Below are 138,281 nucleotides of genomic sequence, written 5' to 3'. Positions count from 1 at the left end.
ATTACGGTGTCAGAATATTTGAGCCCAAGATGTCTTGGAAAATCTGGGATATAGGTTAATCCTTGTGCTAAGACTTCTGAAAGATCCTGGAAATGATTTCTGCCATTACCAAGTCTACCACACTCTTTGTGAAATTGGAATTCTTTTTATTTTTTGAATGGATAAAGAGCACAGAGTGGCAATGATCAAGGAATTTGGAGCCAGAATCCCAGCTCCTCCACTAACTAGCTGTACAATTATCTGTAAATTACTTAGCTTCTCTGTTCCTCAATGTCCTCATGTGTGTGTGGAAAACGGTGCTTACCTATTGTTTCACAGGTTGTTGTAAGGATTAAAGAGGCCACACATGCCTGGCATACAATAAAGACTCAATAAACAATAGCTACTTGTAGTGTATGATGGGAGAAAGATACAAATAAAGGTCACATGCGAGGGGAGAAGCACTATTGGTGATTAGCCCACCAAAGAGAGGCTAACTTTGTACTGTGGTAGTATCTGGCAACAGTACAGGAGGTGGCTGGATTTTCTGAGGCCATGTGGCTCCTGAGGAAGGAAAAGGGGATTTTTGAAAAGCAACAAATTTTTATTATGGAAAATTCCAGGCATATATTAAAGTAGAGAGATCAGATAAAGAACTTCCATATACCCATCAGCCAGCTTCAAAAATTATCAACATTTTACTAATCCTGTTTCGTATATCTCCTCCCCTACTTACCTCTTACCATGAAGTATTTTAAAACAAATCCCAGATATTATATTATTTCACCTGTATATCATAAAAATTTCTAACAGATGACATTTAAAAATATTATCAGCTGGGTGCGGTGGCTAACACCTGTAATCCCAGCACTTTGAGAGGCGGAGGCAAGAGGATTACTTGAGGCCAGGAGTTCAAGACCAGCCTGGCCAACATAGTGAATCCCCATCTCTACTAAAAATATAAAAAATTAGCCAGGCTTGGTGGTGCACGTCTGTAATCCAGCTACTCAGGAGACTGAGTCATGATAATCACTTGAAGCCAGGAGGCAGAGGTTGTAGTGAGCCAAGATTGTGCCACTGCACTCCAGCGTGGCTGACAGAGTGAGACTCTCCCTAAAAAAAAAAGAAAGAAAGAAAAAAAAAAAAACCCTAAAAAATTAACAATTATTCCTTAAAATCGTTGAGTACTAGGGTGACCATGTGTCATGGTTTGAGACAGACTGAATTTATACTTTGTGGCAAGCATCATTCATCATAATGCCCTAGAAGGGGGATTTGAAAGATCCTGATGATGCATGTGTCTCCCAGGCATTCTCTCCTGCTCGCCCTGCCTGTATCCCTCTCTCATGCACACTCATGCATCCTTCTTCCTTTTCTCATCCTCCATCCAGTGTTTTTTCTCTAAATATGTCCACGGGGCATCTGGGTGGATTCCACTGGCTGGACATACTATAGGTATCTACTTGATTTGTTCTGAATTTTTACAGATTTTTTTCCCAAAGACTTGTGGCTTTCTCCTGAGATTGCAGCAAAATATCTAGCAGTTTTCTGGTTTGCATCTTAGAACCTGAAGGAAATGGTGAGAATCTATTCCAAAGTGGGATGGATGATTCGATGATAACAATGAACACAATTTCAAGGACATTCAAAGCATTATATTTTATTTCCATTTTTTTCTCATCTAACATCTTATATAAATGAAATAGAATAAGAAATAAACTGGGAACCAGGGTTCTGCCTCTAATTAGCGATGTGACCTTGGATGCATCTGTTACCCACTTTAAGCCTTCCCTAAACACATCCCTCCCACTTTTCCCAGCTCCCATTCCCATTTATCTGCATGTCACTTGGCAACTATGACTACACTGTAATTAGATTTTCCTAAGAGTTCCTTGAAAAACCCAAAGACAAGGAATTTCTCTTAGTTCTGTTTTCATCTCCAGTGCAGAGCACAGGGTCAGGCACGTAAATAGCTATTTAATGGATAAGTTTGTTGTGTGGATAATTGAAAAACAAATGAGCCCTACTTTTCACTTCTGTCCAAATGAGACTAGGTTCTCCTTACGGTTTCTCAGGTTTCGCGGTTTCCTGAGGCTCTCAGCTAACTTACAATGGAGCGGGACATACTGAGCTGAGGAAGGCAGGGAGGGGCCCTGGGGATCAGTAACCGATTCTCTTCCCCAGCCCTGTTTTGTCTGTCTTTTGGTCCCCTCCCGTTCTTTCCCCACAGAACTCTTCCTCACACGCTTATTTATCTTTTCCTCTTTCTGCATGCTGGTTCTTAGGGCTCCCCGGAATAATCCAGAAGTCGATTCCATCATGGCAGAACTCAAGGTGGATGCGCGGGCCAGCGTAGACTGGCAGAAACGCTGCCTGACTCTGGAAACCCAGCTTTTCCGGTTCCGCCTACAGGCCAGCAAGATAAGGGAGCTGCTGGCTGACAAGGTGAGTCCCTCAGAGCGGGGAGCTGCCTCTCTGCATGCAGAGGTTTATGGCAGGGAGGGCCTTGTGAGAGAGGGAGAGTTGGGGAAAGTCAACTTTCAGTAAGATGCTTTTCCCCACATGCAAAATGAAACCCAAGGCAGTTTAAGACCAAACTCTGAGCAGTTTACTAAGCTGTTATCTTGCTTGCGTCTTTGCTTGCTCATAAGGCACACCAAAGACTTGCTGCCGATCTTCTTGGTCCCCCATCACTTCCGGAGTCACCTGTGGCTGCAAAGGAGAGGTTCTATTATTCCCTTAACATTTATTTCTCAGTGTGGGGAAGGACGGTGTTTCAGGAGAAAACAGAAATCTCTATCCTTCCTCTCACCCTTTGTTAAATAAATGAGCTACAGGAGGTGGTCTGCTTTCCTGGTAACAAGGACACAGGCTTTGGAGCCAGACCTAGCTTGGCTGTGCCACTTACTGGCTATATGACCCTGGGGAAGACAGGGTCTTCCCTTCACCTCTAAGACAGAAACACAAATGTCTACTTCTAAGAGTTATTTTGAGAATTAGATCAGATCACATATGTAAAGGTCCTGACATAGAATAGGTCTTAAATGAGAATAATTATTTTATTTACAGGTTTGGGTAGGCTGGTCTGGGAAACTGACCACCTTTCCTAATGTTTCTGTGGGAAGACAACATTCTATTCTATTTTATTTTATTTTATTTATTTATTTATTTATTGAGATGGAGTTTCGCTCTTGTTGCCCAGGCTAGAGTGCAATGGCGCCATCTCAGCTCACCGCAGCAGCTTCCGCCTCCTGTTCAAGCTATTCTCCCGCCTCAGCCTCCCAAGTAGCTGGGACTACAGGCATGCGCCACCATGCCTGGCTAATTTTGTGTTATTAGTAGAGATGTGGTTTCTCCATGTTGGTCAGGCTGGTCTCGAACTCCCAACCTCAGGTGATCCTCGCCTCGGGTGATCACCTCGGCCTCTCAAAGTGCTGGGATTACAGACATGAGCCACTGCACTCGGCTGGAAGATACATTCTAAACTGCTAACTTTTAGAGGCATTCTGGAGCATGACCTGAATGGATGACCTGTTTTATTGATAGCTGGAGTCCAGCAGGACAAATCAGTGGCATCATCATGGCTAAGGGGAGTGGTCCTGGACTAGTCTGGACTAGAACTCTTGAACCTTGGGTCTGTTGGCATTCTTGTCTCCTAACTCAGACTTTGCAAAACAGAGATGTGCAGGGCTCCTGCCAGGTACTGCCAATAGAGGGGGATGGATATACATCAGGAAAGCGCAGCAGACCTTAGACAGTGATTCTCAAAGTGTGGTCAGAACCGTTTGGCCAGAACCACCTAGAGTGCTTGTTAAGCATGCATATTCCTGGGTCCCACCCCAGTCCTCTCAACTGAAGTCTCCTGGGGGGTTGCTAATAATCTGCATGTTTAACAATCTCTCAGAAAATGATTCTGTACATTAAGAAGTTTGAGAACCCTGTCTTAGGCTATGGTATTGGGGGAGGGACGTGAGGGAAGGAAAGGATAAGTAGGGATTGACTCAGCCAGGCAGTCTGAGATATACCTCAGAGGGAAGAGACTTCTGTTTCTAGTAATATGGACAGCAAAATAACAAACAAACAAAAAAACCCCGCTATGAATCACCTGGAAATACTGGGTTAAATATTTAAAATATTCATGTAAATGAAGAACTGAGCACTGAAAAAAGTAAGAAACATCCTCAGGTAACAAAATGAAGAGGGGAAAGCCACAGTGGTACTCGACTCTGACAGCTGATTGAGGGGCAGGTGGCGTGTGACTGGCCTCCCTAGAGTAATGTAAGGTTTGAAGTTAAGAGTTTTAACATCTGTAGGGATAGAAACGAGGACTAGCCAGCTGGAGGCTGGAGCTGAAACAGACTTCTGCATAAAGTCAGGACTATTATTTCTTTTGATTAGTGTCGGTATGAACAAAATTTAAAAATAAAAAATGGCCAGGAATATTAAAGAACTTACCCTAAATAACAGGGTAGACAAGAAAAGGAAAATCGTTCACTGGCACAGGAGATGACAACAGCTTCTCCGACTTAGTTAAGGTTCTGGGTAGGAAAACAAGAGTAGAGTCTCTCCTGAGAACCTGACGATAATACTGGTTTAATGTTAGGATTTACACTACCTGTGTGGTTTAGGAAACTCAAGCTCTGGGCCAGTGATACCTCTGGGGAGCCTGGTAGGGACAGAAACAAAACCTCTCTGGAGACACACGACCTTAATTCAGATCACACAGGATCCACACAGAACAACAACAAAAAAAGCCTTAATGAAGAGGAATATATAATCAAAAATGACTAAATACTTGAGGAAATAATCTACAGTGAATGAGTATCCACATACACAAAAAACAATTGGACTAGATCCCCAACAACTTCTAATAGTGGAACTGTTGCCAAGAGACTATAAAATAAATGAGTTCAAAAGTTTTGAAGACATAACAAAGAAATTGAAAGCATAAGACAAGAACAAGACACTACCTAAAAAGATCAGGTAGACTTGAAAACTAAATAGAACTTTTAGAAGCGAAAATGTTTTCATTGAAATTAAAGTGTATTAATGGATAGATTAAACATCAGATTAGGCACCACGGAAGACAGACTTAATGGACAGGAAGACAGACCTAAGAAAATCTGAAAAGTTTCCAGCATGCTGCCTATAGAAATAAAGATACAGCGGCTGAGACCTGGATGTTAGAATGACAAGGTCCTATGTCTATCAAATAAGATTCCAAAAGTGGAGAAGAGAATGAAGGAAAGGTATTACTTGTGAAGAGATAGTGGCTGAAAAGTTTCCAAACTTGATGAAAGATGTGAAGCCTCAGATTCAGGAAACAGTAAGTCTAACCAGGTTAAGTTTTTAAAAATCATAGTTTGGTTAGATAATTGTTTGGCTGCTGTAAGAAACAACCTCAAATAACAATGGTGTAAACCAGGCTGATGTTTCTTTCTTTCTCATGTAACCTTCCAGACACAAGCAGTCCAGCTCTAGGGTGATATCCTCTGGATATGTGAAGATGGGTCACCTGATAGTCACATTTCAACCCCTTCCCTTTAAGTTAGTGACTCAGAGGTTTCATACTTTCCTTCTACTGATATCCCACTGGCCAGATCTTATTCACATGGTTATACCCAGCTACAAAGAAGGTTTGTACATTTCTACAAATAGAAATGTAGTCTTTATTCTAAATAACCATGCGCTCAGCTAAAAGTTGGGGGTTCTATTCATATGAGAAAGAGAGGATAGATAATAGGGAAAAACCAGCAATCTTTAAGTCTAGACTAATGGGAGGGATAACAAATAGAAACAGAGTATACATACCTCAAACCAGTAGAGTGAGGAAATGAAAAAAGGAAAGTCTATTAAATCCAGATAGGGACAAGAAAATAATATATCAAAAAAAGGAGTAAACAGAAGGGACAAATGAAGTGGCAGAAATAAATCCAAATATATTGGTCACAAGGTGACATATATATTACAGCATTGATGTATGAAAAATTGGAAACATACTAAATATCCATCAACAGAGAGATGGATAAACATATTCAGTGTATTTGTACAGTGGAATACAACATTGCAATTAAAAATGAATCAAGTAGAACTACATTTGTAAGATCAATAAATCTCAAAAATCAGCATTGAACAAAAAACATCTGAAGGATATATACAGCATCATACAGTTTATGTACTTCTGAAAACCAAAGACAGTACTGTTTATTGTTTCTCATCCCAGATCCATGCTCATGGATTTTATATATTTGGGAATAAGCATATGATTTCAACAGAACAAAAGCTCTGCTGCTAAAAAAAAAAAAAAAAAAAAAAAAGTTGAAAACACTGTCTTAGATTACAACAGTTAGAACCATTTAGTGGCTAACCTGGGGGTTGCAAAGTCAAATGTTTACAGGTAAGCTAGATAAGTGAAGAGAGCCAGGTGGGTCCTGGGAGAACATGAGGGTACATGCTGAAGCCACTTATTGCCATAAGAAAATGTAACCCCAGGTTTTTTTTACCATATACAAATGAGGTAAAAATATAAAAACAGCCAAGTGTAGGATCAATGCCAGGGGGAAGGGGTAAAATTGGAGAGAAGTACGCAGGGCTTCAACTGTGTCTGTCATGGTCCATTTCTTAAAGACAAACATCAGAAGCAGATGTGACAAAAATTAAGGGTTGACAAAGCTGAATGGTGGATATATGATTTTTTGGGATGTTTTTAGACAAAGTGACAAGTGACAGGTAGATACATGTTTTTTGTTTGTTTGTTTGTTTGTTTTGAGACAGAGTTTCTCTCTTGTTGCCCAGGCTGGAGTGCAATGGCATGATCTTGGTTCACTGCAACCTCTCCATCCCAGGTTCAAGTGATTCTCCTGCCTCAGCCTCCTGAGTAGCTGGGATTATAGGCATACACCACCACGCCCGGCTAATTTTGTATTTTTAGTAGAGACGGGGTTTCTCCATTTTGGTCAGGCTGGTCTTGAACTCCCAACCTCAGGTAATCTGCCCGCCTCGGCCTCCCAAAGTGCTGGGATTACAGGTGTGAGCCACCACGCCCAGCCGGCAGATACTTGTTTTAAAAAATTATTCTCCTCAGGCATGGTGGTGCGTGCCTGTAGTCCCAGTGACTCAGAGGCCAAGGTGTGAGGATCGCTTGAGCCAAGGACATTGATGCTGTAGTGAGCCATGACCACACTACACTCCAGCCTGGGTGACACAGCAAAATCCTGTCTCAAAGGATATATATATATATACACACTCTACATATTTCTGTTTGCCTAAAATATTTCATAATAAATGTTTTAGAGTGCCTCTCTACCCTATTCCTCAGGGGCCAACAGAGTGACTGGAAAGCCTTAGCCACATTATAAACACCATACCTTCTTTCTCTAAAGCCCCTGGAGTCTGGGTAAACTGAACTTTCATAATATCAACACCTTCTTGTCTTCAAGTCTGTCTCTGATCCTCATGTAACCAGAATGCCCTCGCATGGAAATGTTAGGGGTGAATAGTGTGATGAGTCAAGATAGGGGAAAGGCATAGACACGGCAGGAACAACTGGGCATGTGGGAAGGAAGAGGGGAGAGACACAGATCTGGACTAGGGACCATGGGGTGGGAGACTTAAGTAAAGAAAAGGACTGGGACCTTAGCCCGACACTGGACCCCTTGGCAGGAAATCTTAAGGCCACAAACACCATGTTGGTCAATGTCAGGATTGTGTCTGTCCTCTGCAATCATCCCTAAACCAGTAAGACAGGTCCAGCAATTCATGAGATGCTTTCCCTAGCAGAGCCAAGACAAGTTATAGATCCCAGAAAGAGATGCCTTGGGTTTCTTAGGAGAGCTCCTACTGGGGCCAAGAATCATGCCAGTTCCCACCCGCACTGCGAGAAGCCATGTCAGTTGAGTCTCTGGCCAGCCCTCTCACCTACCTGCTCCCCTACCTCTCTACACAGCTGGCCCTGGGACATTGCATGGGCAGATAACTGCAGGCTGCTCACTGCTGGCTATCCTGCAGGGTGAGCAAAGCCTGGGTGCTTCTCCGGGGGGCCGTCTCTGCTTAGGATCAGACCCGCCTGTGGGCTGCGGAAGCTTGGAAGAATGCCCTTTTTCCTACCTTGACACAGCCTACTTGCACCTGACTCCTTCATACAAAATTGTCATTGTAGTCAGGGAATAATCTGTGCTAGAAAGAATTTTTTTAAAAAAGCAGAAACACCAAGGCTCTTAGATAATCCCTCACCTAAAGGAGAGAGAGCCGGATGAAGGGAGAGGAGAGTCGAGACTGTGCCTTTGCTGTTACACCTCTGACTCTGGTGTGCTATTGCCATGGTTACCCAGCCTGCTGGAGCCACCCCATTCTGGAGCCAGGTTAGCCGTGGGTTCCCTTTCCTTCCAGTAGAGGAGGCCGAGGGAGTGGTTAATGACTTGAGATTCACATCTTGCCCTGCTCTGCTCATCATTTTCCCTTGCTGTCTTTCTTGGCCTGCTGGAGAAGCCACAAAGGCGATTCAGATCAATTTAAAAATTGATACTGTTCTGAGAGGCCACATAAATGGATATGAAAATGTGATTCTTCCTTGGACTTTTTCATTCTTGCTAAACCTGTTTCTCAGTTATCCTATCAGAAAAGTGGGAGTATCTATCCACAAAAGAGCATTGTAGGAATTATCATTATGAATTCATGGCATCAATATTAGAATACAAGGTTTTTCTTTACTCCCTATCTGCTTCTTTATGCCAGAAGGGCTTTGAGTGTATTAATACAAGAAGAAATAGGCCAGGAGTGTTGGCTCATGCCTGTAATCCCAGCACTTTGGGAGGCTGAGGCAGGCAGATCACCTGAGGTCGGGAGTTTGAGACCAGCCTGACCAACATGGAGAAACCTCGTCTCTACTAAAAATACAAAATTAGTCAGGCGTGGTGGCGCACGCCTGTAATCCCAGCTACTCGGGAGGCTGAGGCAGGAGAATCGCTTGAAACCGGGAGGCAGAGGTTGTGGTGAGCAGAGATTGTACCATTGCACTCCAACTTGGGCGACAAGAGCAAAACTGCATCTCAAAAAAAAAAAAAGAGAGAAGAAATAATGTGACAAAACATTATTCTGTTTGTAGCTTAAAAATTTCTAAATGAAGCAGTGTTTACCAAGTCCAGTTCCAGTGCAACCATGTGTACTTTCGCTGTATCCCAATTGCTCGCCAGTTTTACCAACCAAGGTTTTGGAGTATAACTCAGTTTTTGATCTACCTACCAAAAATTTGTAGTTCAGAAATTTTTCTGAGTGGATAAATGGTTCCATTTACTCCTCTTAAGCAAGAGAACAATGGATGTTGCTCCTCCCACCTCAGATGGATTATACAGAGGCAGCAGTTCAGCTTAAGTACCAGTTTCACAACATATGGGTAGCCCAGAAAAACATATCCTAAAATATCTCATACTTTGTGACAAGGCCAGGTACCATAAAAGGAGAATACAAGGATGAGTTGGAAGTGTGTTGAAGTTTGCATAAAATCATCATGGAATGGGTCTTAGCAGGTCTCTGTGCTCACAAATCTGATTTGTTTTGGGAGAAGATGCCTTCTAGGGCTTTTATTCTGTGGGGTGTGTGTGTGTATGTGTGTGTGTGTGTGTAAAAGAGAGATTTTTAATTTTTTTTTTTTTTTTTTTTTTTTTTGAGACGGAGTCTGACTTTGTCACCCAGGCTGGAGTACAATGGTGTGATCTCAGCTCACTGCAACCTCCACCTCCCAGGTCCAGGAGACTCTCCTGCCTCAGCCTCCCGAGTAGCTGGGATTACAGGCACGCGCCACCACACCCCGCTAATGTTTGTATTTTTAGTAGAGACGGGGTTTCACCATGTTGGCCAGGCTGGTCTTGAACTCCTGACCTCAAGTGGTTCACCTGCCTCAGCCTCCCAAAGTGCTGGGATTACAGGTGTGAGCCACTGTGCCCGACCTTAAATTATTTTTCTAACCCCCTATTTTTTATATAAGGCTGCCCTCCTGCTCGTCATAGTATTTCTCAGGAACCATGGTATGGATGAGTTCTGTAGTGCTGGTGAACCATTTGCGAGGAGGTGCTGATGGGGTTATGGCTCCAGGCTACATCCCTAAAGGAGTCAGCTTTGTTTTGCATTCTGTGGCCAGGCTACTGTTTCTTACAATGTGGTCTGTGGACCACCTCCTTCATCCACAAGCACTTTCTTTACAAGCACTTTCTAGAGCTATGTCTCTGACTTGCTAAAGAAAAGCTCTGTGAGCAGAGCCCAGGAATCTGCATGGTGATAAAGCCCACGTGTAATTCTTATGCCCTTGAAAGTCTCTCCTGCAACTAACCTCTGCCATGGCCTTACCTCGGACCCCATTCAGCTGTCTTTCCAGTGGATCCCTGGAGCCCCATGTGGCCCAGAGAGGTTCTGGGGTTGTGGGGTATAGTGGAGCCCACAGACAAGACTTGGAGCCCTTTCTCTTCCCAGCCCCACATTCATGTATTTTATGTATTTGGGAATAAGCATATGATTTTAATTGATCTGTTGCTAAAAAAAAAAAAAAAAACCCTTGTCTTTATATTTTTTATTTTTTGACACAAAGTCTCACTCTGTTGTCCAGGCTGGAGTGCAGTGGCACCATCTCGGCTCACTGCTACCTCTGCCCCTGAGGCTCAAGCAATCCTCCCACCTTAGCCTCCCGAGTAGGTGGGACCACAGGTGAACACCACCATGCCTGGCCGATTTTTGTGTTTTTAGTAGAGACAGGGTTTCAACACGTTGTCCAGGCTGGTCTCGAAGTCCTGAGCTCAAGTGATCCACCCTCCTCGGCCTCCTAAAGTACTTGGATTACAGACGTGCGTCACCGCACCCAGCCAAAACAATTGTCTTTGATAACAACAGAGTTAGAACAATTTAATGGCTAAACGGGGGGTTGCAAATTCAAATGTTTGCAGTTAATTTAGATAGATGAGACAATGAAGAGAGCGAGAGGTTCTGGGAAAACGTGAGGGGAAGGGCTGAAGCCACTTACTGCTATAGAAAATAGAAAATATAATGCTAGTGTGGCCAGATCTTTTGATTTTTTAAGAGAAGGTGGAAATCAAGATGTATATGGAATCTGGATTTTTATGTGACATGTGAGATTTGGATGTGAGAGGCAGTGTAGTATAGTGGCTGACAGCACAGACTCTGGAGCCAGTCTGCTTGCGTTTGAATTCTGGCTTTGAATCTTAGTAGCTGTGTGACCTTAGGCAAGTTACCTTACCTCTCTGTTTTAGCTTCCTGATCCACACAATAGGGATACTAATAGTACCCGCCTTCTGGGGTTGTTATGAAATATAAATGAGTTAATGCATGTACAGTGCTTATGACAGTGGCCCTGTTTAGCTACATAAGTGTAGCCTAAATGTCCTACATGTATATACACACAGCCCTACACAGACCAGGTGGCCCTGTTTAGCTATATACATATATGCCCACAGCACAGTATAGGTCTTATAGGACACTCTTTAAATTAATAGTGGGCAACCTCTGGCTTAAACCCATTCTTTCTGTAGGTGAACCGTAAGTAGTCCGATCATATAATCTATTACCTAAATCTATCACTCTGGAGAGAAAGTGAAAGGGGGCTCTATTACTAGTCATGCTGAGACAACAGGCGAGCATCACACTGTCCTGGCCAAACTGGTCTCCCTGCTCCTAAGTGCCATCTTTGTACAGGCAAAAACCAACAAGTAGCTTTTACCAATAAACTTCCGAATGCCAGGCCATGTACATGTGCTTTACGTGGGGCGCTGTGTGGAATCTTCACAGCGATCCTAGGAGGTGTCATTATTCATATTATTATTATTTTTTTTACTGATGAGGAAACTGAGGCACAGAGAGGTTAAGGAATTTTCTAAAGCCACACTGTGGGGGAGTCAGTCAAGTTCCAGAGCCTTACCTCTTAGGTGTGCTGTTCTCTCCCATGGGTGCAAAGCAGCGGTAATAATGTTGAACCTCTCATGCCTGTAATCCCAGCACTTGGGGAGGCTGAGGCAGGCGAATCACATGAGGCCAGGAGTTCGAGACCAGCCTGACCAGCATGGAGAAACCCCATCTCTACTAAAAATACAAAAATTAACCAAGCATGGTAGTGCACGTCTGTAATCCCAGCTACTTGGGAGGCTGAGGCACGAGAATCGCTTGAACCTGGGAAGTAGAGATTACAGTGAGCTGAGATCGGCCACTCCAGCCTGGGCTACACAACGAGATTATGTCTAAAAAAAAGGAATGTTGAACCCTTTTCTCAAAGGGATCATTGAGACCCAGGATGGTGTGGCTCTTGGCTCAGGCCACTGCTTGGCACGGCAGGACTGTGCTGGGAGTGCAGGAGAGTCCCAGGTGCTCCTGCCACAGTGGGCTGATATTTCACAGCACCTCACAGCGTGTGACAAGGAACTGCACACTTGGGGGTTAAATGCCAGATTGGTGCCAAGTGCACTTCATCAGGTTGCTGCAGCCAGTTCTAGGGCAGCTTATGAGTCTTATGTGCAGCTGGTGAAAGTAGATCCCTGTCAGCCACCTAAACCTGACACCTCCTTGGCTGGTGCGTTACCCCAGACCCACACACTGAAAGGACAGCTGAGGACATGGTCCTAGAGAACCCTGGAACAGCCAAATAAGGGTGCCCACCTATAGCACCAGCTTGGCAGAGCTCCAGGTGTGGCCCTTTAAGCAAGGGTGAAGAAGAAAGATCTGCCCTCGTGAAAAGTGTTGATGCTGGAGCTAAAGTGTTCAGACAATAGTTTCAGAGAAAAAAGAATACTCCAACATAAAAGTGAATATGAAATGCTTTGACTGTCAAGTGTCCTTGCCAGGACACAAGGACTGGGAGGGTCGGTAGTAATGAGGACCACCTGGCAGTGACAGAGGGTGACCCAGGGCTGGGGGGATACCCCAAGGGAGACCCCAGGCTCTGAAAGGTACCTTGCCATTCCATCTACTTCAGTAATAGCATGCGCATGGGATAGATAATAAAATCTGGAGGGGAAAAATGCTCGCTGTGTTGTCAATAACAGAGCGATTTCTGGTTCTGACCAATGTCATTGACTTATCACTCTTGACCCAAATGGAAATGCCTCCATGGGAGGTAAGACCCAAGTTTATCCTTTACTCCACCTTGGTCTCCATTTGCAAAAGAGCAAGACAAATTTTTCCATCAGATAAAGTTAGAAAATATCAGCCAATCGTTGCAGAATGTCACAAATATGAATTATCATTTTCAATGGAAAGCCTATGCCTTCTTCTAAGCTACAGAGCAGACTAGTTAGGTCTTAATAGTCCTGCTGAAGTTCAACCTAGGAAACTTATTGAGGGTCCAGGGCCTTCCCATTCAGTATTTCATTTTATTCTTGAAAAAGAAAATGCTCCTAATCACTGCATTCACTAGATTATTTCTGGTAAAAAAAAACAAAAAAACAAAAAAAAACAAAACACCCAAAAACTCAACTCTGGCTAGCTTAAGCAAATGGGATTTATTAGAAGGATCCTGGGGCAGCTCACAAAACCAAAGGAACTATCCAGCAACCATGACTTGGTGAGGTTTGTGCCCCTTCTCCAGGGCAGCTCCCTGGTTCCAGCCTCTGATCTCTTGATTCCAGATTCCTGGAGAGAGAGAACCTGGCTGGCCCAGTTAGGTCTGGTGTCGAAGAGGGAAGGGTTATGCAGTACCAACACTGGGGGCCACCACTATGTATCAACCAACCCCCCACCACCAAGTAGAATTCCTTTTGCACTGGACAACCACCGCTATAACCATAATATTGATTTATGCTGTGCTGTTATCTGCCCCGTGGCTGCATGGCAACTGTGTGAAGGTCAAGGAACTCCTCTGGGACAAGCCTGAGGACTGTTTGACTTAGGACAGCCCATCTGGCTCACATCGATGCCCGAAACTGACCAGAACCAACCCACTCACTCAGCTTCCATCGAGAGGTTTGAGTAGTGTTACCCCAAGAGAGGAAGGAAAGAAGGGGTGTGGGCATCCTTGGCTTGAATACGTGAATGCCTGTCAGAGCGGGCCCTATCCATGGGAGCACTGGGGCATTTTTGTCCCATGGGTTTAAGTCTTGAGTTTTACTTGGGATCTTCAGATGAGCATAACTCTAACTCTCTGGTGTCCAAGGGAATGTGCCCTGAAAGCATCAGTGTCTCCCCAGTCCCAGGAAGGAGGAAACAATGGATGAGGGAAGGCCACCCTGAGCAAAGAGGTCCCCCTGGTTCCCAAACATGAACTCCTGTTCCCATGTGACTTTTCTCTCACTGTCTAGCAGCAGGCTGAGGGATCCCGCTCATCCACCTTTTAATTAAGGAAAGCAGAATTTCAGCTGAGAGACTGGAAAAGAGAGAAGGATTGATCAGTTCACTGGTAAATATCAGCTAGGGTCCAGGCTGAGGGGAGAAGGTTGAATAGCCAGAGAAGAGGCCAAATCCTTAGAGAGGAGGTTGGGCTGGAGCTTGGGAAGTGAGGGGCACTGGGCCTGTCCAGCCTCGTGGAAGGCGCAGCTGGGATGCAACGCCTCTGGGACATGTATGAAGCATATGTGTTACTCTGGGGCAAGGCAGGCTGGGGAAGGAAGTAGCGGTCCCAGCTAGGCTGTGGCACATGGTGTTAGACATGAGAGCGGGATGCATGAATTTGCTCTGCTTTTGTGGGTCCTCCATGTGATGGTGTACAGTTGGGCAACAGACAGTGGTGCCCTGGCAGGGGGAGAATGGGAGCTGACATCCAACGCACACTTCACTTACCAAGCCATGAGCTTGAGAAGCTGCAAAGAGATGCCGTGTAGGCTGTGGGCTCGTGCGCGGCTCTTTAGTCTTTAGCTTAGATCTGGTACCTGAAGAGCCTCCACGTACAAGAACTTCGGTCCCTTTGCTTGGCCCACTTGGTGTAATTTCCAGAATTTCCATGCTCCTCAGGCCTGAGTGACACACCTCTACTGGCAGCAAGACAGAATTTTTATGTTTTTAAATTTTTTTTTTTTTTTTTTTTTTTTGAGACAGGACCTTACTCTGTCGCCCAGGCTGGAGTGCAATGGTGCCATGTCAGCTCACTACAGCCTCAACCTCCCGGGCTCAAGTGATCTGCCTGCCTCAGCCTCCTGAGTAGCTGGGACTACAGGTGCATGCCACCACGCCCAGCTAATTAGAGAAGAAAAATTTTAGTAGAGACGAGGTCTTGCTATGTTGCCTAGGCTGGTCTCAAACTCCGGGGCTCAAGTGATCTTCCCGCCTTAGGCCCCCAAATTGCTGGGATTACAGGCGTGAGCCACTGTGCCCAGCTCACAAGATAGAATTTTGAAAAATGTATCTTGAGCCTCTCTTTCTCTTTCTAGTTCTTTAAGATTAAAGAAATCAAATAAGGTGATAGTCCTGAAGCCCTTACAGGCAGAGGTGTCCTCAGCTGTGGGTGAGGAGGTACTCGTCCCCAGCCAGAGATATTCTGAGTGGGGAGAAACGTTCTCTATTGATGACACAGGGTGGGCCCTATGGGAGCAGCAGCATGGCCCTGCCTTCGACCCAATGCTGAGAGGAAAGGGGCCTCGGGAAGGGGAGACTGAAGCCAGGACAGGGCGGGATGCTCAGAAAGAATGACAGTGGAGCTGCTGCCCTCCTCGGACACCCTCCATCAGGACAAAAGAGCTGGGCCTCCACTCCCTCAGCAGAGGGGACAGCAGCCACGGGCTCTTCACCTGCCCCATGAACTCAGGATTAGGGAACTGAGAGTTGCCTTGAAAATCTTTACCCTGACACTCTTGAGCCACTTGAGATGGGCACTTGAAACCTGACCTGTGTGCAGTGTGTGCACAATTCTCTAAAGTGGCCTTGATGCCATGTTCATAGTAGGGACATGGCACCTACATCTCCCCTTTCTCTCTGGCCAAGCAGATGCAGGAGCTGGAGCAGAGGCTGCTGGAGGCAGAGCAGAGAGCAGAGAATGCCGAGACCCAGGTAACCAGGGGAGGGGATTGGCGGCATCAGTATGCAGGGGATTGACTGTCAGCCCTTCCAGGCCCTTCCCATGGACACAGGTGGACACACACATCACCAGCAGTGCTGTGTTATACCTGAACAAATGAGTGTGCATGGAGCTTTCTGTGGGAATAGAGTCTTTGGGTAAAGATCCATATAGCAACTGGGTATAGTATTGCAAATAGGCTGGACTATGCTATGGTAACAAATTAAGTCTGAAGTCTCAGTGTTTTATCACATTTAGTTCTCACTCATGGAACTTGTCCATTGAGGGTTAGCCAGTGATTCCGCTTCCACAGTCACTCAGGAATCCAGGTTAAAGGAAGCTTGCCTATCTTACAGCTGGACCATTTGGAATACACAGCCTTCTTGGTTGCCATGGCAAAGAAAGAAAGTTGGATGTCTGTGCACTAGCTTTTACTTATTTTTAAAATTTATGTATTTTTATTTTTTATTAGAGATGGGATCTTGCTGTGTTGCCCAGGCTGGTCTCAAACTGCTGGGCTCAAGCTATCCACCCACCTCAGCCTCCCAAAGTGCTGGGATTACAGGCATGAGCCATGCACCTGACCTTATTTATTTATTTATTTATTTATTTATTTATTTATTTATTTATAGAGACAGGGTCTCACTAGTTGCCCAGGCTGGTCTGAACTCCTGGGTTCAAGCAATCCTCCTGCATCAACCTCCCAAAGTGCTGGGATTACAGGTGTGAGCCACCACACTCACCCTGCACCAGCTTTTAAATACTTCAGCCCAGCCAGGTGCGGCAGTATGCACCTATGGTCCCAGCTACTTGGGAGGCTGAGGCTAGAGGATCCCTTGAGCTCAGGAGTTTGAATCTAGCCTGGGCAATATAGCAAGATCCTGTCTGTTTTTAAAATTTTTTTAAATAAATAAATAAATATATACATACATACATACTTGAGTCCAGAAATGATGCACCATTTCCACTTGGACCCCATTGGTTGGATCAATGACATGGCTCCATCTAGCTGCAGGTGGGTTGAGAAATATGAGGCAGCACATGGCTGTCCAGTGAACAGTAAATATCTCTACCATGGTGGGGTTGGGACAGTTGCTCTCCTAGGCTGTTTGTCCTGCTCGATACATTTCTACTGGGATCCACAGAGGTCAATGGCACAAGACCAGCTGCTTTTTCCACTTACCGTCTCCTCTGCCCTCCTCGTACCCATCTCTCCATTACTATGACCTAGAGTAGCCAAAATTAGTTTCTTCTTTGTTAGTCCTTCTTTTGCTCAGATTGGAGCTTTATAAACGATAATTGGATTAATTGGCTCAGACTGCCGTGGGTAAGGGCTGTGCCTGGGAGTCACAGCCTGGGGCATCAGAGGGTGTCCCATCCCACGTTACTGGCCACTGCACACCCCGTGTGAATGATGGGAGATACTATGAGATCATTGTACTTTTCAGGTGGGTGTCATGGAAGAGAAAGTAAAACTGTCCAATCTGAAGAATGTGGACTCTGCGGGGAGCCTGCACCGGAAATACCAAGAATTGCTGAAAGCCATAAAGGGCAAAGATGAGCTCATCAGCCAGCTGGAGGCTCAGCTGGAGAAGCAGGTAAGGGCTCATGCGCAAGGGAGCACCATGCCTTCTTCGACATCTGTCCCGCTGGCCCCCAGCTTCCTGAGCTGGTCTGCTCAAGCCCTCGAGTGCTGGGGAACTCGCTTCCTCCTAAGCCTGTTCTTTTATGTGGAAATTTCATTATAGGAAGGGCTGTTCCTCCCACATCTGCTCATTAGAAGCCAAGCAGGGGATAGAGTAGAACAAGGAGCTTGGAGGCAGACTGACCTGGGTGTGAAGCCCACCTGTAGCACCTGCTGCTTCTGACAGTGGGCAAAGCTTTTAAGCCACTGATTCTTATTTTACACATTTATAAAAGAAGGTGGAAACACCTCATAGGGCTGTTGGGAGAAGCATCCTGTGTGACCTGTGCCTAGCGTCAGGCACGTGGTCAGTACTTGGTAAGGAGAGCTTTTCTTTCTCCATTCTGGCCTTGTCGTGTCCTGCCAAGATGAGACACTTGATACTTGGCTGTAGTATGATCAGAGCTGCGCAGAACTGGATGGTCAGTCATGGCCAGCTGGTTGCCCAAAGTTTCTCAATGAAGCTGAAGAGGCAGAGACCAAAGTTGCTGCCTCCTCAGAAAACCAGGGTCTTCCCTCCTGAGCACATGGGAGCCCAGGAGAGGCCACGGCCCAGCATTTCAGCTCCACTCGGCACCTTTGCTCCTGAGAGGACTTTTGGAACATCCTCCTGCCAGTTCCTGTGTCCTGCCTTCTCCCCTTCACAATCTCACCAACTCCATCCCAGTTCTGTCCCTTTCCTCTGCCACTGACCTCACCTACCCAGCTTTCCCCTTGTGCCAGAGTGCCATCATTTCCAACTAAACACCCCACAGTCTGGACAGATGACTTTTAATTTCCTACACATGCCTTCTCCATGTGGGATCCTGATGGTGCCTTCCAACCATCACGGGCAGATTCATGTTTACCCATCAGCATTCATCGAATAGGCCCTTAATGGAAGTGACTTTGTATGCTGTGGGGTACCATGTGTTCCTGAAAAATGATGGAAAAATAGAATTTTGACACATGGAATCTCTGACCAATTCTTCTGTTGATTTTAGACATACCTTCTCTTCTGAGTAGCTCATAGTTAGAAGCGGCAGCATCCTGGGGGTTAGTGGACAAAATGACTCTTGCTAAAGCTCCTTAGGTCAGAAAAAATGTCATTTTACAATCGGAATCAGTAGGTCAAGATCATAAAAGAAAGGGCACTGTTTTGTGAGTCAAGAGACCTGGTTTTAGTCCCAGCTGTGCCATGAATGGACAGAGGCAAATCATTTGTTGCCATAGCCTTAGTTGCCACAGAACTACAAAGACAGTATCAAACCAGGTCAGGGTCGGCCAACTTTTTCTGTAAAGGTCCAGGTAGTAACTATTTTAGGCTTTGTGGGCCACAGGTCTCTGTTGCAACTGGTCAAAGCTGCTGTTGTAACATGGAAGCAGCCACAGATAATACATAAATGAATGAGCATAGCTGTATTACAGTGCAACTTTACTGACAAAAACAGGTCTGGTTGGGGGCAAGCAGATGGAGGACTGGATTTGGCCTGAAAGCCATTGTTTGCCACACCTTAAACTAGATGACCTTTAAGGTCCTTCCAGCTCTGAAATACTGAGAGTCTGACGTCTGACGCTGGGATTACAGGCGTGAGCCACCGTGCCCGGCCAGGCTGCTCCTCTTTAGATACAAACCTTTTCAATCATCTCCTCTTTTGACTATTTTGATGGAAATACCTCAGCGATCTGCAATTTCGCCTTATTTTTAAACTATAAACGTAATACATACATGCTTATAGTAAAAAATACAAAAGTGGCCAGAGGACTATAAAACAACAAGTCACCTCTCTCTCCCTCCCCAATCCTTGATTTCCACTCCTCACTGTTAATGTTGCTTGCATATGGAAGCACAGCGTTCTCCTTCCATGGCAGGGATGTGCCGTGTTTATTCAGCCAACCCCTTAGTGGTGAACACTTCGACTATTTCCAGTTTCGAGTTTTTAAATTTTGTGTTACCTTATCAAATAATATTGCAACAAACGATTTCTGCTCACTGGCTTTGCAAGGTCAGTGGCACGCACACTTGACGTTTCTTGGAGTCTCCCACCTCCAGTCAGTCAGTCTCCTGGTGACTGTTGGGATTAACAGAAGGCCCTCTCTTTCTTGCAGAAGCAGATGAGAGCAGAGGAAGCAAAAACTGTTCAAGAAAAAGCTGCAAAGATCAAGGAATGGGTGACACTCAAGTTGGCAGAGGTGGGTTGGAAACTCATCTTGGCGGCCTTCCCTGACCCCCGGAGTTTCCTGCCCCCTTCTGTCTGGGGTGCCTCGGCTGACCTTTGTTCTGTCCAGCACTTGTTCTGCATTCAGCCTCCATGCTGAGACACCGTGGTTCACTTCCCCTTTCCTTTTGTCTTGGTTGGGTCTCCCTGGAGCTCCTGACTAGCTTGGTGCTGGATTTAAGTTTGGGAGAAGGAATGTGTCTCACTTCTAAAAAGCCCCCTCAGTTTCTTTCTAGGAAGCCCACACAGGCCATCATCCACTCGCTTCACTGTCTCTTTTATTATTTATTATTATTACTTATTTATTTATGAGACAGAGTCTCGCTGTCTCGCCCAGGCTGGAGTGTAGTGGTGCAATCTCGGCTCACCGCAACCTCCGCCTCCTGGGTTCAAGGGACTCTTGTGCCTCCCTCAGCCTCCCTGAGTATCTGGGGTTACAGGCACGCGCTACCACGCCCAGCTAATTTTTGTATTTTTAGTAGAGACAACTTTCACCGTGTTGGCCAGGCTGGTCCTGAACTCCTGACATCAGGTGATTCGCCCATCTCGGCCTCCCAAAATGCTGGGGTTACAGGCGTGAACCATCGCACTGTACTACTTTCTCTTTCATCCTCTTAGTTCTTTTTAACTATTTGTATGTGTGTGGTAAAATATACATAAAATGTACCATTTAAGTGTACAATTCAGTGACATTAAGCACATTCACAGTGTTGTGCAGCCATCACTGCTATCTATGTCTAAAACTTTTCATCACCCCAAACAGAAACTCTGTACCTGCTAAACACTAACTTCCCATTCTCTCTTCCCCCAGCCCCTGGTAACCTCTATTCCACCTTCCTTTTCTATCTTCCATTTTTGTAGTTTATCACATGCTGTACCTTTGTTTAGGAAACTCAGGACTTGAAGCTACAGTGCTATAGCAAACAAACAGAAAACAACCTCCTTCTAAATAAAAGGAGTGGGAATTGCAGTTTGGAAAAGGTCGAACATACTTTTTTTTTATTTTTTGAGACGGAGTCTCGCTCTTGTTGCCCAGGCTGGAGTGCAATGGCGCAATATCGGCTCACTGCAACCTCTGCCTCCTAGGTTCAAGCAATTCTCCTGCCTCAGCCTCCTGAGTAGCTGGGATTACAGCTGGGATTACTAGCCACCATGCCTGGCTAATTTTTGTACTTTTAGTTGAGACGGGTTTCATTATGTTGGCCAGGCTGGTCTTGAACTCCTGACCTCAGGTGATCCACCCACCTCAGCCTCCCAAAGTGCTGGGATTACAGGCGTGAGCCATCATGCCTGGCTGACGAACATACATCTTTTCCTCTGTGCTCCCCACACAAGTAGTTCACACCTGCAGGAGGGTATCGGCTCATTTTGCCTTCTATCCCCTTCTTTGGATGCATATCTCAGGTCACCTGCTAGGCTGCAAGTTCTTGGGGACAGAACTGATGCCTGGCTTACCTGCATATTCTCACAGTCCCAACCCTTGCTAAAAGATACTCAATAGAAGTGTGTTGGACTTAATTTAAAAGAAAATGCAGGCTGGGGGCGGTGACCCATACCTATAGTCCCAGCAGCACTGTGGGAGGCCTAGGCAGGTGCATTGCTTTATGCTAGGAGTTTGAGACCAGCCTGGCCAACATGGCAAAACCCTGTCTCTACAAAAAATACAAAAATTAGCTGGGCATAGTGGCATGCACCTGTAGTCTCAGCTACTCGGGAGGCTGAGGTGGGAGGCTAAGGTAGGAGGATGGCTTGAGCCCTGGAAGCAGAGGTTGCAGTGAGCCAAGATTGCACCACTGCACTCCAGCCTAGGTGATAGAGCCAGATCTTGTCTCAAAAAAGAAAAGAAAAGAGTACTTTGGGAGGCTGAGGTGGGCAGATCATTTGAGTCCAGGAGTTTGAGACCAGCCTGGGCAACATAGCGAGAGCTTGTCTGTACAAAAAATAAACGAAATTGGCTGGGCCTGGTGGTGTGCGTCTATGGTTCCAGCTACTCAGGAGGCTGAGGTGAGAGGATCACTTGGGCCTGGGAGGTCAAGGCTGCAGTGAGCCAAGACTGCTCCACTGCACTTCAGTCCGGCCAACAGAACGAGACCCTTTACAAAAAAAAAAAAAAAGAATTGAAAAAGTACATCTAAACCTGTAGGCTGGGTGTCCTAAATCTTCATTTTTCTTTTTGCTCAGCTTGAGATGGAGAATCAGCATCTGAAAAGCCATAATCAGCACCTGGTGGAGCAGGTGGGAGCCCTTCAAGATGCACTAGAAGGTAGGCAGGCCAGGGTGTGCAGGTGTGCGGTAGGTGTGTGTGGTGGATGTGGGGCTGAACTACGGGAGCTCTCAATGTGACTGTTTTTACCCCAACCACAGCTATTCAGATAGCTCCTTCGCGGAAGCTGCTGGTGCCCCCCCACGGAGCTGCAGAGCAGGATTCGGTCCCTTCAGAGCCGGGAATCCAGCCCACGGGCCAGAACAGTGGCTCCCAGGCCGAGGGTCTGAAGGCAGCTGTGCTTGCACCTTCCCCAGGTGCCCTGCAGAGCAAGGACTCTGTTTCTGAAGCAGCAAGTCCCTCGGAGGATTCTAGTTCCAGCACGGTCCATTCTGGGGAAATGGTAGAGGCCAAGCCCCTTCAACCTCATCTGGGAAGAGAGGGCCCTCCCCACCAGCCATGCATGAAGCTTCGTACCTTCAGATGTGGTTCAGCTTCCTGGGGTGAGGGTCTGGTTACTGCCCAGAGAGGGATGCTCCCTGGGACAAAGACCTCTGCCAGGGAAGGTGGCCCTGGCAGCAGTCTGACCCTACCAAAGGTGCGGGCTCCTGGCACCCCACGGGACAGCATCCAGTTGACCAAAAGGCACCACAGCCAGCCCCAGGTGGGCCATGGGCACTTTGACCGTGTGGTGAGCATTGAGATTGGGGCCTTCTCAGCCCTCCACCCCTCTGGCCTTCCTGAGCTGGAGTCCCGAGCTAGGTACCGGGAGGAACCAGAGAAGATGGAGATGGAGGAGCCACCCCCAGCAGGGAAGAATGAGGAAAGAGAGAGCCCGCAGGCCCTTGGAGCTGAGCTGGAGGAAGTGGAGCTGGGTAACAAGCCACCTACACCCCCGCTGCACCAGTTTTCATCCTGGGTAAGAGGCAAGCTCCGGGCTGGGCAGAAGAGCAGAGCTAATGACAAGAACACTGCTGGCTGAGCACAGCCATGCACTGAGCAGGAAAGGAGGCTGCTGGCATCCTCATGGTGGCCGTGGCAGGCAGGTACCATGGAGCCTGTGCAGACCACCCAACCAGTGAGGGTCAGAGCTAGAATTCAGAATGATGTGAATGGCAGTTGACTGTCATTTCCTGAGTGCTCACCGTGCACCATACATCAAGCTGGGTGCCTTGCATACCTTTCCTCATTGAATCTTTGTGAGTCTTTCAGATGGTCTGGTATAATGGTCAAGAGCATAGGCCCCAGAAGCAGACCACTAGGGTTGAACTGTTAACTATGTGACCTTGGGCATGTTACTGAACCTCTGTGCCTCAGCTTCCCTATCTATAAAATGGGGATAATAGTACCTACTTTATAAGGTTGTTATGAAAGTACTTACAGTAGTGGTTCACAGTAGGTGGTAGGTAAATGTTGGCTCCCTTCTCCTTCTCCTTCCCCTTCTCCTTCCCCTTCCCCTTTCCCTTTCCCTTTCCCTTCCCTTCCCTTCCCTTCTTGCCCAGGCTGGAGTGCAATGGCACGATCTTGGCTCACTGCAACCTCTGCCTCCTGGGTTCAGGCAATTCTCCTGCCTCAGCCTCCCAAGTAGCTGGAATTACAGGTGTGTGCCACCATGCCCAGCTAATTTTTTTTCTTTTTTTTTCTTTTTGAGACGGAGTCTTGCTCTGTTGCCCAGGCTGGAGTGCAGTGGCACGATCTTGGCTCACTGCAAGCTCTGCCTCCCGGGTTCTCCTGCCTCAGCCTCCCGAGCAGCTGGGACCACAGGTGCCTGCCACCATGCCCAGCCAATTTTTTGTATTTTTAGTAGAGATAGGGTTTCACCATGTTAGCCAGGATGGTCGTGATCTCCTGACCTCGTGATCTGTCCGCCTCAGCCTCCCAAAGTGTACTTTTTATAATTTTAGTAGAGACAGGGTTTCACCATGTTGGCCAGGCTAGTCTCAAACTTCTGACCTCAAGTGATTCACCTGCCTAGGCCTCCCAAAGTGCTGAGATTACAGGCAACTGCACCAGGCCAGCTTCCTTACTTGTAACATTGGATAAAATGTCTTGACATCTGTCTGGTAGAAATATTTCAGAAGCAATGATCTGGTTGGTGGCCAGGGGTGGGGACACAGATGAAGCATAACTGACCACACCTCATTAATCTTTGCGGAGCTGGGTGATGGGCACATGAGATCATTCTTTTTTTAATTGAGACAGGGTCTTACTCTGTCGCCCAGGCTGGAATGCAGTGGTGGAGTCTTGGCTCACTGCGACCTCTGCCTCCTGGGCTCAAGCAATCCTCCTACTTCAGCCTCCTAAGTAGCTGGGACTACAGGCATGCGGCACCATGTCTGGCTAATTTTTGTATTTTTAGTAGAGACAGGGTTTCACCATGTTGCCCAGGCTGACATTTTTTTTTCTTTTCCTTATTTTTTTTTGAGACAGGGTCTTGCTCTCTTGCCCAGGCTGCAGTGCAATGGTGCAATCACAGCTCACTGCAGCCTCAACTTCCCGGGCTCAAGCAATTCCCCCACCTCAGCCTCCCCAGTAGCTGGGACTACAGGCATGTACCACCATGCCCAGCTATTTTTTAATTTTTTGTGGAGATGGGCTCTCACTGTGTTGCTCTGGCTAGTCTCGAACTCCTAGGCTCAAGTGGTCCTCCCACCTTGACCTCCAAAGTGCTGGGATTACGGGTGTGAGCCACTGGTGTCTGGCTCTGTGTCTGACATTTTCCATGATAAAAAGTTAACATAAAAATGAGACAGGCTATAAAAATGACATTTCACAGGTCACCAGTGAAAATGGCCTGCGGGTATTAAGGGCTTCACACAGAGCCTGTGGGAAGGCTCCTTTCCTTGCAAGGAGTAAGGTGTGGTTTCTCCCTTTTACAGGTCAGGAAACCACTGTTCCCCACAGACTTAGGTACTTGCCCAAGGTCATGTGATAGTTAGTGAGGGAGCCAGGCTTTATTTATTTATTTATTTGAGAGACAGTGTCTTGCTCTGTCACTCAGGCTGGAGTGCAGTGGCACAATCACAGCCCGCTGCAGCCTTGTACTCCTGGACTCAAGGGATCTTTCCACCCCAGCCTCCTGAGTAACCGGGACTACAGATGCACGCCACCACACCTGGCTAATTTTTTAAATTTTTCGTAGGGATGGAGTATCCCTATGTTGCCCAGCCTGGTCTCAAACTCCTGGCCTCAAGTGATCCTCCTTCGTCAGCTACGAGAGCCACCTCACCTGGTCTGAGAGCCAGGCTTTAAATGTAGTTCCAGCTGCTCTGAAGCCCAGCTCTCACACTCCAGCTATACTTCCTCTTAAGGGACATTGCCAGAGCAAATGTCAGTCTTATTCATGGGCAGACATCCCCTCCACATATGCTGCTGGGGTGTGCAGCAATACCATGGGGGACATCTGAGCGTTGGCTCCTGGCAGCAGGAGGAATGAGGTCACTTGGGAGAGGGGGTAGAATCAGGGTGGACTCACCCCACACCACTGCTCGGGAGACCTGTATTTTCAGCAGTACCTCCCAGGGCCTCCTTTTGAAATGCTGGTTCTAAGCCAGGCACGGTGGCTTATGCCTGTAATCCCAGCACTTTGGGAGGCTGAGGCAGCCAGATCACTTGAGGTTAGGAGTTCGAGACCAGCCTGGCCAACATGGCGAAACCCCATCTCTACTAAAAATACAAAAATTATTTGGGCACGGTGGTGGGCACCTATAGTCCCGGCTACTTGGGAGCCTGAGGCAGGAGAATCGCTTGAACCCGAGAGGCAGAGGTTGCAGTAAGCTGAGATTGCACCACTGCACTCCAGCCTGGGCGATAGAGGAGATTGTCTCAAAAACAAAACAAAACAAAACAAAGAAATGCTGGTTCGGGAGGCGCACAGCCCTAGACTTTTGGGCTATATCCTTGTCAGTGACTGTTGACCAGCTTCTAGTTGTTACAAGGACACCTGGAAGACTGGAGACCCAGTTGAGCCAAGAGTGGGGCACATCAGGAAGACTAGGAGATGGAAGAGCACTGGTCCCCTGGGCTGCTGGCCCTCTTCTTGCTCTGGCGTCCAAACGCAGAGGTTGGGAACGGGGAGCAGTCAGGCAAGGAATGTGCAGCTGCTACCAGAAAGAAGCGTTGCTCCCTTTGCCATTTTGCCAAAATACAGCCATTCACTGTGATAGCTTAAGAGTGGGTCTTGGGCCGGGTGCAGTGCCTCACACCTATAATCCCAGCACTTTGGGAGACAGAAGCAGGTAGATTGCTTGAGCCCAGAAGTTCAAGACAACCTGGGCAACACGGCAAAACTCCATCTCTACCAAAAAAGATATAAAAATTAACTGAGCATGGTGGCACATGCTGATAGTCCCAGCTACTCAGGAGGCTTAAGTGGAAGTTAGGTTTGAGCCCAGGGAGGTGAAGGTTGCCATGAGTCAAGATCTTGCCACTGTGCTACAGCCTGGGCGACAGAGCCAGACCCTGTCTTAAAAAGAAAAAAAAAAAAAAAAGAGTGGGTCTTCTCTATCTGAACAGGTTAAGAGTGTGTGTGTGAGAGAGAGGGTGGAGGAGGAGAGGAGGAATGGGAAGACGAGGAGTTATTCTCTCCTCTTGTTCTGTATAGAAAGCATATCAGATGACATTCTCCCCAGGAACCTCAGCTGAACTCTGGGATGAAGCATTAAGGGGCAGGGGCAGGTCTTCCCATAGATCCTCCCTGCCCCCAGCTAGGCCCCGAGGACCCAAGAATCAGCCAAAAGAATGTAAGGAGATCTCATCCTGTTTGCTATCCCCTTTGTAACTTGCTCCTGGGGAAAACAAGACACAATGCTAGCTCCTTCCCAGGCCTCTGAGGCGTGATCACTCCTGTTCCAGGGAGGGCTTAAGAAATCACAGTGGCCAAACAGCCCAGCCTCTCTTTCTCCCAGGCAGTAACCATGGGGGGGGGGGGGGGGGCCGGGAAATGGGGCAGTAACCATCTGGAGGGGGAAAAAAAAAGAAATGTCAGAGGACATTTCTCAATCTGAGGGTGTGAGAAATACTTATGTACCTTAGAGTTTGGAAAGCCCTTTTTTCAGTTAATCCTTAAAACAACCTTGTGAGTTGGGCATTAGATAACCTTTTGTCAAACAGTTCTAGGTTTTGTTTCACCTAAATCCTTCAAACTTCAGTTTCATTTCCTCTGCAAAGTTAGAGGCCTGTCCTTGGTTAAATTCCACCACCGCTGTGGGCAGAAATAATCCTTTTTATGCCTAATTTTACTTGGGCCTAGTGTATCTGCCCTGCATGAGCACAAAAACTCCCTGCCCTGCTGCAGGGCCCTCCTTGGCCTCCTTCCTCACTGCCTCTCTGTCTCCTGCCTTGCTGCCCCTCCAGTGATCTCAGCGTCTCATGGCAGCACTCATCAGCTCTGCCCTCTCTCCTCCCAGGTGCCCCAGGGCTGCTGCTCTCCTCTGGGATACACCCCAATAGGCACCCACCTCCCTTCCAACACCATCTCCTAGCCCATCTGACCCTACCAGGTGACAGCACATCTAGCTGCCTCCCTGAGCCAGCAGGGCATTCCTCCAAAGGCTGACCAAAGGCTCAGTGGAGCAAACAGATATAGAAGGTGCAGGGAGCCATGTGGGTTGTTTATGAGCAATCGGGGCCATTAGGAAAAGCTCCTTTGGCCTTTGGCCTGTGGCCTACTTCAGACCCAGGATAGGCATTCTCCCAGTGTCTTCTGCATGGGGATGCTGGAGAACTGTTGGGCAAAATAGGCTTTGTAGATTGGCCCTGAAGCCTAGCCATAATACGACATTATTCCTGTAGGGGAAAAATGTGCCCTAAGTTCCCACATACGTTCATCACTGCACTGTTCACAATAGCAAAGACATGGAATCAACCCAAATGCCCATCAATGGTAGACTGGATAAAGAAAATGTGGCATATATACACCATGGAATACAATGCAGCCATAAACAGGAATGAAGTCATGTCCTTTGCAGGGACATGAATGGAGCTGGAAGCCATTATCTTCAGCAAACTCACGTAGGAACAGAAAACCAAACACTGCATGTTCTCACTTACAAGTGGGAGCTGGACGATGAGAACACGTGGACACAGGGAGGGGAACAACACTTAGCGGGGCCCGGCAGGGAAGGGCGGTGGTGGGAGAGTATTAGGGAAAAGAGCTAACGCATGCTGGGATTAATACCTAGGTGATAGGTTCTTAGGTGCAGCTGACCACCATGACACACGCTTACCTATATAAAAACCTGCACATCTTGCACACGTACCCTGGAACTTAAAAAACAAACAAATAATTTTTTAGAAAAAGAAACAATAGAGAATTTTTTTAAAATGTGCCCTAAGTTCCAAACAACTGGCTTACAAAAGAGCCCTTGTCGTGTGGCCCCAGTGGCTTCTTCATTATCAATATCCCTCACTTCTGGCGGTGAGATCTTGAGACCCAACGGTTTCTAAAACAGGTAGGATTCAGAGCAACAGGTTACTGACCCATCTTCTCTTGAACCTCCTTTGCCCCAAAGGTGAAGGGTGGAGGCAAGACAGGGAACTGTTGGGCACTGATTATATTCCAGGTGTTAAATGCTTACATTAAGTATTTCATTGATTCTCACAGCAGCCTGAAAGGTAAGTATTATTACCCCCATTTAGAGCAGAGGAAAATGAGTCTCAGAAATGAAGTAACTTGCTCAAGATTTATTAGCCAGTCACTGCCCCCCGCAGGTCTGCCCACCCCCAAAGCCATGCTTTTTCCTGCACATGCCTGGAGGGGGTGGGGTGGGCATGATGCTGGGCCCTGACCCTCCTAGGACCTCGTGTTTCAGGAGAGCCGGATCTACGCTGTGGCCACATCGGGCATGCGGCTCTCAGACGTGTCTCCCAGAAGTAATACTGCCTGCTGCGGTGAGTTCCACATGTGGGAACTTAGGGCACATTTTTTCCTCTACAGTGAGTCCCCACATGAGGCTTGGAGGCACCAAACACCCAAGGTGGGCAGGGTGGGCAAGCGGGGAGGAGAAGACTCCAGGCAACACCCAGGGCCAATGTTGCCTGGCACCCTGTTCCCCTCCCCAGCAGGTGAAGTTCAGGTGAAATCACAGCAAGGCCCACCTAGGAGGGAAAGGGAAGTCGTACAGGTTCAGCCCATCACAGGGAAGTAGCCAGTCACAGAGCTGGAAGGGATCTGAGGGGGGCCTCCAGCCCAGCCTCCCACCTGCACAGGCTTCCCTTCTGCAGTGCCAGGGCCGTGGGTGGGAGGAGTCCCAAGTGTCCTGATTTACATGGACCCCACTCACTGGCTCCTCTCCAGCCAGCCACCAAATCTCCACAAGTGGGGGCTGTGGGGTGGTCCCATAGCCGCATGATTTGTAACTCACATCTGCAACAGTGGAACACTGTGCAAACGTCATGGAGGAGAAAATGGTTAAAGGGTAAGGCCTTTGGATTCTATTGTGAGGGATCCTTTACCACATGGAGATCATGGTCCCCAAAGTGAGTCAAGGGGAGAAGATGAACAGAGCCCTGGCCCCCCTCTTGACATCTGTCACCGGCTTGCTCCTGGAGGGAATGCCATCTGCCCAGTTCTCTGCTTCTCCCACACCTCTTCCTGGGTTATGCCCTTGAGTAATCTCATTCCTCTCTTCCCTGCTCAGCTTCAAGCCCTCCTGCCCTTGCTTCCCCTGGGTCTTTCTCTGGCCTGGTCTACAAGAATGTCACTGTGCCTGTCTACACAGCACTGAAGGGGGTAAGAAACTGCTGCACAAATAGGGGGTGTCTCATCAGCAAAGGCCCCTGGCCTCATCATCCAATGACCGGAGCGGGGCTCTAGGGCCAGGCTTCTTTATTTTATTTTATTTTTTATTATTATACTTTAAGTTCTAGGGTACATGTGCATAACATGCAGGTTTGTTACATATGTATACTTGTGCCATGTTGGCGTGCTGCACCCATCAACTCGTCAGCACCCATCAACTTGTCATTTACATCAGGTATAACTCCCAACGCAATCCCTCCCCCCTTCCCGCTAGGGCCAGGCTTCTGCACATGGTTACCCTGGCCAGGGAGCTCAGCCCAGCATATGTCATTTTGTTTTATTGTTTATTAGGTTGTTATTATAAAAATTCCACATTGACAAAAATTTGAATCAGTATGAATGTGGACAAGGTAAGAAGGTTAAGCCTATGCCCGCTGTATGGGCCTCCCCATCTTTTCTCATGTCTGCCCCACTCCCCAGGTCCCAGAGGGCAGCAGGGCTCCTTCTAGAATTATTTAGGTATATTCCAACTTATATTCCCGTAACGTCATTACATTTTAAAAACAAAAATCAGATATAATTGCAATATTTTCATACACATTTTTGTCTCTGTTATTGGTTTGTGAATCATAATAGTAATACTTGATAAAATTTTTTATAGAAGAATAAAAAACCAAAAGTGAAATTTCCCCTCACATGGCTTTTCCCTAATTCGTAAGCCCAGAGGAAGCTGTCGTGAATGGTTTAGTGTTTATTCAGTAAGGCCTTTTGATGCATTTATAAATATGCAGCACATTCTCACTGTCTCCTGTGTGCACACAAAAGGTGCTCATATACATGTCATTCTATGCCTTGCTTGTTCACCTAACCACATGAATAACCACGTCAGGTTATCCTTCCCTACCTCCTCTTTTTTTTCCGAGACGGAGTCTGGCTCTGTCACCAGGCTGGAGTGCAGTGGTGCGACCTTGGCTCACTGCAACCTCCACCTCCCGGGTTCAAGCAATTCTCCTGCCTCAGCCTCCCAAGTAGCTGGAACTACGGGCACGCACCACCACGCACAGCTAATTTTTGTATTGTTAGTAGAGACGGGTTTCACCATGTTAGCCAGGATGGTCTTGATCTCTTGACATTGTGATCCACCTGCCTTGGCCTCCCAAAGTGCTGGGATTACAGGCATGAGCCACCGCGCCTTCTATAGGTGTCCAGTACCCTTGGTATCAAAGCACCATAACTATTAATACCTAAAGCTTTCCTCCAATGATAATTTAGGCTGTGTCCCTATTTTTCTCTAATATGAATGTTGCCATGAACATCGCTGTGCACATATGTCTTTGTGAACTTATATCTACATATTTCTGTAGGACAGAGTTCTAGAGGTGGGATTTCTGGGCAAATTATATGCATGTTTTAATTTTTGACAGGTACTGCCAAATTACCTTCTAAAAATGCCTTACACACTAGCGTTTCGTTTTCCTCATCTTCTCCCCATACTCTCACCAACACTTAGTCACTTTAAATGTTTGCCAATGGAGATGCAATCATCGATTGTTGCGACCCTACACATTTTTAAAGCTTGCGTGGCACACTTGGTCTGTGGTGTAGCTTTTGGGCCCCCTAGTGGCAAGGAGTGAGGATTACAGTGGGCAGGCGTTCAGTCGTGATGGGCAGCTGCTTTGGGGACCGCAGAAGATGGTGTGTGGGAAGGGAGGCCTGAGAAACATGGAGGTCATGACACAGGAGTGAGGCCAGGAGGGACCTTACACTGGACAGTTGTCTGTTCAGAGTCTTGGCTGGGGGTTGGCCACACCATGGACGCTTGGAGCAGGAGTGCAAGCTGCAGGGTGGGAGAGGACTGTTTTGCAGCCTGAGCTGCAGTGAGGGAGGGGCCTGTCTTGCAGAGAGCCACGCAGATCAGCAACATGCCCTTTATGGACGAGTCCTCTGGGTCCGACGATGACTGCAGCTCTCAGGCGAGTTTCCGAATGTCGGTGCCCTGCTCTGAGTCCAGGAAGACCAGTGGACTAGGCAGCCCCCGGGCCATCAAGAGAGGTACAGAGAAGGGGAGCAGGGGTAGGGTGCAGCAGCAAGGAGTCCCTCACCTCTTCTCATGGGCACTTGAACATGGGGATCCTCACTTGATCTGAGCTCATGACCCCCCCAGCAGCTCCACCTCCAGCCCCAGAAAGCGGGTCCCGGGTGGGTGGTCAAGGCTCAGCAGCTCCCGGGCTGCATGAGTCAGGGAGGTGTGGGACCCGGGCCTTGACTCCTCCTCCCTCGGCAAGGCGTCTCCATGTCCTCACTGAGCTCGGAGGGTGACTACGCCATCCCCCCAGATGCCTGCTCGCTGGACAGTGACTACTCAGAGCCTGAGCACAAACTGCAGCGCACCTCATCCTACTCCACCGACGGGCTGGGCCTGGGCGGGGTGAGCCGGGAAACGGGCGGGGGCAGGGTGGGAGCAGAATGTCAGCAGAGGTTGCTGGGACCCTCAGCACAAGACACAGGCAGTAGCCGCCTGACGTGAGGGGTCCCTAGAGCTGGGGGATGGGGGCAGGGGGCGTGGGCTGGGGGTGTAGTTATGGAGTCAGACACAGACCCCACGAGGAAGGAAGGAGGGAGCCCAGAGAGCTCCTGGAATACCAGCAATGGCCAGTTACTGAGAGCCTGCTGTGGCCCACCAGGCCCCGTGAGGAGTTTTCCATATATGACTTTGTTTTATCACCTGGAATGCTAATGCAAGCTAACATTTATTGAACTCTTAGAGGGTACCAGGCACTGTGCTCAGTTTCCAGGCATTGTCTCATTTGTCCTCACAATCCTCTTGGGGTCATTAGCCCATTTTATGGATGAGAAGCCTGAGGCTCCAAGCTGTGCCACTACATGCCAGGGCTAGCATCCATCCAGATGTAATTCCCCATCCCTTGCTCACACCTCTCTACTGCCCCATCATCTCCCTGGCTCCATGACCCTCCAGTCCCGCCTGGCTGGTGTGTCCATGGTCGCCCAGACTTGCCTTGCCCTCTCCCTGCTCTGTGCTGCCTGGAATGGTCTTCTTCCTTGTCTCAGTCTTTGAGGGAGTGGCTGACCTGTCCTAACAAGGCAAGCTCAGGGCCGGCTCTCTCCTGAGGCTCTCGCTGGCCAGCCTCTCCCTCTAGCAGCCCCTGCTCTGCTACCTTCTCATAGTGAGGCCTTCCCCAGCTAGCACGGAAGCCCTTCCTTGGCAGGACCACCCATGTTTTATTTAGTCCTCCCTGAACCGTAGCAGGGTATGGTATTCTGAAAATACACTGAGTAGGTACTCAATAATTTTGTATTTCATTGATGACAGAGTAGTGAGGCAGCTGGACCACTCGGACCTGTGTGATGTCTGGGAGCCCTGAGTGATTTCCCCTTTCTTCATCTTCCCCCTACACCCTTCCACCCCTCAGGAGTCACTGGAGAAGTCGGGCTACCTGCTGAAAATGGGGAGCCGGGTGAAGACGTGGAAGAGGCGCTGGTTTGTCCTGAGACAGGGACAGATTATGTACTACAAGTCCCCGGTGAGAATCTCCCTGCCCAGCACTGCAGTCGAAAGGACTCCACGTCACACCCTGGACTATGTCAGATGGGATGGAGGAGGGGGAATGTGGCCCAAGGCCAGAGGGCAAAGGTCTGGCAGGTGGGGAGAGGCAACCTCACTGGACACCTGAAGCTTTGAGCCACACTTGGGGACCTAAGCCTGGCCATGAGTTCTCAGAATGAAATAGGGAGGTTCTCAGAAGGACCCATGTTCCTGATTGAGGTTCCATTTAGCTATAACCAGAATCTAGAGTAAGTCACCCATCATAACACAGCCGGAATGCTGGCAGTCGTGTTTCCCTTTGCTTCTGACCTGGAGGAAGAGCTAAGGGTAAATGAGGTGCTCCAGAAAGGCTCCACATTCAGTGGCTCTCCTCCCCGATACTTTCTGTACAGAGTGATGTCATCCGGAAACCTCAAGGCCAAGTGGATCTGAACTCCCGCTGCCAAATTGTTCGAGGGGAGGGTTCACAGACATTTCAGGTGAGCATGCTCCTAGCTGCTAGTATTTTAGACAGAGAGGTGCTGGGTTTGGATATGGCTATGAGTGAAACAAAGATGGGGCCAAATGAGCATGAATGAAAGACTTTAGATCAACATTTGGATGTGATCCTAACTTTGAGTACAAGAAAGGAAGATGAGATAGAATATGAGAGATGGAGTGAAGGAAGGAGAGACAGGGAGGAAAAGATGAGGAGGAAAAGAAAGGAGGGAGCACTAGGGCAGGTAGAAGGCCGGTCCCTTGGGTTCAGGGACAGGTGCCACCTCGGAGCCAGGTCCCGGTTACTCCATTCTCCCAGCGTGCTGCCCCGCCCCCACATCTTGCCCTCCACAGCTCATCTCTGAGAAGAAAACCTACTACCTGACGGCCGATTCACCCAGCCTGCTGGAGGAGTGGATCCGAGTACTCCAGAACCTGCTGAAGGTGCAGGCCACCGGGCCTCCAGCTCTGCCTCGGGGGGGCACCAAGCCCACCGTGAAGGGCTGGCTGACCAAGGTACAGGGTGGGGCTGATAGGGCAGGAACGTGTGCCTCCTGCGAGTCAGGGGAGCGAGGAGTGGGGTGCCGAGGTTGGTGGGGTCCCCCTTATACGGGGTTCCTTTCTCTGGGAGCCTCCTCACAGTGACTCGCTGGCCAGCCCTCAAACGTGGTCTGGCCACACAACGTGATGGCGAGTGATTCCCTGGAAACAAATCAGGGTCGTCGGAACAACTATTCTCAAGACAGGGAAGGGAAGGGATTATCTTGTATCCATTTTGAGGTCATTAGGGGCTGTCACCCACCCACACCTTGTACCCACCTCAGTGTTAATAATGGGAGGAAGAGACCTGGGTGAGGTAGGTATGGCCCCTCAAAGACTTAAAGCTTAAAGTATCCCAGGCCTACCCGAAAGACATTTTTATTAGGGCTCTTCTGGTTGAAAAGAGCAGAGAAGCAGTTGTTAATCCCAAGAAAATGGAAGTTAACAAGGAAGTACATTAGCTAGACAGAACATCAGCAGGAACCAAAGCGACTTGCACTCAGCAAGCTCAGGGCTGGCAGGCTCGCTCTGTGCCTCTGCTTCTCGTTCAGTCTGTTTATGTCATTCTCCTCCACCCATGTGCAGCTTCTGTTCCCTCATGATGCATGGTTGCCCAAGGGCTTCAGCCTGCTGTTTCCCTCCCTCCCTCCCGGCACCCTGACAACTGTGGCCTCTGCCACCTAGCAAGTTCTTCCCATTTTCATATGCCTGGAGGGGACATCTGATTAGCCTGGCTAATCATTTCATGGCAGGTCATAGGTCACTGAATAGCCCATGATGGCTGGGGTGCCACAGGGCGCCATGGCACCCTCGCTGTGAAAGGGGTGGTTCCATTAGTAGGGAGCCCGAATGGCATCTCCATCTCTACCATAGGTCAAATCTGTCTCTCTGTGGCTTCTCTTTGCCAGTCCTGGATTTGTTTCTGGAGTCACCTAGTTCTCTTTGCCAGTGCTGGATTTACTTCTAGAGTCACCTACTTCTCATAATGCCAGTTCATTTCTGTCTTACAGGTAAAGCATGGCCACTCCAAGCTGGTCTGGTGCGCTCTTGTTGGGAAAACCTTCTACTACTATCGGAGCCATGAGGACAAGGTACTTCCTCAGCCTCCTCACAATACCCACTCTCCTGCTTCCCCTGAAGCATATGACCGCCGCTGCATGTCCTGGTGAAAGTCCCTACCCCACATAACCCCATGATAAATACAAAACCAGTTGGCTGGATCCCTCCAGAGTGTGAGATTCTGCCTGTCTGGGTTTCTGGTGCTTCTCCAAGCAAGCCTCATTCTGCTGCCAGCCTGGCTGGGATGCTATAGTCTCCACCTCCCCATCCTGTTGTCTGTCCATATCCACCATTCCCAGCTCCACGGAGCCTATGTATTCAGAGAAAGGAGACTCCCTTGTCCTCCACTGGCTCTCCCATTCATGGAAGTCTCCTGTCCACAGCGACCCCTGGGCTGCCTGCCTGTGCGGGACGCGCGCATAGAGGAAGTAGATCGATCCTGTGACTCAGACGAGGACTATGAGGCTGGAGGAACCAGACGGTTGCTTTCCTCCCACTGCACCCTGGTGATCCACCCCGCAGAGCACAGCCCCACCTACCTCCTCATTGGCACCAAGCATGAAAAGGTAAGGAAGAGGGCTGGGCCTCCAGGGCCAGGCTTGGACCTGTGATTCTGATCTCTTCTCTTTCCCCTGAGCTTCTCAAAATTCAAGTTTATTTCCTTCTGGACACTTGGGCAACTAATATTCTCTGAATGGGAATACTCCTTTATACTGAATTTATTCCCAGTGACCAACACTGCTTCACTGAGGCCATGTGATAGAATCGCAAATTTGGAAACTTGGGTTCATGTTCACCTGATCCTCAGTCTTTCCAGGTAGCCCTGACTCATGCCAACCAAACTAGCTGAACCCCACATGGGCTTGGCCCCTTTAAGGAGTCCTCCTTGGAGCTCTTGCCTCCACTCTTCCCACGCCGTCCCCATCCGATGGCTTTCTGCCCTCTTCCAGGATACGTGGCTCTACCACCTCACAGTGGCTGCGGGTGGCAGCAGTGCCAAGGTGGGCACTGCCTATGAGCAGCTCATTGGAAAACTGATGGATGGTGAAGGAGACCCAGGTAAGGCAAGGGTGGCCACCACTGCTTGGGTCAGAGGGTAGTGGCTTGGTGACTATTGGTCCAGATTCCAAAGAAAGCAGTGTTGTACTCTGAAGCTGTTTTTAAAACATCTAAGCCACAGAGAGGAAGTTCCCATCCAAGCTCCAGGGCCCCTCTGTCTCCAGCTGAGACACTGAGGTGACCACTCTGCATCTGGGGGAGTTTATCTGGGAAGCAGGCTTTCCAGGGACCTGGGTAAATGTTTTACTTGGATCAACCTGCTGCGTTGCTGGCTGGGCAGAGAGGGTTGAGGAAAGAAGGTAGCTGGTTAATCTATAGTTAAGAGTTTGTAAATCAATGAGTGAAGCCTAAATTGGGATCGGACTAACCTGTTTGGAGTCTTTGTTTTGCTACTGATTCTCAGGGCCCTGAGGAACTAATTAATGGCATATACCACATACACCCCTTTACTACTGCTCTGAGGCTTGTTTCTGACCAATTCATGTGCTCCTCCATCCAGACCTGACACAGTAAGAAAGCGGCTCCCCTGCACACATCCACTTGCACTCAGACACCCATAGCCTTGCACACTCACCCCTACTGCCATTCCATGAGAAAGGCCATGCTTATATGAGGGGGCTCATTGCAGTGCCCACCTGTACCCCCCACACTCCATGGATGATAAACCCAGCACAACCCAAGTGTCGCAGATAAACCACTCTCTTCCCCATAAATTAAAGATGGCAGTGAATGGGAGGTGAGTCCCCTCTCAGTAGTAACTGTCCCTGCTCTCTGGTTCTGTGCTTTGGGCAGATTCGCCGCTCTGGAGGCACCCCATGCTGTGCTACAGCAAAGACGGCCTATACGCCTCCCTCACCACCCTGCCCTCTGAGGCCTTGCAGACGGAGGCCCTCAAGCTCTTCAAGGTAAAGGGGGGTGGCGGCCAGGCCCACCGCTGGGATACTTGCAATACTTGGGTGGAGAAGACCTGTGCCGTTGGGTACAACCCACAGAGGGATCTGGAGAGGAAGGGAAGGAAACTTCCTGGGGTCCCTATCACTTCCTGGATGGCAGGAATGTAATCCTGTCACTGGGAGGGAAGCAGCTCTGGAACGTCATGCACAAGTCCTTGGGAAATGCCAATGAAAACTCTCTCTGGGGGAGCTCCCCTCCTCCTGTAGTTAAGCAGAAAAGGCCAGGTTTATGTTGCTTCTGGACCTGAGAGATTCAGACCTATTTTAGCATGTTCTTTGTGAACGTCTGAGTTTTCTGGTTTTTTTTTTTTTTTTTTTTTTTAATGCATTTGTCTTGTTTATGTAATGAGAACATTTTAAAAAGGAAAGCTTCTACCCCAAAGTAGCCCATAGCCCCTTTTAGTAAGCAGAGATGCCCTCCAACAGTAGCAGTGCTCCCTCTTAGAAAGGGCAGTCAGTAAACTTGAACCTCCCTGGAGCCCTTGGGAAATGGCCAAGCCGCTGAGTTCTCCGAACCCAGGGGATGCTGGTCTGCTGTGCTCACTGCCGTTCCCTCCCAGTCCTGCCAGCTCTTCATCAACGTGCCGGTGGAAGCTGCCTCGGTGGACTACCACGTGTCCTTGGCCCAGACCGCACTGCAGGTCTGCCTGGTTCACCCCGAGCTGCAGAGTGAGATCTATTGCCAACTCATGAAGCAGACCAGCTGCCGCCCGCCTCAGAAGTACTCCCTCATGCAGGTAGGTATGCCAGGGGTACAGCAGCTGACAGAAGCCATTGGCAAGGGCTGGCAGGTGGGAAAGGTGGGAGGAGGTGACTGGACAGGCATACTGTGAGCCCAGCCAGCAGCCAGCCTCCGTGCTCCAAGCTGCATCAGTGCAGCTGAGCTGTCTGTGCACAGACAGGTGATTGCATTCTGGACACAGCTTGACCAAGCTGGCTGTCCCAGCACCCACAGCAAGTTGGGGGCTCTGGTTTGGGGAAAGAGTGCTGAAGGCTTTGTAACTCAGGGCTATGAGGACAGGTAGTGCTGTAGGCCCAGCACTCACCCTATGCTGTGTGTGTCCCTGGCAGTGCTGGCAGTTCCTCGCTCTGTGTGCTCCACTTTTCCTGCCTCAGCATCACTTCCTCTGGTATGTCAAGCAGCAGCTCCAACGCCATGCAGATCCCAGGTGAGTGAACCTGGCCATTCCCTCTGCCACTTGAGCATTGCCAACTGCAGCATGAATAAGAGGGATGAGAGGAGTCTAGGACAGACCAGATCACTCCTGTCCTCTGAAACCGCTCAGTGGTGGTGGAGACTTCACCCATTGCCATGTGCACAAATGGGTATGTGGGGGTCTGGGCATGCTTAAGCTTCTCTGCATGCCAATCCATGCATCCCTGGAGGTACTGTGGCAACTCTTGCATAAAGCCACACTGCCCCCAAACTGTCCGCAAATGCTATTCTGTTGTTATGTTCTCTGGGTTCTGGAAGAAAATATCCATGCCAGCAACCTGCTATATAAAGGTCCTGAATGACAAATTAACGCCCCAGACCAGAGTCTTCAGGGCTTTTCTCACAACCTGCCCCAGCTACAGTTTTGGTCTTGGCTGAATCCGGATAGGGACCTGGGGTGCCAAAGTGGCAGGGATGAGCAGAGTCCATAATACTCCCTTCTTCTGTCTTTTTAGAAGTGAAACTGGCCAGTATGCCACCTACTGCCAGCGGGCAGTGGAGCGGACCCTGCAGACTGGGGAGCGGGAAGCCAGGCCGTCACGCATGGAAGTGGTGTCCATCCTGCTGCGTAACCCCTTCCACCACTCCTTGCCCTTCAGCATCCCCGTGCACTTTACCAACGGGACTTATCAGGTGAGGAGCTGGGCGTGCTCCTTGCCCCGAGTCTTCTCACGTCATCATCCAGAGAATACCTCTGGGCCAGGTGGATGCTAAAGCTCCTTAGGCTTGGCAGATTCTTCACTGGCGCCCCAGAAGTAGATCTTATGAACTCATTGCATGAACAGGGAAGCTGAGATGCTGACTAAGAAAGTGGCATAAGAAAGGGCCTCCAAAAGATTGTTGGTAAAGGAGGGACCCAGGTATGCCCGGTAAAATTTACAGTGGATGGGCTCACATCCTCATGCACTGGCCCTTTGCCTATGAACACAGAAACCAACTTGCTTTGGCCTCTTGTATTTGTCTTTGCTCCTTTCCACCTGCTGTACCCAGTCCCCTCCACCAGCCCTAGTGAGCTCCTCTTGGGAAGTTCACTCAGGGGTGGAACCCTTCTCCCGTCTCAGGTGGTTGGTTTTGACGGCTCCTCCACGGTTGATGAGTTCCTCCAGCGGCTGAACCAGGAGATAGGCATGAGAAAGCCATCCCACTCTGGCTTTGCCCTCTTCACGGACGATCCCTCTGGCAGGGACCTGGAGCACTGCCTGCAGGGAAGTGTCAAGGTGACAGCCTCCCACTGAGCCGGCTGAGCCCCTCCCTGCTCAGGGATATTGGTGGTGGGGAAAGAGCCCATTTGATGGGTGCCTGACTGTTTGGTAGCTCATTTGGTGCTGAGCCCAAGGTGCTGCCCTAGTCAGCATTTCTGTGCCATCTTAAAATGTACCTGGGGAGGGAGAAAAAAGCTGTTGTGTGCCCTTGTCTCTGGAGACAAGATCACTACACTCCTACTTCCCTCGAGTGGCTGTGCAGCGTCCAGAAGAAAAGCCTCTTCTTGGCTTGGTGTAGGGACAGCGAGGCCCCACAAAGCCACTGCCTACATGCGCCTACTCAGAGGCTCCCAGCTGTATGCCTGGACCCCCCGGATGTCATGTGGTACCCAGCACCTCACTTTTACGCTTTCTGCCAGGGTCTATGCCATGCTTATAGGTTGAACCACACTTTTAAAGAGGCAGGTCCTTATGGTGCCCCTATAAGTAAAGGCCGTTGAATGGAATTTAAGGTCAATCTTGTATTGTGGTCTGGGCTTACTGCCCTAGGGGATAAGTGTTTGTGAGAATGTGCTCTAGCACTTTGATGCATATTTGGCTCCAGTGTGTGCTTGTCTTTAACAGGACAAAAGCTTCTATGGTCTTTTAACATTGCCTGGAAAAACTATGCCACATACCTTCTTTGCCAATGTCTGGGTGTCTGTGAGGCTTTGTGACATGGTAGGCCTCTGGGCATATTTGTTGAAAAGGAGAATAGCAGTCAGTGGAATGGAAATAGAGCTGGTGATCAAAGGCCATGGGGCTGCCTAGCCTCTGGGGAGGCCCCTCAGCTGGTGAGGCCAGCAGGGCAGATTTCTTGCTTTATTGCTCACCCTGTCCAGGGTTCCCTCTGTTTGTGAGGGAGCCGCTGCCACCTTGGGTCCAGGAAGCATGAAGCTCCACAGGTCAGCCTCCTGGTGGGAGGACCTTTCCTTTGTTTTCTTTGCTCTTCTGCTCTGAGTCCAGCCCTGGCTGGACCTTGATCCCTTCTCTCCTTATCAGGAAATTTTCTGACTTTCTTCTTTTGCCTTTTCAAGATCTGCGATGCCATCTCCAAGTGGGAACAAGCCATGAAGGAGCTGCACCCCAGAAAGTCTGAGGGTGGGACACGCGTCGTGAAGCTGATGTACAAGAACAGGTCCTCAGCACTGCACGAGGGTGGGGCCAAACACGAGGGCTGCCACTGGGTGCCAGCCCATCACCTCCTTGACTAGACAGCCTATCCAGACAGGGGAGGGGCCCACAGATATAATGCTGCCTGGCAGTCACTAGCTGGGGTGCAGGCTGGCTCTGCTGCTGATACTCTGTGAAACCCTGGGCAGCTCAGGCCTTCTGTCAGCCTTCCCTGTACTGCTTGTGTGTGTGTGTATATGCACGTGCACACACACACACACATTTGCCAAGAAAACAGACCAGACAAGCCTGGGCAACATGGCAAAACCCCGCCTCTATAAAAAATACAAAAATTAGCTGGGCATGGTGGCATGCACCTGTAGTCCCAGCTACTCAGGGGGACTGAGGTGGGAGGATCACTTAAGCCCAGGAGGTCGAGGCTGCAGTGAGCTGAGATCGCGCCACTGCACTCTAGCCTGGGCGACAGAGTGAGACCCTGCCTCAAAAAAAAGGAAAGAAAAGAAAATAGACCAACCTCATGGGATGGCTAAGTGTGTTACTTTATGAGAGTGAAATTTTGTATAAGCTCCAGCTAGTTAAAGCTAAAGAGTATGTACCTCCTATACCAATTCCAGGAAATACAGAAGTAGACATCCCGACTTTCTATCAATTTGGTTAAGAAAATCCCATCCCTCCATCTCAGTATGTCTCCAGGCAAATAGTTTCCAATAGTCTCTTGGACTCCTACCTCATCCAGTCCCTTAATCTGTAACTCCAGGTACCAGATTTCCCTTACTAAATCCAGTAAGTTTAATGGTGTCTTCAGAATGAACCATGTCCTCCTGTATCAGCATGACCTTCATCTGCTCTGTGCCATACTTGGTTATATGTTTCTGGAGGCAATACAAAATAGGCTCATAAATAGTGGGAAAAGAGTAGTTTCTCCTTTTGGAAATAAAGGTAACAGACCCCGAGAAAGCCTCATCCCTGTCTGGGATCCCTGCTGAGTCCTGGCTTCTTATTCTCTGCTCCGCAGGCTGTACTTTCGCAGTCAAGTCAAAGGGGAGACGGACCGAGAACGGCTGCTCCTTGCCTCTCAAACTAGTAGAGAGATAGTGGCAGGGAGGTTTCCTGTCAACAAGGAATTGGCTCTTGAGATGGCTGCCCTGATGGCCCAGGTAAGGTTTTGTTCAGGAAGCAGGAGGGTGGGGTTGCCAGCTTAGAATGAATGCACCATGCAGCCCAAAACACAGGAAAGATTCTGCAGATCCTGTGGTGCTCAGGAGAAGGCAGCTTTGCCATCTCTGGGATGGACAACAGCTGACTCCTACAGAGCAGAGCTCCGCACTCACCGCAGATACAGGATGCGTGCAGATGGCTGGACTTGGAATCCAGAGACTGGGTTTGAGTCCTTCCAACTGTGAGGTCTTAGCCAAGTCACTTCACTTCTCTATGCTTTAGTTTCCTTCTCAGTATACCAAAACCAAAAATATTTGGCCAGGTGCAGTGGCTCATGCCTGTAATCCCAGCACTTTGGGAGGCTGAGGTGGGCAGATCACCTGAGGTCAGGAGTCTGAGACCAGCCTGAGCAGTGAAACCCTGTCTCTACTGAAAAAAATAAAATAAAATACAATAAAAATTAAAATTAGCTGGGTGTGATGGTGGACGCTTGTAATCCCAGCTACTCAGCAGGCTGAGGCCAGAGAATCACTTGTACCCAGGAGGTGGAGGTTGCAGTGAGCCAAGATCGTGCCATTGCACTACAGCCTATGCAACAAGAGCAAAACTCGGTCTCAAAACAAAACAAAACAAAACAACAACAACAAAAACACCTCTGCCAGCCTCCACAGGGTTGTACTAAGTATGATACCTGGATAATGTGTATCATGTAATAGATGTGGTAAACTTCATAAACCATCAGACCTTCTAAGTAGAATTAGGAAGAGGAACACACATTCAGACTTGGACTGTCCTTCCTGTTACATTTAGAAGGCCATCTTGTCAAAGGTATCTGGGATACCTTCATGGCTCCCATAAGAGCCATGATAAAATTGTTGGTCTTGTCTGTAATTAGTATTCCAAAGGTTCAGGTGGTGTTGCATCTCAGTAGCAATGTTCAGCTAGCAGGTAAAGGGGCATATAAGAGAGTCTGACACCTACTATATACCCACAAAAATTAAAAGTTAAAAATATTGTAAATATAGAATAAGAATCTGGATTTACATGCTGGAAAGGAAGAGGAAACAATAATAGTTGATGTTTATAATTAAAAAGATAAGAATACTCTCTAGGAGGCCCTGAATAAGCATATATGCATCCTCCATTGTAGTTTTTATTCGCACCTAATAGATGAGGAAATTGAAGCTCAGAGAGTTTAAGTAACTTGATCAGGGACACAAAGCTGGGATTTATGCCAGGTATCCAACTCCAAAGGCCACATTTGGAACACTCTGCTGTACTCTAGGATCTGTAGCATCTTCAATTCTATAGCCCATATTTTTGGACTGGAAGCCAGAATTTCCACACTGTTTTCCCTTGTGTGCTACCAATTAACTGTGTCTTTGGAAAAGGCACTTTACCTCAGCTGCAAAATCAAAGTTGGTCAGTGATCTCTAATATTCTAGGGCCCTAAGTTTGTTTCTCTAGTGTCTGTAAAACTTGAGATGAAGTGTTTTTCTAAAGTATTTTTCACATCCACTAGCACCCCACCAAGAGGGTAATAAAGTAATGGTTTATTTCACCTCTCAACAGCCCCCACCTGGCCCATCCACCGTCAGATTTTGACTGGTCTCTTCATGTGCTTCTATCACAGGTAGAATATGGGGACTTGGAGAAGCCTGCCCTGCCAGGCCCTGGAGGCACATCCCCTGCCAAGGCTCAGCATCTTCTCCAGCAGGTCCTAGACAGGTTCTACCCCAGGCGCTACAGACATGGGGCTCCCCCCGAACAGCTGAGGTAGGTAGGCTTGCAGCCCCTGTGGGGAGGCCTCAGGGCTGGAATGAAGACATGTTGGCACTTCACTGGCACTATTTCTCTCCATCTGCCCACACCAGGCACCTGGCAGATATGTTGACCACAAAGTGGGCAACATTGCAAGGCTGCTCCCCTCCTGAGTGCATCCGCATCTACCTGACCGTGGCCAGGAAATGGCCTTTCTTTGGTGCTAAGCTTTTTGCTGCTCAGGTAAGTGCCCGTGGAAGGAGCTGCCCACACCCTTAGGTGTGTCCCCATCTGCTCATGTTTGAGCCATACCAGTTTGCAGCCCCCGCCTCCATACCAGTAACCACCAGGGGTCACTATCCCTCCACCATTTCTGGCCTACTGGATTTCCAGTCCAGAGCAGAATTGTGATTGCTTATCTTCATCTGTCCTTTGTTGATGCCCCAAAAGAAAAGATGTGATCAACTAATTCACACACACAGATTCAGACTTGATATAATAGCCCTCTCAAGAGTGCTTTCATTTGTTTTAAAGTTTGAAAGAACAATGTATAACCTAAAGAAATACATCTCCACTGGTTTGACATGGCATACAGGGGAATCAAATTACTTAGGCAGCCATTAATTTCACCTCTGTATGAAGGCCAGGTGGCCAACAGTAATTTCAGAAGGAACTTTTCTTCACTGGGTGTCTGTTGTGCATAAACATTGTAGATAATTACAGCTCAAAGCTGGGCAGTGATCCTGTTTACTGAAGCCACAGATCGGAAAATGGCCATCCATTCATTCAACAAATAGTTGAGCTCCTACTATGTCCAGTGCTGGTGGTTTGAGGTTATAAGAGGTGAGAAAATCAGACACGGTCCTTGCCTTCCTGGAGTTTCCCATCTAGTGCAGGAGATGTACATTCATCAAATAATCGTATTCATTTTTTTCTCTATATATTGAATATATATTTATAAGCCATCGCAAGTGCTATGAAGGAGATGTACAGAGGTGTTATAAAGGCATGAAACGGGGACCCACTTGGTCTGGGAGCTTGGGAAAAGCTTCTGAAAAAGGCGACATGTCCGATGTCTATCTGCCTCCCTTTGGATTAAGAGAGAGGTTTTCTGGATTACCATACCGTACTCCTGGCAGTGAAAATCAGTCATTACAGGAATGTCCACTAAATAGTCACTTCCTTACTGATAGGGCCTAAAGCCACAGGACTGCATTCTTGCTTTCCTATTTCTTTTACAGCACCTAGGAGATTGGCTGAAGTCAGAAGCACTTCAGCTTGGAGACTATAGGTGGAATTCCAAGACTAGGAGAAAACCACCTGTTCACCATTCCCCTAATAGAGTGGCCAGGGCTGGCCTCTATTCTGTAGCACAGAGCTTTCCATCCAGTGTGCTGTGGCAGCATGGGTGCTAGGGACACCAAAAGAATGATCGCCTCTGCCGTTGAGATGGTTAGTAGGTGACCAGAGCCCCAAGGCCAAGGGTCTCCTGTCACAAGCAGCCTTGTCTATTTTCTGCATACGCTGTACAAATACCGTCTGTTTTCCAAGATGAGGTGGCTGGAAATTACTGCTTAGCAGATCCCTGGATGTGCCTTCTTTCTCAGAAAGTTCTTATAGTTCAAAATCTGTAACTATGGATCTATCTGATGGGTTGTTTCTGTTTCCCCAGCCTGCCCAGCTGTCTTCCAAGGAGAATGCTCTGGTGTGGATTGCTGTGAATGAGGATGGTGTCAGCATCCTGGACCACAACACTATGGTATGAAAGGATGCAGGCTGCTCCTTGACCCCTCTTCTTCCTCAACATGGTCTTTCTTCTCCTCTGTGGACTCAAAAGCCTGAACCAAGTGACCATGGCTGCTCTACCCCCACTCCTGCCCAGGCACCACTGTCATCTAGTCTAGACAGTGCTTGTAGACATTCAAGATGGAGATCTCCAAATTATGACCACTTGGGAGTTCTCCTTTCCTGTGCCTAGAAGAGACAGGGGATGCTGGTTCCTAGCTCAGGGGACAGGTGGAAAGTTTCCCCAGAATTGACTGGTTCCTTTCCACAGCAAGTGCACGTCACTTACCCCTACTCTTCAGTGACAACCTTTGGTGGCTGCAGGGATGACTTCATGCTTGTGATTAGATCTATCCCAGACAAGACCTCTGGAAAAAGCCACATTGAGAAGTTGATCTTCCAGATGGCTGCTCCCAAGGTAGGTCTGACAGCTGCTAAAACGTTCTACTCTGGCCAGATGTGGTGGGCTTGGAGCTTACAAAGGAAACTGGGGTTATGCTAGTGCTCTACAAGGGCCCTGCCCAGATAAAATTGTTGGTCTTGTCTGTAATTAGTATTCCGAAGGTTCAGGTGGTATAGCATCTCAGTAGCAATGTTCAGCTAGTAGGTAAAGGGGCATATTCGGAGGGAACTAACTCTGGCCTAGCTACTATTATGCTGTTCACTTATTCTTTTTTATTCTCTCAAGCCCCAGCATCACGCAGTCCTCAGTTGGGTGTTTATGTGCTCTTCTCTTCCTTGCAGCAGGCCTCGAGGCAGGGCAGATTCCTCTTTAAGGTGCTCTCATGTTACCCCTAGGTTCTGCTGACCCAACACTAGCTGAAAAGTGGGACAGTCCCACAGTGCTCCCTCTTCCTTGTTGTGGGGAAGACGGCAAAAAGACCTCTTTTGCTTTAATGACTTTGCTCCTACTCAATACAGGAAGTGTTGACCAGCGAAAATAACAATTACAAAGGCTCAGGAACCTAAGTTCTGATTTATTGTTCCTGACTCCCCTGTGATTACCTGGAAACCCTGTTGTTCTCCACTTTTTAATCCTAAAGTTAGAGTTTGCCAAACCTACTCCTCCTTTAATACCACCCCTGCCAAAGGGGAGGATCTCCAGATCCCTTTCTTAAGAATGCCTCTTCCCTGGTTGTAGAGCTAACCAGAGCAGAACACTGGGCCTCCTTTTCTCAGAAAGGCACTGTGCATCTCAGAGGATCGCCAGACCAACAGGGGCCCACACCACTGGGCCTCTGAACCGCACAGTAATGGTTCCCTTTGGATATTTTCTCCCAGGTGGGTATTTTAAGAGATTAAATAAATAGAGGCCCCAGAACTCAGTATAAGAGCTAATAAGTGAGAAAAACAGGATTCAAGCCAAGGCTAGTTCAATTCCTTCACATCTCTGACCTCCTCTTAGATTGCAGAAGCTACCTTCATCATGGCCAGCTATATGAACCACTGCTCTACAACTGTGAACCCACCCACCAACCTACCCGGAGCCTGCCAGCTGTGGGAACTGGATGGACAACAGTTCTTTTCTTCTGTTTCCTGTGCTACCAAGGGGCCAACGTTGCTGTGAATATTTCTCCTACCCGATTCCCCACTACCACTAGTGCCTCTGGATTTAGAGATATATATCCTAGGGTATGATACTACTGTGATGGGTCTAACAGCCCCCCACCACTGTTGTTCTGTGAAATGTGTATTTTAGTGTCTGTGAAGCCTTTATTCTCTAGGTGCCTTACAAGGTTTCAGGGCTCAACTTTTAAAAATCTAGACCCAGTGTTAAAACCACTTATTCCTTTTTTCGTAAGAAGAATGACTCTGGATGCTACCCGATTCTAGACATAGGGATGATACACTGTTACTGAGGGCATCAGTGCTGTAAGTTAAGGCTTTCTGCACTGATACTCTCAAGGAAGCTAATTTTCTTTTTGGTGGGGTGGGGGACACAGTCTCACTACGTTGCCCAGGCTGGAGTGCAAAGGCGTGATTTCGGCTCACTGCAACCTCTGCCTCCTGGGTTCAAGCAATTGTCCTGCCTCAGCCTCCTGAGTAGCTGGGATTACAGGTGTGTGCCACCATGCCCGGCTAATTTTTGTATTTTTAGTAGAGACGGGGTTTTACCATGTTGGCCAGGCTGGTCTCAAACTCCTGACCTCAGCTGATCCACCCACCTTGGCCTCTCAAAGTGCTGGGATTACAGACATGAGCCAACGTGCCCAGCCTGGAAGCTAATTTTTAAATATTGTATATGATCTTATTTATACTTGAAGTTTTCTGAACGTCGCTAAACAGGATAGGACTAAAATTTCCAATTCTCCTACACTGTCAGAAGCCTAGAACTCACTAAACTGGGCTGCCTTGCCCAAATGGGAAAGGTGCTGGCAGAGCTGGAGAAAAAAGAATAGACTCACTTTTCCCCATTATTGGTATGTAGGCATTGGTACAGCCCCTTCTGTGGCAGTCTTTGCAGGATAACATGCTATCCCTGCTAAGATTCAAGCTGTTTCCCTCACACTGGACTGTAGGCCAAACCCAGTACCACGCAATGTGCAAGCAAGGGCAGGGGGTAGGTCCGATCTGACCCCTCCCTGTCTCATTTTAATGACTGGACAGGGCTCGGTGAAGGCTGTGTTCACTATAGTGGGCCATCATCTGTTTCCTTGTTCTTGTAAAAGACCAAGCAAATGCACTCTGCTTTTTGCTGCTATAAGACTACCAAAAATGAGTCAGAAACACAGAAGACTATTTCAGGCATGTGGGCCTGGATATACTCCTTAAGACTTCTGGCAAACTTCTGCTGGGAATTAGTTTGAGGATGAGGATACGTATGTGACACTTGCCCTAGCCTACAAGTAGCAGGTAAAAGAAAGTTTCTTTCCTCCTTTGCTTTACTGATAATACCATAATCCCCCTCAATTCAGACCTTCTGACTGACTGCAGAGGAGACTAGACAGTCTCCTCTAGACAGGGTGTAGACACACCCTCCCTTAACAAAAACAAAATGAAAGAGTTCATACACTGATTTTCCAACATCTAAGAAACTGAGTTTTATTTCCTAGCTCTAAGGCAGCCTTACTATCTGTCAATAAAGTGCTGAAAACTGTATATTTAGCAGTAGCACCCAAAACCAAGCCCTTAATCCCAACAATGTGTGTATATTGTGCACAGCAAAAACTGCGAGGCTGGAACTAGTTTATCTGAACACCTCAGCTGCTGTAAGCTTCTCCTCTCTCACCCTATAAACTGACAAGCATGAGGAAAAAAGGAGCACATCCAAGTCTCTGCCTCTTTTACATGTACTTGACTGTGCAAGGCAAGTAGTTTTACAGCCATTTCTGTTCACACTTTTCACCCCAGGATTTGGGGATCTAGCTGAGACATTTCTACCTCGAACAAGTCACATGTACCACAGGTTCCTGAATAATTCCTGCAGGGCTGGTGACAGACATAACAGCTCTGGTTTTATAATATCTTGGGTGTCTCTAAGGCCAATAAGAATAACATTATCTACCCAGAGAGTTTAAAAGAAAAGTAGGAGTCCAAAGGAAGGGTAAACAAGAATGGAGCTGTGTTCACACTGAATTTGGGGTCAATCTATTTCCCCCACCCTCTCTCCTCCCCAACCCTTCAGGAATCCTCCTTTAGTTTATTAATTTTATACAGAAGAAACTGCCTTAGAAACAAAGGATTCGATAATTTGCTTATTTATTCTTTGTTAACATGAGAGTCCCGTGTCTGAAAACCAAAGTCAAATTTCTGTGTGGCCTTTTGTCTCATCCCTCTTGGCAAAAGTAGCTTTTGAACTGATTTAAAAAAATTGCTGAGTAACAGAAAAGTATTAATGTGCTTGATACCGTGACTGAAATACCATGATCTTGTTTGTCAATAAAAAGCAGCTATCTGTGAACCAGGTAACTGTGTGTTTTGGAAGATCTGTTTATTAAGAGTAAATAAGCCCTGTACAGAACACAGGCGCTAGGTTAACAGACTCACCTTTTGTAGGACATTACTTCCTGCTAACCAGTACGTGGAGGGCTTGTTTTTTTTTGTAACTTTACACGAGGGGTAATATTGGAAAATACACCTTTCTCAAGACATCTGACGTCAGTTTCCCATGGTTTTGCTTCACAAACATCAACAAAGTAAACCTGAACATGGTTAGCAATTTCACAAAGTGTTCCTTGCTGACATTACTTTTGACATACTGTGTCAAAATTCTTAAGGTCTCCCCTCCTTTGGTAAAGTAGGCAAAACCTTACAAGGAAAACAGTACAGTACACGGAAATACACTGAGTTAGATTTTCAGTCACCTGCTCTATGGCTCTGAGATGTACTACACCAATAATGGTTCCTAGGACTGTGTCCACCTGATGGTTTAGAGTACAGAAAACCAGCCCCTATGGTTTAAGAGTCATCTCCCATGGAAGACAATGCTGGCCTTCTGAACGCTGGGGCTCATGGGCTTGTTGATGTGGCTTTCTGGTGTGCCAGGATCTCCTGGCAGCTCCTGTATACTTCAATCAAGCAGTCCAGCCGGGGCTTAGCACTCTGAATTCCAAAGGGGAGAAATGCAGAGTCAAAGTGAACATAAGGGAGTACAGTGGAGATGCATCAACTTGCAACTTTTTTTTGAGACAGAGTTTTACTCTGTTGCCCAGGCTGGAGTGCAGTGGTACAATCTCGGCTCACTGCAACTTCTGCCTCCCAGGTTCAAGCAGTTCTCCTGCTTCAGCCTCCCAAGTAGCTGGGATTACAGGTGCTCGCCACCACACCCAGTGGCACAATCTCGGCTCACTGCAACCTCTGCATCCTGAGTTCAAATGATTCTTGTGTCTCAGCCTCCCGAGTAGCTGGAGTAGCTGGGACTACAGGCACGAACCACCATGCCCAGCTAATTTTTGTATTTTTAGTAGAGACAGGGTTTCACCATGTTGGCCAGGCTGCTCTTAAACTCCTGGCCTTAAGTGATCCGCCCACCTTGGCCTCCCAAAGTGCTGGGATTATAGGCTTGAGCCATGGTACTGGGCCCACATGCAACTTCAATCTCTCACCCACATCAAGGGGTATAAATGGCACAGCAGTGAGCTCAGGGAGTTAAGTTTAGGCCTCAGCACACCTTGCTGGGAAGAGTCCCAGCTAGGCTCACAGCCCACCTTGTGAATTGTGTGAAGTGGGAGATCAAATGATAGCTTTTTCATCTGTCTAAGTTTCATGAACTCCATCTCTAAGAGTAAGCAAAGAGGAAAAACAAAATGGACCCTTGAGAAATGTCACACGTTATAAAATAGCCCTCAAAGACAAGAAGGGCAGTTTAATATGTAAATATTGAAAAATGTTTTGTACAATGAAATGTAATAACCAAAATTAAAAGAAAAACCACAGAATGGGAAAAATATATGTGAAAGTATATTTAATAAAAGTATACTACCTAAAATATATAAAGATTGTTAAAAATATATAAAAACAGGTACAAATACATAATATTCAGATTCTTCTTGACTAATAGAGAAGATAGGTAGTTTAAAATAAGAGGAAATACTGATAGGTAATACAAGGAAATATGAAAAGCCTATCATTTAAAGAGATACAAATTTACCTATTTAAAATGCCTTTACCTACATATTAAGCTAAAAAAGCTAAATCCACTATTAGCCAGGATGGTAGAAAAAGAAGTACAAAAGCCCCAAAGTATGGTAATGTTGTCCAATCTCTGGAGCCCCATCTTAAACACTAGAAGTCTATAAAACTTTTCATAAGCTTTAATAAAATAATTTTTAATTATAATGCAAAATAATATTTTAGCTTAGCTATCTTAAATCCTTTGTGAAAAAGGTCAGTGAGGCATATTTATGTAACTATATACATAAATACGTGCATAAATACCTACCTCTAAAATAATTTACTTCGTAATTTATTATGTTTGTATAATTTATTATGTTTGTATAATTTTTGTTTTGTTTTTTGAGATGGATCTCTGTCACCCAGGCTGAGTACAGTGGCATGATCACAGCTCACTGCAGCCTTGACCTCCTGGGCTCAAGCAATCCTCCCACCTCAGCTTCCTGAGTAGCTGGGACCACAGATGTGTGCCACCACGCTCAGCTAATTTTGGTATTTTTTGTAGAGATGGGGGTTTTACCATGTTGCCCAGGCTGGTCTCGAACTCCTGAGCTCAAGCGATCTGCCTGCCTCAGCCTCCCAAAGTGTTGGGATTACAGGCGTGAGCCACTGCACCAGCTGATAAGTGGTTTTTTTTTTTGTAAGAGCAAAACAAAAAACTCCAGGCAGGATTTTAAAAGGTGGCAAGAGTGGCTAAATAAACTGACATTTCAATATATTATACAATATAGTTATTTAAAATAATAAATATAATGGCCTTTGTAGGACACATACATATTATTTACAAAGCAAGACACACAATAGCATACAATGTGAGATCAATGACTTCTATCTAAAAAACTGTACATTAGTAGACTGACAGAGTCAAAGTAGATGAATAGTGATTTGTAGGCAGAGGTTGCTATATATTTGATTGTGCTCTTTAAAATGTGCATGAGGCCAGGTGTGCTGGCTCATGCTTATAATCCCTACACTTTGGGAGGCTGAGGCAGGAGAATGGCTTGAACTCAGGAGTTCAAGATCAGCCTAGGCAATATGGCAAGACCTCATCTCTACTAAAAAGAAAAAAAAAAGTTAGCCAGGTGTGGTGGTACACACCTGTAGTCCCAAGTACTCAGGAGACTGAGGCAGGAGGATTTCTTGAGCCTAGGAGGTGGGGGCTGCAATGAGTGACGATCACACCACTGCACGCCAGCCTAGGTGACAAAGTGAGACTCTGTCTCATAAAATAAAATAAAATAAAATAATAAAATATGCAGGAATAAGGCCGGGCGCGGTGGCTCAAGCCTGTAATCCCAGCACTTTGGGAGGCCGAGACGGGCGGATCACGAGGTCAGGAGATCGAGACCATCCTGGCTGACACAGTGAAACCCCGTCTCTACTAAAAAATACAAAAAAACTAGCCGGGCGAGGTGGCGGGCGCCTGTAGTCCCAGCTACTCGGGAGGCTGAGGCAGGAGAATGGCGTGAACCCGGGAGGCGGAGCTTGCAGTGAGCCAAGATCACGCCACTGCACTCCAGCCTGGGCGGCAGAGCGAGACTCTGTCTCAAAAAAAAAAATAAATAAATAAATAAAAAATAAAAAAAATTAAAAAAAAATAAAATATGCAGGAATAATATTTTTAAGGACTATATTTGCCTCAGAGAGGAACTTCTCAAATAACTGAAATCCTAATTATCACTCAAAACAGCTGTCAGGTGTCTTCCAATACTCTGAAAAAAGGAATTTACATTCCTACTGAAAAGGTTGAGGATTAATTGGACAACGGTAAAAGTGTTCTATGCTCACCTGGAAGACAGGTACTACTTGGGATATCCTATGTGGTTCCACTGGATCCTTCAATAAGATGCAGAGGTAGTAAATCACCTTCTGCTGTAAGAAAATAAATCAAATAGCAAAGTCTAAGTGAAACTCATTTTGCATTCTTTTTTTCTTTTTCTTTTTCTTTTTTTGAGACAGAGTCTCACTCTGTTGCCCAAGCTGGAGTACAGTGGTGCAATCTTGGCTCACTGCAACCTCCACCTCCCAGGTTCAAGCAATTCTCCTGCCTCAGCCTCCCAAGTAGCTGGGATTACAGGTGCTTGCCACCATGCCTGGCTAATTTTTTGTATTTTCAGTAGAGATGGGGTTTCACCATGTTGGCCAGGCTGGTCTGGAACTCCCGACCTCAGGTGATCCACCCGCCTTGGCCTCCCAAAGTGCTGGGATTACAGGCGTGAGCCACTGCGCCTGGCCACATTCTTTTTTTCTAAGGTAAGGCTCAACGCTTTTTCACAAATGGTTAAGTAGTAGAACACTTGATAGCTTTTGAAGTGGGAGAAAAGTATATTCTTGTTCTTTAAATGAAAAAAGACAGGGCCAGGCATAGTGGCTCAAACCTGTAAACTGAACACTTGGGGAGGCCACAGCAGGAGGAGGGCTTGAGCCCAGGAATTCAAGACCAGCTTAGGCAACATAGTGAGGCTCCATCTCTACAAAAAATAGAAAAAACGAGCTAAGCATGGTGGTGCGTGCCTGTAGTCCCAGCTACTCAGGAGGCTGAGGTGGGAGGATGGCTTGAGCCTGGGAAGTTGGGGCTGCAGTGAGCTGTGATTAAGCCACTACACTCCAGCCTGGGTAACAGACAGGGTCTCACAAAAAAAGAAAAAAGAAAGAAAGAGAAGGAAAAAATGCCAGTGATAATTTTGGAGTTGGTCTTGAAGATAAAGTTGAAATACTAATTCTCTATCCATGAAAACCTGCTGCATCTCTTTAAAAATAAGGAGATTTACCTTTTACATATAAGTCTCACTTTTATGGTTTATAGACATGCCAGTCAAAAAGAAAACTCTAGTACTATAAGTACTAGAGCAGAGGATCTTCATGTTTAATTCTGTGACATCAAGTACTTTAGGTATTAAGGCTCAGTATAGATCTGGGAACACCCCATGGGCTGGCTACCTCCTCCAGAGAGGACTGTAATACTACCTTTCAAATACTTACCATGTAGATAGCCTCATTGATGACAATATCCTTGACCTTGCCCATTTCTATGAAGGTAGTGCTTTCTTTGCCTGAAGCATAAGATGAAGTCATCTGAATGCCAAGGGAATCAATGATTAACAGAGTCTCCTGATCAATCTTCACAAAATGGAGATAACCAAGCAGACCTAAGAGGGTGATGAAGATGGCAGCAGAGAGGATCATGCTGTTCTGAAGAGAGAGCCAGACACAGGCAGTAAGATTACCAAGTGGTACCAGTCAACTCCAGGCAAAGAGGAAAAAAGCCTTTCTTCTCTTGTCAGATGAGGGGAACACGCATGGAGGAAAAGGAAATTGCTTTTATTTGGGTTCTGAGGTGCTATAAAAGTATACAGTGAAACAGATCCAGACAACAAATGGATAGGTCTGGGGAAAACCTCCATCAGTAAAATGTCCACCATCATCACAGCAATCTCAGAAACTATTTTTCCAAAATTCCAAATTAAGGGCCCAAATCAACTGAATGCAGTAGCTTGCACCTGTAATTCCAGCTACTAGGGAGACTGAGGCAGGAGGATCACTTGAGCCCAGGAATTTGAGGGTGCAGTGAGCTATGATCATACAACTGCACTCTAGCTTGGGTACCAGAATATGACACTGTATCTTTAAAAAAAGAAAGGACCCAGCCAGGCGTAGTGGCTCAAGCCTGTGATCCTAGCACTTCTGGAGGCCAAGGCAGGCGGATCACAAGATCAAGAGATTGAGACCATCCTGGCCAACATGGTGAAACCCCGTCTCTACTAAAAATACAAAAATTAGCTGGGCGTGTGGCATGCACCTCTAGTCCCAGCTACTCTGGAGGCTGAGGCAGGAGGATTACTTGAACCAGGGAGGTGGAGGTTGCAGTGAGCCGAGATCGCACCATTGCACTCCAGCCTGGGTGACAGAGACGTCTCCAAAAAAAAAAAAAAAAAAGGACCCCAAATCTTTTCCTTTCACACTCCCTCAGCAGAATACAGGAGGGAGCTATGTCCTGATAAACCCATGCAAATGCATTTAATATTGAGTTCTAGCACTCAAATGAAAAACTAAAATTAAAAAGTGTACTTAATACATCTATCAAGCATCAGAGCTTAGCCTAGCCTACCTTAAACGTGCTCAGAACACTTACATTAGCCTACAGTTGGGCAAATCATGTAACACAAAACCTGATTTTATAGTAACGTGTGGAAAATCTCACGTAATTTATTCAATGCTATACTTTAAAGTGAAAAACAATGTTTGTATGGGTACTTGCAGTATCGTGTGTATTGTTTCTGCATCATCCTAAAGTCAAAAAATCCTAAGTCAAACCATCATAAGTTGGGAACCATCTGTGTATATAGTGCAAAACCATAGACTGAACAATTATAAAGTGCTTAGTACAGTGTAGCAGATACTACAGCTTGCCTAATAAACGGCCACCCACCAACCCCAGTTGAACTGTGAGTGAATTATGATTGGTTCCCACCCCTTCTGCCAATGGCTGGTTTAAAAATGGGCATGTGACACAACTCTGGCCAATGAGATGTGAGGGGAGATCTGCTGGAGGGGCTTCCGGAAAACATGAATTCATCTTTAAAAATCTACAGAAGAGACGTTCCCTTCATCATGAGGTTTAGATACCTGGAACTACTATGGCCTCTGCCAGACCCAGTGGAGAGCTAGTAGAGGACAACTAGAGGACGCTAAGGGTGGAAATGCAGTTTCTGCACTTGGAGGACCAGGTGGAGGACAAGTAGGGCACACTAAGGGTGTCAGCAGTAAGATGACAAGAGCCGGAATCAAATGAGTTTCTGTGTGAACTCTGGAGCCCTCCTACCTTATGACTTCTTGTTAACAGAAAAGGTCCTGATCTCTTAAGGCTATTTTAGTTGTTCTGTGTTATTTACAGTTGACTAAGTGATGTGTTAAGGACTCAAAAAATGGTATATATTATTTATTCCCTTGATTCTAAGACAAATGTACAATCTTTAACATTTCTGAAGTTAAAATGTGTTGTCCTATTGGTGTGTGTTTCTTTCATGTGGCATTGTTTTATCTTTTTTCCCAGAAGCTTGCATTCATTCATTCATTCATTCATTCATTCATTCATTCATTCGAGACAGAGTTTCGCTCATGTTTCCCTGACTGGAGTGCAGTGGTGTGATCTTGGCTCATCGCAACCTCCACCTCTTGGGTTCAAGCGATTCTCCAGCCTCAGCCTCCCTAGTAACTGGGATTACAGGCACCCGCCACCACGCCCAGCTAATTTTTTTTTGTATTTTTAGTAGAGACGGGGTTTCACTATGTTGGCCCGGCTGGTCTCGAACTCCTGACCTCAGGTGATCCACCCGCCTCAACCTCCCAAAGTGCTGGGATTACAGGCGTGAGCCATTGCACCTGGCAAAGCTATGACTTAGAAGGCTGGCACAGGGAAAAAAATATTGATGACCTAGAATCAAAGAAATTTTGTAATTTTGGACTGCAATCCTTGAGGGCAGGGAGTATCTTATTATTCTTTGCACTGACAAGACACTCTCCTTTATCTACCTCTAGTCAGGTTCCTCTAAGCTCTCTAGGCCCGGACCTTGACACCTCTGTTGGGCCTGCACTACCCACCTAGTTGTAGCAAGAATCTTGCTGAATCAGTTTAGAAAGAACTCCCACCCTTGGTATTTGATCAGCCTGGCCTGCCTTCAGCAAGAATCCTGTCAAGTCAGTTTAGCCAGAATCCCACCTTGCCCCTGATGTTTCCTTTGGGTAATTTTCTATCCACTGACTCCCACCCTGCTCCTTGGCTATAAATCTCCAGTTTTCCATGCTGTATTAGGAACTGAGGAAATTTGGAATTCTATACTGAAGTCTCTTTTCCCCTACTGTAGTAGTTCCTGAATAAAACCTGGTTTTTTACCACTTCAACCACTCACTAGCTCTGGTTTTCTTTGATGGTCTCTTTCTACTTCTTTATATTTAACCCATAGTGTTAGATCAGGGATCTGCAAATTATTTGGGCCTGTGGTCTGGTTTTGTCTGGCCCATCTCAAGCAAAGAATGATTTTTAAGTTTTCACAGGGTTGTAGAAAGAAAGAAAAGAATATTGTGAGACAGACCCCACAGAACCTGCTATATTTACTATCTAGTCTTTTAATGAAAATGTTTGGGCCAGGCATTGTGGCTCACGCCTATAATCCCAACACTTTGGGAGGCCAACGCTGGGGGAATCGCTTGAGGCCAGGAGTTCAAGACCACCCTGGGCAACCTAGTGAGACCCTGTCTCTACAAAAAATACAAAAATTAGCCAGGTGTGGTGGCACATGTCTGTAGTCCTAGCTACTCAGGAGGCTGAGATAAGAGGATCGCTTGAGTACAGGAAACTGAGGCTGCAGTGAGGGGTATTCGTACCACTACACTCCAGCTTGAGCAACAGAGTGAGAAACTGTCTCAAAAAAAGGAAAGAAAGAAAAAGTTTGCTTATCTCTGTGCTAGATAATTATTTGTTGATCGATGAATGGAGGATTCAGTACTGGGTCTCTGATGATCCAGAAAGATCTAATTTTGAGTTAATTAATTGCACTGAATAAGCATTATGAAGAATGGAGAGGAATACAATTCAGCCCTGACCCGTATAGATTTATTAAAGGCAAGATTAATACACAGAAAATATTCTGGAGGACACTCTGATACTGACTATAAGTGCCAAAGGAAAAGTTAAAAAAAAAAAAAAAAAAAGAAAGAAAAAGAAAAAGACATTAAAGCACACAAGAATATATCCCATCACATCCAAGGAACTAGGATTTAATTGGTGCAGGGGAGGTGGTGGTTAGTGACCAATATAATTAGTTGAAAGGGAAGGGGGAAGAACATTCCAGGTTGGAATAAACAAGGGAACAACCTGGAACTTTAATAGAACTGTGAACTTAAAAACAAGAAGGAATGTAGGGATGAAGAACAGTAAATCCTTAAGGATTTGATCATGTCAGCTTTCCAATAAGAGCAATCCATGCCCTACTATCTGCATTTTTTTCAACTTCATTTTACTGTGTAGAATTGAAACAATTCAATATTCATTTGGGTTGGGGTTAAGCTGTATGTTTGAATGAATTCCTTCAATCAGATTTCTTCTCATTCCAGATATTCATTACTCTCATAAGCAGTTCTGAATAGGAAAGGTAAGAAATTTTGGCACACAGAGCCCTTAGAAAGTATTGCAGTAGAGTTTAAAGGAAGATGTGGTCACTGAGTCCTGGGGTACTTGATAGGAGTAAGCAGAGTACACCAGGATGAGAGAGATAAGTACAGAAGGGACTTGGCACAAAAACAGATTTTTGTTTTTAAATTTTGCCTAAGATCAACTATACAATGGTATAAAGGAAAAGAAAGGGTCTCAGAGTCAGAAAGCCCTGGGTTGGAAGCCCAGATCTGCCATTTACTGCTTTGAGACTTTGGATAACTCACCCCTCTTTGTGAGCTTTGGTTTTCTTCGTTCTAGGGCTAAAGTAAGGAATTCAGTAAAGCATCTGGCACTCAGTGGGCATTTAATAAATATCTATTTCCTCCTCCTCACATGACCACACACATAGGCTATAAGAACTCAGGCTAGGCTGGGCGCGGTGGCTCACGCCTGTAATCCCAGCACTTTGGGAGGCCGAGGTGGGAGGATCACAAGGTCAGGAGATCGAGACCATCCTGGCTAACACAGTGAAACCCCGTCTCTACTAAAAATACAAAAAAAATTAGCCGGGTGTGGTGGCGGGTGCCTGTAGTCCCAGCTATTCAGGAGACTGAGGCAGGAGAATGGCGTGAACCCAGGAGGTGGAGCTTGCAGTGAGCCGAAATTGCGCCACTGCACTCCAGCCTGGGCAACAAAGCGAGACTCTGTCTCAAAAAAAAAAAAAAAAAAAAAGAACTCAGGCTAGTACTAAAATTCAACTATACTGTAAATTAAATTTTAGGGGGGCTATCAACTTAATCATTTTAACGGACTTATGAATAAACTTTTTTCTTTCTTTTTTTTTTTTTTTTGAGACAGAGTCTCCCTCTGTTGCCCAGGTGGAGTGCAGTGGCGTGATCTCAGCTCACTGCTACCTCCGCCTACCAGATTCAAGCAATTCTCCCGCCTCAGCCTCCCGAGTAGCTGGCACTACAAGCGTGAGCCACCACGCCCAGCTAATTTTTGTATTTTTCGTAAAGACGTGGTTTCACCATGTTGGCCAGGCTGGTATCGAACTCCTGACCTCAAGTGATCCGCCCGCCTCAGCATCCCAAAGTGCTGGGATTACAGGCGTGAGGTACATACAGCCCTTCGCCTGAACAAACATACAGTTTAGATACAGTTAGATACAGTTTCCTACAATTAGGGCAGTCTTAATTCTGCATATTTCTATGCTAAATTACCATGCTCTGAAACATGCTTTGACAGCAAAAAAGCTAATGGATGCAGTAATGGAAACAATATCCAAGTTACAGAAATAAATAGCCCTGCTGTACTTAGCTCTGATAAGATCACTTCTGGGAGAATACATTCAATTCAGGCACTACATATGAAACTAGAACTCATCCTGAAAAGGGCAACTGGGATAATTCTTTTTATTTGAGAGCTGTCACAAAGTTACTGCATTTAACCCTCACGATATCATGAAGCTGGTATGGCAGGCATGAATTCTATATTAGAGATGTAGAAAATTGAGGCTCAAAGAAAACAGGAATGAATCTGGAAATTGAGCACAGATATCACACACGTCCAAAATTTCATAATCCTTTAGAAAGTACTTGAAATTGGGGAAGGGTTTGGGAGGACGGAGGGTTAAAAAACTGCCTTGAAAAACAGAGATTAGGAAGAACTCTAACACTATCTATACACACGGATAAACACACACACTTGTGGAGGCAAAGACAGTTTGTGGAAGTCTACATAAAGTATTGTTAGCAGTACTACTTTGAGGAGCAGAAGTGATGGACAAGGAAGACTCACTTAAGAGTTCCCTGAACTCCTGGAATTAAATTACTGCGCGCCTATACTACATAGAACACATGGAAGTTAAAGTTTTATACCGTCGTGCAAGAACTAGATGTGTGCTGAGTGAACCCACCGAGCAGAGCACAGCCACGGAGAGGGAAGGTACTGTCCAGGAGCACACACTTCACTAAACGTCATTTAAAGAGCTGTCCAGCAGCGGAATGTCGTCCCCAGAACCCGTGAGTTCCCGCCCTTCTGTTCTATCATTGTAGGAGGGGCCGACCAGAGGTCCGGGCTCGACCAAAGATCCCAAAGACCCTCCCAAAGCCGAACCCCCTCCTTCGACCGCGGGGAGGGGCCGACTTGCCCTTACCTCGCAGAGGGTGAAGAGTCCGTAGGCCGCCAGCCACACCGTGCAGGTGACAGCGGTGAGCGAACGCAGCGAGAGCCGAGGGCAGCTGAGGCAGAATTCCCGGCAGGACGGGGAGTAGTAGCGGCGCTGCAGGGCCAGGCGGCCGCCGCAGATATCCGAAAAGCTCCGCTCATCCTCCATGATGCCCCGACTCGGCCGCCAGCACCGCACCGCGCGGCGCTCCACAGCGATCGCCCGCCCTAGGCGTCTCGCCCGCTCCAGACCCGCTTCCGGCAGCCGCGTCACCATGCCCCGCCCTAAGCCTGCGCAGCCTCAGTTGCGCGCCGAGAACCCTGTGTGGGGCTGATGACTGTGCGTTCGTCCGGGCCGGCCTTGACCCGGCTTCTGTGATTGTCTTCGAACAAAGCCCGTCGGGGGCAATAGTTCAGCGGACGGATTAAAACCGTTTTTAGACCGGGCGCGTTGGCTCCCGCCTGTAGTCCAGCACTTTGAGAGGCCAAGGTGGGAGGATCGCTTGAGCCTGGGAGGTCGAGGTTGCAGTGAGCCGAGATCATGCCACTGCTCTCTAATCTGTGCGGCAGAGCAAGACCCTGTCTAAAAACAAGCAAATCCACAGTTTGTTTTTTGTTTTTGTTTTGAGATGGAATGGCGCGAACTCGGCTCACTGCAACCTCCGTCCCCCGGGTTCAAGCGATTATCCTGCCTCAGCCTTCTGAGTAGCTGGGATTACAGGCGTGCGCCACCATGCCCGGCTGATTTTTGGGTTTTTAGTAGAGACGGGGTTTCACCATATTGGCCAGGTTGGTCTCGAACTCCTGACCCCAGGTGATCCGCCCGCCTCGGCCTCCCAAAGTACTGAGATTACAGGCGTGAGCCACCGCACCCAGCCCAAACCCACAGTTTTAATCACGCTTTTGCTTGGCAAGGTGATTTCTCTAAGCCGGAAAGACGCAAGAAGAGTCCACGGGTATTCATTCCACTTTTTTCCTGTGCCGGGTAGTTTGAGGTGCTGAGGATGCAGCAGTGAACGATGTTGATGACAGTCTCTGCCCTCAAGTAGCTTCCTTTCTAGTAGGAGACAATATGGAAATAACTTGAGAATATTGTTGGCAATACTATGCTGACTGGCAGGGATTGACTGAGGACTTTACATAGGGCAGTCATGGGAAGTCTCTAAGAGGACACTGGAGTTACAAAGGGTGAGGAACCAGACAGGACTGAAGGAGCTCTGGAGGAGGAATTTGCCAGAAAGGAAGACCAGGAAAGACAAACCCCTCGAAATTGGAACAAACTTGGCTTAATGAAATAATCAAAAGGCCAGAAAGGTTGATATGTGAGGAAAACAGTTGGAAATGGGGGAGGTAGGTAGGGGTCAGATCCAAGAGGGTCTTGTACGGAGTTTGGATTTCACTGCCTGAGAGTTCTGTCTCCCAAATGACTGCTTGGACCGTGGTAGACAGGCAAGACCTGGCTGGGAATTAAGTAGGAGCGGGAGATGCAGATGGAATTGATAATAAAATTACTGAACTCATGCGTAATAGTGGTGTATGGGTTCCATTTTTACTTCTGATGTGACCCAGGATTGGCTGTGTGGACTGTCAAAACACTGGTGATGGGCTGCGTGTAGTGGCTCATGACTGTAATCTCACACTTTGGGAGGCTGAGGAGGGCAGATCACTTGGGTCAGGAGTTCAAGATCAGCCTAGCCAACATGGTGAAACCCCATCTCTACTAAAAATACAAAAAAAAATTAGCTGGGCATGGTGGAGCGTCCCTCCCCTAACACATGGAGGTTACAGTTTGACATGAGATTTGGGTAGGCACACAGAGCCAAACCACATCACCCCTTTTACTATTGCATATATCATGTGTTTTATAATTTAAAAAGTGATATTTGCTTATTGTGGAAAATTTGAAAAATACAGAAAAGAAAAAAATGTAAACCACCCATATTTCCATCACTCAGATATAAGTACTGTTAATGTTTTGGGGAAGCCTGTAGTCCTGGAGTTCTTAACTTGGGCTCCATGGATAGAATCAGTGTGTCATTTTTAGTTTCATTAACTTCTAATTAAAATTTAACATTTCTTTTGATTATTAATATAGGCAACAAACTAGTATTAGAGCTTGTGATTTTTGTCACTGACAGAAATCACAGATATTTTCTTTTCACAATAATTGTTTCAAAATATCATTTCTAGTCATTGCTACTTCAGAATTGCAGTAATTATTAAAGGCATCACTAGCTATTATTATTTAATGTGTCAATAAAGAGAAACATCACTGTAACACGTTTTTAAAATATTTTGATAACCATATTTTAATATAGTTGATTTTCTTAGAAGTCCTATGTAGTTATACATTTTAAAGTATTATTATAATAAGGGGTCCATTCGTTTCACCAGACTTCCAGAGGGTCTACAATACGAAAGGTACCTGTACAGGCTAAGAAGTTTCTTTTCTTTTTCTTTCTTCCTGGTTTTTTTTTCTTTTTTTCTTTTTCTTTTTTTTTTTTTTTTTTTTTTTTTTTTGAGACAAGGTCTTGCTCTGTCACCCAAAGTTGAGTGCTGCAGTGGTACAGTCACGGCTCACTACAGTCTCAACTTCCTGGGCTCAAGAGATCCTCCCACCTCAGCCCCCCAAGTATCTAGGGCTATAGGCACACTTTACCACATCAGGCTAATTTTTGCATGTTTTGTAGAGATGGCATCTCACTATGTTTCCCAGGCTATTTTCAAACTCCTGGGCTCAGTTGATCCTTCGGCCTCAGCCTCCCAAAGAGTTGGAATTACAGGCATGAGTCACCATGCCCAGCAGGCCAAGAAGTTTTACAATTATAGAGTCATAGAAAGAAAAAGGCCAAATGTACTTAATTTTTAAAAAATATTCAATTATTAGGAATAAATACTGTGGTAATACAAGATCTCTAAAATTCTTTTTCTTTTTAGAGAGAGGGTCTTGCTCTGTTACTCAGGCTGGAGTGTAGTGGTATAATCATAACTCATTGTAACCTTGAATGCCTGGGTTCAAGCATTCCTCTTGCCTTGGCCTCCTAAAACGCTGGGATTGCAAGCGTGAACCACTGTGCCCAGTCACTAAAATCCTTATTACTACTTTGTGGGTTTTTTTGTTTGTTTGTTTGAGAAGGAGTTTTGCTCTTGTTGCCCAGGCTGGAGTGCAATAGCACAATCTCAGCTCACCACAACCTCCGCATCTCAGGTTCAAGCGATTCTCCTGCTAAGCTCAGCCTCCCAAGCAGCTGGGATTATAGGCATGCGCCACCATGCCCGGCTAATTTTCTGTTTTTAGTAGGGACGGGGTTTCTCCATGTTGGTCAGGCTGGTCTCAAACTCCTGACCTCAGGTGATCTGCCCACCTTGACCTCTCAAAGTGCTGGGATTACAGGCACAAGGGTTTTAGCTTTCTTACTGGGATGAATAGGCAAAGGTATGTCTGTTCCACCTTTCAGAAGTGGAAGTCTCCTCATCTGTCCATTTAAGGAAATTTTTTAAATTGAGGTATATCCTCCAAGCAGTAAAACACAGTCTGTGACTTACTTTTCCATACTCTAATGGTGTCTTTTGATGAACAGAGGTTTTAATTTTCATAAAGTCCAATTTATCAGTCTTGTCTTTTATGGCTAGTGTACAATATTTTGTCTGGTTTAGGAAGCTTTGCCTGTCTTGTGGGCATGGTGGCTCATGCCTGTAATCCCAGCACTTTGAGAGACTGAGCAAGGAAGATTGTTTGAGCTCAGGAGTTCCACACCACGCTGGGCAACATAGCGAGACTCTGACTCTACCAAAAAAAAAAAAAAAAAAAAATCTGCTCATGGTGGCCCAGCTACTAGGTACTAGGGAGGCTCAGGCAGAAGGGTTGCTTGAGCCTAGGGGGTCGAGGCTGCAGTAAGCTATGATCAAGCCACTGCATTCCAGCCTGGGTGACAGAGTAAGACCCTGTGTCAAAGAAAAAACAAAAACAAAAAAAAACTTTGCCTATCTTTCTTTCCCTAGAAGCGTAATTATATTACCTTTCATAATTAAGCCAATGATCCATTTTGAACTAATTTTTGTTTGTAGAGGTTAAGGGTAATTTTTCTTCCCAGCATCATGTGTTGAAAAGACTACCTTTCCCCCCAGTTGTGATGGTGCCTTTGTTGTAAATAGGCAACCACATATTTGTTGATCTATTTCCACACCGTCTATTATGTTCTGTTGTTCTATTTTGTCTTCCCTTATGCTAATAGCAACCTGTCTCAATTACTGTAGCTCTACAGTAGGTCTTGATTTCTCATTCTGTTAAGTCTTTCCATTTTGTACCTTTTCTTCAAAATTGTATTGGCTATTATAGGGCTTCTGTATTTTCACCAAAAATTTTGCTTGGATTGTACTGAATCTATTAGTCAATTTAAGGGAGAATTGACATCTTAACTATGCCACATGTTCCAATCCATGAACCTGGCATCTCTCCATTTATTGAAGTCTTCTCTAATTTCTTTTAGCAATGCTTAACAATTATTTGCACATCTTTCATTAGACTTCATTTGTAGGTATTTGATGTTTTCTGATATTCTTATAAATGATGTACGTTAAAAATTTTATTACCTCTCCGTTTTTATTTATTTTTAGAGACAGCATCTCACTCTGTCACCCAGGCTAGAGTCCATTGGCACAAATATCAGCTCACTATAACTTCAAATTCCTGGGCTCAAGGTATTCTCCCACCTTGGCCTCCCAAAGTGCTGGGCTTACAGACATGAGCCATTGTGCCCAGCCTTGCCACTCTCTTTTTAGTAAGGTATGTTTGGTATTTACCTAACATCAAATTGAAATTTTATAAAACAAAATACATCCATAATCCTGCCACCTAAGTATTCTTTACAAAAGCTCCTATGTCATATAAAATTTGTATTAAATAAATTTATATGCTTCTCTCATATTAATTTTTTTTATACATAGTCTCGCTGTGTTACCCAGGCTGGAGTGCAGTGGCGCAATCTTGGCTCACTGCAACCTCCACCTCCTGGGCTCAAGTAATCCTCCTGCCTCAGCCTCCCCAGTAGCTGGGACTACAGGTGCGCACCACCATGTCAGGCTAATTTTTGTATTTTTAATAGAGGCGAGGTTTCACCATGTTACCCAGGTCAGTCTCAAGCAACCTGCCTGCCTCGGCCTCCTAAAGTGCTGGGATTGCAGGTGTCAGCCACTGTACCTAGCTGATTAATATGTTTTCTTGTATACTTTTTCTCATGTTGATGTGTGCTTTGTTGTCAGCCATTAACCTAGCAATGAAAAGAAAAAATACTTATTTTTCCCCGACATTAATCTACCATAGTTTGCTTACTGTCACCCTGTTGTTCTAATAGCTAGTGAAAATGGCTAGTAATTGTTACAAGTAAGGACAAATGACAATGGGAACAAAATAGAAGAAAGGAAACATAGAAAGAAATCTATTGGCAGAATCTGATATAGCGCAGAAAGTAGTGTTGTTGTTGTTGTTGTTTTTCATGAAGTCACATCTCCATCTTGTGACTTTCTAAAACAGTAGAGCTTAGTATTTTCAACTTTAGGAACACACCTGGCTTTTATGTGGACTGTTTCTCTTCCCTTGTAATATCAGGATACTTTTTGTTCTTGTGCACTAAAGGTTTTTGAATGTACTAAACCAAGCTTGTGAGAAAGTTTAGATAAAAGATGGATCTAATTTGATGGGCATAGGTTTTACAAATAGGTTCAATTAGACTATAACAGCCTCAGCTCAGTTTCATGATTTTGATCAAGCCACAACTGTGTAGGCTTGGAAATAAGTTACCTTTATGTAACTATTTTTTAATGAAGATTTCAAAGGAAAGGTTCTCTGGTTTTTGTTGGTTTTTTGTTGTTGTCGTTTTTGAGATGGAGTTTCGCTCTTGTTGCTCAGGCTGGAGTGCAGTGGTGTGATCTTGGCTCACTGCAACCTCCGCCTTCCGGTCTCAAGCGATTCTCCTGCCTCAGCCTCCCGAATAGCTGGGACTACAGGCACGCACCACCACACCCAGCTAATTTGTTGTATTTTTTAGTAGAGACGGAGGTTTCACCATCTTTGCCAGGATGGTCTCGATCTCTTGACCTCGTGATCTTGTGATCTGCCCACCTTGGCCTCCCAAAGTGCTGGGATTACAGGCGTGAGCCACCCTGCATGGCCAAGAGCTCTGAGTTTTAAAAACCCTGATATATTGAAAGTGTGGGCGGTAAACCAGCAGCAGTGGCTCGGTGCTTGTTCGAAATGCAGATTCTTGGGTCTCACACCAAACCTATAGACTCAGAATCTGAGTTTTAGCAAAATTCTCAGGTGATACTCTTAGACATTAAAATTTGAGAAGTACTGAAAGATGTAACTCTTAATACTGGATTCTCTACCCTGCTGCATAGTACAATCAGCTGGGGAGCTTTTAAAAACTACTACACCTGGGTCCATCCCAGGTAATTAAATCAGAATGGGCAGTGAGGGAAGGAGAACATGAACATGAGTTTTGTTTGTTTGTTTTTGTTTTTGTTTTTTGAGACGGAGTCTCGCTCTGTCACCAGGCTGGAGTGCAGTGGCGTGATATCGGCTCACGGCAACCTCCGCCTCCCAGGTTCCAGAGATTCTCCTACCTCAGCCTCCCAAGAAGCCAGGACTACAGCCGCCTGCCACCAGGGCCAGCTAATGTTTGTATTTTAGTAGAGACGGGGTTTCACCATGTTGGCCAGGATAGTCTTGATCTCTTGACCTCGTGATCCACCCGCCTCTGCTTCCCAAAGTGCTGGAATTACAGGCGTGAGCCACCACGCCCAACCTGGACATGAGTATTTTTAAAAAGCTCCCAAGTTATTTTTAGGGAGCTGCCAGAGTTAAGCACTCTTGGGAGGAAATCTTTCCCTCTGCCATCCTAGGCTCTAATGTTAGAGGCCTGTGAATTAACTGACAATAGACTTTAATAGGAGAAAACGTTAATTTACCTACTGGGGTGTTGTGTAGTACAGTGTAACTCTGAATAGTCAGAGATAAAGGTATCCAGATAAAGGTATCCTTTGTATTTGTCGATTCCGCATCCATGAATTCAACCAACCAAGGGTGGAAAATATTCAGAGAGCTGGTTTGGTGGCTCACGCCTGTAATCTCAGCACTTTGGGAGGCTGAGACAGGAGGATTGCTTGAGCCCAGGAGTTTGAGACCAGCCTGGGCAACAAAGTGAAACCCCTGTCTCTACAAAAAATCAAAAAAATTAGCTGGGTGTTGTGGCACGTGCCTACTGTCCCAGCTACACGGAAGGTGGAGGCAGCAGGATCCCTTGAGCCCAGGATGACAAGGCTGCAGTGAGCCATGTTCATGCCAATGCACTCCAGCCTGGGTGAGACCCTGTCTCGAAAATAAAAAAGAAAAAGAGAAAAAAATAATGTCTGTACTGAACTTGCGTAGACTTTTTTCTTGCCATCATTCCCTGAACAATACAGGATAATGGCTATTTACATATAATGTATATTGTATTAGGTATAAGAAGTAGACTAGAGATGATTTAAAGTATACAGGAGGATTGCATAGGCTATATGCAAACACGATGCCATTTTATATCGGGAACTTAAGCGTCTGTAGATTTTGGTATCTGAGGGAGGTCCTGGAACCAATCCCCAACTAATATAGAGGGACAACTGTATATATCACCTTAAACAAAAGGAGGGAGGTTTAGGGCTTCAGTGGGAATATATGGAAGGTTCTACTGGGTTTTTTGATACTGAATGATGCTGAATTAGGACTTTCTAGTGCTAAGTCTCAGTCTTTTCCCAATCAGGAAACTTCCTCACAGGAAACCTCAGAAATTTATTTGTCACAGTCCTGGAGGCTGGGAAGTCCAGGATCATGTTGCCTGCAAATTTGGTGTCTGGTGATAGCCCGTTTCACAGATGACACATTCTTGCTGTGTCCTCACATGATACAAGGGGCAAGGCAGCTCTCTGGGCACTTTTTTACAAGAGCATGGAATAGAAAACAACAAAACAAAACACAAACAGTTTCATTCTCCTGTTGTTTCTTACAACACGGAAAACTTCTGTGACCAAGTGTGTGGGGGGGTTTCCTCATACACCAAGCAAGCAATTCTGACACTGTCCACTTGGAAGTCACGTCAGATCCTACAGAACTTGTCAACAGTTCAGTCCCACAAAAGCACCCCCGACTTGAGACATCAATCGCAAGCCCAAGCTTCTGGAACTTCCCACCAACCAGCTATTAATTGGCATTCCCACAAGGCTCCTTTTGGGTTCAGTTAATTTCCTATAAACTCTGTCTTTGCTGCAACTCCCGCTGTTCTCAGTGGTTTTTTTCAGGGCAGCAGGCAAGAAGAACCGGTCAGGCTGTGACACCTGTGCCACTGCTCATGAAGGCTCACAGAACTCAGGGAAACACTTTACTTATGCTTACTGGTTTATTATAATGCGTATTTTAAAGGATACAAATGAATAGCCAGATGAAGAGATACATAGAGGGAAGTCTGGGAAGGTCCTGAGTTCAGGCGCTTTTGTCCCATGGAGTTGGGGTGCACTGCCTTCCCTGTACCCCATATGTAGAAGTCCGCTGAACTCAGTCCTTTTGGGTTTATATATAGAGGCTTCATTGTGTAGGTCTGATTGATTAAATTACTGGTCATTGGTGGCCAACTCAGCCTTCAGCCCCTCTTCCCCTTCCTGAAGGTGTGTGTGTGTTGGGGGCGGGGTGGGGGTATGAATTTCAAGCCCCTGAGCACATGGTTTCTTCTCCTGGTAACCAGCCCCTAATCCTGTGGTTACCTAGGGACTTTACAAAACTCACCGCCTTAACATAAATTTAGGTGTGGTTGAAAGGGGCTCATTATAAATAACAAGAGCCTTTCACGTTTATTGCTCTAGAGTTGTTTCAGGAACCAAAGACAAAAGGCCAAATATTTTAACAAAACATATTCTTGAGGAGGAAAAGGCGAAGGGGATGGGGATCCGCTAGGGGCTGGCACTAACGGGACTGGTAGCTCCAGCTTTCAGAGTAGAGGAGTTTCTTGGCCCTGGAGAAAGGGCGAGTCCCAACAAGGCCCCTGGAAGTGCTGTGAGATTGAGAGGGACAGGCTTCCCTAGTGAGCCCGGTCCCTTCCTTTCGACCTTGGGAGGGACGAAGGGAATGAGGGGAGAAGAAGGGCCAACGGAGAAGGCAGAATGGCTAGTCAAGGGCCGCTTGGATGCTGCTTTTCCCCAGGGCTGCCTCCACTCCTGTGGTTGTTTCGAGGGTTGCCAGCCGGGGGCAGAGGCGCCAGCCTATGGTCCAGCACCATGCTGTTGAATGGCTATTCAAGGATCCACATTCCCTGAGAAACCACCTTTGCAGAATTTTAAGTAATGAAATATAACATGACTGACCCCATTTTGCTTCTAGTCTTGCAAACTAAATTGTTTTGGGGTTTTGTTGTTGTTTTGTTTTTGTATATTCTAGTGCAGAGACCAAGATAACTATAAGAGGAATTTAGTTTATAGCTAAACTTTGAGGCAAGGAGAACTGACCCCCCTCCTTGTTTGGAGATTGAAGCCACATTCATATGACATGGTTACAATTATGGTAGGGGTTTGAACTTTGCTGAAGAATTGTGGTAGGGGCTTGAACATAGTTAAAGAATGAGCTGCTATTGCTCCCTCTGTTTTCTGTAAGTTGCTTACTGCCCCAAAGTCACATAATGGGGGGCTCAAGATTGATAACTTCCTCAACTACTCCTATAGATGACCTCACTATTGTGAAACCTAAAGACCTGGTCTTGGACATCCTTTTCAGGTTTAGCATTTCAGTAGATCAAGAGAGGCCGCCTGGTCCTGAGACCACCCACGCTTCCTGGGAACTGACTCAGCTGTGCAAAGACAGTTTTAGAGGCCCCTGTGATTCTATCCCCAATCAATCAATTGTTTCAGTTCCCCAGCTCCCTGCCTCCCAAAGTACCCTTAAAAAACCCTAGCCTCCAAATTCTTGGAGAGAGAGATTTGAGAAATTTCTCCCTGTTTTCCTCACTTGGCTTGACCCTGCAATTATTAATTAAACTCTTTCTTTGCCACAACTTCTGCTGTTCTCAATTTTTTTTTTTTTCAGGGCAGCAGGCAAGAAGAACCCGTCAGACTGTGATACCTGTGCCACTTGCTCATGAAGGGCCACCAGCTGCTGGAGCCATACCTGATGGTGAGTGTGGACGAGGTGAATGTGGACCACACTAGCACCAAACCAACAAACCCATGTACAATGAGGAGCTCTACACTAATGCCACTGATGGCAGCCATCGTCCATGAGATGCCCCTGGGCTATGACCACTTCATGTAAACGTGTACCCTGTAATTATTTATTTATTTATTTATTGAGATGGAGTTTCACACTGTCGCCCAGGCTGGAGTGCAGTGGTGCCATCTTGGCTCATTGCAACCTCCACCTCCCAGCCAGGTTCAAGTGATTCTCCAGCCTCAGCCTCGCAAGTAGCTGGGACTACAGGCATGCGCCACCACATCTGGCTAATTTTTTTTTTTTTTTTTAAGTAGAGACGGGGTTTCACCATATTGGCCAGGCTGGTCTCGAACTCCTGAACTCAGGTGATCTGCCTGCCTCAGCCTCCCAAAGTGCTGGGAATACAGGCGTGAGCCACTGCACCTGGCCACATGTACCCTGTAATTCTATCGCTGGTAAAATGAGTTCTTTCCCTACTTTGTGTCAGCTGCAAAGAAAGAACAACCAATGGGAAAAACAAAAGGCAAGCAGGTTTTATTTCTGGCCATGAATAGAGAGCTCTTGCTCTAAAGCAATGTTCTGCAACCTTTTTGACAGCAGGAAGCAGTTTCATGGAAGACAATTTTTCCACAGACCAGGGTGTGGGGGATGGTTTTGGGATGATTTAAGTGCATTACATTTATTGTGCACTTTATTGCTATTATTATTACACTGCAATATATAATGAAATAATTATACAACTCACCATAATGTAGAATCAGTGGGAGCCCTGAGCTTGTTTTCCTGCAACTAAATGGCCCCATCTGTGGGTGATGGGAGACAGTGACAGATCATCAGGCATTAAATTCTCATAAGGAGTGTGCAACCTAGATCCCTCACATGCATAGTTCACAATAGGGTCCACGCTCCCAGGAGAATCTAATGCCGCTGCTGATCTGACAGGAGGCGGAGCTCAGGCAGTAATGCCAGCAATGGGGAGTGGCTGTAAATACCGATGAAGCTTCACTCGCTTGCTTGCCCACCTGCTACTCACCTCCTGCTATGCAACTTGGTTCCTAACAGGCCACAGGCCAGTACCAGTCAATGGCCCGGCGGTTGGGTACCCCTGCTCTAAAGACACCTTCTCCCAGAGCCATGGGAAACTGGGGAATTTTATGGAGTTAGATGTGGGAAGGGGAGGTATGTAAACACGTGCTGGGAGCCCAAGATCATCAACATGCATCTTCATACAATGCATGTTCATAAAATGGTGGGGATTTTCTTCTATGGGTGGGATTTTGATATTATAATGATATCTTAATGATCTAAAGGTAACAAGGAGCTTCCAGTTCTGGTTGGCACCAGTTTTGCACCAGCCTTTTCTTCCTCTGGTAATTGACGAAGGGTTCTGAAGCTCCTGTGGCTTCTCGGGCCATCTGGAGTTCTTTTAAGCAAAGTACCTTCAGATAAAAAGACTAGAAAAACACTGTTAAGGAAAAAAAAAATGAGCTTTCACAGCTGTTTATGGTTTAAGAAAATAGGAAATAGGCTGGGTGCGGTGGTTCACACCTGTAATCACAGCACTTTGGGAGGCCAAGGCAGGCAGATCACTGGAGGCCAGGAGTTCAAGACCAGCCTGGCCAATGTGGTGAGACCACCCCCTCCGCCATCTTACTAAAAACACATACAAAAAATTAGCCAGTCGTGGTGGCGTGCACCTGTAATCCCAGCTACTCGGGAGGCTGAGGCACAAGAATCTCTTGAACCCAGGAGGTGGAGGTTACAGGGAGCCGAGATCGCACCACTGCACGCCTGGGTGACAGAGGGAGACTCTGTCTCAAAAAATAAAGAAAATAATGAGCTTTCCCAGCTATATTTCTAGGGCTGCCCTGGTAGCAATTCCAGTGTGGACTAAAAGGAAGAAGCTGAGGCAAAATTAATGTAACTAGAGAATTTATTTGGACCAAGCTTGAGGATTGCAACACAGGAGCACAGATTCAAAAGATTGCTCTGAGCTTTTTTTTTTTTTTTTTTTCTTTTCACTGGGAGCGGCTGTGCACGGCCAGCATGGCCAACACCTTGAACATCTTACAAGGCTTGGTGAATCTGCAGCCAGAGGGGAAAGTAACTGTGGTCATAACCCTGATAGGGCAGGGCATGGTGGCTCTAGCCTGTAATCCCAGGTACTTAGGAGGCTGAGGTGAGAGGATTATCTGAGACCAGGAGTTCAAGACCAGCCTGAGCAACATGGTGAGATCCTGTCTCTAAAATAAAAATTAGCCAGGAGTGGTGGTGCATGCCTGTGCTTCCAGCTACTTGGAAGGCTGAGGTGGAGGATTTCTTGAGCCAGGAGTTCAAGGCTGCAGTGAGCTATGATCGTACCACTGCACTCCAGCTTGAGTGACAGAATGAGACCCTGTCTCCAAACCCAACCCCTCCCCACCAATAAAACAGATCAATGGAAACAAGATTATTCTCACATACCTGAGGCAGCCCACCTACTGCTCTTACTGCAGGAAGTTTATCTGGGGAGTATTTGGGAAACAGGGTTATCAATGCCAGGTGTGCACCTGTGTTGCCCATAAACACTGCCATCATGTAACCATTACAGTCTGTATTTGCCAAAACAATATTAACCAAGAAGATTCAAAGATTGCCAGAGGTTCAGAATCAACATCTCACACAAGTGCAGCATCCACAACTATAAATCACTACCACTTTTCAATCACTGTGGTGCCCTGCTTTGGGGGATAATGGGTCTTCATTTCTGAAGGCTCTAGTGTCATGTAAAACTTTGATGAAATAAATTTGTTATAATTTTCTTTTGGTTTTGTTTTCTTTTTTTGAGACACAGTCTCACTCTGTCACCCAGGCTAGAGTGCAGTGGCATGATCACAGTTCACTGCAGCCTCGATCTCTTAGGCTCAAGTGATCCTTCTGGCTCCTGTTTCCTGAGTAGCTGGGTCTATGGGTGCACACCACCACACCCAGCTAATTTTGTTTATTTTTTGTAGAGACAGGGCCTTGTTATGTTGTCCAGGCTGGTCCTGAATTCCTGGGCTCAAGCAATCTTCCTGCCTTGGCCTCCCGAAGTGCTAGCATTATAGGCATGAGCCACTGCACCTGGTTCTTTTCTCTTGTTAATCTGTCGTTTGCTATAGGAGTGGTGGCTGTTCCTTACGATGGATGAGGAAAGTTATCACATTTTTCTGCCACTACACTGCCTTTGAGAATTTGCAGTTTACCCTTCTGTGAGTCCCCTTGGATTTGCAGTAAACAAGGGTGTGCTAGAGCCTGCTCTTAGCAGCTTGCAATTTTTAGGATTTTGTGAGCCAGTTGTCAAACACAACCTTCATTAATAATCAGATTACAGTCTGGGTATGGTGGCTCATGCCTGTAATCTCAGCTTTGGGAGGCTGAGGCAAGGAGGATCGCTTGAGCCCACGAGTTTAAGACCAGTCTAGGCAGCATAATGAGAACCCCATCTCTCCAAAAAAAAAAAAAAAAAAGAAAGAAATTAGCTGGGTATGGTGGCGTGCACCTGTAGTCCCAGCTACTCAGGAGGCTGAGGTGGGAGGATTGCATGAGTCCAGGAGGTCAAGGTTGCTGTCAGCTGTGATTGTGCCACTGTACTCCAGCCTGTAATAATTTAACTACATAAATTATATTAAAACCAAAGATAATATAGACTCCAGACTTATCACTGCCTAATTATTTTACTATGTCTTCCTATTATTTATGTCCTTGAGGTTCTTTGTGTTGATTGTATCTGTATGGTAGAAATATTGTATAATGAGCACCTCTTCCCAACTCCATGTTCAGTGACATCACAATGGGAGCTCATAAATAGGAAGTATTCACACCACAGAAATCAGCAAACCTGACAATTGCATCTTACTTATTCCCACTCCCTCACAGTTCCCCACCCCACAACTCCCAGCAACCTATTAAGGGATAGAGTGTGTGTTGGCAGCCATGCAATTAAAGGAAAGAGGCCAAATCTCTAGAATTTCCTACAGAGGAAGAAGAAAAATGGAGCAAACTGGTTTAAACCTGAGGAGGGATCCTAGAGCGATGCACTAACGGTACAAGTTTTAAAGTAAATTTTTAAAATGTAACTCATTCTTTATGACTTTAGAATTTTATTTTTAAAAACAGATTTTTAAATTAAATGCCTATTTTGAAAATAAAAGGAGGTATTCATTTGGAACTTTGGGGTTTGTTTTTTGTTTTGCTTTGAGTTGCTGTTTTATGAACTTTGGGGTTGTAAAAATGAATTATAAGCAGTACATTGAGCTCCATAAAGACAGTGCCAGGGCAAGTGAGAGCCAGATGGGCACTGGGCGACTCTGTGCCTCGCTGAGGAAAAATGACTAAACATGGGCAAAGGAGATCTTAAGAAGCCAAGAGGCAAAATGCCATCATATGTGTTTTGTGTGCAAACTTGTCCGGAGGAGCATAAGAAGCAGCACCTAGATGCTTCACTCGACTTCTCAGAGTTTCCTAAGAAGTGCTCAGAGAGGTGGAAGACCATGTCTGCTAAAGAGAAAGGACAATTTGAAGCTATGGCAAGGGCGGACAAGGCCCGCTATGAAAGAGAAATTAAAACATATATCCCTCCTAAAGGGGAGACAAAAAAGTAGTTCAAGGATCCCAATGCACCTAAGAGGTCTCCTTCAGCCTTTTTCTTGTTCTGTTCCACATATGGCCCGAAAAAAGATTTGGATTTTTATTTGAGTATTTGCATATACATAATGAGGTATCATAGGATGGGATGCAACTTTAAACATGAAACTTATGTTCATATACACCTTATACACATATCCTGAAGGTGATTTTATAAAATATTTTAAATAATTTTGTTCATGAAACAAAGTTTTGACTGCATTATTTCATTTTTATTTTTATTTATTTATCTTTTGAGACAGGGTCCTCACTCTGTCACCCAGGCTGGAGTGCAGTGGTGCTATCTTGGCTCACTGCAACATCTACCTCCCTGGTTCAAACAATTCCCCTGCTTCAGCCTCCCAAGTAGCTGGGGTAACAGGCACACGCCATCACGCCTGACTAATTTTATTGTGTTTTTAGTAGAGATGGGGTTTCACCATGTTGGCCAGACTGGTCTCGAACTCCTGACCTCAGGCAATCCACCCACCTCGGCCTCCCAAAGTGCTGGGATTACAGGCGTGAGCCACCATGCCAGGCCCTGTTTTTATTTTCTTTAGAGACAGGGTCTGGCTCTGTCACCCAGGCTGCAGTGCAATGATGCAATCATGGCTCATAGGCATGAGCCACTGCACGCAGCCTTTTTTTTTTTCTTTTCTGTTTTTCTTTTTTTTTTTTTTTTTTTTTTTTTTTTGAGACGGAGTCTGGCTCTGTCGCCCAGGCTGGAGTGCAGTGGCCGGATCTCAGCTCACTGCAAGCTCCGCCTCCCGGGTTCACGCCATTCTCCTGCCTCAGCCTCCCGAGTAGCTGGGACTACAGGCGTCCGCCACCTCGCCCGGCTAGTTTTTTTTGTATTTTAGTAGAGACGGGGTTTCACCGTGTTAGCCAGGATGGTCTCGATCTCCTGACCTCGTGATCCGCCCGTCTCGGCCTCCCAAAGTGCTGGGATTACAGGCTTGAGCCACCGCGCCCGGCCCTTTCTTTTTTCTTTACTTTCTTTTTTTTTAAGACTAGTCAAGTGCAGTAGTGAGAAGGGGAGAAAAAATAGAACAAGGTGTTCCATCTGTAACTGACTGTGAACAATCTATTAAGGTAACTCACTACCTTCGGACCAAACTGACTGCATTTTGACTGGGACTGGTCACATGAGGTCCAGTATGGGATTTTCCACTTGTGTCATCATGTAGGTGCTGAAAATTTGGATTGGGATTTTAGATTTTTGGATTAAGGATGCTCAACCTGTATAACAATCTCCTGTTCACTTTCCCAGTGCATAATAAAGTGGAACTAGTAATTTATCTCTGACTAAACTATAGGTTGTGGAAAACCACTGAAAATGACATGCAGGATTAAAGTAGCACTTTGGAAAGGTCAGTCTGGTGATCCAGAGTAAATGCTCAAAAAGCAAGAGGTTTTTTTGTTTTGTGTTGTTGTTATTGTTTGTTTGTTCGTTTTTGAGACAGAGTTTCGCTCTTGTTGCCCAGGCTGGAGTGCAATGGCAGAATCTCAGCTCACCGCAACCTCCGCCTCCCAGGTTCAAGTGATTCTCTTGCCTCAGCCTCCTGAGTAGTTGGGATTACAGGCACCCGCCACCACGCCCAGCTTTTTGTATTTTTAGTAGAGACGGGGGTTTCTCCATGCTGGCCAGGCTGGTCTCAAACTCCCAACCTCAGGTGATCCACCCGCCTTGGCCTCCCAAAGTGCTGGGATTACAGGCGTGAGCCACCTCACCCAGTGGAAGCAAGAGGTTTTTGCAGTAGCACAGGAAGCCCTGAGGCAACCTGTGCCAGTATCAACTTCAGAAAACATAGTAAAAGGGAAAAAGTTGAATGTGGTGATGGGCAAGAAATACAAAAGTATCAACATAATTTCAGTGAACTGAACAAGTATGATGTATGTGACTGAATCCCTGACCACGCCCCCTCCCATTCCTGGAGGGCTTGTTAAAACATAGGTTACTGGTGCCCTGCCCCTGGAGTTACTGATTCTGTACATTTGGGGGTGGGGCCCAAGAATTTGCACTTCTAACAAGTATCTGGTGACCCATAACAGGTGCTCCAGAAGCAAGAAGTTTCTTGCTGCTTTTTATTTATTTTTGTTTTTGAGACAGGGTGTCACTCTGTCACCCAGGCTGAGGTACAGTGGTGTGATCATGGCTCACTGAAGCCTCGACTTCCTGGGCTCAAGAGATCCTCCCACTTTAGCCTCCCGAGTAGCTGGGGCCATAGGCACATGCCACCACACTCAGCTTTTTTTTTTTTTTTTTTTTTTTTTTAATCTCTAGTACAGTCAGCATCTCACTATGCTGCCCAGGCTGGTCTCAAACTCAGATCCTCTGCCTTGGCCTTCCAAAGTGCTCGAATTACAGGGGTGAGTCACCGTGTGCAGCCGGTTTCTTCTTGATGCTGTATCCAGGTGATGCTGATGCTGCTGGTCTGGGACCACACTTTTAGAACCACTGACTTACAGCAGTTATTTTGCTAAGGCCTCAAAGACAGCATTGTTAAACCAGCAGGGGGACACAGTACACAACAGAGCCTCTAAAAATAAAATGCCTTAAGGTACTAAAGCTCCTTTGGAGTTATGGTGTTGCCATGGAGACCTCTGAACTATTTTGGAAAGCAGTGTGTAAATTGACATCAGTTGAAATAAATTTCAGGTGTTTATGTAAAGAATTAATTTGGTAGAAATAATGTCTAGATTCGTGCATGCCATGGTGTGTTGGTTAAGAACTTGGAATGTGGAGTCAGCTCTGCCACTTACAAGCCATGTGGCTGTGGGAAAATTACTTACACCTTTGATCTTGTCTTCTTCGCTTTAAAAAGTAACCTGTGGTATAGAATTGGAGGGGTAAAGTTCTTGGAATGCTGAGTATTATTAAATTATTATTAGTTGTTAAAACTCTAAGTAGTTACTTAGTACTTTCAGCTCTTTAGCCTACCCCAAAATTAGAAATAGTCTAAATACGTTGCTATATTTACTTTTTAATAACCAGCGCTCCCGTTATTCAGGTAAAGAATTAAAAACATTTAGAAGTAATTTGCTTTGTAAATCCTAACCTCTTTCATTCAAAATACCTAAGGTAGACGGCTCTTTATAAACGTGCCCGGCTCAGAGAGCTCTCATCTATATTATATCTCCGAATCTAAATTTCACTGATGCCCAAAGTCTAAGAGTGTTTCGTGGGCGTTGAGCTTTGAGACAGAACGAAGATGGATGCTGGTTTTGACTAGGCAGGGCACTCACGTGGGGTCTGGTCAGACCAGGCCCGACCCAGCCAGCCCATTGGTAGAGTCAGCATCAGCCGGGCGTGAAGATTCGTGTTGATTCCTGCGTTCCGCCAAGTTCAGGAACCTGGCAGGGGCCGGCCGCCTCCCGCGAAGGGACACACCTGTTGGTCACCGCTCTTACTGGCCAGACCTGGATATTGGCCTTCTGGCGTCAGAGGCAGGGGCATGTCCCTGGCCGGAGAGCCCAGGCCAGCGTGGGGTGACGTCATCGAAGGCATGTCCCAGCCCTGCAGAGCGGTGGGCGGGGCCTGCGAAGGTGTGCCGGGGGCTGGTTGGAGGCGCGGGCGGCGGGGTCGGGGCGGGGACAATGTGGCGGTGACGTCACGGGGCGGGGCGGAGGCTGGAGCGAGTAGGTAGGCGCAGCGACCGGCGGTGGCGCTCACTCCCGGCTTCCAGCCGCCCTGAGCCTCTGCTTTGGAGATTCTCAGTGCCACGGATCATGTCCCTAAGGGGCAGCCTCTCGCGTCTCCTCCAGAAGCGAGTGCATTCCATCCTGAAGAAATCCGTCCACTCTGTGGCTGTGATAGGAGCCCCGTTCTCACAAGGGCAGGTGAGAACTGGCACCTGGCACCGCCGGGCAGGATCCTCCGCCCCCCAGAACCTGGAGAAGGCGGCGGTGGGATGCGGGGGACCGGGAGGCGAGGAGAGGATGGGGAGAAAAGGCGAGGGGAAGAGCTGGCGGGTTCCCGCGATTGGGCACCGTGGGAGCCTGTGGGACTTTCTCCGACAGAGGATGGAGAGGGAGGGAGGGGTGGAGGCCACCCTGTTTGGGATGAGGGCGAGTTTCTGCGGCCTCCCCAGAAAGACCGAGAAAACGGTGGATGCAGCTTGGGGTGATGGAGGGGAGAGAATGAGAGGGAGGATTCCTTGGAGGGGCTGGAGGAGGTGAAACTGGCCAGAATCCCCAGTGGAGAATCGATGGAGGAGGTTAAAGGGAGCGACCGAGGATTTAAGTCTTCTGGATCCATTCACTCAGAATGAGCTTTATTTAACTGGGAGGGAAATTGGAGCTGGCCTCTCCAGCGCGGGAGGCCGGGAGGAGCTGTTTTGTTCTCTTCAATGAAGGAAACCTGCAGTCGGGAGCGCTCAGTCTTCTAGAAGCCCGGTCTCTGGCCCCAGCCAGCCCCACACACGCCTAGTTCCCGGATCCTAACCTGGCTCAGCCTCTCCCGTCTTGGCTTGGGCAGCTGATGTGATTCCAACAATGGAGTTAGAAGGACAGTCATAGATGGAAGGGCTGATGCTGTCACAGGTTTTCAGAGGAACCTGCTGGGAACTAAGTGTACCAAAGTGGTTTTTTCAGTCATCTTCTCTAACTGTAATTTTTGTGATTGACAGAAAAGAAAAGGAGTGGAGCATGGTCCCGCTGCCATAAGAGAAGCTGGCTTGATGAAAAGGCTCTCCAGTCTGGGTAAGTGGTTAGATTTTTAGATATCAGTGCAGGACTAGTAATAGAGTATTTCAGAATCTTTTTCTCTGACATCCAGGAACCACACAGCTTTGTGTTTGGGAACAGTCTGCCACATCCGGCATCCTCCTTTGGATTCCATCTACAGCTTAAGATCTATCAAGGAGTCATCAGGGAAAGTCCTCGTGCAATAAAGAGTGTGTTGAAAGGCAAGGTGGTAGAGTGAGGCAAGGTCTGAACAGCTGCCAGTGAATGCAAGTGATGCTAAGAACACTAACTCCAGCTTCAACTGCATAGTCAACCTTTCCCCTTAAAATTCCATTTTCCTAACTCAATCTTGAGATGCTTATGATTTGTCAGTCTCACCAGTTTCCTGTCTTCAAATTATTTCCTCTCTAGGGTTAATATCTTTATTACTGGAAGCAGTAATATAGGTCTTATAGACTCATTGATCTTATAGAACTAATAGGCTTAGATCTGTGTTTTCCGAGTTCTTTTTTGTCTTTTTTTTTTTTGACATGGAGTCTTGTTCCATCACCTAGGCTGGAGTGCAATGGTGCAATCTTGGCTCACTGCAACCTCCACCTTCTGGGTTCAAGCGATTCTCCTCCCAAGTAGCTGGAATTACAGATGTGTGCCACTACACCTGGCTAATTTTTGTATTTTTAGTAGACATGGGGTTTCACCATGTTGGTCAGGCCGGTCTTGAACTCCTGATCTCAGGTGATCCGCCCACCTCAGCTTCCCAAAGTGCTGGGATTATAGGTGTGAGCCACTGTGCCCAGCTATAAATGCCATTTCTATAGTAAGGGAGAACCCTTCTTTTAGTAACAGCACCAAATTTGAATACCTTTATAAGCAGGGCACGGTAGTTCATGCCTGTAATCCCAGCACTTTGGGAGGCTGAGGTGGGTGGATCACCTGAGGTCAGGAGTTCGAGACCAGCCTGACCAATATGGTGAAATCCCTTCTCTACTAAAAATACAAAAATTAGGCATAGTAGCATGCACCTGTAGTCCCAGCTACTCAGGAGCCTGAGACGGAAGAATTGCTTGAACCTGGGAGGCAAAGGTTGCAGTGAGCCAAAATTGTGCCACTGCACTCTAGCCTGGGCAACAGAGTGAGACTCCATCTCAAATAAATACATACATTTATGGCAGGAAGGTTCTTCTTTATATCCAATCTAAATGTTTCTAGCCTCCATTCAAGGCCATTTGCTCTGTTTATGTTTGGATCATTCACATATCTTTTCCGGTGATATAAGAGCAAAATGTGAGGCAGCACGGAGATTATGGAGATAATAACACAGAATCTAAGTTAACTCCCCACTGTTGCTCTGAAATCTTATCTGCTGGTCATAAGTCCAGTCCAAGTGAAGTCATCTCCTTCCAAAAGACAGGAATAATGAAGTCACTGAAACCACCTTGAGTTCAGGTGTCCTTCATTTACCTCCACCTACATATGGATATGGTGACTTGGATTCAATACTCAGACCTTATTTCTTTATTAAACAATTGCAGTTTCTTCTTTACTAAGGCCTCTCTTAGTCATTTTAATAACTCTCCAAGTTCACCACCGAAGATTAAAGACAAACTACTAAGATTTAGTCTTCTTTTAATGTGTCGCAAGTTACCTAATGGAAGGAGGTTTTTATTCCTGCCTATAAATGAGCATACTGACTCTTAAAATAGCTTGTACACATTGCCTTTTTAAAAGAATAATTTTACACTGAAGACGACAATCTCTGGTTATCACTATTTTTAAATCCTGGAGACATCTCTGCAGTCCATCTGAACTTGGCCAAGCATTGCTCCAATTGCTCTACCATCTGTAGGTTCTGCCACAAGAGACTCCTGACAAGAAGCGGTTTCAGTCTCTTCTGGAGGAGACCTCTATAATAATCAGCTGAGGCTGCTGAATGAGGGGGAAGGGCACATTTGTAGCAGCTTCTCTTACTCATGCTTTGTAGACTTCCTTTCCTGTCACAGCTCTTGGTATTTTTCCACTCCAGTGCAGGGGAAGCCATTCTCCTGCATATACTACTCCCCTACTGCTTCCTCTCTAAACTCCAACCTAAAGTAGTGGTGAAGTTTCAGTTTATGTGGCTTTCCCTTTGACTTTTTTCTCAGATATATTTAATTGTACAATTATATCCTTACTGTGTAGCTGATTGGTAGCTCAGTATCACCAGCAGTCTGAAATAGAATCTCATAGCCTATTAAATAAAACTGTGGCTCTCAGCAGATTTCTAGCATGTGGTTTTGGCTAATCTCCTGGAATATGTTGGAGAAAAGTACCAAGAGACATTTCAATTGCTCTATTCCTAAACAGTACCAAAATAACTTGAGTGTTTTGAGCACTTTCAAATAAACAGCATGGGTCAAATTTCGAAGGAGAGACTCATGGAAAGGTAACTTTCACAATCCCTTTGTTCCTTGCCTTTGCTCTGATGTCACAGGCTGCCGGTGTTAACATAGCATGAGTTAAACTTCCTGTTTTCTCTCAAGTGAATGTATTTGACTTAGTGCCTGGGCTTGTTTTATTTCCTTGGGCTTACTAAGGACACTCAATAGTTCTCTCAGGTAACCTTTCCTTTTATTTTATTTATTTTATTTTATTTTTTTTTGAGACGGAGTCTCGTTGTGTCACCAGGCTGGAGTGCAGTGGTGCGATCTTGGCTCACTGCAACCTCTGCCTCCCGGGTTCAAGCAATTCTCCTGCCTCAACCTCAACCTCAATGAGTAGCTGGGATTACAGGTGTGTGCCACTGTGCCCGGCTAAATTTTGTATTTTTAGTAGAGTCGGGGTTTCACCATGTTGGCCAGGCTGGTCTCGAATTCCTGACCTCAGGTGATCCGCCCATATAGGCTTCCCAAAGTGCTGGGATTACAGGAGTGAGCCACTGCTCCCAGCCATCTTTTATTTTTCTTTGAGAGAGGGTCTCACTCTGTCACTCAGGCTGGACTGCAGTGGCATAGTCACAGCCTACTGCAGTCTCAACCTCCTGGACTCAAGCGATCCTCCCACTTTAGCCTCTTGAGTAGCTGGGACTACAGACACATGCGAGTATGCCTGAATAATTTTTTTTTCTTTCATAGAGCCAGGGTCTCACTATGTTGCCCAGACTGGTCCCGAACTCCTGGGCTTAAGAGGGCCTGAAGAGAAATGAAAAGGCATTGTTCTGGCAAGGCTGAGGAGCAGTATATCTGCACCTGATTTTGGTTAGCTCTGAGAACCATGGTAATTTGTGAACTCTAGCCACCTGTTACCATGTGAGAAGGCGTAGGCCTTGTACTCTTTTCTCCAGTTTTTCAAGAAAAGTGAGAAATTTGCATTTTAATGGGAAATCTGTGTTGTTTTAAAATACTGTATAATGACACCATTGAAAATGGTGGTGTAGGGCCTCCAAAAAAGGAATGAGAACTGTATTAGTCTGTTCTTGTACTTCTGTAAAGACACACCTGAGACTGGGTAATTCAAAAAGAAAAGAGGTTTAATTGACTCATGGTTCTGCAGGCTGTACAGGCTTCTTTTCTGGGGAGGCCCTAGGAGAATTATAATCATGGCAGAAGGTGAAGGGGGAAGCAAGCACGTCTTATATGGCGGGACCAGGAGGAAGAGAGCGAAGAGGGAGGTGCTACACACTTTTAACCGGATCTCATGAGAACTCTATCATGAGACAGTACTAGGGAGATGGTGCTAAACCATTAGAAACAACCCCCATGATCCAATCACCTCCCACCAGGCCAGACCTCCAACATTGGGGATTACAATTCAACATGAGATTTGGGTGGGAACACAGAGCCAAATTATATCAAGAACACTGGCAAAAATGATCAGAATCAGCTTTTTCAGAACTCTGGAAATTAACCAAAGGCTTGCAGCAATCTGGGGAGCATTTATTCAGGAAAAATGTTGAATCTCCGTAAGAACGTTAAGATTTGTGGCATTTTAACTTGCCCTGTTCCCATGCTGCCTTTTCCCAGATCAGCTGTAGCCTGGACAACCAATAGCCTGCAATCACAGTGAAACCAGGAGGCTGGCAGTTACTGGAAAAGGGAGAACAGAGTTAATACTCCTCATAGACCATCCCCAGTAAATTGCCATTTGACTGGTCTGGTGGTTTCCTAAAATTGTCCACTCACAAGGTTGTCTTTATTTGACCAACACAAATCAGTAAGGAAAGAATAGTCTTCAGTAAATGGTGCTGGGATAACTGGATATCCACATACCAAAAAAAAAAAAAAAAATCCCTATCTCACACCATATATGAAAATTAACTCAAAATGGACCAAAGTCCTAAATGTAATGCTGAAACCGTATAACTGTTAGAGAACATAGGACTGGATTTTTGTGACCTTGGGTCAGGTGTTGGTTTCTTAGATATCCTACCAAAATCACAAATGACAAAAATTAAATTGGACTTACCTAAATTAAATATATCTGTTTCAAAGAGCACTATCAAGAAAGTAGAAAGACTTCATCAATGTAATGGAAAACAAAAGAAAAGAAGGTAAAAAGACTGCCCATAGAATGGGCAAAATATTTGCAAATTGTATACCTGGTAGGATTGTAGTGTTCAGCAAACATAAATAAAATAACAACTGTAAAAAGACAACCCAATTTAAAAATTAGCAATAGATTTAATTAGCCACTTCTCCAAATAATTTATACAAATGGGCAATAAACACATTAGTCATTACAGAAATGCAAATTAAAAACTACAATGGCCGGGCGTGGCAGCTCACACCTGTAATCCGAGTACTTTGGGAGGCTGAGGTGGGCAGATCATTTGAGGTCAGGAGTTCGAGACCAGCCTGATCAACATGGTGAAACTCCATCTCTACTAAAAAATACAAAAATTAGCCGGATGTGGTGGCACACGCCTGTAGTCCCAGCTACTCAGGAGGCTGAGGCGAGAGAATCACTTGAACCCAGGAGGTGGAGGTTGCAGTGAGCAGAGATCGTACCACTGCATTCCAGCCTGGGCAACAGAGTGAGACTCTGTCTCGGAGGGGGCGGGGGTGGGAGCTACAAGGAAATAACATTTCACACCCACTAGGATGGCTATGATAAAAAAGACAATACCAAGTATTGGTGAGGGTGTAAAAAGATTGGACCTGTCATACACTACTGGTGTGAATGTAAAACTGTGCAGCCACTTTGGAAAACAGTTTGGCAGACCCTCAAAGTTAAATGTATAGTTACTGTATCCTCAAGCAATTCCTATGTATATACCTAACAGAATTCAAAACACATATTCACACAAACTCTTCTTTTAAGACAAATTCTCGCCCTTTCACCCATGCTGGAGTGCAGTGGTGCAATCTCGGCCTCAGCCTTCTGAGTACCTGGGACCACAGGTGAGCGCCACCATGCCCAGCTAACTTTTGTGTTTTTATATTTGCCATATTGGCCAGGTTGGTCTCGAACTCCTAGCCTCAAGTGATCCACCTGCCTCAGCCTCCCAAAGTGCTGGGATTATAGGCATGAGCCACTGCACCTGGCCACACAAAAACTTATATACAAATATTTATAGCATTATTCATAATGGTCAACATGTGGAAGCTCAAATGTACATTAATTGAATAGGTGAGGAAAATTTGACATATCCATACAATGGAGTATTATTCAGCCATAAATGGAATGAAGTACTAATTTATGCTACAACATGGATGAACCTAGAAAACATGCTAAGTGAAAGAAGGCAGACACAGAAGGCCACATATTATATGATTCCATTTATATGAACTGTCTAGAATAGGCAAAGCCATAGAGACAGAAAGGAGATTAGTGGTTCCCAGGAGCTGGGAATGACTGCTAAAGGGCATGGGTTTCTTTTTGAAGGGTGATGGAACTGTTGTGGAATTACATAGTGTCGATGGCTGCACAACTTCTTGAATATATTAGAAAGCACTGAATTATAAATTCTAAAGGGATGAATTTTATGGTATGTGAATTATATCTCAATAATTAAAAAACTAGGCAATTGTGATCAGTAAGGAGATATATATATATGAAACTTCTGAATTGCTAATATTGATCTATTTTGTGACTTGGGTAGTAACTACAGGGTGTTTACAACTATCTGTTATGTAAGTTTTATGTGTTTATATTTTATGAAATATACAATAAAGACACACTACAAATCATGTCTGTTGATAGATATGGATATTTTTAAGCTTTAGTTTTGGGCATTGAAAAGAGATGAAAATGTTGTCTCTGAGGTGCCTTTTGAACCGTGTTATATCTTTGGGACAAGAATTGGTTGCTAGGTTGACTCAACAGCAAATATCAGTGATGTTTCTGAAGAGAGTGTAGGGCTGTATGATCCACCAAACCTTCTGCCTCCGCCATTCACACTCTTCTATTAAACAATTGTCAAGGCATAGTAGCTCATGCCTGTCAGTCCAGCATTTAGGGAGGCCAAGGTGGGAAGATTACTTGAGGCCAGGAGTTTAAGATCAGCCTGGACAATGTAGCAAGACCCCATCTCTACATTTTTTAAGAGTCTATTTCCACAGCAAGGAAGAAATGAAAGTACAGCATCTGTCCCACTCCCCGCAAAAAAGTCTTTGCCTAGGGTCTGCATATGTGACTGGAAGCTAAATTATTGGAATGAGCTTGTTTGTTTAAGGTTAGTAAAGTGCTGGGTTCTTCGATTTCTAAAGTCATTCTGATATGTATTTGGAAAAGTAAATGTCTAGCAAATTGGCTTTATATTTCCTTTAGAGATCTAGCAAAGACCAAACCTGCTTTGGACCTCATCTGTGCCACAGTCCCCTTGGGGGATGGGCCACCTGTAGCAGAAGAATAGGAGCTGAGGCATGAGCTGATAAGTGGCATCACTTTAGGGCCCACTCCAATCCCACATGGAATGTCACTAATAGTGACCTGTTTCTTTGGGTTCAAGCTTTTCATTTTCTGGGCCTCCTTTATATTGCAGATTCTTTTATTTTATAGATAGGTCTCACTATGTTGCCCAGGCTGGAGTGCAGGGGCTATTCCCAGACAAAATCATAGTACACTACTGCCTCAAACTTCTGGGCTCAAGCAAGCCTCCTGTCTCAGCTTTCTGGGTAGCTGGGATTACAGATGTGCACCACTGTGCTCGGCTGCAGATTCCTTTGAGGAGGTGAATACATAATCAGTAATTTGCTAATGCCTTAGTGAAAACTCAGTGATGTGCCTGCATAGAGGGAAATCTATAATAGACACTGTTGGGATTTGGCAAATTTCAATGTAGTCGTATATTTCCCATTTATGACAGAAAAGATTTTAACTTAATACCTTTTATTTAACTTAATACCTCTTATCAAAAGTTTTTGATACTTAACATTTACCATCTTCTAGACACTGTGCTAGGCATTTGCTATTATCCCATTTTCAAAATTTGTAAAAAGCAAATTTTGACCACCTCAGCCATTAGGATGGCTACTATCAAAACAGAAAATAAGAAGTGTTGATGAAGATGTGGAGAAATTGAAACTCTTGTACACTATTGGTAGGAACATAAAATGGGGCTGCTATGGAAAACAGTATGGTACTCCTCTAAAAATTAAAAATAGAATTACTATATGATTTAGCAATTCCACTTCTGGGTATGTACCCAAAAGGATTGAAAGCAGGATCTTGAAGTAGTTGCGTACCCATGTTCATAGCAGTATTAACAATAGCTGAAAGGTGGAAGTAACCCAAGTGTTCATTGATGGATGAATGGAGAAACAAAATGTGGTACATACATATAATGGACTATTATTCAGTCTTTAAAAAGCAGGGCTGGGTGGGGTGGCTTATGCCTGTAATCCCAGCACTTTGGGAGGCTGAAGCGGGACGATTGCTTGAGTCCAGGAGTTTGAGACCAGCCTGGGCAACTTAGTGAGACCCCACCTCCACACACACACACAAAAAAAGCCAGGTGTGCTGGTGCATGCATGTAGTCCTAGCTACTCTGGAGGCTGAGGCAGGAATATTGCTTGAGCCCAGGAGGTTGAGGCTGCAGTGAGCTGTGATCATACCACTGCATTCCAGTCCAGCAGCATGGACAACAGAATAAAGCCTCATCTCTGTTTAAGAAACAAAACAAAGAAACCTGACATATGCTGCAATATGGGTGAACTTTGAGGACATTATGCTAAGTGAAATAAGCCAGGTACAAAAGAACAAATACAGCATGATTCCATTTATATGAAGTTTTTAGAGTAGTCCAATTTATAAAAACAAAGTGGAATAGCAGTTACTAGGACTTGGTGGGAGAAGGAAATGGGGAGTTAATCATTGCTTAATGGGTACAGAGTTTGTTTTGCAAAATGAGTTCTGGAGCCGGGCGCGGTGGCTCACGCCTGTAATCCCAGCACTTTGGGAGGCCGAGGCGGGCGGATCACAAGGTCAGGAGATCGAGACCACGGTGAAACCCCGTCTCTACTAAAAATACAAAAAATTAGCCGGGCGCGGTTGTGGGTGCCTGTAGTCCCAGCTACTCGGGAGGCTGAGGCAGGAGAATGGCGTGAACCCGGGAGGCGGAGCTTGCAGTGAGCTGAGATCGCGCCACTGCACTCCAGCCTGGGCGACAGAGCGAGACTCCGTCTCAAAAAAAAAAAAAAAAAAAGATGAGTTCTAGAGATGGATGATGGTAGTGATGGTTAGTTACACAATAATATGAATGTACTTAATGCTACTAAACTTAATTTTAGGTATATTATCACAATTTAAGAAGAAACATTTAAATATAGAATGTATATTAAGAACGAGGAAGGTCACTTGAAGTTCTGGCTTCTTAGGAACATAATGCTGTATATGAACATAATGCAGTATATCTGAAAACTCTTCAATTTGTTATTCAGCGCATTGTTTTGATCTGTAAATAAATGCTGATAATTTTTTTAAAAAAAGGAAACTATGGGGGCAGGGCGTGGTGACTCATGAGGCCTGTAATCCCAGCACTTAGGGAGGCCGAGGCGGGTGGATCACCTGAGGTCAGGAGCTTGAGACCAACCTGGCCAACATGGTGAAACCCTGTGTCTACTAAAAATACAAAAATTAACTGGGCGTGGTGGCGGGTGCCTATAATCCCAGCTACTCTGGAGGCTGAGGCAGGAGAATTGCTTGAATCCAGGAGGCAGAGGTTGCAGTGAGCCAAGATGGCACCACTGTACTCTGGTGTCAAAAAGAGAGGAAAAAAACCAAAAAACAAAGTATGACCTGAGGAGGTTCAGAAACTTTCCCAAGGTCAGTAGTAGAGTTGAGAAGGAGTGAAGAACCTCATTTCTTGCCATATGCCACCCGAATTTTGGATTGTCCAATCAACTTCTCAGTCTTCTTGGCTCTTATTACAAAGAAAGAAACTGAACTACCCAGCTTTCTTTTTAATAGAAATGTTATTTATAGTTTATAATGAATGCACTGCATAAAAACTTTATAGCTTCATTATTGTGAAATGTATTCAAGATCCTACAGTAAAAGTGAAACATTCGCAAAGACTTGCGTTAAGGAAGACTACACAGAAAAGCTTTCTAAGGGTCTGTGTGGCTCAGATAGATACTCGGCACATTTTTGAGTTATACATTGTTACAGAAAGTCCACTTAAAAGTGATCATTTGAAAAACAAAAATATAAATAGTTTCAAAAATCTTTAAAAAATCATCCTAAATGTATGATCTTCACCTCCAGCTTCTGAAGAGCCCTCATTCTCAGGGTCTTCCTTCCCTCATTTCCCACTACAGCCATCTCATGATCCTCAAGCTCATGCTTTTCCAACTTGGGTAGGGACTCTCTCAGCTTTCTCCCTGTCATCCCCCAAATCAGTTGTATTGACAGAACCTTTTTTAACACCCTCCTTAGAGGATGAGAGTCTAGTTCCTGTGTTAGGTTGATGCAAAAATAATTGCAGTTTTTGGCATTGAAATGGATACCATAGATAAGAGTGCCCATGGTAAGGGCTCGAAAGTAACAGTGGAAAGAAAAATAGTTCATTTGACTCTCAAACAGTTTGGAAAGTAGTCCAGAGCTGGTTTTGCGGTTCTGTTCCTTTAAGTTCAGACCTAGATTCTTATCTGGTGCAACTGGCAAGGCCTCTGCCTAATGGTGCCAGATGGCTGTAGCCTCAGCAGCAGGATGGAAGAATGAACAAAGAAAGGGGCAACAGCAGTTCTCTTCCCCTCCCAAGAAGTTGCTGCGGGACACTTCTGCTTATCTTATTGTCCAGAACTAGTTCACATGACCACATCCAGTTACAAGTGAGGTTAGTAAATGTAGTTTGTTCGTTTGTTTGTTTATTTATTGATTTATTTATTTTAGACGGAGTCTCACTCTGTCAACCAGGCTGGAGTGCAGTGGCATGATCTCGGCTCACTGCAACCTCCACCTCCCAGGTTCAAGCAATTCTCTGCCTCAGCCTCCATAGTAGCTGAGATTACAGGCACCTGCCACTGCGCCCAGCTAATTTTTTGTATTTTCAGTAGAGATGGGGTTCCACTATCTTGGCCAGGCTGGTCTGGTCTTGAACTCCTGACCTTGTGATCTACCTTCCTCAGCCTCAAGTGTGAGCCTCTGCACCCGCCCCATGTAGCATGTAGAATGTAGTCTATTCTAAGAGGTTATGCTCCCAGCTAAAAGCCTTTTCTCTGTGGAAAAAGGGAAGAATGAGTTTTGGGTAACTAACACTCAGCAGTGCCTCTACCTATACTCTAGACCCCCTGCCCTCCGACAGTCCCTGCTCCAGCATTATCCCTCCTCTCACCTCGTGTCATGGCTCTTCTCTCCTAACCTGTCCTTTTGGTAATTAATTGTGCAACCCTTACCCTCCACCATCCCCCTTGACCTTAGGTAGCCCTCTAGCTGTTGTCCAGTTATTTTGTTTTTCTTCAGAGCCGACTTCCTGGCTTTCTCATTGCCCTTTCACATTTCAGCTTGTTATAATGTGGCTTCGTAGGCCATCATTGCAGTAAACCTAGTATTGCTGCAGTATCTGACCTACTTCCTAATAAGATGAACAGTATAATATTCACTTTATTTACACCACTAATCTTGCTTTCTTTATTGAAACCAACACTATTCTCTCTTGGCTTCAACTTTTCAAATTCCTCTAGTAAATCCTTTCTTTTTTTTTTTTTTTTTTTTTTTGAGACAGGGTCTCACTCTGTCACCCACGCTGGAGTACAGTGGTACAATCTCAGCTCACTACAGCCTCGACCTCCCAGGCTCAAGCGATCCTCCCACTTTAGCCTCCCAAGTAGCTGGAACTACAGGCACATGCCACCACACCAGCTAACTTATTTTTTTTAGAGACAGGGTCTCACTATGTTGTCCAGGCTGGTGTTGAACTCCTGACCTCATGTGATCCTCCTGCCTCGGTCCTTCCAAAGTGTTGGGATTATGGGTGTGAGCCACTGCATCTGGCCTACATCCTCTTTTTCTACCTACTCCTTACATGTTGGTGTTCTCAGGATTCTGTCCTTGATTCTCCTGCTTTATCCTGTCTTGGTTGGCAATTTGCTTCCATGGCTTTACTGTCACCTGTATGCTGATGCCACCCAAAGTTCTATTTTTTTTTTTAATTTTTTGAGACAGGGTCTTGCTCTGTCATCCAGGCCAGAATGCAGTGGTGTCATCTTGGCTCACTGCAGCCTCTACCTTGTGGGCTCAAGTAATTCTCCCACCTCAGTGTCCCAGGTAGCTTGGACCATAGGCTTGTGCCTCCATGCCTAGCTAATTTTGTTTCTTTTTTTCTTTTTGTTTTAGATATGAGGTCTCACTGTGTTGCCTCAGGTTGGTCTCAAACTCCTGGATGTAAGCAATCTTCCCGCCTCAGCCTCCCAAAGTGTTGGGATTATAGGCATGAGCCACTATGCCCAGCAAAAACTGTATCTCTAATACTTATTTTTCCTCCTAACTGCAAACCTGTATACAGATGTCTTCCATGCAGCTCATCTTTTTAACTTTTTGTTATGGAAGTGTTCAAACATAATGAAAGTAGAGATAGTAACATAACTGACTTGATATATCCATCAGCCAGCATCATCACCAATACAAGGCAATGTTTTTTATACCACCTCCAGACCATTTTGGAGTAAATCAGATATCTTGTTTCATGGACTGGACAGCATCTTTTATCACACACAGTGTATCCTAACTTTATTATGGCCACTCAGAAGGGAAACAGACTTCTCGTATCTTAACATAGGAGGTGGTTTTGCAACTTGGAGCAAGGTGCTCACCATCTGTACCCATGGGAGTTAGGCTGTTACCCTTCTGTAGGAACTGAGAGGTTGAGGCACTATCTCCCTAAATGTGTGCATCTCCAGGACATGGCTCCCTGGGTCCTTGAAGAAACATTCCTGCGTTGTGAGACTTGTGAGAGGCCTATTTAGTCATTGTGAAGATTCACATAAGTTTGAAAAGCATAGAGAAATTATGAAATAAAAGGAAGGGAGGTCTCTTTCTTTATTTTCAACAGGGAGAATTAAGCCTCTTAATTTTTAATTAGTATTATTCACATTGCCTGATTAAGTTACACTTTTTAGGTTTCTTTTTTTTTTTTTTTTTTTTTTGTATTTAAGTTTGAGTTGAATTCAAGTAAGGTCCATATTGCTTTATATTTTAAGACCTTTATAGGTTCTCTTTTTTTTTTCTTCTTTGCAGTTTATTTGTAGAAGAATCTAGGTCATTTGTCTGCAGAATTTCTCTGTTTAGAGCCCTGTGTTCTACGACATGTTCTATGATGATGTATACTTCATCAGAGGTGACATTTCAGTGATGCTGTGAGCCACTGACTATTGCCTAGAATTATCCATTAACCTGTCTCCATGTACTTTCAACAGGATAGTCTCTAACATGTCAATGTCAATATATCCCAGACTGAACTTACCATCTTCTCCCTCCCTTCCCATGTCCCTCTATTGCTAGACTCTCTGTTCCCTCTCATTTCTTTCTTTAGCTTCCTGTGGCACTTTGCTTCTCCAGGTCATTTTCTACACTGCTGTCTGAGCACTAGATCCAAAATGCAGATTTGATTTGTCTTCCTGGCTTAGAAACCATAGTTGTTCCCCACCACATTTAGGATCTGGGCCTTGCCCCCTCCTCCTGCCACATCTCTTTGCAGTCCTCTAGGTGCACTCTGGGTTCAGAGGAATTGTGCATTTTTCTATAGGGCTGAAGGTATTCTCTCCTCTGCAGTAAGCATTTCCTCCTCCTCTCTTATTCCTGGCTAATGTCTTCCAGACTCAGATATTGCTGCTTCTGAGAAGTTCTCCTGACCCTTCTCTTCCTGGATCTCTGTTCCCGCCACACCCTTTGCACAGCTGGTTCATAGCAGTTAGCACTGGGCTGGGCTGCCACTTTCTCTGCCTGACATCTCACCAGCCTGTGAGCTCCTTGAAGTCTGCACCATACCTTATTTCTGCATCCCTAGGATTTGGCGGAGTGCTAGGCACACAGTATACTTTTGTTGAAGGAAAAGAGGGAGCAAAGCATCTTAGCTTTCTCCTGTAACTTCATTCACATCACAACCCTTGATGAGTCTTCCCGAACCAGTATTTTGTTTCTCTGAAAATGATCTGCTACTTAGAAGCCACCTGGTCTCCCAGATTTTTAAAAATGTATGACTCAAAGGATAACTGCCAAATATCAAACTTTAACTCTTGCAAGCTAAATACTAGTAGGGGCCGGATGTGATGGCTCACACCTGTAACCCCAGCACTTTGGGAGGCCAAGGTAGGTGGATCACTTAAGCCCAGGAGTTCAAGACCAGCCTGGGTAGCATGGCAAAACCCTATCTCTACCAAAAAAAAAAAAAAAAAAAAATTAGCTGGGTGTGGTAGTGCGCTTCTGTAGTCCCAGCTACTTGGGAGGCTGAGGTGGGAAGATGGCTTGAGCCCAGGAGACGGAGGTTGCAGTAAGTTGAGATCACACCACTGCACTCCAGCTTGGGCAACAGAACCAGACCCTGTCTCAAAAAAAAACCAAAACAAACAAAAAAAAACAAAACCAAAAACGCTAATAGGTAGTAATGACGAGTTATTGCTCCCTTTTTTGAGATACATTTTTAAACTGGGACAGCAGTAGATAATGACTGCTTTCTTCAAGTAAGGCTGACCTCTAGTTAGTTTAGACAGATGTGGCATTGTTATTTTAATATCCAAATTAGTACAATTCAGAGGCAGAACCTAAGAGATTACAGTGGTTGACTTAAATAATTTAATCTTTGAATACCTTTACTTATCCCTCTCTATTAATGACCAAACCTTGAAGGAAGGAGATGTTACAAGGGCTGGTTGGAGCTGTCTCCTCTGGAACTCTGAAGAAATGAACTGGGACAGATATCTCAAGACACATGGTTCTTTGGCTGGGTGCACGGTGGCTCACACCTGTAATCCAGTATTGAGAATAAATATATGTGGTAATGCTCAGCTTTGAAGGGAAGAAAAATGGACCCTTTCTGGCTCCCTCCTCTCTGCCAAGAGAAGAGAACCACAGCCTAGAAAAAGAAGTAGAAAACACCTTCCTGTGTGACCCAAGAGTTGAGTCACTGCAGGTTGTGGCATTGTGGTTAGGGATTTCAGAGAAGCGGTGTTCTAAGATTTACTTGGCCTTGCCTTTATATTCTTTTATAGGGAATGCAGGAAATTCAAACTATGTGTGAGAGCAGGACTCTTTAAGAGCCGTTCCAGTGAGAAATCAGTGGGTCTGCTTTGGTTGCCACTTCTTTTTTTTTCTAGTAGGGATGGGGTCTTGCTATGTTGCCCAGGCTGGTCTTGAACTCTGGCCTCAAGCAATCCTCCTGCCTTGGACCCCAAAGTGCTGGGATTACAGGCGTGAACCACCACGGCCAGCCTGTTTGCTACTTCTCACCAGAAACTGTTTTATTAAAATGACATAGCAATATTACAGATTTTGGGAAGTCTTAGGTTACACCATCAGTTTCAAGAAAAAGGAAAAGGATAGGGTGGGGAGAAAAACCACAAAGATGCCTCATCCAGTTGAACTAATCTGTAATCTCTAGCATGTGTCAGGTCTTTCCTTGTTATCTCATTGAAACCACTATGTGAGGTAGGACAGGTTTAGAAACTGAACCTGACTAGAGATCTGGACTGTCCTAGGAAGTTAGTGGGCAGATGGCAGGGCTTCTTTTCTTTGCATCCAGTGTAGCATTTGGCTAACTGAGGCTGTCTGAGTATTCTGTGCTTTCAGCCCAAAGTAGTAGGGAATGCAGTCTGCTGCTTTGAGGTTTCTTGGGCAGACTCACCAGGATGCTAGCCCAGGGTCTGGGGCAGGGAGCTACCCATCAAAACTGGTAATTTGCAAAGCTGTAGTCACCAGCCTGATGTGTCTTTTTAAAAATTCTTTCTGGAACAAGGCAGAGTGTAACCATTATTATTATTATTTTTTTTTTTTTTTTGAGATGGGGTCTCACTTTGTCTCCCTGGCTGGAATGCAGTGGTGCGATCTCACCTCGCTGCAATCTCTGCCTCCTGGCTTCAAGTGATTCTCCTACCTTAGCCACCCAAGTAGCTGGGACTACAGGCATGTGCTACCATGTCCAGCTAATTTTTATATTTTTAGTAGAAACAGGGTTTCACCATGTTGGCCAGGCTGGTCTCGAACTCCTGACCTCAAGTGATCCACCCGCATCAGCCTCCCAAAGTGCTGGGATTACAGGTGTAGAGCACTGCACCAAGGTGTAAACAATTTTCAAACATCACATGCTCTAAAGAACAGTATTTTATTCCTGGGGACTGTTGCTATTTCTTCTTCTTGTTAGCTACTGGAAAGACTGAAGTTTTATCAACATGTTAATAATAGCAGGTCTTGTCTTCTCAGAGGAGCTCAACAGTCTCGTTCTGAATGGATATGGTTATGTGACTTCATGAAGCCAGAGCAATCCTCCTCTTACCTCCACCCCTGCCTGTGCTGGAACCGGGTTCTAGGGTGTACTAGGGTGCCATCAGCTGACAGTCTGTCTGAGAAAGCCTGAGCTGGCTCATCATGGTCTACAGGTGCTCAGAGGGGTGTACATTCCAAAGCCTATCATTAGAAGATGACAGCATCTGTTCTCCTTAGGCAAGAAGGACAGATGTAGCTGGAGAGCCAATTAGCAGGAAACATATAACTGGTGTTGTAAATCATCTCAGTTACTATCTTGAACTAAATTTTCAAGTGTATTTTGTATTCATATATATATTTTAACTCAAGGATCACATTCATGCAAAGGCATCTATTAACACCATATTTGTATCATTTGCTCTCGAGGTTAACGCTGGTGTATGTTAGATGGATATGTTCCAAAGTGACTGGCCTGGATCCCCACAGTCACTTTCCTTGAGTCCCCAGTGCCACTATCTGTGCCCCTGTCTTTCTCAGTCATGGTCCTCACTGCCTCTGAGAAACCTATCTGTCATGGAGGCAACATGAGAGCAGAGTAGGGAGGCAGGAGATGTTACAAGGGCTGGTTGGAGCTGTCTCCTCTGGAACTCTGAAGAAATGAACTGGGACAGATATCTCAAGACACATGGTTCTTTGGCTGGGTGCACAGTGGCTCACACCTGTAATCCAGCACTTTGGGAGGCTGAGGCGGGTGGATTGCCTGAGGCCAGGGGTTTGAGACCAGCCTGGGCAACATGGAGAAACCTTGTCTCTACAAAAAAATACAAATTAGCCAGGTGTGGTGGCGCATGCCTGTAGTCCCAGCTACTCTGGAGGCTGATATGTGAGAATTGCTTGAGCCTGAGAGGTTGAGGCTGCAATGAGCCATGTTTGTGCTACTGCACTCCAGCCTGGGTGACAGAGTAAGATCATCTCAAAAAAATAGAGACAAGGTTCTTGAGGTTGTACAGTCTTTGGGAGTTAAATGCACCAAATAAAATTCAGATCTCTGCATTTTATTGGTAGTAACCAAATGAGTTTACCTAAACAACAGTCTCTCCAAAGGTTATTGCCCAAATTACATTTTATGGATAATAGAAATTCTACTTACTTCAAATGGCCTGAATTAACCCCGGCATCCCCCATTCCCCACCCTTCAGTTTGGGCTTCTAGTAACATTGCAACTTTATTTTTAATAAGCTAGTATTTCAGGTACAACCTTGTTCTAACAATTAGCAGTCGCATCCCTTTAAAATTCCAGGAATTCGGCTGGGCGTGGCAGCTCACACCTATAATCCTTGCACTTTGGGACACCAAGGCGGGTGGATCACCTGAGGTCAGGAGTTCCAGACCAGCCTGGCCAACATGGTGAAACCTGTCTCTACTGAAAATACAAAAATTAGCCGGGCATGGTGGCAGGTACCTGTAATCCCCGCTACTTGGGAAGCTGAGGCAGGAGAATTGCTTGATCCGTTGGGTAGAGGTTGCAGTGAGCCAAGATCGTGCCAGTTCACTCCAGCGTGGGTGAAAGAGCAAAACTCCATCTAAAACGAACAATTTAAAAAATTTTTAAAATTAATTTCCAAGAATTCCTTTTGCATGGGGCTAAATCTGCCATGTATAATATTTGAGTCTGTAATTTTAAAAGCCATTAGTACCCTCTCAGCACCAAGTGAGGATGCAGAGTCTTTGTTTTTCTCCTGATTTCACTGATTTGTTATTCCTGACAAGTCACAAACATTTCTATCCTATTCATATGTAGAAACAATTTGGAAAAACTGCACACTAAGAGGCCCCTAGCTTTTCTCCATGTCTGTTATTCTACCAATGGGCTGCCTGTGGCTCAGCAGACCCTACTGTGTGTCAGCCCACTTTGAAACCCATCTCTCTTGACTTGCTAAGAGCCCTGGTAGCAACAGGGGTCACAGCAGTAAGGAGAATGGGATAGTCTTATGCTGTCAAATAAAATAAAATAAAAAATAAACCTCACTCATCAATTATATATGAGTCTCTAACCAAAGGGTGATTCAGCTGCTGTTAAACAGTTGGAGCTATTTAGCCTTGCTGAAATTCTTCCTCTGCAATGTGTGGATAGTGATACCAGCAGAGGATGCGAGAATGCGCACCTATCTGTAGAATGTGTAGCACAATGTGGTGTGTAGAGGCAGACAATTATTATCCATTTCCTGTCTCTGGCTTCTTTCAGGGATTTACTCACTAGCCCTGAAATAGAAGTGCTGTTCACAGATATTGCTAAGGTCAGGTAAGGCTGTTTTGATTTCTTCCTTACCGCCTGGTTGCATCATTCTGTTGATGCACTTGTGTTCTTGTTCCACTCTGATAGAGCCTGGAGAGGTTTATCAAGGCCAAAGGTAACATCTGGGGCCTGAAAGATCAGAGTGTAGTACTCGGTGGATTTTATTACCAGCACTCAGGAGAGAACCTACAAGGCTGTGCCAGTGTATAAACAGTAAGTGAAAAATGAGAGCCTTTCACATTGCTTCCAAATCTGTTTGACATGAGAACTTCCTTGAAGTTTCAGGCTCCTCTTGTCCTACAATGTCCTCTTAAAAGAGAAGAAAGAGCAGCAATGAAACACTAGGTCTCACCTGACCTGGACTTACAGATGAGCTGACTTGATGCACAGTTAGAGAAAGGGAAAGTTCCCTCAGGCATAACAGCCAGACACATATTCCTTACACATTACAATGTTTGCATTTTTCATCATTACCCTAAGCTTCATGAAAAATTAGCGAGACCATTTCTTATGACCTATGAACCAGAAGAATTTGCCACAGCACCCTGATAAAGAAATAGCTTTAAGGCTGGGCATGGTGGCTCATGCCTGTAATCCTAGCACTTTGGGAGGCTGAGGTGGGAGGATCACTTGAGGTCAGGAGTTCAAGACCAGCCTGACCAACATGGCGAAACCTTGTCTCTACTAAAAATACAAAAATTAGCTGGGCATGGTGGTGCATGCCTGTAATCCCAGCTACTTGGGAGGCTGAGGCAGGAGAACCCCTTGAACCTGGGAGACGGAGAGTGTAGTGAGCTGAGATCGCACCATTGCACTCCACCCTACTCGAGTGACAAATCAAGACTCTGTCTCCAAAAAAAAAAAAAAAAAAAGAATAGCTTTAATATTACCCAGTTCATCCTGCTCTTACAAAATGTTAACATCCCATCAGCCTCCTCACTCCTCTTAAGAAAAAAAACTGTAGCAGATGGGTCACAATTCATGTTTTCTACAACAACATACTAGAACCAGGATTCAGATAATCCTAGAACTAGGGTTCTGTTCTACCAGTCCTTTGGGTACCTCAATACTATTGGCACAGTGGGCATTAGAGGAGAAAGCTCTTAAGAGGTGACATCAGGCTGGCATATATTTGTTGATTCAGTTCTGTAATTAGAATAGTTTAACATAAATTTGTAATCCTAGAGCAACTTTCATATTTTGTTCTTAAAGGTTATGGCAGTAGAATAAAAAAGTACTCACTGTGGCATAGATTGCTAGCTATCCACCAAAATCCATTCTCACTCTCTTCTGGACATAAGCTAGACCTGCATTTGCTGGCCAGTGCCAAAAGTGAGCAGGAGTAATGTGCCACTTTCAGGCCAGAGTCTTGAAAAGAGGAGGTGTGCTTTCTCAGTGCTTTCTTTCTCTCCTGCTGCCTTGAACCTGGAGAGACCTAGACTTAGCCACACAGATGGCAAAGTCCTAGATATGGGAGCCATAAGCCAGGTCTCTGAATTACCGCATAAAGGAAAGCCTCCTGCTGACCTGGAATACCTACCCTGGATGCTAAACGAACAAGAAATAAACTGTGTTTCAGCCATTATTTGGGGGGAGTTGCTATGGCAGTTAATTTACTCTAATAACCTTACTTAATATTATGTATTATGCTTATAACTAGGCCAGGCATGGTGGTTCACACCTGTAATCCTAGCTCTGTGGAAGGTCATGATGGGAGAATTACTTGAGCCCGGGGTTGGAGACCAGCCTGGAAAACACAGTGAGACCCTGTCTCTACTAATAATCCAAGAAAAGGGGAAAAAAAAGATTAAAGTCTAAAAGGATACAGTAGTAAAACCTGGGGAGTAGGTTTGGGACCTCTGTTATACACGTTATCATCCAATTTTACAGAGAATTTCAATTGCCAGTAAGGGAAGGAGGGGGAAGAAAGCAAAACAGTGCAAGTACAAACTATTTGTCATAGGAGTTCTTCTTTGACACCCCTGATCCTCAGAGAACTTCCTTTGACTCCTTTAGGACTCATTGTCACAAGTCCTTACGTGGCACTGAAACTGTGCAGATTATAGAGCAGAGTTGGTTCTTCCTGAATATTCTAGGGGGGCAAAAAAAAAGCAGAGTTGGGAGCAGGAAGGTAGGCCACTCAGGCAGGGCCTTTCAAGGTATTAATCCCTTTAGAGGGGGCTGGCCCTTAGCTTTGTGGATGCAGAAACACAAGGTTGCTGAGTGCATAGCTCATCAGGCTTTCAGACCCACAGACTCATGCTAATGGTGCTGGATCAACCTAAGTGCCCATGCATAATTATGTGAAGCAGTAGTCCTTCCAGCGTCCACTGTCTAGAAGCTCTTGCCCATATTAAGGCATGTAGGAAACCAACTGAATAGCCAGAAGGCTGTTTGGTGAGATGGCATCGGAGTAAATGGAGTCGGACAATGTTGACAGAATCCACTACCCAGGTTGGGAATTAACCTGATGAACCCCCGACAGAAGTTAGTACCCTTCTAGCACCTGTAATGAGAGCAGAGTGATGGCCTGAATTAGCGACCAAAATCCTATGAAATTCAATCTCTCTTCCTGGGGAATATTGCTGTAAGATTGCCAAATTCTCTTTAGGTTCATTTTTTAGGCTTTGTGCAGCTTTTTTCTAATACAAGTGAGTACTGTTTTCTCTCACGTTTATCTGAGTCTACATCCTGGTTTGCATGATTGGACTTGGGTAGTCCCCAAGTTCTGTGACATATCCACTGGATTGAGCACTTTAATTCCCCTGTGTTTCTTCTTGGTCATATGAGGATTGAATGAAAGCACTTGGCAAATAGTTCTGAAAAGTTAGTTAATATTATTTAACTCCAGTTTGGGGCCTTTTATATGACTATTCCTTAAAGTGCAATGACCAAAATATAAATTTATAAAGAGTATAAATCTGTTATAATTGTACACCTAATACTATAAATCAGCAGGCATACCCTGGTGTCTTACATCTAATAAGAACCTAATGGTTGATGTGATTTAAGGAGAATGCTGAGATAAACATGGAGGTGAAAGTAGAAACATCCAGGAATTGTTCAAGATCTGTGCAGTAGGCTGGGTGCGGTGGCTCATGCCTGTAATCCCAGCACTTTGGAAGGCTGAGGCAGGCGGATCACTTGAGGTCAGAAGTTCGAGACCAGTCTGGCCAACATGGCAAAACCCTGTCTCTACTAAAAATACAAAAACAAATTTACCGGGCATGGTGGCACACACCTGTAATCCCGGCTACTCAGGAGGCTGAGGCAGGAGAATTGCTTGAACCCGGGAGGTGGAGGTTGCAGTGAGCCAAGATTGTGCCACTGCACTCCAGCCTGGGTGACAGTGCAAGACCCTGTCTCAAAAACAAAACAAAACAAAAAGTCTGTGCAGTCCAGGATTGAGTTGTCAACAGAGCAAAGACTTGATATTGACTTGAAGGTTAATTAAAACTTTCATTCTCTTAAGTCTAAAGTATCTTCTCCATATTTTGAGATTTGGTGAAGTCCATAATGACTTTACTCATACCTTTTTGTCTTTTTTTTTTTTTTTTTTTTTTTTTTTTTGAGACGGAGTCTCGCTCTGTCGCCCAGGCTGGAGTGCAGTGGCCGGATCTCAGCTCACTGCAAGCTCCGCCTCCCGGGTTCCCACCATTCTCCTGCCTCAGCCTCCCGAGTAGCTGGGACTACAGGCGCCCGCCACCTCGCCCGGCTAGTTTTTTGTATTTTTTTAGTAGAGACGGGGTTTCACCGTGTTAGCCAGGATGGTCTCGATCTCCTGACCTCGTGATCCGCCCATCTCGGCCTCCCAAAGTGCTGGGATTACAGGCTTGAGCCACCGCGCCCGGCTTTGTCTTTTTTTTAATAGAAGATTTTTATAGATGTTTTATTTGGTTCACATTTTTCTCTTGGTTCACAATGTCTTTGGCCTGTTGTCATATTTTTCTCCTCCTACCCCTGCCCCCACTACCTTTTTATCTAGTTGTCTGGATCTTCTCCAGGTCAGGGCCTTTTATACGACTATTCCTTAAAGTGTAATGGCCAAAAGATAAATACAGAATTCTTGCTGTAGGTGTATCTTACCTTTAAGAATAGGTCTGGGTGACACAAGGGCTGGGGAGGAAAAAAAGAATAGGATAAAGTTTTCTGTCTTGTTTCCAATATCTCTTGGTAGCAATTCCTTGGTTGGCCTCATGGGTTTCTGTTATGGTCATTTTTTATTTTTATATTTCCTCAGAATTTTGGCTTTGGATCGAGTTTGGGTTCAAGAGGTAAAGCTCAAAATTATAATTTAAATTCATGATGAGTCTATGCTGCTCTTAATCCAAACCTTTAACACAAATCTCTGCCAATATTAAGATATGCCATGTCTACCTTGTTACTGCCCCTTCCCCACCAATACTGGGACCCTAAGAATACAATCTATGTCAATGTTCTGTTCTCTGATAGTTCAGATCCCTGTTTGATGGAGTCAGATTATTTAGTTCTCACCCTAAATGTAGCATCCAACTTAGGTGGGAAAATATTCAAAGCTGTGAGAATATAGCACTAGTTCTTAAAGTGCTGGACTCATGAGGAATTCCTTAGGAGACAAATTGCCTAGTAAAAGATAGAGGTTGAGCATCCCTAATACAGAAATCCAAAATCAGAAGTCTTCCAAAATCTGAGACTTTTTGAGCACCAGTATGACATTACAAGTTACCCTGAACACACTGTATTAATGGTATGCCATATTTTCTGCTGTTAAGTACCTATGTGTGAAAAAGCAAGAAAATTACTGCCTATCAGTAGCATATAAATTCACAGTCAGGAAGATGGTGATGCCAAACAATCAGATTGTCCACATGGGTGGCTGTGATAGTGACACCTTTGTTTTCTGATGGTTCAGTGTGCACAAACTTTGTTTCATGCACAAAATGATTTAAAATATTATATAAAATTACCTTCAGGTTATGTGTATAAAGTGTGTATGAAACCCAAGTTTTGTGTTTAGACTTGAGTTCCATCCCTAAGATTTCTCAATATACATAATGCAAATATTCCAAAATCTGAAAAAATAAAACAAAAAGTCTAAAACACTTCTGGTCCCAAGCCTTTGGATAACGGGTACTCAACCTGTGCAAACTCTGGAGCCGGATGGCCTAGATTCGGATCCTGATTCTGGCACTTAACAGCTGTGTAACTTGGGTGGTTACTTCTCTTTGGCTTCAGTTTCCTCATCCACAGAATAAGCACATTTTAGTTGCCTCACAGAATTGTTCTGAGTCTTAAATAAGAATATATGTTGAGCAGTTAGAACAATGCCTGGGATCTTGGAAATAATCAATAAATGTTAGATATTTCTTTTAGGATGTTTCAGATTGGCTTTTTATTTATAAAAGATTGTAAAATGTTAATTTCTTGGCCAGGCATGGTGGCTCATGCCCATAATCCCAGCACTTTGGGAGTTTGAGGTGGGAGGATCAGTTGAGGTCAGAAGTTCGAAACCAGCTTGGGTAACATAGCAAGACCTCATTTCTACAAAAAGAAAGTTTAAAAAAAAAAAGAATCTCTGTGTATTTTTGCTAACTTAATAGTACTTAATTTCCTTTAAAATTGTTGGTTCTTAATTTTCTTTAAAATTGTTGGTTCTTTTTGATATTTTACTTCTACTCTATCACTCTGGAATATCTGAGGTCTAACTGTTAACCATTTTTTTATTGTTGGGTTAAGTCAATTGACATCTCTTAGTTCCAGTTTCCAACATCTGCAAAACTATTCATAATAGGATCAAGATAATCTTCCCACAGTCATTTGACATTTTAAATTTTGCTGTGACAAAATGATTATGATGTGTACTTTGTCACATATTATCATTGTGGCCCAGGCTAGTAAGAGTTGGAGATAGCACAGAAAATTCATCTTGCCATCCCTCATTTGTTTCCAGGCTGCCACCTAAAAGACTATGGAGATTTGAGTTTTACTCCAGTCCCCAAAGATGATCTCTACAACAACCTGATAGTGAATCCACGCTCAGTGGGTCTTGCCAACCAGGAACTGGCTGAGGTGGTTAGCAGAGCTGTGTCAGATGGCTACAGCTGTGTCACACTGGGAGGAGACCACAGGTAAGCCGGGAGCCAGGGGTGGTGAGGGGCTGGATTACATGGTGCTTTGGGCTCATCACTTAGCTTCTTTACCTGTTTCCTTATCTGGAGAAAAATACTCTACAGAATTTTTAGGGTAGATATTAAAATAAACAGCATTTAAACGCCTAAGATCCTGAGCTGCTGAAGGGGCACTGTGGCTTTCTTTGTATGACACATTGTATAGTAAGAAAAGTACATTCAGACACAGCAAGTTCAGAGGTTCAACTGCCTAGGCAAGGTTCCTAGGCACTGTGTTACATGTTTGTCTCCTGGGAAGCTTTCTTGAGACACTATCTTTTGACTTTGGAGAATTAGAAAGGTCCATTGATAGGCTGAATTTGAGAGTTTTTGTTAGCATTTCTGCTAACAGAACTGTTAGAAATCCCCTTTGGCATGTTACTACATTTTCTTTCTTTCTTTCTTTCTTTTTGAGACAGGGTCTGGCTCTGTCTCCCAGGCTGGAGTACAGTGGCATGATCTCGGCTCACTGCAACCTCCACCTCCTGTGCTCAAGTCATCTTCCTACCTCAGCCTCCCAAGTAGCTGGGACTACAGGTGCACACCACCATGCCTGGCTCATTTTTGTATTTCTTGTGGAGAGGGGGTTTGGCCATGTTGCCCAGACTGGTCTTGAACTCCTGAGCTCAAGCGATCCTTCCACCAAGGCCTTCCAAAGTGCTGGGATTACAGGCGTGAGCCATTGTGCCCAGCCATGCATACATTTTCTGCCTCCACAATATGCACCCTAGTGACTCATGCAGTCAGTCCTTTGATCCTGTCTCCTCCTGAATCAGCATGTACTTGATTGAGCACTGTTCTGATATTTTCTCAGCAGTGCTACAGATTGTAGGAAATTTCTGATATATTAAGGCCTAGATGAAATAAATATACATGGAATAAAACAACAATATTGAATTCTACAGAATTTCAAAGGAGAAAGAGATCAATCTGGACTAAAATAGATTTCACAAGGGGATGTGATTTGAACTAAGCAATGAAGGTCTTTGGTAGGAAAAAGGCACTGAAGTACTAGGAGTATTGAGCACTCCATATATATTCTCAGTTCATCCTGCTAACAATGCTATGTGGTAGATACGGTTTTATCATTTACTGCTGGAAGCATGTAGGGACAGACATATGAGAACTTATCCAAGATGGGCACAGTGGTGCATGCCTGCAGGCCCAGCTACTCAGGAGGCTGAGGTGGGAGGATCGCTTGAGCCCAGGAGTTTGAGGCCAGTCTGGGCAACACAGTGAGATCAGTTCTCTTAAAAATAAACAAATAAGAAAGAGAGAAAACTTATGCAAGGTCTAGAACCAGGAAATACAGCTGGAATTCAAATCCAGTGTGACTCTTCCGGTGATTATTTTCCCTGAGGTGCTGAGAGAGCTTTTCAGATCACTGAACAGAAATGAAATCTTTGTTACATCTGGTGAAGCAGGTAGATTCCTCCTTGGGATGAAAAAAAAAAAAAAAAGACTCAGGTTGAAGAAAATGGTCACACCCCGGTTCTCTACTGAGATGACAAGGCCATTCAATTAAAGTAACCAGTCGGCAAGTTTCCTGCCTCCTTTCTCAGTGTGGTCTCTGGAAATTTAGTCTGTCTTCTCGTCTGACTTCTGGTCAAGTCTCACTGTTTGGGGACCCCTATCAATGTGATTACCAGAGATCTTGTTTTCTTTTCTTGTGGCTATCTGTATTGCAGCCATGTTACTGATTACCGGCTCAATGTTAAAACCTAGGCAATCTGAAATTCTAGAGAGGAAGGGATAAGTGCGTAACTTGAACAGATGTTGAACATTTTCAAGAAGAGGCATTTTTAGGTCACTGCTCCTTTTATGTGGCATAACATATATTACTACCTTAATCATCAAAGCAACTCTGATTTACACAGGTCAAGTATTATTATTATCCCTATCTCACAGAAAAGGAAACTGAAGTCTGAAGAAATTAGATGCTTTGTCTTCAGTCACACAGCTCTTCCTGGACTAAAACTCTAGTATTCTGACTTAATCCACTGCCTTTTCACTAGACCATGCTATTCCTCAAAAGACCCAACCAGTGTGGGACATGGAGCCTAGAATAGTTGTCTCATGCTATATTGACCAAGGATGGTTGAAGTCCTAAGATGCTTAAGCTGCATTTCCCATGTATGTCAAATTCCTTGGTTACTGGGAAGCTCTCCCACATTTATTTCATCAGGTGTATTCTTAGAATTGAGACAGGACAGTTGCCTAATTTAAGCAGAGCCCAAGGACAAGGAAAAGCAAAAACAGAAAAACACTTTAAGAATATTTGAGGCCGGGCATGGTGGCTCAAGCCTGTAATCCTAGCACTTTGGGAGGCTGAGCTGGGTGGATCACTTGAGGTCAGGAGTTCAAGACCAGCCTGGCCAACATGTTGAAACCCCATCTCTACTAAAAATACAAAAAATTAGCCAGGTGCGGTAGCATGTGCCTGTAATCCCAGTTACTCGGGAGGCTGAGGCAGGAAAATAGCTTGAACCCAGGAGGTGGAGGTTGTAGTGAGATGAGATTGTGCCACTGCACTCCAGCCTGGGCAACACAGCGAGACTCTGTCTCAAAAAAAAAAAAAAAAATTGAATGCCATGCTAATATATATAAGGTAACATGCAATAAACCTTTTTACTTAGTGATTTTTTACTTAGGAAGCAGGTAGATTTAGTGGTCTAAATGAGGTATTTAATTGGTTTACCCTGTTAATGTCTCCAAGAGCTTTTCTTTCAGAGTTTGGTGAGTTGTTACCTATAGACCATATCATTTACCAAGATTTATTTTCTTTTTTTTTTCTTTTTTTTTTTTTTTTTTTTTGAGACGGAGTCTCGGTCTGTCGCCCGGGCTGGAGTGCAGTGGCCGGATCTCAGCTCACTGCAAGCTCCGCCTCCCAGGTTCACGCCATTCTCCTGCCTCAGCCTCCCGAGTAGCTAGGACTACAGGCGCCCGCCACCTCGCCCGGCTAGTTTTTTGTATTTTTTAGTAGAGACGGGGTTTCACCATGTTAGCCAGGATGGTCTCGATCTCCTGACCTCGTGATCCGCCCGTCTCAGCCTCCCAAAGTGCTGGGATTACAGGCTTGAGCCACCGCGCCCGGCTGATTTATTTTCTTTTTTTTCACTTTTGGAGACACAGTGTCACTATGTTGCCCAGGCTGGTCTTGAACTCCTGGGCTCATGTGATCCTCTCACCTCAGCTCTCTGAGTAGCTAAGATTACAGGTGTACACCATCTTGTCTGGCTTAACTTGATTTCATTCATTGAACAAATATTTGAGGTACTTTTTTGAGCCAGGGCTAATGGATAAAATTACGTGGATTTGCGGACAGCAGTGACATCTGTCACACTGCAGGGTAGCCAGTCACCAGCTTGGAATCTCTAGGGCTTTATATTTCTTCCTGTCTAAATCACTCAAGGTTAATCTTTGGGAACTACAACTACAGGTCTTGCTTCATCCAAACCCAGCCTCCGTCTAGGCCCTGGCTTTGCCCTGTGGAGAGAGTATAAGTTGTTTTGGCTGAGGACATTTGTTATTGGTCATGTTTGCCAAGCAGAGGGCCTTCAAGATTATATTTGTTCTTTGCAGCCTGGCAATTGGTACCATTAGCGGCCATGCCCGACACTGCCCAGACCTTTGCGTTGTCTGGGTTGATGCCCATGCTGACATCAACACACCCCTTACCACTTCATCAGGAAATCTCCATGGACAGCCAGTTTCATTTCTCCTCAGAGAACTACAGGACAAGGTCAGTGGGCCGAAATGGAAAGAAAGGTGAATGCTTGCAGGGTTTTGCTGGGGTTGGTCTAGTTCAGTAAGATTGTGTGAAGGGTGGGGTTGAGTGTGGATTACCACTCCTTCATTTGTTCATCACTATTATGGACCAGGCAGTCTGCCAGATGCTAGGGGTATAAAGACTAGGACATGGTCCCTGTTCTTTGGGGGGGGGGGCTCATAACCTTGTAAGAAAGCAAGGAGGGATAGTAACTATAGCAACTGGTATACCCACAGCCTGAGGACTTCTTGGTTAGAGGCTCCCAGGCCATATTCTCAGACACACTGATCTAGAAGACAAATAAAACCATGATGACCTCTGGGTAACATTTTCCTGAGCAGCTCAGAAGCTATGGGAGTCCCTGTTAGGCATAGACTAGACTCTGTATATCCCTCCCCTCAGTGAGAGACCAAGTCAAACCAGGACACTACAAAGATTATTCATTGGGCAGAAGTCCTGTGTCGGCTGTTGGCCAACTTGAGATGGCAACCAGGTTATGCTTCAAGAACCAATCTGTAAATAAGTCAGTAATGTGCAATGGGATAGAAAAGGGCTAATCAGCAGTATTCCAGCTACTAGGTAAGTTAATGAGAAACCAAGACAACCTTAGAGATTTTATTCTTCGTGAGAAAGCACTACTGTTCCTCAGCTGCCCTTCTGAAACATTTCCACCTTTCATCACTTCTCCTTCCCCGAGGAGTGTGTCCTGTGTTGCTCTAAACTTACCCTGTGGGTGGCAGAAGAAAGTAGATTGCATACCCAGGAAGCACATGGTGATGATCTTGGTGAGACCAAGAATTCTTGATTAATCCTGTCCATTCCTCCCTTTCATAGGTACCACAACTACCAGGATTTTCCTGGATCAAACCTTGTATCTCTTCCCCAAGTATTGTGTATATTGGTCTAAGAGACGTGGACCCCCCTGAACAGTAAGTTGATGCATTTGGCTGAAGTTTAGGGCCCGTCCTAGCCAATTATGTTCCATTTGAAAGGCTGATGCTCGACTTGGTCTATTGTAGGTCACTATAACAAACCCACCCCCTCCCCCAAATATGCATTTATTTAAAATGCTCTTTAAACTAAGGACTCCTTCCTTTATATCTCATCACAGTTTTATTTTAAAGAACTATGATATCCAGTATTTTTCCATGAGAGACATTGATCGACTTGGTATCCAGAAGGTCATGGAACAAACATTTGATCTGCTGATTGGCAAGTAAGTAACTGTAACTGATGTCAGGGCAAACCCCCAGTGGGCAACACACTTTAGCCTGTTTCTTGAGAACAGCAGCTTTACTTTTAAAATAAAAAGCAAAAACATACACATAATTTTAAATAGCTCAGAAAGGTAAAATATGAAACACAGGTCATATTCTTCCTCTGGGGTTTTTGGGAGGAGGCTTCCTCTAAATCATTGCCTAGATCTTCTGTCTCAGGAATTTTTCTTGATCTCCATCTTTAATGCTTATCTTCTGAGATGACAAGCATTTATTGTTTCAACTGTCCCATTCTTCCCAGTCTCACGACTGTTTCATATGAGTTTTATGTTAAGCAAATCTTGGCAGTGTAGAAAGATGGCAGATGAATACTAATCAAACAGTAGTTTTAAGAGCATTTTCCCAATACCAACTATTTACTTCTGTGTGATTAATGTCGGAACTGTTATCTGGTAGTATGTCATTTCGTAAGCTGTTAAGAAACTTAGTTGTTAGCTTCAGCCTTTGGATACTGGGGCTATAATGAAGTTAGAAATGGAAGATATTAAAACTGCAGACCTAAAATTAGAGTTCACTTCAGCTGCTGTTAGGTTCAGAGAATAACAGCAGCCATAACCTACATCAAGCCAATTTAAATTAGACTGTATCAGAGCCCAATCTCATCTAGAAATGAAGAAATCCCTCTATTGACAGTTATTAGTGTAAGAGGTTCTAATACCCAGGGTAAGGCAGAAACATACATGAGAGTTAGTCTGTCTGAGGCATGCAGAACAAATGGCAGTATCATGAAGTGGTAGGTAGGAAGTTAATATTGCCAATCTCAGTAACTTCCAAGAATAGAAAGCCTGGAAATGTATTAATAGCTTTATTAACAAAGTACCAGGACTAATAGCAACAAAATCAAGGAGTTGCAACCATGAGAAGGATGAGTGTCTAAGCACAACCAGTTAAGTATTATTTTATTCTCTTCCTTTCTAGGAGACAAAGACCAATCCATCTGAGTTTTGATATTGATGCATTTGACCCTACACTGGCTCCAGCCACAGGAACTCCTGTTGTAGGGGGACTAACCTATCGAGAAGGCATGTATATTGCTGAGGAAATACACAATACAGGTATGTAGCAACCAGGTCTGCAGCCTGTTAACAAAATAGGTAAATATGCTGGAGTCTCTTGCCTGCAAAGGATCTTTTCTGATATTCCACATCATTGCAGAGTTTGTTTTTGCTTGAACTTTTGTAGCTAAAAATTATATGGCCATGCTAATAAAAAGGACTACTTTAGAGTCATGCTTGGACATGGCTCTTGCCAAATTACACTAAGGTAATAAGGAGTAAAAAATTAATTGTTAATAATTTAAACATTAAATACCAGAATAAATTGTCAAACTGATGCAGTTCTTTGTGTCTGAGTTATCTAAAGACAGATTAAGATAAGAAGGCAAGACCAAGACTGTAAATTGCACTCTAAGAGGTTGGTTCATTGGGAGTTGTGAATTTGGAGTTAAAGCTGATCTCTTGAAGAAATCTGCAAATTGGACAATATCTTGGGTCCTTTATGTAGGGTAGGTCTTGTACTAGAGCCTGATAGGATCTCCAATAAGGGGGATACAGTTAGATGAGAATGACTGATGGAAAGAGTACTAAGATGAATTCTACGTTATCAAGACTGGCTACAAGACTGGCTACTTTTCCAAAACTCATACTTGTTTGCAAACAGTTTCCATTTCTGTCAGAAAGCTTCTGGTTTTAAAGCTACTTCAAATGACCTTTCATTCCAAAATTTAAAGAACTACCAAATCATACTGCTTCAGTAACCATCTGATGGAACTACGGTATGGATAGAGACCCCAGATTGAAAGGTTCAGGGCTATAGAGAACCATTGACTAGATGGGATAGAAACTGACATTGAGAAATGGTCTCCTTAGTGCCACAGCCTGCTAGAACCTTAGGCAGTATAGAAAGGCAGGTAGTATCTGATTCTCAGATCTGCAATCTTAGATGTTGCCAGTGGTCCTTAGGTTATTGGTCAGAGAACCTGGGAGTTCAATTCTCTGCTTTGCTTCCTAAAAACACCACTTTAGAGCAGGGGTTATAACCTCTAGCACTTATACGTGGCAGCGGCCATGGCTTGTCTCTTTGTTCCCATGCTACAATATTTTACTCCAAAAGACACTCATGGGGCTAGGCACAATGGTTCATACCTATAATCCCAGTACTCTGGGAGGCCAAGGCAGGAGGATTACTTGACCCCAGGGGTTCAAGACCAGCCTGGGCAACATAGTGAGACCCTGTTTCTACCAAAAATTAGCCAGGTGTCCCAACTACTTGGGAGGTTGAGTCTGCAGTGAGCCATGACTGTGCCACTGCACTGTTATAATGCTGTCAACTAGATACCTAAAGCAGTTTGCTTAATTTAAAGGGTGGCAATAGTCTGGAAACATAAATCATGTATGTATTTCTAATACTGCAAACCTTGATTCCCACTTCTGGGATATGCTAAAGGTGCAGGTTTAGTCAGTGGAAATCAAGAGACAAATCAGGAACACAGGTCTATGTGCAGGAAATGATGGAAATGCTACAGTAATACACCTGTTGGTTGCAGTTTGGCACCATACACTCAACTACACATTGCTAATAAGGGAAGATGCTGAATGGACATATGGCATTGAGCACATCATGTACTATAGTGTAATATCAATAAACCATCAGGTACATTCGCCTGTGTTTCCAGACTTTATGGCCACCCTAAATATTCTCAGATACTTGTATTCCTGAATACTAGCTTGTTCAGATCATGCTTCATCCAGAATAACCAACTAAAAAGTTAATTTCTACAGAGCAATAAGGCATTTAGAAGGGTAAGCATGTTAGCAGGTCTGGATAGGTTCTTCTGGTTTAAGCTTCCCTTCCACTTGCTCCAGGCCAAAGGAACAATACTGAGAACTTTGACAGAAGTTCTCAAACCTTAACAGAAGGTAACTGGAGTCCAAATAAAATAACTAACATATGGCTGAATCTTCTCTTGATCAAGTACAAGATACTGGGTCAGTCTGCTGGGAGACAAAAGATGTGTTAGATGTGGAACCTGCCTCCAGAGCTCAGGCCTGCAGGGATGAGAATGAGGCTTGCAGTAATAACTACATTTCAGGGCATATGGTGTGGTGCTCTAACAGATGAAGATAACACATTAGAGTTCAAAAGTGGGAATGGAGTTTAGCTAGTCAAAGTGGGAGATTTCCTCTGCCTTCATACTTGATTCATTTCCAGGCAGGCATCTGGAAGGTTCCTAGTCATACTGGAGATGGCATACATTTTGCCAACAAGCAGGATGAAAACCTCCCCCACCCAACACCAAGCCTTTTCCTTTTCCAGAAGGCCTGACAATTATGCCTATTATGTTAGTTGAACAAAGATGGTTTATTTCGTTATCTTAAAGGTTTCTTTTAATCTACTGTAGCATAACAGTGTTTTAACTTAAATTCACGGCCAAGAGGATGAGGTGCAAGGGGCTTCCTGAAAATAGGTATTTTCTACTACAAAACGGACTCTTGTTTTTACCTTGGCTTGTTCTCCCTGTCCCAGTGGGATGACCCTCACTGAGAGTAGCAGCAAGGGAATTTGAGGTTTTGTCACACTTTGTTCCTCCAGGGTTGCTGTCAGCACTGGATCTTGTTGAAGTCAATCCTCAGTTGGCCACCTCAGAGGAAGAGGCGAAGACTACAGCTAACCTGGCAGTGGATGTGATTGCTTCAAGTTTTGGTCAGACAAGAGAAGGAGGGCATATTGTCTATGGCCAACTTCCTACTCCCAGTTCACCAGATGAATCAGAAAATCAAGCACGTGTGAGAATTTAGGATATACTGTGCACTGACATGTTTCACAACGGGCATTCCAGAATTATGAGGCATTGAGGGGACAGATAGATACAAAATGGTTGTCTGGGTCAATACTGCCTTAATGAGAACATTTACACATTCTCACAATTGTAAAGTTTCCCCTCTATTTTGGTGACCAATACTACTGTAAATGTATTTGGCTTTTTGCAGTTCACAGGGTATTAATATGCTACAGTACTATGTAAATTTAAAGAAGTCATAAACAGCATTTATTACCTTGGTATATCATACTGGTCTTGTTGCTGTTCCTTCACATTTAAGTGGTTTTCCATCTTTCCTCCCTCCTCCCACAGTTTGGCTACACAGTGCATCCCTGAACTGTTAGCCCACAGCAGCAATATGCTTATTCCATCCACATCCCTAACATCATGCATTCACAAGGTCAAAGTTCTGGTCCACAAACCCTTCCCTATAGAAGTTCAATGGCTGCGAAAGAATTTGTAGTAAACCAGGCCTCCCAGGATGGCGAGCTCCAGTAAGATGATAATGGAAAGCAGCAGCTTGTTGGTTGTCACTCTACAAAGAGAAGCAAAGTGGGGAGTAGTCAGAAGTTTGGATAACCTTCCTTCTAAACATTTTGGGGTTAGACCTGGAACCACAGCTGGATACTCTGAGGCTGTTTGTTTGATCACACAGCCACTTACCAGGAAATACTCATAAGGTTCTTTAGCTGTCATTTAGGGATAATACTGTCTACCTCACAGAAATGTTAAACTGAGACAATAAAAACCAAAGCATAAAAATGGATTCTGAAATGTGTTCAAATGGTAGTTACTTCCTTTAAAAATAGCTTTTCTAGAAAGAGGGGTTAGCTAGAAAAAGTAATCATATACATCCAGTTCAGGATGGGTCCAGCCCTAGGATAAGTAACTAGAAGCCTGGGTAATACCTTTCAATCCCTTGGAAACTTCTTCCCTTTGCCCTGTTTTTCCCTTTGCTCTCCTATCAACCCAAATGGATATGTTATAAAGGTAGTATAGGAGCTTAAAAATTTTACTATATCAACCCAAATGGATATGTTATAAAGGTACTATAGGAGCTTAAAAATTTTACTATCTGTTGTTTACACAAAGAATCCAACCTTTAGTTCTCATGTTCACTCTAGGTTTCTCCCTGTTCCACAAGGAATTTATCACTGTAGGAAAATCCCACCCCTCCTGCTAGTTCCATGAGTGGGTTATAGTTTTGTTTCATGCTAGGCCACCTGTGTCCAAGGTCACGTACAATACCCTCTTACCCCCAACTTCAACCTCAGTGGCAATATTTCTGCCCTGGATTTGTCTGTTAGCACTCAACGATTTTGGTTTTTATTTTTGATAAAGACTACTTTATTGGTGGCAATTAGTACAATTCGAAGTTTGATCCTCAAAGAAGGACTTAGTTATTTATCAGACTAGGAGTCCATAGAGAGCTGAATGAAACTGAATCAAGTCACTGCTGTGATGACTGAAGATAATCCTGTTTCTTGGGAAATGAAACCACAGTCAGCTGATGCATGGCATATGCTGTTTCACTAATTGAGAACCACAGTGGCTCTATACAGGAGGTCATCAGCTCCACCACCCTTTAGATGCACTGGAATTCTGTTCTTCTCCTGAAACAGCTTGTGTTTTCTAGACCTTTATTTTCAAAATGCCTGCGTGAAGCAACGCTCATGGTCCTCTGGGCAACCTGACAGTGCCAGCAGATTCTGCAGCATCTTGGCTCAGTTACTGCCCACCAACCCTGACAACTCCCCAAGGGTTTTATTTTTAAAAGTCTACTTCTTCCCTACAAGACAGAACTTCCAGAAAAGGAGCTGACTCCCATGAAGGGCAAGCAGAGCCAAAAGCAAGTACTATGCAGGTGAAAACTGCTTTCTAATCAAGATTTTACAAATATATTTCTTTTTTTTTTTTTTCTTTTTTTGAGACGGAGTCTCGCTTTGTCCCCCAGGCTGGAGTGCAGGGGTGCCATCTTGGCTCACTGCAACCTCCGCCTCCTGGGTTCAAGCAATTCTCTGTCTCAGCCTCCTGAGTAGCTGGGATTACAGGTGCCCGTCCCCATGCCCAGCTAATTTTTTTGTATTTTTAATAGAGACGGGTTTCACCATCTTGGCCAGGCTGGTCTTGAACTCCTGACCTTGTGATCTGCCCGCTTCGGCCTCCCAAGGTTCTGGGATTACAGGTGTGAACCACCGTGCCCGGCCGAGATTATACAAATATATTTCAAGGAATAGGAAGCTGTTATTCCCATGTGTTGCCTTCTCTAAAGAACATTAGCTGTGATTAAATATCTTTTCAGTGGAGAAATTTTGCACTGCTCCAAGTCAAAGCAGTATATACTTTTAACAAATGATTTTATCCTGAGCTATTTAATGATCCAAGACCATATTCCTTAGTGTATTTATTCTGTTCTGTTGGGTGGTACTGAGTATATGGGGACTATCGTCAGCTGCTGAGGTGCTTTATTAGGACCTTCGTAAGTCACTATTTTAAGCTTTTTGGTTGAAAGCCATTGAGTTAAGAGAAATTTCATGACTTTAATAAAACTTACTTTCTGGACATTGAACGGAGAATCTTTCGACTTTTGCTCAAGTTTTCACTTGTGTTTACCAGCTGAGAAGAGAAAATAGTGATTATTTCCCTCTTTAAAAAGTATACTCTGTACAACTGAATATCCCTAGATTAACACTAGGCATTAAGGAATATATGTTGAAAAATTCCAAGAAATCAAGCCAATTTAAATGATGGCCTTCGAGTGTAAGTAGAAGAACCTGGAAAGGACAAGATATTTTAGTACTCATCAAGTAGGCTTAGGAATCATCTTCCTAGGTTGCTACTGGGGATGGACTCCTGAGACTGAGCTAATCTTCTACCGTGGGTACTCCAAAAGGGAAGGCTTCAAGTGTAGCCAGCAGACTGGACAGTCAGTGACCTAGAGCAACTAAAGATTTGAATTTCATCAGCCAAATTCCAGGACAGCCTCTTGAGTTGGCATTTGTTTTTGTAGGCTGGCCTGTTACTACTTTTGGGATCTGGTTATCTTTTTTCTTTACCCTCTTAAGAGACAGTTGCATTGAATTGTGAAAAGAACCTCCATGTAACTTTCAACTGCCTGCTACTAATCTGGACAGCTGGAGGATATTTCACCTCCAGCAGATGGCTACCTGCCATCTGTTCCCATTCCCCAGTGGCCTTGGTAAGCTGACCTCTCAGCTCATTCCGTGGCTTTTATTTCTTTGAAACAGGGTCTCGCTCCGTCACTCAGGCTGGAGTGCAGTGCTGCAATCGCAGCTCACTACAGCCTTGACCTCCCAGGCTCAAGCAATACCCCCACCTGTCCCCAAGTAAGGTGGGATCACAGGTGCATGCCACCATACCCTGCTACTTTTTTTGATTTTTAGTAGAGATGAGATCTCACTATGTTGCCCAGGCTGGTTTCAAACTCCTAGGCTCAAGCCATCCTCCCACCTCAGCCTCCCAAAGTGCTAAAATTACAGGTGTGAGCCTGGCCTCCTGGGCTTTTAAATTCAACCAATCTACCTGGTATGTTCAAAAACCAAAACCCACACAATCTGAAAGCAAGTTACATTCTCCATAGCTTTCCTTGAATGTAGTACTTTATTGTGAATTTTCACTGAAGAGGGCAGGCACTACTCTGACTTAATGGAGAATTGTAGCTACTAAGAAAATCTACTCAAATCTTCACACTGAGCTAGTATTTTCCTGTCCAAATCTTGGCCACAATATGTTTTTCAAATTGATTTGCCTTCTGCTATTAAGAATACAGCATTCAATTGGCAAATTGTACTAATTTAAAAATTCCAGCCGGGCACAGTGGCTCATGCCTGTAATCCTAGCGCTTTGGGAGGCCAAGGTGGAATGATTGCTCGAGCCCAGGAGTTCGAGAGCAACTTTGGCAACATAGTGAAACCCCGTTTTCACAAAAAATTAAAACAATTAGCCAGGCACAGTAGCACATGCCTGCAGTCCCAGCTACACATGAGGATCACTTGAGCCCAGGAGTTTGAAGCTACAGTAAGTTCTAATTGCACTGCTGCACTCCAGCTTGGGTGACAGAGCAAGACCCTGTCTCTAAAAAACTAAAAAATTCATACATAGGTTAACTCATTTATGGAAAGGAAAAAATAAATGGGCCGGGCGCGGTGGCTCACGCCTGTAATCCCAGCACTTTGGGAGGCCGAGGCGGGCGGATCACAAGGTCAGGAGATCAAGACCACGGTGAAACCCCGTCTCTACTAAAAATACAAAAAATTAGCCGGGCGCGGTTGTGGGCGCCTGTAGTCCCAGCTACTCGGGAGGCTGAGGCAGGAGAATGGCGTGAACCCGGGAGGCGGAGCTTGCAGTGAGCCGAGATCGCGCCACTGCACTCCAGCCTGGGCGACAGAGCCAGACTCCATCTCAAAAAAAAAAAAAAAAAAAAAAAAAAAAGAAAAGAAAAAATAAATGAGTTATTTTTCTGAGGCTCTCAGAGTGACAGTAGACTAGAGGTCCCTGATATAGTCATCATTTGGTGTTAAATATTTGTTTTCTTTCCACAATGATCCAGTTTACCTTACTGGATAATCCTTAGAGATTTTTTTTCCCTATTACTTTTTTTTTTTTTACTTTTACTTAGATAATAGTAAAGGGTTATAGTCCAGGATTGAAGCATAATTTATAAATCTATAAACTGTGGTACTATTTTACGAAATCTGGAAAATAGCCTTGGCTCTAAATGACAGGGTATAAGTAGATGATGTTTTCATAAGAATAGCAGAATACTCTATTAGATGTGTAAAAAATTAAAATCTCAGATTGGAAGCTTTGAATCCTTAAGTGCCTTTTGACGTATTATTTCTCTTGCCAAAGAGAGAATACAGCCACTTTATCCTTATTAATTCCTGTAATCTTATAAGTGTAGAAATCAGGTTTCTTCCATCTTTTTTTCCCTTCACTGAAGCAAAAATTTCCAATGATGTCTAATTCTTAGGGGTAAAATTGCTTCTAAGGGAGATCTCTTGGCCAAGCAAACTAAAAATTGAGCAAAGCGGCCAGGCACAGTGGCTCATGCCTGTAATCCTAGCACTTTGGGAGGCCAGAGCGGATGGATCACCTGAGGTTAGGAGTTCGAGATCAGCCTGGCCAACATGGCGAAACCCCGTCTCTACTAAAAATACAAAAATTAGCTACGCGTGGTGGCACATGCCTGCAATCCCAGCTATTCAGGAGGCTGAGGCAAGAGAATCGCTTGAACCCAGGATGTGGCGGTTGCAGTGAGTGGAGATCACGCCACTGCACTCCAGTCTGGGTGACACAGTGAGACGCTATCTCAAAATAAATAAGTAATAAAAAAATTAATAAATAAAAATTGAGAAAAGCATATGAACTTAAAAAAGACTATTCCCTGAATACAGAACTGCTGTAGCTTTTGGTCTTAGTATGGTTTCCAGGTGCAGTGGCCCCCTAATTTCCCCATACTTGCCCCTTTCCCTGTCTGCCCAGACTTACTCTACTCTTGGTGCGTTCTAACTGGTCTCGTTGTTCCCCCAGCTCTTCTATGATTTCTGAGCCAATTTGGTCGGTCTCCGTGGCAATCCGATGAGAGCGTTCAATACTTTGGGTGGCCCGGTTCAGGCTTTCAGTGCCTTGCAGAAGCATTGCCCTTTGAGACTGTAGCCGATTCTGAAAGGAGTATGCAAGAGAAATGTTAGACTTTTTCCATTATAAATTCATTGCCAGCATATTCCTCATGACCTTCCCCATGTTAGAAAGCATACAGTGAGCAATAATTTTCATTCCTTTTAAGACAGAACCAAAGAAGCTAATGATTCTTTTCAAGGTCACAGACTAAAGCAGAACCTGAAATGAATCAATAGGATCACAATACCCCCACTCCACTGTCTTTTACACTTACGTGAGGCAAGGAAAGATGGATTAAAAATACTGGAGCACTTTCCCTGTGTTTGTGATGAATCTGAACTGGTTCATGTGTCTCCTGGACTATCAACTTCTGAAAGGTGGCAGCCCAGATGTGGGAGCTACCTGATTAATGCATATAGCCTGTAACTTCGATAGTGCTATGAGCAAACCAACTAAACTCCGCAGCCCTAGAAAAAGGTTAATTCACTGAAGATTCCCACTTGACTGGTACTGAGAACTGAAGGACCATGAACAAGCTATTCTGTTCTTTGTTTTAAGCCTCCAGCACCTGGTATTTCCAGGTGGTCTCCCATCCAAGTACTAACCAGGCCTGACTCGCTTAGCTTCTGAGATCAGGCAGGTTCGGGGTGGTATTGCCTAGATGACTACAATTCTTCTTTTCAGCATCTAAAGAAATTTTGTAGAAGTCTGAGACACTACCACATTCTGGAAAAAACGTATGTGGTTACCCTCTTGGTGAGCCCCAAAAAGAACTTCACCTAAGGTCAAACAAAAAGCCTTGAGGCTGCCACACTGGGGGTGATTTGGTCTCAGGGAAATTAGTATCTGGGGCTTGAGCAAGCTTCCCCATCTGCCCTAATTTCTCAACTGCCCTAATTTTCTAAATCCCCACCGAAGTTTTACCCCACCTGTAATCCTAAACACAGACAGCATGAAGACAAAAGTAGCCTTGTCAGGCCAGAATTAACAACCACTGACAGAAATGGAGGCAGCTCCAAGTTCTTAGCTGTTCAAAGCGCGCGTGCACACACACACACGCACGCGCACACACAGACTCAAAAGGAACCCAGCTCACAGAGGCCTATTACAGAGCAGGTGACCACTGGCAGGACCAAGAAGCCAAAAGATTGGCTCCCAGAGCAGAAGTAGCAAGAAGCATTTTCTTTTTTCCCTTTTGTTTTGTTTTTTTTTTTTTTTTGAGACGGAGTCTCGCTCTGTCGCCCGGGCTAGAGTACAGTGGCACGATCTCAGCTCACTGCAGCCTCTGCCTCCTCGGTACAAGCAATTCTGCTGCCTCAGCCTCCCGAGTAGCTGGGATTACAGGCAGCTGCCAACACGCCCAGCTAATTTTTGTATTTTTAGTAGAGACAGGGTTTCACCATGTTGGCCAGGCTGGTCTTGAACTCCTGATCTCAGGTGATCCACCAGCCTTGGCCTCCCAAAGTGCTAGGATTACAGGCATAAGCCACCATGCCCCGCGCTCTGTAGCATTTTGACTTAATAAATGGCATACAGACCAGCAGATGAGGAAACCACTGAATGAGGTTCAAATAAAATCAGTTAGGTTAGCACAAAGGAAGAAGGAAAAAGGTTTTCAAAATGAAAGATGCAGATTTTCAACTGAGTAGGCTAAAAAATGACCAAGAAAAGATCAGATCACATAAATGAACTTCAGACAGATTTGGAACAATAATTTTACTGAAGGCATGGATACCTAAATTATGTTTTAATAATTTCTGAAACTCATAATTTTAAGGCAAAATTGTTTGGACTTCCTCCCCAACTTTGGCAACATGACTAAAGTCACTTTTACAACTCCCACTTTCACCAGCTCCACCTGCCTGCCTTTTTCCAGTCTCCCTTTAAGTGATCTTCTGTCAGCTTCTAGTCTGTAGTGATCCCTCGGGCATCCATTTGAAAATTTTAAATACTTCATTCTCAAGCGGTCTAGTTTTGGCATCAGCCATGTCAAGCCAATATCATTCTGAATGTCTCTTAAACTATAATCAGGATGCATCGTGAAACAGGATTTGTTTAAAATTGGAGTATGAGCCTTTCTACCTCTGTTCAGTCTGAATTGGTAGGCCCCTTTCTATTTCTCTGCCATGCTACTTGCCAGAGAATTTCTACTTTGTGTTGTGTTTGTGGAAGACAGACCAAATGCAGCACATTTAATCTTTCAGACGTTTTATTCCTTTAAGAATCCAGCTGCTCTAGGTGGTTTCAGAATACAGATGTTCAATTAGTCCAATTTTATAAATCAGAATCCTGAAAGCCAGACAGGCAGTCTGGCTTACTTTCCATTACCACAGAATAAAAAGATAGAAAGTTCCTTCTCGGCGGCCGGGCGCGGTGGCTCAAGCCTGTAATCCCAGCACTTTGGGAGGCTGAGACGGGCGGATCACGAGGTTAGGAGATCGAGACCATCCTGGCAAACACGGTGAAACCCCGTCTCTACTAAAAAAAAATATAAAAAACTAGCCGGGCGTGGTGGCAGCGCCTGTAGTCCCAGCTACTCGGGAGGCTGAGTCAGGAGAATGGCGGGAACCCGGGGGGCGGAGCTTGCAGTGAGCTGAGATCCGGCCACTGCACTCCAGCCCGGGCGACAGAGCCAGACTCCATCTCAAAAAAAAAAAAAAAAAAAAAAAGAAAGTTCCTTCTCGAGAAGCAGAAGCGTCTTGCATTGGTTACTGTATCTCAGTTGTTGGGCCATCTTGACATTAAGGTAAAGGAAAGCTTGGATTGATTGTGTAACAATATTCTGATAAATTAGAAACCTAACTGAATTTTCCAGGCATACTTGAGAAAGTGATTCTAAAATTTATATGAAAGAATAAAAAAGATCAAGGAGAAAAGAAATTAGATCAATGGGTCAGAATACAGAATCCAGATAATAAGAATAGGTAACACTTATATACTACTACATACAAAGCACTGTTTTTTTTTTATTGTAAGACTGTATTATATTAAGGATAAAAATAAATCTAAATATGCATATGGTTCAAAAGGCCTGCATTAAATAGAGCAGATACCAAGGGGATAACAGGACCTGGATGCAAAAAAGAGGATAAGGGTGAAAAAAATGAAACAAGAGTCTAGTGTACATTGATAACATGAAATACCCCAACAATATAGGCCCTTAAGGAAAAAAAAAAACAACAACAACAGCTAAAACTTACCATATGCTCATTCTCTAGAGCATATATGCCATATTTCATGTCTCCTCGGCCTCCAGGTGTGGCTGTCAAAGGTGTGCTTCTCACCTCCCGATGGAGTTTAGCAAGGTCCTTCCGGTAGTTTCGAAGCTTAGACATCATGGGGTTACGGAAAGACAGGGGTGCGTAACGTAGTTCCTCCTCCATCTCTGCCAGCTGGGAAGGCAGAAAGTAGTGAGTGGATAGCCTGGTTCTTCCCGCACTCATTTGGAAATATGCCTAGTTTGGACTAATCAAACTACTTATTTATTTGGACTACACCAAGCAAATAACCACATGCTCCATGAGGCAGGGACCATGTCTGGCATGTTCCTCTCATTCTGAATGCCTGGCGTACTGTCTAGCAAGCACAGAGCAGGCCTTCAAAATATATGAACTGAATGAATGAATGGAAAAACAGGAAGTACTTTATAGCTTACTAAACATTTTTATATACATTCTCCATTTAATCCTCACAACAAGTCAATAAGGTAGGAAATGCTCCATTTCATATAAAAAACTTAAAGAAACCTGCTCAAGATTACACAAAAAGAAGGAGTCCGGGCCAGGCACAGTGGCGCACACCTGTAATCCCAGCACTTTGGGAAGCTGAGGCAGGAGGATCATTTGAGCACAGTCTGGGCAACATAGCAAGACCGCATCTCTATTTAAAAAAAAAAAAAAAATTAAACAGAAAAGGAGTCAGGGTTCAAAATCTTCAAATTCTCTCAGCTCTCTTCAATATACCAAGTTTTTAGCCTGGTATGATTGAACACTGCCATCAAAAAGTGCTTTGAAGTCTACCGTACTAAAAGTGATAGGGGTCTGGCATCAGGGTTCTTCCCTTCTCCTGCTCCTCTTTCTGAAAATCAATTAAGTTTGTCTAGAGACAACCAGGGGCCTACTCTAGAGCAGGGTGCTTTAGGGGAATCAGACTTCTATTTTTCTGGGATAAGTAAAATATAACACCTGGACATGTTCACAAGAGGCCCTAAATTATTTTCATCTGCCTGGAATGGTCAGACTAGGATTATTACTTTTGTTGAGTTTGGAGAAAACAAGTATCTCAGCATCAAACAAATCAGTAGTAGCTAGAAGATTTTAAAAATGCTACCAAGGTATTAACTGAAACAGGAGAATGGCTACAAACAGGTATCATGGATATGCCCAGCTGCACATAGGTATTAAGAAAAGCTCCTAGTACCCCCATTAGGAAGAAGATAGTTTCCACAGTCTGGTGGCCTGGTCTTTCTTAAAACAGATGCAAAACAGAGAAAAGGACGCAGATGTGCTTCCTTCTCAGAACTTCACTGTGATAACTGGGAAACTGAACAAGCAAGAAGGAAGTTCGCTGGCCAAAAGAGAATTTTTTTCTTTATCTGCTCTGGGGTAGCAAATACAGGGGCAATTATTTCTGCAGAGTACTAGCAGGGACCAGAATTTTGGCCCCAATCTTAATGGTTTTGCTGAAGCTAGAGTATAATGAGATGGAGTCAAAGAACTCTTGCTTCCATAGGGCTGGAGCGAAAAAAAAAGAAAAGCCACAGGTGAAGAGAAGCAGTTATTAAACTGTTCAGTAAACTGAACCAACTTCTGACAAACTTTGGGTGCCAACTGAGACTCATGCATGTCTTGCCTGAGGTACCAAGTCCAGCTACTATGTTGTCTTTTAAGGCAGAAAGGGACATGGTTAGAATTACCTCTAAACTACATTTTCTGTGACAGTAAGTTTAAGAAAGAACAGTAATTTTTTTTTTTTGAGGCAGGGTCTTGCTCTGCCACCCAGACCGGAGTGCGGTGGTGCAGTTGTGGCTAACCACATGCTTGACCTACCAGGCTGAAGTGATCCTCCCACCTCAGCCTCCTGAGTAGCTGGGTCCGGAGGCATGCACCACCACACCTCGGTAATTTTTTTTTATGGTAGAGATGGGGGTCTCCCTAGGTTGCCCGAGCTGGTCTTGAACTTCTGGCCTCAAGTGATCCTCCCACCTTGGCATTTCAAAGTGTTGGAATTACAAGCGTAAGCCACCACACTGACCAGTAACCTATCTTAATGGCCAGCTCTTAAAAACAGATTTTAGGCTGGGCACAGTGGCTCATGCCTTGTAATCCCAGCACTCTGGGAGGCCGAGGCGGGCAGATCATGAGGTAGGAGATCGAGACCATCCTGGCTAACACGGTGCAACCCTGTCTCTACTAAAAATACAAAAAATCAGTAGGATGTGGTGGTGCCTGCCTGTAGTCCCAGCTATTCGGGAGGCAGAGGCAGGAGAACGGCGTGAACCCAGGAGGTGGAGCTTGCAGTGAGCCGACATTGCCCACTGCACTACAGCCTGGGCGACAGAGCAAGACTCCGTCTCAAAAACACAAACAAGCAAAAGAAACAACAGATTTTAAAAGACTGCTTGGGTAAAAGTATGAGAATGCCCTCACTACTCACATCAGCAATATATTACCAAAGGGTCATATTTCACAAGCGTCTTCAGGCTTTACCCATTTGTGTTTGTCAAACCCCCTCAACAACCATCCCCATCAACTGGCTTCATTTAGTAAAAATAGTCAAAATCAAGATCAATGGACAGGAACAGTTAATCTGTGATCAGTTCATAGCATTACTTCTGGAAAAGACCAACACCAGGTAGAAGAAACAAAATTTGTTCCTTGTTCTCACCGTTTCATTTGCTTCCTGTTGCTTTTCATCAAAATCCCTGATCAACTTCTTCTTCTCTTCTAGAAAAGATAGATAAGTTTCAAATGCTTATTACTATTTCCACACATTTGTAAAGGACATTCCCTCTGCTTAGAATAAGCTTCCTATGGTAGGGCTTGGTAGCTCATGCCTGTAATCCCAGCACTTTGGGAGGCCAAGGCAGGTGGATCACGAGGTCAGGAATTCAAGACCAGCCTGGCCAACCTGGTGAAACCCCGTCTCTACTAACCATACAAAAATTAGCCGGGCATGGTGGCAGGCACCTGTAATCCCAGCTACTTGGAAGACGGAGGTAGAGAAATGCTTGAACCCAGGAGGTGGAGGTTGCAGTGAGCCGAGATTGCGCCACTGCACTCCAGCCTGGGCGACAAAGCGAGACTCCGTCTCAAAAAAAAAAAAAGAATGTTTATCAATAGTGACTCTCTGAAACCCCCTAACTTCACTCCCACAGTGAAGCACTTCTATGTTAACTCGTATCTACTACTTTTCTGCAAAACAAATTAAAAATTCTATCCACTCTGCTTGCTGGGAGACTGCCTGGTATGGTGCTTGTTTTTCTCTGGGTGTGGCACTGGTAATGACTCAAACAATGAGACATTATTCATTCTCCTTTCAGCCTTTCCCATTCCATCCCTTTGGTTAACTGCATCTTTAATACCTAAAAATTACTAATCTCCCCTTTGAACAAAAATAGAACAGTCTTCAGCTTCAAAACAACAACATCTAACTAAAACAGTATTGTCTTCATTGTATTTTCTGATCACTTATACTACAGGTTTTCCATCTAAAAATATGATAGCAAGTTTCATTTTTAAATAACGTTGTTTTAAATAAATGTATTTTACATGAAATAAGTTGACACAAAGAAAATGTAAGTGACAAGGCCAGGCACAGTGGCTCACGCCTGTAATCCCAGCATTTTGGGAGGCCGAGGTGGGCAGATCATGAGGTCAGGAGATCAAGACCATTCTGGCTAACACAGTGAAACCCCATCTCTACTAAAAAATACAAGAAATTAGCCAGGTGTGGTGGTGGGCGCTTGTAGTCCCAGCTACTCGGGAGGCTGAGGCAGGAAAATGGCATGAAGCTGGGAGGCGAAGCTTGCAGTGAGCCAAGATTGTGCCACTGCACTCCAGCCTGGGCTACAGAGCGAGACTCCACCTCAAAAAAAAAAAGAAAAGAAATTATAAGTGACATAATAATGATACTTGGATGGCAAAAATTATGAAGGTGGTACCAGAATGCTGTCACCTGGTAAACATTTGTATGGGGCAAAGGCATACAAATGCCTTTCCTGGTTAGTCAGGGGGGTGAGGTTCTGGTGCCAGGTTCAGGCCTGACTCAGCATGTAAACTTGGATAATTTCCTTCATTTCTTTGGGACTGCCCCTCCTCCTTCACTGACTATAAAATGAGGAAGTAGGTCATCCCTTCATATCTAACAAGCAAAAATTAACTCTGTTTATGAGGAGCTTGATTTTTTAAAAACAATTTATACATCCAAATGAATGTTCTCCCTGGAAATCTACACATAATCTACTTATCACCACAAAGTTACCATCGTTTACAATGTTTGTTTGTTTTTTTCAAGACAGAGTGGAGTGCAGTGAGGTGATCTCGGCTCACTGCAACCTCCGACTTTTTGAACTCGTCTTTTGGAAGTACCTTCATAGTCTGGGGATATAGTCTTTGTTTCTTTTTTAAATTGTGGCAAAATACATGTAACATAAAATTTGCCATTTTGACCATTTGTAAGTGTATAGCTTAGTGGCTAGGTACATTCACACCGTTGTGGAGCCATCACAACTAACTGTTCTCCAGAACTTGTTTATCATCTCAAACTGAAATTCCATACCCATTAAACACCTCCCCATTCCATGAATTTCACTACTCCAGGTACACTGTTAAGTGGAATCATACAGTATTTGTCCTTTGTGTGTAGCTTATTTCACTTAGCATAAAGTCAAGGTTCATCTATGCTGTAGCATGTATGGGGATATGGTCTTTTACAGCTATGTATTTTTCAATGTGACGCCTAAACACAAGCCAGCAGCACTTCCACTAACTAAAGAGCAACCTTTTTTTTTTTTTTTTTTTTTTTCTGGAGACAGAGTCTCACTCTGTCGCCCAGACAGGAATGCAGTGGCTTGGTCTCGGTTCACTGCAACCTCCGCCTCCCAGGTTCAAGCAATTCTCTTGCCTCAGCCTCCCGAGCAGCTGGGGTTACAGGCGCCCACCACCATGCCTGGCTAATTTTTTTGTATTTTTAGTAAAGACAGGGTTTCGCCATGTTAGCCAGGTTGATCTCAAACTCCTGACCTCAAGTGATCCATCCACCTCGGCCATTCCACTGCAAAGAGAACAGATGAGCTGGGCTTATGAAGAAATAGCCTGTGGGTATTCAGTTGCTGTCCTGAGATTTTCTTAGATGATTTGTCTACTCTGATTTTCATCTTAAGAACTGACTTTTTTTCAGACTGTGCCTCACTCTGTTGCCCAGGCTAGACTGCAGTGGCATCATCTCAGCTCACTGCAACCTCCAACTCCCGGGTTCAAGTGATTCTCGTGCCTCAGCCTCCTGAGTGGTGGGATTACACGAGTGTGCCACCACACCCAGCTAATTTTTCTATTCTTTTGGTAGAGAGGGGGTTCCACCATGTTGGCCAGTCTGGCCTCATGTGGTCCACCCACCTCTGCCTCCCAAAGTGCTGGGATAACAGGCGTGAGCTACTGTACCTGGTCAAGCCCCGACTTTTGAATCCAATCCTACATAAGATGTAATGTCACTGTAATGCTTTATATGGATTTACATTTTGTTAACCACAACAGCATCTAATGTCAGTTGTATCTTTTTTTTTTTTTTTTTTTTTGAGACAGTTTCACTCAGGCTGGAGTGCAGTGGCATGATTACGGCTCACTGCAGCCTCGACCTCCCAGACTGAAGCAATCCTCCCACCTGCTCAAGCAATTCTCCTGCCTCATCCTCCCAAGTAACTGAGACTACAGGTACAAGTCACCACACCCAGCTAATTTTTTTTTTGATAGAGATGGGGCCTCACTATCTCATGGCAACCTCACAAGTTGCCGAAGCTAGTCTTGACTCCTGGACTCAGGCAATCCTCAACCTCAGCCTCCCAAAGTGTTGGGATTACAGGTGTGAGCCACCACACCTGTCCATGTATCCTACTTTTTAAGTGACCATAAATCATTTTAGATGCATATGTTCTATAATCTCAACTTGAGACCAAGTTCCTCTGAAACACATAAATTTATTTTGTCATTTTTACTGTGCCATAGATCCTAGAACTATAAACCTCCTTAGATACGGCTACTGCCTGAAAGCGCAAATGACAACACACTCTTTACTACGTCTCATTCATTGTTGTGTGACACCCCCTTAATATACACAAGATACTCCAGACATTTTTCTCCATATTACTCACAAAACCCATGGCTCTGTTTGTTGTTTTAAAAAAAAAAGTAGGGGAAGGTAAACAGTATGACTCTTGACCATCTATGATGTAACTGAAATGAGCACCAAAGCAGCTATTACTATCTGTGAGGGGGTTGTGTTCTTAGCTACCAGTACTGAAATAATACCTTCAGTCAAAAACGGCTACTTCCACGGAGCAGTATTATATCACTTTGTAATAAGCTGTCCCAAAAGTGCTGAGCATCATCACTGCTCTGAGTCCGCACATCTCCAAATTCAGGCATGCTCACTCCTGATCCAAGCCAGACAGTAGGAAGCAGTACTGTACACATACGTACATTCCCTTCCTAGCTCGTTCCTTTCCTAGATTTTTCTACAACTGTGTTTAGTCATAAAGTCTTCTCCTTTATTCTTCCTTTGTTAATGGGTATGAAAATCTGCATTCTCAAGAGGCAAATTCTAGAATGATTCCAGGAAAGTAACTACATAAATGAAAGGGGGAGAAGAAGACCACAGAACCTCTCTCCTTTCACTAACTTCTGTGTGCTGGAATATTCCGTTTCCTACCTGATTTCATAAAACACTTTCCTCTTATGAGTGCTCTATAACTTAACATACTTTTTTAAAACAAAGTGCCCCTCAGTTGTGTACCGTATACAGTTGTTTACTGTATAGAAAAGCCTTGGAACTTCACTACATTTATGAGATCCTTTCTGGACTTCTAAGATTTAAAACAAAACAAAACAGAAGCCTTTGAAATCATTTCTTGTGATAATAAAGCCAGGGAGGCAGATTATTCAAGAAGCTGATCTCTACCCAACTGAGAGGGATCGACAGCTGCTTTTCAAAAATTCTTCAGGCTCAGAATTATGAAACCAATGAATGCTAGAACTAGGATGTACCTCAGTGATCATCTAGTCTAACTTCCTGCCTTTACCACTGAGGACACTAGACCCTGGAGAAACGGAGTGCCTCCCCAGTCGTCGGAACAGCAAATGTACGGCAGCACTAGTTCTGGAGTGCAAGTCTGCTGACTCCCAGTCCAAGGCTTTTCTGTACAGTAAACAACTGTATACGGTACACAACTGAGGGGCATTTTTGTGCGCCCAGGGTATAGCCTTTAACAACTGGAAAAAATTTGCTTAAAAAACAAAACACCTCTTCCTCTTTTTAGGGAGTTAGAATTGATGTCACAATCAACTACAAACAGCAAGGTGGCATCCTGGGAAGAATGTGCACCATGAGCAAGAATGAACCACTTCAAATACCATTATCCCCCACCCCACAAGCCTGCCCAAATCAGTCACATGTGAGGGACTCTCTGGGACCAACTCTGTCTCCTTTGGGAAACTGGGTGGATGCTGACATGGAGTAAAATAGAAACAGACAGCTCTGAAAAACAGAACTACAGAAAGCCTACCTTAATGTCTGACCAAGGTGAGCAGCCTCTCTTCCTTATGGGGGTTTGAATTTCCAGTCCAATAATGCCTAATCTTGGCCCTTTAAAGTTGTGGAAATAACTTCAGTTTCACCAGCTCATAAATATGTGGTTACTTTGCTTTTGGCGCCTCACTGTGGCAAAATGGAGGACTTACACCCTTTATTTCTATACCTTGACAGTTGACTAGATCCCACACCATGCAGGAGTTAAAAGCAACAGATTCCTCTCAACCAACCTGTTTTCTCATCTGCAAATAGGGACTATAAGACTACTGACCTCATAAGGGTTGTTTGAAAGGGTTAAAAGAAATAATACACATAACATTCACTTAGCAAGTGCTAAATATAAGGGCTCAATAAATAGGAACCACCATTGTTTCTGAAAGTAAATACTTACAAAAACCTAAGAGCAAACACAAAATTCAGTAGAAAATTTGAGGAGTTAGAATAGTTGAAATTCTACAGTCTATAAGTAATTAGTGTTTATCGGTCAGCTGACTACAGTACTCCATAGTGATTATTTTTTCTGGCTCCAAAAATAACAGGGTCTTGTGTTATACATACTGATCTAAATGATTTAAAATGGAAAACTTTGAATATTTTTACGATACCCATTAAGACATATGGAGAGACGTCTTCAGGTATGACAAAAACAAAACTAGAAACCATGACCACAGGCATTTAACATTATTGATTAGATTAAGAAATTATAGCACATTATAGTACTCCAAAGTAATTGGAGAGAACTCTTCAGAGATTGTAAAACCAAGACTAGAAATTATGGCCATATGTACTTAATGAGATATTAAATGGATTAATAATTATTGTATGTGGTAATGGACAGTCACTGCCACAAAAACTTCCTAAAATAGGACACATTGTCTCTAATATCCTTCAAAGGCAGAAAGTGAATGGAGACTGTACTTTGGAGAAATACTGTTTTTGTTGTTTTAATAGGTAGAATATACCCATTTTTAAAGTAATGAAAATGTGGACAACAGTAGAATAGAAACAAATCACAATCATATATTAATATTTTCTTTCCAACAATTCACACTACTCACATATTCCATCATCCAACAGATACCTATGGAGCACCTAGTCTGTGCTAGGCATCTGGTTCTTAGGAAACACAGTGAAAAAAAGACATAATATTGAGCTTATATTCTAGCTCAGTGGCTTTCACACTTGGCCTTCATCAGAAACCCCCTGGAGGGCTGTGAAAACACACTGCTTGTTAAAAGTTTCTGATTCAATAGGTCTGGGGTTGGGCCCAAGAATTTGCATTTCTAACAAGTTCCCAGATGATGCTGATGCTGCTGGTTCATGGACCACAATGAAACCACTGTCCTAGTGAAAGGAAGACAAACAATATACTGTAAATATCATAAATGTACTAAGTGTCTAATACGTCAGAAAATAAGTGCTCTGGAAAAAAAAAGAAAAAGGTAAGAGTAGTTGTATACAGGGCTGGTATTCTTAGTTTTCATTTAAATAACACGGTTAGTAGTTCTATTATCTATATTAGCAGTATTCTAAGGACTTTACATATATTAACTCATTTACTCCTCACAAAAACCCTGTGAAGTAGACACTAAAATTTATCCCCATTTTTCAGGGAAAACTAATTGGGTTAAAGTAACCTGTCCAAGGTCACACTGCTACTAAAAGGTGGATTTAAACTCAGGCAATCTGGCTCTTGAATTCTTGCTGTTAAATATTATACTATATGGCCTCTCAATTCACATATTTCTTCATAAATGTTTTATTATTAATTTTAGAGACAAAGTCTTGCTCTGTCACCCAGGCTAGAGTGCAATGATGTGATGACAGCTCACTAAAACTTCAAACTCCTAGACTCAAGTGATCCTCCTGCCTCAGCCTCCTGAGCAGCTGGGACTACAGGTGAGCAGCACCACACTCACCTAATATATATATATATTTTTTTGTAGAGATAGGTCTCACCATGTTGCCAAGGCTGGTCTCCAACTCTTGGCCTCATGCAATCCTCCTGCCTCAGCCTCCCAAAATATTGGGAATACAGGCACGAGCCACCACACCAGAATATTGGGATTACAGGCATGAGCCACCACACCTGGCCCCCATGTTTTATTTTATTTATTTATTTATTTATTTTTATTTTTTATTATACTTTAAGTTCTAGGGTACATGTGCACAATGTGCAGGTTTGTTACATATGTATACATGTGCCATGTTGGTGTGCTGCACCCATGAAGAAATACTCTGTGAGGCTAGAATGGACATATATTATGTCATGATCTCTGTTCTGCAGGTACCTTTGATATTCTCATCCACAACCCAAACTCTGCCTCTCCTCTTATGTTTCTTATTTAAGTTCATCGTTCACCCAGTTGACCAAGTGAAAAAATGCAGACACCCTGGAATCTTTCTTCCTAATTTCTGCCTCAAAACCACCTCTTGGGCCGGGCACTGTAGCTCACACCTGTAACCCCAGCACTTTAAGACGCTGAGGTGGGTGGATCTTAATTAAGCCCAGGAACTCGACAACAGCCTGGACAACATGGGAGACCCTTACTAAAATTACAAAAAATTAGCCAGGCCTAGGGGCATGCGCCTGCGGCCCCAGCTACCCAGGAGGCTGAGGTGGGAGGATCACTTGAGCTTGGGAAGCCAAGGCTGCAGTGAGCAGTGATGGTGCCACTGCACTCCAGCCTGGATGACAGGAGACAGGAGTGAGACCCTGTGTCAAACAAATTCCTGTGTTACCAAGGCAACTGCCCAAAAGGCTCTTAACACAGTCCCCTATACCCAGATTCTTGAGATCTCTCTCATCCTCTGTCTAGCCATTAATGCCCTCCTTCTAAAAGAAAATCCACATCAATCAACTGCTTTAAGTCCTTTACTGACTTTCCATATCAAGTCCAAACGTCTCAATGTCACACTAAGATCCCCTCACAATCTGGCTGTTTCACCTGCCCCATCTACTACTACTTTCCCATATACATTCTAAGCTCCAGAGTTGGGGGTATTCCATTTTTTAACTCCTGTGTTGCCTCTTTGCATTTCCCCTGTTTAGCAAACTCCCATTTAACCCGTTATATTCAGTTTGAAGTTTTTTGAAGCTTCCCCTCTCTTCCCCATGCTCAAGTCCAGCCTTTTTTATGGTCTCTGAGAACTTTATTTTAGAATTAATCACACACTTTGTTGTAAGTTTGTTTACTTTTTTTTTTTGAGATGGAGTCTCGCTCTGTTGGCTGTAATCTCCACTTCCTGGGTTCAGTTAATTCTCCTGCCTCAGCCTCCTGAGTAGCTGGGACTACAGGCGCATGTCACCACACCTAGCTAATTTTTGTATTTTGAGTAGAGACAAGGTTCCACCATGTTTACCAGGATGGTCTCTATCTCTTGACCTTGTGATGCGCCCGCCTAGGCCTCCCAAAGTGATGGGATTACAGGCATGAGCCACTGTGCCCGGCCGTTTGTTTCTTTTTAAGGTAAGTACTCTGGAAGTCTTCAGGACCCAGACAGTGGCTGATACATAATAATTCTCAGTGTTTATTGAAAAATAACTTAATTCAATTACACAGCATAAGCTACATGCAAGGGCTGTATTATGTACATTATGCTATGCCTAATAATTCATGATGGGCATTAAAGTGCTGAAAACTTTATGATGTGGTCTCTGAACTAGAAAAAGACGGATTCAGAGATGAGGCACCATGTGTTTGCTTAGATAAATTCAGTTTATTCAACAAATATTTATTGAGCAGTGTGAACGAGGCAGTGAATAAGAGGTAAAGTTGCTGGACTTCTTATTACAATTCTAGGGATATGTATATACTTTATTTACAACTATGTCTGTTGCCAGCAACTTAGAATATTTTGTGGTTGGGTAGAAATTCACCTATTTCTGCTGAGCACAGTGGCTCACGCCTGTAATCTCAGCACTTTGGGAGGCCGAAGCGGGTGGATCACTTGAGGTCAGGCGTTTGAGACCAGCCTGGCCAACATGGTGAAACCCCATGCCTACTAAAAATACAAAAATTAGCTGGGTGTGGCAGCATGCGCCTGTAATCCCAGCTACTTGGGAGGCTGAGGCATGACAATCGCTTGAACCCAGGAGGTGGAGGTTGCAGTGAGCTGAGATTGTATCACCGCCTGGGTGACAGAGCAAGACTCTGTCTCAAAAAAAAAAAAAAAAAAAAAAAAAAAAAAAATCACATATTTCCGACTGTCCTCTTTGCAGGATGGAGAAAAAGGCTGGGGAGACAACAAACGTGAATGTAACTATCTTAGCTTTATGTTGCTATAACAGAATAGCTGAGTCTGGGTAATTTATAAAGAAAAGAAATGTATTTCTCAGAGTTCCGGAGGCTGGGAAGCCCAAGGCTGAGGGGCCTGATTCTTTCAAGGGCCTTCTTGCTACCCATGTGTCACCCTATGGCAGAAGGTGGAAGAGCAACAGATCAAGAGAGCAGGCAAGCAGGAGAGGGCTGAACTAACCCACTCTCTCAGCAACCAACCCACTCTCAGGATAACAATCCAATCCCTGAGGATGGAGCCCTCATGGTCTAATCATTTCTTATGGGTCCCACCTCTTAACACGATTAAAATGGCAAATAAATTTCAACATAAGTTTTAGAGGGGACATTCAAACCAAAGTAATAATGAATTCAATTTTCTATTTTTCAAGCAATGTTCTTTTGCATTATTTAGCCTTATAGAAATGGGCATTGCAAAAATTAACTCAGTGCCAGGTTGAAAATGCAGTCTACTTTTTTTTTTTTTAGACAGAGTCTTGCTCTGTCATCCAGGTTAGAGTGCAGTGGTGCGATCTTGGCTCACTGCAACCTCCAGCTCCAGGGCGCAAGTGATCCTCCCGCTTCAGCCTCCCCAGGAGCTGGGACTACAGGCACGCACCACAATGCCTGGCTAATTTTTGTATTTTTTGTAGAGATGGCGTTTCACCACGTTGCCCAGGCTGGTCTCAAAATCATTCAATACAGCAATACTCCTAACTCAGCTTCCCCAAGTCCTGGGATTACAGGTGTGAGCCACCACGCCTAGCCTGCAGTCTTTTCTTTTCCTTTTTTTTTTTTTTTCTGAGACAGAGTCTTGCTCTGTTGCCCAGACTAGAGTGCAACGGCAGGATCTCGGCTCACTGCAACCTCTGCCTCCTGGGTTCAAGCAATTCTCTTGCCTCAGCTTCCTGAGTAGCTGGGACTACAGGCAACTGACACCATGCCTGGCTAATTTTTGTATTTTTAGTAGAGACAGGGTTTCACTATGTTGGCCAGGCTGGTCTTGAACTCCTGACCTCAAGTGATCTGCCCGCCTCTGCTTCCCCAAGCACTGGAATTACAGGTGTGAGTCACCGTGCCCTGCCTGCAGTCAACTTTTCAATCACATAAATCAGATCCCACAATGGTTCTGCACAATATATTTTAACTGCATCCCATCATATTTAGAAAAAGGCACAAGTCTTTCACCATGGTCCACAAGGCCCTACATGATCTGGCCCTGCCTACCTCTTTCCTTTGCTCACTTCATCCCAAACACATGGAACTTCCTGCTCTTCGTTGAACACACCAAGCTCATTTCCGCTTAAGGGCATTTGCAGTGCTATTCCCTCCTTCTGACACTCACTTCTCCCAGATTTCTGGTTTACTCCCTCTCTTCATTCAAGTCTCAGTTCAAATGCCATCTCCTCAGAGAGGACTTTCACAACAGCCCTATTTAAAACTGAAGTCCCGAGGAAAGCGGATCGCTTGAGGTCAGGAGTTAGAGACCAACCTGGCCAACATGGTGAAACCCCGTCTCTACTAAAAATACAAAAAAAATTAGCCAGGGGTGGTGGCGCAACTGTAATCCCAGTTACTCCAGAGGCTGAGGCAGGAGAATTGCTTCAATCTGGGAAGTGGAGGCTGCAGTGAGCCGAGATCGTACCACTGTACTCCAGACTGGATGACAGAGTAAGACTCTGTCTCAAAAATAATAATAATAATAATAAAATAAAACTGAAGTCCCATCCCCTATTCCTTTACTCTGATTTATTTTCCTGTATTCTTTAACACTGCCGCTTAATAGTTATATATTGTTTATCACCTACCCACTAGAATGGGGACGTGCATGTCTTTTTCACTGTAATTTGCAATATTCACCAGCACCTAGAACAGTGCCTGGCACACAGCAGCCTCACAATAAATATATATTAAATACATGCATTTCATTCTCACCAGAGTCATTCAATTCCTATGACCTTGAGTAATTCGTTGAGCAAACACTCAAGCTCTGATCCTTAAATAAAAGCAATAAAACAAAGTTTTGTCCTTGCCATCAAGTTCTATATATCCGGAGGCCAAGAACTATATATAGCAGGTCTTCCTATGGATCTAGGGCCGGAAAACTCTAGCTCCTCCAGACAAAACTTGTAGCAACCTGAACCATGAAATGAAGGGGTAGTAAATAGTCTCAGCAGTAAAAACGATCAAAACAAGACCACATCTAAACGCCACCATAAGGTTTTAAAGGCCAGCTCTCTACCCTCCAATAACAGGTATATACCAACGCCCCAAATTATGACTCTTTTGGGTTTTTAACCCTTTTTCTGTGCTACAGATCCTCTGTCAGTCTGGTGAAAACTAGACCTGTCTTGAGACTAGTGCTTCTAAATGCATAAAACAAACAAAAACAGCTACGAAAGAAACCCACGCTACATTACAGGACCGCAGATGTAAAAGCCCCTCTGCTCTGTTTGCCGCAGTGGAAAAAAACGAGAAAATGTGGAAGGCCATAGAAGGAACCCAGGGAACTGAACCCCGCGTCCCTGGGCGCGTCCCCAATTCACTCTCAGTGGCAGGGAGACCCGGGGTTGCGACCCAGCCAGCCCTAGGGGGCGTGTCTGAGGACGCGGAGGAAGGAGACGCGGGCCCGGGTCTGGGAGGAAAGTGGGGGAAAATTCCAAAGCGCGCGGGGCCGCGCTCCCCACGGCGTGGCCCACCCGCGCCTCACCGGTCCCAGCAGTCCCCAGCAGCCGCTCGGGCACCCCTTGTAGGTCTTCATGGAGGCCGCGGAAGATCTCGTGCAGCTTCTCGAAATGCTCCGAGGAGGCGGCGGAGGCGGCCATGGCGCAGGACGCGCTCGAGCAGCGGCCACCCAGATTCGGGGCTCTGGGCCCTCTCCTAGCCCGGCGGTCAGCCGCCCAGTCCCGTGGCCATAACGGCGACCGCCGCACCACCGCTGCCCAGGACGAGGCTCTTCCGGGGCCGCAGAAGGGTCCTCCCGAGCCGGAACGCCCACCCTCTCTAGCCCGTGATTGCGGGAGCGCCGGCGCGAAGGCCTGACGGGAAGGCGGCAGACTGCGCGGCCTAGGCGACTCCTGAGGGAGCGAGCGGGGCGAATGGTAGTCGCAGAGCCCGAGAAGTGCCCGGTCCGGGGTGGGGAAAGGCCGCAGAGAAAGGGCCCTAGGGGACCTGCGGGACGGGCAGCTCGGCCGCCTTCCTCCCGGGCCCCGCCGGCCGGCCAGGGGCGGGCGCTGCAGTGCACGCCGGGGGATGTAGTTTGACTCGGAGAGCGTCTGGTGCCGGAGTCGCGCGTTGCCCGGGGTGCCAGGTTTAGCCCGCGAGGCGACAGCGGGCTTCGGCCCGATTTGATGTGTGTTTGCGTCTAGACGTCGTCCTCACTGTCATCGCGCTTTGCTTTGCCACCCTGACCCGAATTCCTCATTTCGCGTTTTGACCGAATGTTAGCTTTAGGCCCTGGAAAGAGCCGGGCCGGGGGCTCTGCCTGCAGTCGGGAGGTGGAGCATTTTTCCTGGAAGGCCCAGCGGCTCCCCAAGCTTTCAGAAGTGGAACTCGGCCGGGCGAGTGGCTCGCGTCTGTAATCCCAGTACTTTGGGAGGCCGAGGTGGGAGGATTGCTTGAACCCAGTAGTTCGAGACCAGCCTGGTCACAATAGCGAGAGCACTACCGGAAACCCAAAATAGGAGCCGGGCAAGGTGGCGCGCACTTTTGGCCCCAGCTACCCCGGAGGCTGAAGCAGGAGGATTACTTGAGTCCACAAGGTTGAGATTGCAGAGTTCCCACCACTGCACTCCAGCTTGGGAGACTTTGCTCCCAAGTGGAGGGTGACCTTGTCTCCAAACAAACCCAAAAAACAAAAATTCAAAAGTGGAACCCAGTTAGGATGACCTCGAAATACTCTAGCTGCTAGGCTGCCTCGTGCACTTGTTCACAACAGGTGTTTGTCAAGCGTAGGCATTGCGAGGGATCTGGGCACGTTGGTGAATAAAACATTTACTCTCTGCTCCGGGGGAATTTATAATCTGGTGTGGAAGGTGGGCCTGGCTTCATTAGGTCTCATCTGCCACTAAGTGTCACTTGTTAACAATTACAAGGTCCTTTCCTGCGCTCCATGGGTATAAATGCCGGTCTTCAGGTCGGGCATGGTGGCTCAAGCATCATCCCAGCACTTTGGGAGGCCGACGCGGGCGGATTACT

The 138,281-nt window shown here is 45.1% G+C and overlaps 4 protein-coding genes across 11 annotated transcripts; 2 read left to right on the top strand and 2 right to left on the bottom strand.

Moving 5' to 3' along the window:
• Positions 1–1,619: 1,619 nt before the first annotated feature.
• LOC105472866 (phosphatidylinositol glycan anchor biosynthesis class H) lies at positions 1,620–60,936 on the bottom strand. 5 transcript variants are annotated; one of them, XM_071099991.1, is made up of 4 exons: positions 60,654–60,919; positions 54,325–54,534; positions 53,131–53,214; positions 1,620–2,691 (listed from the first exon to the last, which is right to left on the bottom strand). In XM_071099991.1, the coding sequence occupies exons 1-4, from the start codon at positions 60,831–60,833 to the stop codon at positions 2,599–2,601; spliced, it is 567 nt and encodes a 188-aa protein (XP_070956092.1). In that variant the 5' UTR covers positions 60,834–60,919; the 3' UTR covers positions 1,620–2,598. The 5 variants fall into 5 exon arrangements, with proteins under 5 accessions (XP_070956092.1, XP_070956089.1, XP_070956090.1 ...); XM_071099988.1 differs by lacking the exon at positions 1,620–2,691 and adding an exon at positions 37,726–44,831; XM_071099989.1 differs by lacking the exon at positions 1,620–2,691 and adding an exon at positions 37,726–44,831 and having other exon boundaries at positions 53,131–53,211.
• Positions 2,293–49,638, top strand: LOC105472865 (pleckstrin homology, MyTH4 and FERM domain containing H1). 3 transcript variants are annotated; one of them, XM_011726417.2, is made up of 28 exons: positions 2,293–2,424; positions 15,886–15,948; positions 17,404–17,553; positions 19,728–19,811; positions 22,019–22,100; positions 22,202–22,959; positions 28,853–28,931; positions 29,681–29,772; positions 31,683–31,833; positions 32,067–32,209; positions 33,213–33,323; positions 33,739–33,825; positions 34,178–34,339; positions 35,374–35,454; positions 35,806–35,988; positions 36,373–36,481; positions 37,274–37,386; positions 37,995–38,171; positions 38,506–38,603; positions 39,106–39,283; positions 39,712–39,867; positions 40,929–41,029; positions 42,041–42,182; positions 43,817–43,959; positions 44,058–44,187; positions 45,617–45,703; positions 46,001–46,147; positions 47,135–49,638. In XM_011726417.2, the coding sequence occupies exons 1-28, from the start codon at positions 2,299–2,301 to the stop codon at positions 47,294–47,296; spliced, it is 4,095 nt and encodes a 1,364-aa protein (XP_011724719.2). In that variant the 5' UTR covers positions 2,293–2,298; the 3' UTR covers positions 47,297–49,638. The 3 variants fall into 3 exon arrangements, with proteins under 3 accessions (XP_011724719.2, XP_070956087.1, XP_070956088.1); XM_071099986.1 differs by lacking the exon at positions 47,135–49,638 and adding an exon at positions 46,871–46,990; XM_071099987.1 differs by lacking the exons at positions 43,817–43,959; positions 44,058–44,187; positions 45,617–45,703; positions 46,001–46,147; positions 47,135–49,638 and having other exon boundaries at positions 40,929–41,049; positions 42,041–42,179.
• An 18,230-nt stretch (positions 60,937–79,166) lies between the features above and the next one.
• LOC105472868 (arginase 2) lies at positions 79,167–115,930 on the top strand. The gene is made up of 8 exons (XM_011726422.3): positions 79,167–79,376; positions 80,165–80,237; positions 104,279–104,456; positions 108,078–108,237; positions 109,099–109,193; positions 109,376–109,480; positions 110,460–110,596; positions 113,133–115,930. Exons 1-8 carry the CDS (start codon positions 79,266–79,268, stop codon positions 113,336–113,338), a joined length of 1,065 nt encoding a protein of 354 aa, XP_011724724.2. The 5' UTR covers positions 79,167–79,265; the 3' UTR covers positions 113,339–115,930.
• LOC105472867 (vesicle transport through interaction with t-SNAREs 1B) lies at positions 109,539–137,280 on the bottom strand. 2 transcript variants are annotated; one of them, XM_011726420.2, is made up of 6 exons: positions 136,795–137,269; positions 124,891–124,949; positions 122,205–122,396; positions 118,873–119,046; positions 115,916–115,977; positions 109,539–113,896 (listed from the first exon to the last, which is right to left on the bottom strand). In XM_011726420.2, the coding sequence occupies exons 1-6, from the start codon at positions 136,907–136,909 to the stop codon at positions 113,800–113,802; spliced, it is 699 nt and encodes a 232-aa protein (XP_011724722.1). In that variant the 5' UTR covers positions 136,910–137,269; the 3' UTR covers positions 109,539–113,799. The 2 variants fall into 2 exon arrangements, with proteins under 2 accessions (XP_011724722.1, XP_070956086.1); XM_071099985.1 differs by lacking the exon at positions 115,916–115,977 and having other exon boundaries at positions 113,563–113,896; positions 136,795–137,280.
• Positions 137,281–138,281: the final 1,001 nt, after the last annotated feature.

This window comes from Macaca nemestrina, chromosome 7 (assembly GCF_043159975.1).
Source record: "Macaca nemestrina isolate mMacNem1 chromosome 7, mMacNem.hap1, whole genome shotgun sequence".
NCBI classification, from domain to species: Eukaryota; Metazoa; Chordata; class Mammalia; order Primates; family Cercopithecidae; genus Macaca; species Macaca nemestrina.
Note: the sequence above shows the minus strand (reverse complement) of the source record. Positions and strands in the feature narration are given on the sequence as shown.

What these genes read in the sequence shown, in the direction of transcription:
- LOC105472865 (XM_011726417.2), top strand. Translation starts at nt 2,299, where the DNA reads ATGGCAGAACTCAAGGTGGATGCGCGGGCCAGCGTAGACTGGCAGAAA. An exon ending in ACGGGCTGGGCCTGGGCGGG is followed by an intron (nt 32,210 to 33,212) that starts GTGAGCCGGGAA and finishes TCCACCCCTCAG; the next exon opens with GAGTCACTGGAGAAGTCGGG. An exon ending in TCCAGATGGCTGCTCCCAAG is followed by an intron (nt 46,148 to 47,134) that starts GTAGGTCTGACA and finishes ACCTCCTCTTAG; the next exon opens with ATTGCAGAAGCTACCTTCAT.
- LOC105472866 (XM_071099988.1), bottom strand. Translation starts at nt 60,833, where the DNA reads ATGGAGGATGAGCGGAGCTTTTCGGATATCTGCGGCGGCCGCCTGGCC. An exon ending in GACTCTTCACCCTCTGCGAG is followed by an intron (nt 54,535 to 60,653) that starts GTAAGGGCAAGT and finishes CTCTCTCTTCAG; the next exon opens with AACAGCATGATCCTCTCTGC. An exon ending in TCAATGAGGCTATCTACATG is followed by an intron (nt 53,215 to 54,324) that starts GTAAGTATTTGA and finishes ATTTTCTTACAG; the next exon opens with CAGAAGGTGATTTACTACCT.
- LOC105472868 (XM_011726422.3), top strand. Translation starts at nt 79,266, where the DNA reads ATGTCCCTAAGGGGCAGCCTCTCGCGTCTCCTCCAGAAGCGAGTGCAT. An exon ending in CCCCGTTCTCACAAGGGCAG is followed by an intron (nt 79,377 to 80,164) that starts GTGAGAACTGGC and finishes TGTGATTGACAG; the next exon opens with AAAAGAAAAGGAGTGGAGCA. An exon ending in GACGTGGACCCCCCTGAACA is followed by an intron (nt 109,194 to 109,375) that starts GTAAGTTGATGC and finishes ATCTCATCACAG; the next exon opens with TTTTATTTTAAAGAACTATG.
- LOC105472867 (XM_011726420.2), bottom strand. Translation starts at nt 136,909, where the DNA reads ATGGCCGCCTCCGCCGCCTCCTCGGAGCATTTCGAGAAGCTGCACGAG. An exon ending in CTCTAGAGAATGAGCATATG is followed by an intron (nt 119,047 to 122,204) that starts GTAAGTTTTAGC and finishes TACTCCTTTCAG; the next exon opens with AATCGGCTACAGTCTCAAAG. An exon ending in TAGAACGCACCAAGAGTAGA is followed by an intron (nt 115,978 to 118,872) that starts GTAAGTCTGGGC and finishes TTCTCTTCTCAG; the next exon opens with CTGGTAAACACAAGTGAAAA.